This window comes from Narcine bancroftii, chromosome 3 (genome assembly GCF_036971445.1).
Source record: "Narcine bancroftii isolate sNarBan1 chromosome 3, sNarBan1.hap1, whole genome shotgun sequence".
NCBI lineage: Eukaryota > Metazoa > Chordata > Chondrichthyes > Torpediniformes > Narcinidae > Narcine > Narcine bancroftii.
This window is the reverse complement of record NC_091471.1, coordinates 158,436,574-158,575,218: the sequence shown is the minus strand read 5'-3', so window position 1 is coordinate 158,575,218 and position 138,645 is coordinate 158,436,574. Positions and strand designations below refer to the sequence as shown.

Sequence of the window (138,645 nt, the reverse complement as noted above, 5' to 3'; positions counted from 1 at the left end):
GAGACAACGCTGGTGGAAGCGTTCTAGGAGCTGTAGGTGATGCCGGTAGAGGACCCATGATTCGGAGCCGAACAGGAGTGTGGGTATGACAACGGCTCTGTATACGCTTATCTTTGTGAGGTTTTTCAGTTGGTTGTTTTTCCAGACTCTTTTGTGTAGTCTTCCAAAGGCGCTATTTGCCTTGCCGAGTCTGTTGTCTATCTCATTGTCGATCCTTGCATCTGATGAAATGGTGCAGCCGAGATAGGTAAACTGGTTGACCGTTTTGAGTTTTGTGTGCCCGATGGAGATGTGGGGGGGCTGGTAGTCATGGTGGGGAGCTGGCTGATGGAGGACCTCAGTTTTCTTCAGGCTGACTTCCAGGCCAAACATTTTGGCAGTTTCCGCAAAGCAGGACGTCAAGCGCTGAAGAGCTGGCTCTGAATGGGCAACTAAAGCGGCATCGTCTGCAAAGAGTAGTTCACGGACAAGTTTCTCTAGTGTCTTGGTGTGAGCTTGCAGACGCCTCAGATTGAAGAGACTGCCATCCGTGCGGTACCGGATGTAAGTGAAGCAAGGCTGTGTTCTCGCACCAACCCACTTTTCAATCTTCTTCAGCATGATGCTGAACCAAGCCATGAAAGACCCCAACAATGAAAGCACCTAATGTGGTTAGAACACAGTGTGTACTCACACTCACCAACCTTGCACTGTCTGTGAGCTCACACCCAGCCAGAATGCACATGCAGTGTGAACTCACACTTATCAATGACAGTCTTGACATTTCATTGTGCACCACAAGCAAACTCCCAATGTGGAGTGATTCACACATTAGTGTGAGTTTAAACTATCAGCAGGAAACACATTGACAAACACTTTGACCCTTATCTTCTAACTGGGGATACAACCCAACATGAACATGCACGCCCTCATCACTCTCACACACTCACTCTCACACACAAACTCTCACACATGTTCTTACTCTCTCTGACACACACACACACACACACACACACACACACACACACACACACACACACACACACACACACACACACACACTAGATTACTAGACAAGTTCCCCTATCTACTCAATGTGCACTAACAGATGCCACGTGAATTTTTTTTCACACTCATCAAAAATCACTGAGGAAGTTCTCAGTCAGAGACGCACAGCAACACAAAATATTTGGACACAGTTTATTATTAACCAGCTCTAGGGCTAAGGGAAGACAGACAGTTTGATGGCAACACTCCAGTACATAATCATCATAAGTTCATTTGCTGGGTCACATCGTGTGCATTAAGGTTCCTGGAAGAGGAAGCACCATGGACCTTAACGTTCCACTGACTCCCAAACCCTCGCACTCCTGCCACTAAGCTTCCAAGTTGATGCGAATGCAGAGAATATGGGTTAGGGAGGCATAAAGCTTGGTTTTTGGTGGCTGACATTGGATCTATGGGCTGCAGGACCTGTTTTGTGCCTTCTCTCTCCTGACTCTCAGTGTTCATCCTTCACAATGAGTGAAATCTCGTGCAGTTTCAAATACCATCTTTCCCACTGGAAACAGTCTCACAGCCAACTAGACTATACCTCTTCCCACCCAATTTCTTGTGAGGAAGCCATCTCTTTCTGCTCTGAACCCACCCCCTCCAAACATATTATAGATAGATCTCCTGCTCCTCACCCTTCACCTTACTAGCCTTCACACCCAGCATCAAATCCTTTATCAGTTCAGTTGTAATGGCATCCCACTTTCCCTCCCCAGCCCTCCCCACGACCTACTCTCCCCTCCCCCATCTAGCTTCATCATCCCATCAAGATGCATCCCTCCACAGATCACTATTGCCCCTTTCCCCTCTTTTTACCATCTTCCCTCTATGCTCTTTGTCCTGTTGCGGGGTCTTGGTCCAAAAAAATCAACGGTTGCTTTCTCCCCTTCAGATGTTGCTCAACCTGTTGAATTCATCCAACGTTTTGCTCCATTGTTCCCTTTTTGGGGGGGGTGGGGGGTGGACAAGAGGAGCAAATGTTTTCTCCCTCACCTTTTCTGATTTCACTTGCAGTTACATTTCCTAGACTCTGGCACCTTGTTCAACTAGTCAGCCTTCATGTCTCAAGAGCGAGCTCGTTGATTCTGCAAAGGGACGTGTTGTGTGTGCAATAATGGTTGTAAAGCTGCGATTGTTACTCAGACTGCCTGGTGAGTGCCTGCTGTAGGCATTGTAACTGTACTGATGAAATGTTAAGGAAACAGTGTGTGAAGGGATGACTTGTGGCTTAGGGCAGAGAAAATGCTCTGAGTAGTCTAGCAGCATCTGTGGAGATACACTGCTTAATATCCTTTCACCAGGATTAATAGAAGTTAGGAACCATGGGGTACATTTATCGGGAAAGGTAGAGTGGCAAAAAGATCAAACGAGAAGTCTCAAGACAGATGGAGATCAGGAGCAAGATGGGTCGATAGAAGGGAAATGAGAATGTGAAAATAATAGCTAAGATAGAGAAAGAGGGTTGTGGTAGAGAACAAGTTTGAAGGGACAGCCCTGGACACATAGTAGTATTAAAACCTGAATTTTATTTATAATCAGGAACAAATACACAACAGGAGACGTGCACACCTGCATACAAATTGATTTTACTATTAATAGAACTACAAAAAAACCACAACAGGGGTTAAAACAAACAATACCTACCATCCTAAGATGGCCTATTTACATATTAGATTAGACAACCTATAACGAGGTGCATACCATAGAGAGACTGAGATAGATTAGGAAAGTGGACACAGAAGTAGCAAATGAAATACAATGTTGGAAAGTGTACAGTCATGCACTTTGCTAGAAGGAATAAAAGGACAGACTATTATTTTTGGATGGGAATAAAATTCAAAATTCGGAGGTGCAAAGGGATTTGGTAGTCCTTCTGCTGGATACCCTAAAGGCTAACTACAAGGTGAAAAAGACAAATGCAATGTTGGCATTCATTTCTAGAAGAACAGGACCTAAAAGCAGGGATGTGATGCTGAGGCTTTACTAGGTACTAGTAAAGCACAGAGTACAGTATTGGGCTCCTTATTTAGGAAGGATGTGCTGGCATTGGAGAGGGTCCAGAGAAGATTCACAAGAATGATTCCTGGAACAAAATGATTAACATACGAGGAATGTTTGTCAGCTCTTGGACTGTACTCCTAAGAATTCAGAAGAATGAAAGGGGACCTCATAGAAACATTTTGAATGTTGAAATGCCTGGACAGAGTAGATGCAGAAAAGTTGTTTTCTGGTCCAGGACAAGAGGCACTACTTCAGGATTGAAAGGCACCAATTTAAAACAGGCATGCAGAGGGATATCTTTAGCTAAAGACTGAGAACCTCTGGAATTTCCTTTCACAAGTGGCTGTGGAGGCCAAGTCCTTGGGTGTATTTAAAGAAGAGATTGAGAGGAATCTGAATAGTCAGGGTATCAAAGGTTATGGAAAGAAAGCAGGAAGGTGCAGCTGAATGGGAGAATGAATCAGCTCATGATGGAATGGCAGAACAGACTCAATGGGGTGAATGCCCTTCTGCTCATATATTTTATGATTTTATGTTCTTATACACCCATCTATACACCTTACAGTTGGTTAATTCTCCAGCACTGTTCACAAACTGCAGTCTGGAGTGGCTCGAGTAGTTACTCAGCAAAAGGACACAGAATAAAGAGAGTGGTTGCAGCACACAGTTGGATTTTATACCCGGCATCTGGGGGCTGACCCTGACACTGGCTCATGTGACTCCAGGTGACCAACTGTAAGGTGGTATTGGCTGTGGGCTGGACTGACATTCAATGGCACAGGGGCAGTGACCGACTTCTTGGGAAAATATTGATATATAGTGAAAGAGCACGAGAGGGAGTGTGAGAGATTTAGATAGAGGGGATCTCATTAAAACGAATCAAATATTGAAAGGGCTGGATAGAGCGGGCATGGAGAAGATATTTCCAGTAGTGGGAGAGTCTAGTGTCAGTCTTCTGATCAAGAGTTAAAATATTTTCCAACAACAGTGACTGAGCAGCCCCAGTATCTCGAAGTATTGAACTGGAACCTGTGATTCTCCCTTCTTTACTGAAACTAAGCCCTCTGGCAAAAAAATTTTGAAAACATCCATAACACCCTTACCAGGTTTGGAACATCTGCTCTCCTTAAATTCAACTGTCTGAATGCATGCTTCTGGTAAAACCTCCTTTTCTCATTTATTTTTCAACACTGGACAATTCACAATAACATGATCAAGTTTCTTACAAGAATGACATACAAATCCAGAAGTTCTGTCCTTTCCCACCTTACCTTCACCTTTTCCCTTAACATTCTCCCCAGGCTTAATTTCAGGTTTACTAGTCTGCTCTAAATTAACCCTCTGAACAGGCTCACTAACCTGTTCCACATTAACCCTCTGAACAGGCTTACTAACCTGTTCCACATTAACCCTCTGAACAGGCTTACTAACCTGTTCCACATTAACCCTCTGAACAGACTCACTAACCTGTTCCACATTAACCCTCTGAACAGGCTTACTAACCTGTTCCACATTAACCCTCTGAACAGGGTTATTAACCTGCTTCACATTAACCCTCTGAACAGGGTTACTAACCTGTTCCACATTAACCTTCTGAACAGGGTTATTAATCTGTTCCACATTAACCCTCTGAACAGGGTTACTAACCTGTTCCACATTAACCCTCTGAACAGGGTTACTAACCTGTTCCACATTAACCCTCTGAACAGGCTTACTAACCTGTTCCACATTAACCCTCTGAACAGGCTCACTAACCTGCTCCACATTAACCCTCTGAACAGGCTTACTAACCTGTTCCACATTAACCCTCTGAACAGGCTTACTAACCTGTTCCACATTAACCCTCTGAACAGGCTTACTAACCTGCTCCACATTAACCCTCTGAACAGGCTTACTAACCTGTTCCACATTAACCCTCTGAACAGGCTTACTAACCTGTTCCACATTAACCTTCTGAACAGGGTTATTAATCTGTTCCACATTAACCCTCTGAACAGGATTACTAACCTGTTCCACATTAACCCTCTGAACAGGTTTATTAATCTGTTCCACATTAACCCTCTGAACAGGGATATTAACCTGCTTCACATTAACCTTCTGAACAGGCTTACTAACCTGTTCCACATTAACCCTCTGAACAGGCTTACTAACCTGTTCCACATTAACCCTCTGAACAGGCTTACTAACCTGTTCCACATTAACCTTCTGAACAGGGTTATTAATCTGTTCCACATTAACCCTCTGAACAGGGTTACTAACCTGTTCCACATTAACCCTCTGAACAGGTTTATTAACCTGTTCCACATTAACCCTCTGAACAGGTTTATTAATCAGTTCCACATTAACCCTCTGAACAGGGCTATTAACCTGTTCCACATTAACCCTCTGAACAGGCTTACTAACCTGTTCCACATTAAACCTCTGAACAGGCTTACTAACCTGTTCCACATTAACCTTCTGAACAGGATTATTAATCTGTTCCACATTAACCCTCTGAACAGGGTCATTAATCTGTTCCACATTAACCCTCTGACCTGGGTTATTAACCTGTTCCACATTAACCCTCTGAACAGGATTACTAACCTGTTCCACATTAATCCTCTGAACAGGGTTACTAACCTGTTCCACATTAACAGGCTCACTATTCTGAAATGTATTTTTGTAAATTAGGGCAAATTCGTCCGCTAATCTAGCCGTTTGTCATTGTATAACCACGTCTCTCTCATCCAGGTATAATTTAATCTAATTTGGAACACACCTTTTAATTTCTTCAATTAATATCATTTCTCTCAATCTGTCCTAATCATTGTTTATTCCTTTTGAGATGCACCAACGGTCAAAATATACAGATTTTCTCAGAGCAAAATCCATATAAGATCGGTTCCATGTTTTCACCAAACACCTAATTTTTGTCTATATGCTTCTGGAACCAACTCATAAGGTTTCAATACTGCTTGTTTAACAGTATCGTAATTTGCCACTTACTCTGTAGTCAAACTAGAGGATGTAATATGTGCTTTTCCCTTCAATACATTTTGGAGCATTAGAGGCCATTTTTCTTTTGGCCACCTTGAGCTCTCTGCAACCTTTACAAAAAGCTGAAAATATGTATCTATATCTCCCTCATCAAAAGGAGGCACTAGATTTACCTCTCTACTAGTCAAAAACCTCTCCCCAGGAGTTACAGCCTCAATTCTCTCATTTTTTCACTCTTTTCCAAATCATATTTTCTGTCTTTCATCCTCCTCCCTCCATTTTTCAGCTACCTCTGCCTCATATTATTGTCTATGCAACTCAAAATTCCGTTTTTCTCTTTTTTCCACCCTCCTTTTTTTATCTTTCTTCTTCCACCCTCAGTTTCTCCAACTTCAATTGCAATTCAATAGATCTATCCTCTGGAAAATTATTTAAGTCTTTCTCAACAAATTTCCCGTCACCTGTATAATATTTCTCTATAATCCTCTGTATTTGTATTTTCCTCATCAAATGCTTTGACTTCAGTCCCTTAGAAATAACCATCAGTTTGTCTTTTCTCTGGCTTTGCAGCTCTGCAGGTGATGATCGCAACAAAAATGTATCAACATCCATTGCTGCTGTTTTTCCACACACAAGCTTTAAATTAACTTGTAAAAAAAACAATTAACTAATAAATCACAAAAACTCAAATTTTCAATCTGAAAAGACGAGCCCACATAAAATGTTACGAGCCCAAAACCCAGCAGCAATAGATATTCACCACGACCAATGGTTACTTAAACAAAAGTTGCTTTTAATTTTCTTTAAACATGAAAACAGAATCACTCTTTAACTTATCACTATGGACTTTCTTGACCTAACTTAACCTCCTTCTAATTCTCAGCGCACATGTACATAATGTGTGTGTAAGTTCAGAAAAGTTCTTTGATTCACAGTCCAATCTCACTTTTCATTCCTCCAAGTTCACTGGTTGCAGGCAATGCTGTGCACAGAATTTAACATTTATAAAGTTCACCAGGTTTTGATGCTCGAAAAGTAAATGGTTACTGCTCAGGAAGGTTCTTGTCAGTTTTCAGAGAGAGATTTGTTGTTCCAGGACACCCACAACTGATTTACTTCCATCAGCCACTTCAGTGTCTTGCCGAAGAAACTTGCCCTCTCAGGGTTCTCCAGATGATAACCTCTTTATTTCAGGTCACCCCAGAGTGCCTTTTTGTTTTTTTTATTCCAAGTGAAACATTAGACAGCCAGTCCTCTCCTCTTGCATGAACCTCAAGGGCTTTGACCAGGCTGAACTAAGCACTCACAACCCGTCTTCCAAATGGGGTTTTCCACAAGCTTGCCAGCTTGTCCTGTTCCAGTTACAGTTGCTGCTGCTAACTGTAACACTGCAGAATTGATCTGTGTGTCTCTCTATCTCTCTGAGAGAAAAGCCTGTTTTACTCTCTATTTGCAAAACCACGTGACCCTCTGCAGAAAGAATGCGGCTCCGACAAGCTCTTTCATCTGTTGACTTTTTGTAAATAACAATCCATTAGTGAAGTCTCTTGGGTATTCTCCAAAGTTTCTGCAAAGACTGTTGGCCCCGACATCTAGCATGGGGCAGAGCTCCAGTATTTTAAGTAAAATCTGTTTTAAAGTGTTTGTATGCAACCAACTTTAAAATCTGCCCCAATTTATCTCCCAAAAACATATCTATATTCTGTCACATTTGAAGGTAATAGGGCACAGGCAGGAGAATAGGGTTGAGGAGAAGAATACTTCAGCTATAATTCAAGCGGTGATGCAGACTTGATGGGCCCAATAGCCTAATTCTGCTCCTATGTCATGGTCTTGTTGAAAGAAGGAGAGCTGGAGAGGGAGAGAGAACTATGTAATTTAAATTAGGATAGACGGGATGCAGAGTTGGGCAGAAAAGTGCAGGATGGAGTTCCATCCAGAAAAATGTAAAGTGATGTATTTTGGAAGATTGAACTTGAAGGTGAAGTATGTGGTTAGTATGGAGGAACAGAGAAATTTTAGGGTCCAGGAACATAGATTGCTCCAGGTTGCCAAACAAATGGATAGAATAGTTAAGAAGGCATATGCTGTGTTGGCCTTCATTAGTTGCGGGGTTGAATTCAAAAGGCATGAGATAATGTTGCAGCTCTATAAATCTCTGGTTTGACCACACAGAATTTTGTGTTCAGTTCTGATCACTTCATTACAGAAAGGATCTAGATGCTTTACGGAGGGTGCAGAGAAGATTTACCAGGACGTTGCATAATGATGCAAGGTTGACAGGGCTATGGTTTTTCTCTTTGGAGTGTCGGAAGATGAGAGGTGGCTTAATATAAGATTATGAGCAGTCTGGATAGGATAGATAGCTAGCACCATTTTCATGGAGTGACAACAGCAAGTACCAGAGGGCATCCAGTTAAGATGAGTGGGGGAAAGATCAGGGGAGATATCAGACTTTTTTTTTTTTTTTTTTTTACACAGAGTGGTGGGTTCCTGGAATGCATTGATGGGGATGATGGTGGAAACTTGTGCAATAGGACAGGCAGTTGAGGGAGTCACGTGATGGAGTAGTGGCCGGTAGGGGAACTCCAGCCCTCTCCAGAAAAGTTAAAAAAGATAGAGAAAAAACAAAGGCACAAACTTAAAAACCAAAACAAAGTGAAAGTAAAAGTGTGAAGAAAATGGCAGCGAAGAAAGAAAAACCAAAAACAACGGGAAGAAAAGAAGAAGGAAAGACGTTGGAAGAAGAAGGTGAAGGCCTTACCTGTCCGAAGAGGCCCGCCGCGGAGAGAGAAGCCCGCTCCCTCAGGTCAGTGGAGGTCCCGGGCTCGGGACTACAAAAATGGCTTGCAGAGCCGAGTAAAAGTGCGCAACTGCACATGAAAAAAAACACACTGACGGGAGGGGGGAACAGCTGCGGAGTCGATCTCCACAGCTGAGAGAGACACCTGCAGCACAGCAGCAGGTGCAGAACACAGACAATAACGACAACAAGAAAGAAGAGGGTAAAAAGAAAACAAGGAAACAATAGATGGTCAACCCAGAGGAAGAAGAAGAAGAAGAACAGAAAGAAGTGGAAGAAGAAGAGAAAAGCAAGACAATGGATGTATCTTTTTTTAAAGAATATATGGAATCAGTGAAAGAATGGCAATTACAAAAATTTAATGAGATAAAAAGAAGAATTAAGAATGCAGAAGAAAGAATGAATAAAATGGAAGTGGCCATATCAGAATTGGCAAAAAGAGTGGAAAATATGGAAAAACGAGAAACATTTGTAGATATGGAAGTAAAAGACTTAAAAAAGAAATTGGAAGAATCTAATAAAAAAGCTAAAGAAGCACAGGAGCTGTTAGCTCAGAAGATAGATATGATAGAAAACTATAATAGAAGAAATAATATAATGATAGTGGGCCTTAAGGAAGATGAAGAAGGCAAGAATATGAGAGAATTTATAAAAGATTGAATCCCCAGGGTCCTGGGAAGACCAGAATTACAGGAAGAAATGGAAATAGAGAGGGCACATAAACTTTAGCCCCGAAACCACAACCGCAGCAAAAACCAAGATCCATTTTAGTAAAATTCTTAAGATATTCAACAAGAGAAAATATATTGGAGAAAGCAATGAAGAAAGTAAGAGAGGACAAAAAGCCACTGGAATATAAAGGTCAAAAAAAATTTTTCTATCCAGACATAAGTTTTGAACTCCTGAAGAAGAGGAAGGAGTTCAATACAGCGAAAACGATCTTATGGAAAAAAGGATATAAATTTATGTTAAAGTACCCAGCGGTACTTAAAATAGTTATTCCAGGGCAACAAAACAGACTATTCTCGGATCCAGAGGATACAAGGAAATTTGCAGAACAACTACAAAACAAGCAGAGAGATGAAGACATGTAATAAGAGTAAAAATGACCATGATCTATATGTATGTGTGTAAAGAGGTATATGTGTGTATATATATAGTGTGCATACATGAATGTATCCGTATTTAGAGGAAAATATATAGAGTATAGACAAGAATTAATAAGGGAGGGAAATGGAATAGAGGGAATAAGGAGGGAATTAAAAGAGTGACCTTTGTTACATATGAAAATTGAAATCTTTTCTGGGGGGGCTGGGTGGGGAGGAGTTACAGTCACTGCAAAATCAGCTGACGTTTGCGAGTGAATTCGCAAATCCAAATGGAGAGGGGAGATGTGGTTGTCCGACAAGGGATAAAGGACAACTCAGGAGGGGGAGGGGAGATTGGGGTTAAAGAAGTTTTAAATAGGAGAATAGGGAAAATGTTTGATGTTTTAGAAATGTTGTCTTATAAAGTGTTCAAAACAAGAAAGCAGAAATGGATAAGAAGGAAAGGTAATGATGGAGAAACGGAAAGGGAAGATAAACAAAGTATAAAATGGCTACGCTGAACTATATGACTTTAAATATTAACAGAATACATAACCAAATTAAAAGGAAGAAACTGCTAAATTTACTGAAAAAAGAAAAAATTGATATAGCATTTGTGCAAGAAACACATTTAACTGAATTGGAGCATAAGAAATTAAAGAGAGATTGGGTAGGACATGTAACAGCAGCGTCGTATAATTCAAAAGCAAGAGGAGTAGCTATATTAATTAGTAAAAATGTGCCAATTAAAATAGAAGAGGAAATAATAGATCCAGCAGGGAGATATGTAATGATAAAATGTCAGATATATTCGGAGTTTTGGAATCTCTTTCTTTGGCTTGGCTTCGCGGACGAAGATTTATGGAGGGGGTAAAAAAAGTCCACGTCAGCTGCAGGCTCGTTTGTGGCTGACCAGTCCGATGCGGGACAGGCAGACACGATTGCAGCGGTTGCAAGGGAAAATTGGTTGGTTGGGGTTGGGTGTTGGGTTTTTCCTCCTTTGCCTTTTGTCAGTGAGGTGGGCTCTGCGGTCTTCTTCAAAGGAGGCTGCTGCCCGCCAAACTGTGAGGCGCCAAGATGCACGGTTTGAGGCGTTATCAGCCCACTGGCGGTGGTCAATGTGGCAGGCACCAAGAGATTTCTTTAGGCAGTCCTTGTACCTTTTCTTTGGTGCACCTCTGTCACGGTGGCCAGTGGAGAGCTCGCCATATAATACGATCTTGGGAAGGCGATGGTCCTCCATTCTGGAGACGTGACCCATCCAGCGCAGCTGGATATTATTAAAAATGTGCCAATTAAAATAGAAGAGGAAATAATAGATCCAGCAGGGAGATATGTAATGATAAAATGTCATATATTCGGAGTTTTGGAATCTACTCAATGTATATTCACCTAACGAAGAAGATCAAAAGTTTATGCAAGATATTTTTTTGAAGATAGCAGATACGCAAGGGAACATATTAATAGGAAGGGATTTAAACCTGAATTTGGATTCAAATATGGACAAAACTGGGAAAAAAATTAACAGAAAGAACAAAGTAACCAAATTTATAATTAAATCGATGGAAGAAATGCAACTTTTGGATATATGGAGGAAACAACACCCAAAGGAAAAGGAATATTCATATTACTCGGCTAGACATAAAACATACTCAAGAATAGACCTATTTTTGTTATCAGCTCGAATACAAGATAGAGTAAGAAAAACAGAATATAAAGCTAGAATATTATCAGACCATTCACCCTTAATATTGACAGTAAAGTTAGAGGACATCCCTCCAAGAATGTATAGATGGAGATTAAACTCCATGTTACTCAAAAGGCAGGATTTTAGAGAATTCATTGAAAGACAAATTAAAATGTATTTTGAAATAAACACGGAATCAGTGAAAGATAAGTTTATACTATGGGATGCAATGAAAGCGTTCAGTAGAGGGCAAATAATAAGTTATGTAACTAAGATGAAGAAGGACTATAATCAGGAAACAGAGCAGTTGGAAAGGGAAATAGTAAATATAGAAAAAGAATTAGCAATGAAGGAAGATACAATTAAAAGTAGAGAATTGGCAAATAAAAAAATAAAATATGAAACACTACAAACATATAAGGTGGAGAAGAATATAATGAAGACAAAACAGAAATATTATGAACTAGGGGAAAAAAACGCACAAAATTCTTGCATGGCAGCTTAAGACAGAACAAGCTAAGAAAATGGTATTGGCATCAAGGAAAAAAGACAAACAAATCACATATAATCCAAAGGAGATCAAAAAAACTTTAGAGAATTCTATGAACAATTATACCAAACGAAAACGAAGGGAAAGAAGGGAAAATAGATGAATTCCTAACTAAAATTGAACTACCAAAACTACAAATAGAGGAACAAAATAAATTAACAGAACCATTTGGAATAGTAGAAATAGAAGAGATAATAAAAAAATTACCAAATAATAAGACACCAGGAGAGGATGGATTCCCAATAGAATTCTATAAAACATTTAAAGATTTATTAATTCCACCCCTCCTGGAAGTAATCAACCAGATTGATAAAACACAAAGCTAACCAGATTCATGTAAAACAGCAATAATTACAGTAATACTAAAGCAAGGGAAAGATCCACTCGCACCAGCGTCATATAGACCAATATCTTTACTTAACACAGATTATAAGATAATAGCTAATCTATTAGCAAACAGATTAGCAGAGTATGTACCGATAATGGTAAATCTAGACCAAACTGGATTTATTAAAAAAAGACACACAACAGACAATATTTGTAAATTTATTAACTTAATTCATGCAGTAGAAGGGAGTAAAGCGCCAACAGTAGCAGTTGCTTTAGACGCAGAGAAGGCCTTTGACAGAGTAGAATGGAATTATTTATTCAAAGTATTGCAAAAATTCAGTTTACCAGAGAAGTATATTAATTGGATTAAAGCATTATATAAGGGGCCATTGGCGAAAGTGACAGTAAATGGATATGTATCAAAGCAATTTAACTTAAGCAGGTCAACACGGCAGGGATGCCCACTATCATCTTTATTGTTCGCGTTAGCTATAGAACCACTAGCAGAATTGATAAGAACAGAAAATTATATAAAAGGGATAAAAATAAAAGACAAGGAATATAAAATCAGTTTATTTGCGGATGATGGTATAGTATACTTAACAGAACCAGAACTATCAATAAAAGAATTATATAAGAAATTGAAGGAATATGGAGAAGTGTCGGGTTACAAGATTAACGTAAATAAAAGTGAAGCAATGCCTATGAATAATGCGGATTTCTCAAAATTTAAGAAGGAATCACCATTCAGATGGCAAATGCAAGCAATAAGATACCTAGGTATACAAATAAATAAAAATCTCAGCCAACTATATAAACTCAATTATTATCCACTAATGAAAAAATTACAGGACGATTTAGAGCATTGGAAAGATTTACCACTAACACTAATAGGAAGGATAAACTGTATTAAAATGAACATTTTTCCAAGGATATTATACCTATTTCAGGCATTACCAATATACCTGACAGAGAAATTCTTCAAAGAGTTAAAGAAAATAATATGGAAATTTTTATGGAAAGGGGGGAAACCGAGGATAGCACTAGATAAATTAACAGAATGGTATAAACAAGGAGGCTTACAACTGCCAAACTTTAAAAATTATTATAGAGCCGCACAATTAAGATACCTATCAGATTTTTATCAAACAAGGGAAAAGCCAGATTGGACTAGATTAGAATTAGATAAAATAGGGGAAAAGATACCTGAACATATATTATATAAATGGGATGAAAAATTTGTACAACATGGAAGTTCTCCAGTATTACATCATCTACTCAATATTTGGAAGAAGATTCATGTAGAAAGAAATAAAACAAATTATCAATTACCAAAACTAATATTGACGCAAAACAAGTTACTCCCTTTTACAATAGATAACCTTTCCTTTAGAGAATGGGAGAAAAAAGGGATCAAAAGAATAGAAAATTGTTTTTCAGGAAATAGATTATTATCCTTTGATCAAATGAAAGATAAATACAATATAACTCAAGATACAGTGCTGGCATATTACCAATTGAGATCCTACTTGAAGGACAAATTAGGAAGCAGTCTGAGTTTACCAGAGGGAAGTAACTTTGAATATGTGATTACAGATACAATGATAATCAAAAGATTTATAACAAATATGTATATTAAACTGCAAGAAAAGGAGAATGAGGAAACAAATGGTAAAACTAAACAAAAATGGGAACAAGATTTAAATATAAAGATAAAGGAAACATGGAGAAGTTATGTTCTGGAACGATGAGAAATACAATAAATACGAGGTTACATATGATACAATATAACTGGATACACAGGCTATACATTACACCTCAAAAGTTAAATAAATGGGACCCAACAGTATCTGATAGATGTTTTCGATGTAAAAAAGAAATGGGAACAACAATTCATGCAATCTGGACACGTGAGAAAGTAGAAAAATTTTGGGAAGATCTAAACCAAATATTAAATAAAATTACAGAAAACAATATACCAAAGAATCCAGAGATTTTCCTCCTAAGTAACATAAAAAACAAAGAATTTGGAATTGATTTGGAGGATGCACAAAAAAGATTTGTTAAGATAGCTCTAGCCGTAGCAAAAAAATGTATTATGTCAACCTGGAAATCGGAAGATAATTTGAAAATACAACAATGGTATATAGAAATGAATAAATGTATTCCATTGGAAAAAATAACATATAGTTTAAGAAATAATATTGAAATATTTGAACAAATATGGGAGCCTTACATGAAACACAATAGCAAAAACCTAACGGGGACATTCACTACCTAAATTAACGAAAGGAGAAGGAAATGAAAAGAATTGACTCAGTGGAATTTCTTGTTTATTTTTATTGAATGACAACATTGTTTGACTGGTTTAATATATCCAAGATTTTGTACTTTAAATGGACGGGAGGGGGAGGTAGGGAGGGTGGGATGGGAGGAGGGGGGGGGGGAGAAAATGGCACTGTATATATTTGAAAAGGAAAAAGTATGTATCATGGTTAATGTGGCTTATGGTGTGAAAAATAAAAAATTTTAAAAAAAAAGGACAGGCAGTTGGATGTAAGAAAAACAGAGGGTTATGGGTGTGAGGGAGGGATTAGATTGATGTGGTGTAGGTTTACAGAGGTCAGCACAACATCGAAGGCTGTAATGAGGCATGTGATTTAGTGAACCAATCAAATCATAATTAATTAGCAGGAACAAATAAAAATAAAACAGGTATAAGTTGAGTGGCTATTGGAGCAGCCAGTGTGGGAGTGGAAATTTGAAGCTTTGGACATGAGGCTTCAGTGTGAGGAGTCTGAGGTGGTGGTGCAGGAGATGAAGTAAGGTAAAGACAACCTTGTCAGAATGTAGTTAGTCAGGGAAACCAACAGAATCTCCGATGACTTCATCTGTGAGAAGTGCATCCAATTGCAGCTCTTTTTTAACTGCCTGAGGGAATTGGAGCTGAAGTTGAATGAGCTCTGGATCATTCGAAGTCTGAGGGGGTTATAGACAGGAGTTGAAGGGACGCAATCACACCAAAGAGGCAGGAGGAAGATAGCTGGGTGACAGTCAGGAGAGGTAAAGGGAAGAGGCAGGCAGTGTAGGGCACCCCTGTGGCCATTCGCCTCAATAACACATTTACCAGTTTGGGTACTGTTGAGGTGGCTGACCTACCAGGGACAAGCCATGACAGTCAGGTCTCTGGCACAGAGTCTGGCCCTGTGTCTAAGAAAGGGAGGGTGGAGAAGAGATTTGTACTGATAGGGGATTCAATAGCAAGGAGAACATATAAGGGTTTCTGTGGAAGAGATCAAGAATCCCAGATGATATGTTGCCTCCCAAGTGCCAAGGTCTAGGATATCTCAGAACAAATTAACAGCATACTGAAAAGGGAGGGTAAGTAGTTAGATGTCATTTTCCATGAAGGGAGTAATGTTGTGGGGAGGAAGGGTGATGAGGTCCTGCAAAGAGAGTTGAAGAAGCTAAGATGTGAAGTTGAAGGGCAGGACTTCCAGGATTGCGACCTGTGCCATGTTAGAGGTTAGAAATAGGAGGATAATGCAGCTTAATGTGGCTAAAGACATGGTGCAGGAGGGGAGGGCTTCAGGTTTCATTGGGCTCTCTTTCGAGGAGCGGTTTACATCTGAACTGGAGGGGGTCTAATATCCTTGCGGGAAGATTTGCTGATGCTGCTCTGGGGGTGGGGTTTATACTAGATTTGCAGGAGGGTACCAGAGCAAACAGAATGCAGGAGGAAAAGGATGTTGCCTAGACTGCATATAAAGACAGAAATCAAAGTGTTGTGTCTGGTGGAAATAATGTTCTCAGGTGCATCGATTTCAGTGCAAGGAGTATTTTAGGAAAGGCAGGCAAGTTTAGAGCATAGATTAGAAAAGGAATTATGACATTGTGGACATTAGTGTAACTTGGTTGTAGGAGGGGCAGGACTGGCAGTTCATTATTCCGAGGTTCTGTTTCAGACACAATAGAACAGGAGGGATGAAAGGGGAAAATATCACAGATTGGAATATAACTGTGTTCAGATAGGACAGACTAGAGAGCTCATCTACTGAGGCTTTACGAGTAGAGCTGAGGAATGAGAAAGGTATGACCACAATAAACAGACCACCCAATAATTGGGGGAGCAAATCTGCAGGGAGATAGCAGACAGCTGCAGGAAACAGAAAGTTGTGATAGGAGGTGATTTTAACTTTCCACACATTGACTGGTATTTTCACACTGTAAAAGGGCTGAATGGCTAATCTGTTCAGGAAAGTTTTCTACAATATATATAGGTATCAACTAGAAAGAGAGTGCAATACTGGTGTTCCAGAATCCAGAGGACTCCAAAAAAGAACAGCAATTGATATGCACCACAACACAGGGTTACTTAAACAAAAGTCGTTTTTAATTATAATTGAACAAAAAAACAGAATTAAACTTTAACTTATTACTTAACCTACCTAACCTACTCAATCCCCCCTCTAATAGACACACAGGTGTGTGTAATGTATATTTAAGATTAGAACAGTTCTTTGGATCACAGTCCAATCTCACTGGTTGCAGGCAATTTTTGTACTATGCACAGAAGTTAGCATTAACAAAGTTCACCGGTCTTTGGTGCTTAACAGGCAAATAGTTACCACTCTGGAGGGTTCTTGCTGGTTTTCAGAGGAAGATTCCTTTTCCAGGACATCCACAACAGATTCCTTTTCAATCAGTCTTGCTGACTAAACTTGCCCCCTTCAGGGTTCTCCAGATGATCCTCCTTCTTTCAGGTCACCTTTCACACCACCAGTCTTCTCCTTTGACCAGGCAGTCTTCCAAAGTTTGCCAGCTTGTCCCTCTGGAACTGATTTCTGTGCCTCTCCTCTCTGTTTCACACCCTCCCTCTCTGAGAGCAAAACTGTTCTGGCCAGCCTGCAAAGATCACATGTTCTCCCAGCCAAGCTGCTGAATGTTGCTTCTTTGTTGCTCCTCTGCAAAAAGCATTCTGCAAAAGTCCTGCAAATATTCTGTGTTTTAAAATGTGTTGGTGTGCATCCTGCTCTAGCAATTCACCCCAAGCCACCTCCAAATACTCTGTCACACTATTAGGAAATGAGGCAGGACAGATGACAGGAGTACACTTTGGGTCTATGGATCATAATGCCATTAGTATCAAGATAATTATGCAAAAGGATAGGTCTGGTCCTCAGGCTGAGATTCTAAATTGGAGAAAGGCCAGTTTTGAGGAAATGAGAAAGGATGAAGAATGTGTGGATTGGGACAGGTTAATTTTAATTCAGACATAGAGCACATTTACAGGCCCTTTTGGGCCATGAGCCCATGCCACCCAAATACCCCCATTAATATACAACCACATAAGTTTTTGTTTCAAAGAGTGGGAGAAAATTAGTGCACCCAGAAAAAACCCATGCAGACACATGGAGAATGTAGAAAGTCCTTACAGACAGCACTGAATTGGAACCCATTTGCTCATGCTGTAATATTGTTGCATTAACTGCTGCGCTAACTGTGCTGACAGGTTGTTTCCTGGCAAGATATGTGTACTAAATGGTGAAATTTTGAGAGTACAGAGTTTGTATGTTCCAGAGGGGTTAAAGGCATAAGGAACCATGGTTTTTAAGGGATATTGGGCATCTGGTTAAGAAGTGAGACATGTACAGCAGGTATAGGCAACAAGGAGCAAGTGAGGAACTTGAAGAGCATTAAAAAAAATTGCAAGAAAAAAATTAAGAAGGAAATCAGGAGGGCTAAAAGAAGACATGAGGTTACTTTGTCAGACAAGGTGTAAGAAAATCCTAAGGGCTTTTACAGGTATATGAAGGGCAAAAGGATAAGGGACAAAATTTGACTATGTGTGGAGCCAGAAGAGATGGAGGAGATCTTAAATAGGTTTTTTTGCACTCAGGAAACTTGCAAAGTCTAGGGAAGTAAGGTAAACAAGGAATAAGGTCATGGAAACTATACAGATTAAAGAAGAGGAGGTGCTTGTTGTCTTAAAGAGGATGAGGTTCCTTGGAGACACATGACAAGATAGGTTAAAGCCAGCATGATTTCCTTAAGGGAAAATCTTGCTTGGTAAACCCATTGGAATTCTTTGAATAAATGACAAGCAGGCTAGATAAAGGAAATGCAGAGGATATTGTGCATTTAGATTTTCAGAGGCCTTGACACTCGAGGCTACTTAACGAGAGCCCATGGTATAACAGGAAACATACTAGCATGGGTAGAGCATTGGCTGATTGGCAAGATGCAGAGAGTTGGAATACAGGGATCAAATTCTAGTTGGCTGCCAGTTGCAAGTGGTGTTCCACAGGGGTTGATGTTGGGGCCGCTTCTTTTTAAGCTGTATATCAATGATTTACATTTTGGAATGCCAAGTTTGGAGCTGATACAAAGGTAGATGGAGGAACAGGTGATGTGGAAGAAACAGGGAAGCTGCAGAAGGACTTAAGACAGATTAGGAGAATGGGCAGAGAAGTGGCAAATTAAACATAATGTCAGAAAGTGTACGGTCATGCACTTTTATAGACAAAATAAATGGACAGACTATTTTCTAAATGGGGAGAAAATTGAAAATTGCACGATGCAAAAGGACCTGTGAAGGATACTCTGAAAGTAAACTTTCAGGTTAAGTCAGTGATAAAGATAAATGTAATACTGGCTTTCACTTCAAGAGGACAGAATATAAGAACAAGGATGTGATGTGGAGGCTTTTTGAGCACTGATAAGATCTTATATTGTCCTGTTGTTTAAAAAGGGCTTCAAAATAACCCAGAAAATTATGGAGAGCATAACCAGTAATAGATAAGTTATTGGACGATCTAATAGATCAGATATACAAGTATTTGGATAGCTATGGATGGAATAGGGACAGTCAACTTGGCTTTGGGCGTGGTAGGTCTTTTTTAAACAAATCTTTAAGAGTTTTTCAAATATGTTACCAGGAAAGTCTGTGGATGTTGTCTACATGGACTTCATTTGAGGCCTTCGACAAAGTCCCAGATGGGAGGTTAGTCAAGAAGATGCAGTTGCTTGGTATGCATGGTGAGGTAGTAAACTGGATTTGGCATTGGCTTTATGGGAGAAGCCAGAGAGTGGTAGTGGATGATTGCTGCTCTGTCTGGGAGGCCTGTGACCAGAGGTGTGCCTCAAACATTTGTGCTGAGTCCACTGTTTGTCATCTAAAGGAATGATCTGGATAATAATGTGGTAAATTGGATCATCAGGTTTGCACATGACACAATAATTGGAGGTGTAGTGTACAACGAGGAAGGTTTTCAAAGCTTGCAGAGGGATATTGACCAGCTGGAAATATTGACAGCAAATTGGGAGATGGAATTTAATGCAGATAAGTGTGTGGTGTTGCATTTTGGAAGGACAAACTAAGGTAGAAAATACACAGTAAATTGTAGGGCACTGAGGAGTGTGGTAGAACACTGGTATCTGGGAATTCAGACACATAATTCCCTGAATGTGGCATCACAGGTAAATAGGGATGTGAAGAGAGCTGTTGGCACACTGGCCTTCAAAAATCAAAGTATTGAGTATAGGAGTTGGGATGTTATGATAAAATTGTATATGACATTGGTGAGGGCAAATTTGGAGTATTGTGTGCAGCTTTGGTCACCTAACTACTGGGAAGATATCAATAAAATTGAAAAAGTACAGAGAAGATTTACTAAGATGTTGTCTGGACATGAGCGACTGAGTTACAGGGAAAGGTTAAACAGGTTGGGACTTTATTCCTTGGAGCATAGAAGAATGAGGGGAGATTTAATGGAGGTATACAAATTATGAGGGGGACAGACAGAGTAAATGCAAGTAGGCTTTTTCCACTGAGGGTAGGTGAGATACAAACCATAGGGAGGAAGGGGATGTTTAGTGGGAACATTAGGGAGAATTTCTTCACACAAAGTGGTGTTAAAATGGAAGGAGCTGCCAGCTGGAGTGGTGATTGGGGGCTGAATTTTAACATTAAGAAAAGTTTGGACAGGTACATGGATGGGAGGGGTATGGAGGGATATGGACTGGGTCAGGTCAGTGGGACTAGGCAGAATAAGGGTTTGGCTCAGACTAGAAGGACCTATTTTCTGTGCTGTAATATTCTATGGTTTTACGATGTTGACTGATAGAAAGTAGCAAAGGTGGAGATTTAGGTGAACTCTCACACACCAGACGAAGAGGGAGAAACCTGAATAGTGGGAGGGGCCAGCTTATGATTTAGAAATCAGTGCCAAAGCCCAAAGTCAGTGACGTGTCAGGGGAAGATGAAATTCTGGGTGTCAGGTTTGCACCAAACTTTGCAACAGGAATTGGAACAGTCCACATTGATAGTCGTGGTCAATACAGTGAAAAGAGAAGCGATCACTGGGGTAAACTAGACTAAAGCTACCATTGTGGTAATGTTGCCGGGTCACAGAACACACAGGGTCTGGTTTAATTTGCTCATTTTCACAAAGCCCAAAGCACATCCTTATGTCAGTTTTCTTTGGCTGCCTTAAGAAATTTTTCAGTTATGGTCAAATGTATAAAAATAATCATTTTATTGTGCAATTTATTCAAGAGAGATCATCAGTTAACAGCTCATGAATCAATTTGTCCACTGACGGGTTGACAAGATAAATAGTTGTTTTCTCACTGAAAATAAACACCATTTGCACAAGTGTTTAAAATGTGACATTTGCACAAGAACATGCTACAGTTACAAATTAAGCCACATTAAAACCAACTACTTTTTTGTACATTCTAGCTATCAAAGACAATTCATGGAAATCATGAAAAATCTCCAGCTTAGTCTTCAGTGGAGAAATCATTGGTTGGGTTTATGGAGGAACAGCCAATATTGTTCACATCATCTCTGGGATAGGTGACCACACACACACACACACACACACTCTCTCTCTCTGATAATGAATACCACTTGACATTCATTATAACTATATTATAACATTCTGCTTCACATAAGGTCCTGTACTTTAAAATGTGTTGTGCAAAGGGTATAAAATCCTTACACTTGAACAGGAAGTTGCTTCCAAAAAAAAAAGGAACTCACAGCATCTCTAATGAGCTGAAATTTTAGCTTCATTCATACAACAGCAAAGTAACCTTTCCCTCTCCTTCCCCGCTTTAAACATGTAGGCCACTTAAATCTTCCATCACAAGCCACATATTAACTGGCCTTCATAGAAAAATTAACAGAAGGCACATCTCCTCAAACCAGATTTTAGGTTTTTCATAAAATTAGACATGCAGCTTTGCAAATATTTTCAACAAAACCAGTGAGATGAAAAAATTGTCAATATGTTTGGGTGGCACAATTTAACTAAATGTAGGAATTTCTTTCTAAACTTTCAGTATTTCCATATCTTCCAGATTCAAATTTCATGGATGAATTTTTTGAATTAAAATTTGTACATAAAGGTATAATAACTGCCTTTATGTTACAAAATGTTGAATTTAAAAACAGTCTTTTTAATTAGGATCAAAACTGAATGGGAGAATTATCTTAACATGTCTATTTCAGAAGAAGATTGGATTTCAGTTTTGGCTCTTAACCATGACTAATCTCTATGAACTAGGCACAGTTTGATTCAATACATTTTTCTAAGGTTAAGCTCGCTTGAATCTACCCAGATATCTAACTCATTGTGTGACAAATGTAAAGGATTTGAAGCTTCTTTGATACATATGTTTTGGAATTGTCCCAATTTAGTAGGATATTGGACAGCTATTTTCAGAATATTTTTGGGATCGATCTAGAACCACGTCCACTGATTGCAATGTTTGGCTTCTCCAGTGAAGTAAATGTATATTTAACTTCTAACCAGAAAGAGGTCTTAGCATTTTCTACATTACCGGCTAGAAGAGGAATATTTCTTAAATGAAAGAAGATTTTCCACCCACCCACAGACAATGGTTACTGGATATTATGTCCTTTCTAAGTTTGGAAAAAAATCAGACATAATATTAGGAAGATTAAGATCTCTTTCGATAGGACTTGGGGTCCATTTATAACTTACTTTTATAATTAGAATGATCAAAGTGCGGGGATGCAGTAAATGGGCATTTTTTGTCAGATCTCCGGAGGCTATTGCTCGATTTCAAGTCTGCCTGAATAACAATGTCAACCTTGGTTGATGGATGGGGTTAGATCTTTATAATCAACCTTTTTTTTCTCCTTTTTCCTTTCCTTTTCTTTTTTACCATTCACTATATGTTTAGATTGGAATATGAGTCCATGTATTATTATTTCTATATGATACCAATCCAAATGTATATTATATTTAATTTATATGGACTTACTATGTATGGTTCTAATTTTAAAAGAAAAGGAAGGAATAAGTAATTAACTTCATTCAAAATAGCAATCAGTTTTAACACAGGTAATCCCATTGAGGTAAAGAGGCTGGCAGTCATCTTAAAAAAAAGTCATTCGTTTATATGACTGAAATTGATGGGTATCAAAGGTTATGGAGAGAAGGCCGGGGAGTGGGGAGAATAGATCTGCTCATATTTGAATGTCAGGGCAGACTTGAGGGCTGAATAGCCTATTTCTTCTCCTAGGTCTTGTGGTTTAACATCTAAAGCACTTCTCAGTCAATGCAGTACACAGACATGCTGGAGAAGCTCAGCAGGTCACACAGCATCCAGAAGTAAAAGGTGGTCAGCATTTCAGGTCTGAACCCTTCTTCAAGAGTGCCTAAAAGCAGGGAGGCTCCTGAATAAAAAAGATGAGGAGAGGAAGAACACAAGCTAATAGGTAAAATGTAATAGGTCCAGTTGCTGTAGCTGAAGTGGGAACCGTTCCATCAATGTAGACAGAGTGAGACCCTTTCCCAGTCACTGTAGACAGAATGAGACCCTTTCCCACTGGCAAATGGTGCAGCTACTTCTCCCAGTCAATCCTGTCCACCTCAAATGACACGGGCTGGCTCCTTCCACGTAATGTCGAAATCCAGGACAGCAGCCATTTGGTAACAGATGTCCTTCCATCATCTCAAATGTTTACAGGTGGTGAGTCCTCATGCATAAGACATTTTTCCCAAATAGTTTGCCGGAACATAGCCCCTTTTGCCATTCACCTCTGCCAGCCACCAATCCTTGTTGCCACTCAGGTCACTGGATTTGACTATCTTCACTCGCTCATACTCTTGAAGGCTGAGCTCATGTTCACTTCGTGCTTGAAAGGGGTACACAGCATAGAAGATCTGTAAGGAATAAAAGAGTGGGCACTGGTAAGAATCCAGCACAAGCATTGCCTTCTCCTTCCTTTCATGTCTTGTTTGATATCATTACTTGGGCATGATATTTGTCCACACTGCCTCTAATCCAAGATCCAAATCAGCCTCTTTCTACAACTCCCCCTTGGTCAGTGTGCCTAAAACGGTTGCGCCCATGCTTAGTAGTGGACATCGAGGGGTGATGGCTCTGGCGGAGTCAGCCAACCACCACATGGACCCAGAGCGAGAAAACACCCTGTGAGGTGGCTGCGGAGGCTGGTGGGGTGATGAGAGAGAACCAGAGGGATTCTGACATTATTCTGCCTGGGTTGTGATAGGGTGACGTAAGGACAGAAGTATGAAAAATAGGGGTATGAGCTTTATCAGTCACAGTGAGGAAGAAACCATCTTTATTAAAGAGGGCATTTTAGTTAACCTGAAGTGGAAAGCCTCATTGTGAGAACAGATGTGATAGAAGAATTATGAGAAAGGGTATTATATTGGTGGATGAGCAGGATAAGCTGACCAATGCTGACCTCCCAAAAGTGAGTTGTAACTTTAGCATGTATTAATTATAGTGATTAATTGTATTGACATTGGAAATGGTGAAAAAGAATTCAATAGTTACCTATGAATGATCAGTTTTATTCATTTTATGAAAAATTATATACTTCTGAGGGAAAACAGGACACTGGTTCTTTCAAATCCTATTTATCTAAATTAAACTTACCTGATCTACGAGGACCTGGAGGGTCTCAGGATGCACCGATCTATGAGGACCTGGAAAATCTCAGGATGTACCGACCTAAGAGAGCCTCTGCTTCCTCAGGAGTTTGCGGAGGAGCTAGTGGAGTTGTTCAAATGAACCGGTATGGACTTGAAGGGCCGACATGGCCTGTTTCCATGCTGTAAACGATTATATGGTTATATGAGGGGGAAAAACCCAGCCGAAGACTCTACAGAAACAGAGCCCACAGAGGTGGACAAGCAAGGGGCTCAGTGGCTGAAGGAGTAACAACAGGCTGTGGGCTGCTGGAGAACAAGGAATCGGGACTGGGATCTGTGAGGTGCCGAGGGTGAGCAGGGGTCCTGAAGGGTCTTGGGAATTAGCAGTTTCCTGACCATATCAGAGGTCGGGAACCAGGAGCTCAGGTCACTACTGGAATAAATTTGAGGCTGTGCAGCTGCACGTTAATTAGCACAAGAGGCAAATCCATGGAAAGGTTCGAAGGTTCATTTTATTGTCACATAATTATACAATAAAAATGTGATATACATGACGCACTTCAACTTTTGTCTGCCATAAAGCAAAAAAAAGTCACCATGAGCATTGCCCGGTATCCTAACAATAAAAGAAAGAGAAGCAAAAGAGAGTTCCTTCAGACATAGACTCCAATTCAAACCATTGGCACATTAAGATCAGGAAGCCGTCAGCACCCTTGTGAATCCCATTTCTGGTACCTGGTTCCCATGAGCCAGTCTCCAGCAGACTGCGGCCTGTGTGGGTGCTATGACCACAAGTGTCTAGCTGTCAGGAGTGTGTGTGGGTTTTTCAACCACAAGTCACAAGCAGTCCACAGCCTGTGTGAGTCCTTCAGCAGCTGAGCCCCTCACTGCTCCACTGCCATGGTCACCTTCCCTGTAGGGTTGTCTCTATGCTTCTCCTTCTCAACGGATGGCTAGTCCACTGCTCCTCTAGATTCTGCAACCCCTTCTGGTATGCTGCCCAGCACAGGCGCAGATCCTGTGGTTGCAGGATTTTTTTAAAAAACCATCGGCCCCTTTAATGTCTCTGAAAGGACTCCCTTCTGCTTCTCTTTCCCATTGGTGGGGGCGCTGGGCTGGTGTTGTCTCTCTGCGTGCCTTTAGAGCAAACAAAAGTCAACAAAGTTTGTGGGTCATTGTTTGTTACTGCCTGCTGCAACTTTACTGAACACAATCAAAACGAGAGAGAGAGAGAGAGAGAGAGAGAGAGAGCCCCTAGCATGGTGTATGCTCCCTGCTAGTACTCAGTTCAACTAACGCGCCCTTGTGGGGCTCGCGCATGCGCAGTGTGCTGTTTTTAAAAATATTTTATTTACCATTTTAAATCATATGACATTAGTTATCATGTTTCGATACAAACATATAATTGAATACAACCCTCCCCCCCAACCTCCCTCATCCACCCAGCTAACACCCTCCCTCCTCCCCTACCCACCTACAAAGAAAGAAGAAAGGAGATCACCATTAAGAACAACAATGATCAACTTTTTAGCTGCGGAGACTGAGACGTCGACTGGAACAGACCAGGAGATTAAATTTTAATACCAAGAGTTTTTAAATATGGGCTCCATACTTTTACAAATAAATGATATTTATCCTCAAATTATACGTTATCTTTTCTAGAGGAATACAGGATTTCATTTCACTATGCCATCTTTGCATTCCTAAAAATAAATCAGATTTCCAAGTACTAGCCAAACATCTTTAGAAGCAGTCAGAGCCAAACGTAAAAATTCAATTTGATTCATAGTCAATCTCAATCCTAAAGTAATCGACTTAATGTCCCCTGTTGGAATCTAGGGGTGAAAACATTATGAAAGAAATGATTAATTAATAATTTTATATTTACTGCATGGTTCAGGGAAAAAGAGGAATGTGATTAAGTGGCAATCACAGCATGGAGCAAAGTTGGCTGAGCAAAATAGTCTGCTCCCAAATACAGGGAGAGGAAATGCGTAAAACGATTTAGGAGGAATGCTCAAACTGAAGGAGGTGGTGAGTAGCACAGGAGACACAGGCCAGACCAGAACAAAGAATGGCCTGCAAGAAACAAAGGGAATGGAAAACCAGTCTAGGAGGAAGATTAAGGGATGAGGAGGTGTTAAAGAGAACAGCAGAAATTGGCCAGACAGGAACAGAATGATGATTAGAAATATCTGGGGATGAATTAATTTCTGATCAAAACAACAGGATAGTCTGTCCTGGAGGATTAAGATGGGACCGCTACACCCCAGATATCTGCAAAACAGGAGATGACTTGTGATAACCCTTATGCAAAAAGATCTAGCAAAGGAAGCCAACTTTTGTTCTGTATGATAAGGTTGATCTATATAAACTGAGCCAACTGGACAATAGGGGTCAGTCTTGGGGAATAGCTCACTGTGCAGATGACCTTTGAACTAACGACTGACCCAGAGCTCTGTTAAGTTTTATTCTTGTGCTGTGTAATAAATTGACTGTTGAACCGAATACCTTCTCCTATCACTTCATTCAAAGAACACGCTGGACTCAGACCACACATAGACTAAATTAAGAGTAAGGTAAAGCTAGAGTCTGACAATTTGGTGACCACGACGTGATGAAGATGGAGAAGTGACGGAAGAAAAAGATACGAAACACCGGTCGATTGTGGTGTGGTGATAACAACAAGTGACCATTCTACAAAGGGAGGTAAGCAGACGCCTGTTTAAACGAAGTTCAGCTATTGGCAACGATAAAATTGTGTGTTGTCACTACTCTGCAAAAGCCCTAGTTAAAGCCAAAGAATAAAAGAAATGGGGGTTAGAGTCCCCCGTAAGGAGCGGGGGTTAGAGTCCCCTGCACAAAAAAGGGGGTTGGAGTCCCCCTAGTAGAACGGGGTTGGAGTCCCCTGTAGAAAAAAGAGGGTTAGAGTCCCCCTAGTAGAATGGGGTTGGAGTCCCCTCGTAGTGATCTCAAGAGATAGGTTTAGACACTTGGCCAATTAGAATAAGGTGTATTGTGATAGTTATTTGTTTCTATAGTGTGTAATAAGTATTTGATTAAGGATCGTGTACCATAGTAGTGTATAATAAGTATCTGTATAAGGCGTACTGTGTTATAGTTAATTGTTTCTATAGTGTATAAGTATCTGTTTAAGAATCGTATAGTGTATCATAATAGTTTATAATAAGTATTTGTTTAAGGATTGTGTACAGTGTGCCGCTGGTGTTTATAACAACGTGGGAAGGGTCGAAGTAGATTGCAGGGTGTCAAAATCCTACCAGGGGAGAGACCCAGTGAAGTATGAAGGGTAAAGGGTTAAAAATCGGAACAGAGATGGAAGGAGTAAATAGGGATGTAGGGCAAGAGCTCGGGGAAGACAGAGGAGTTCCCCCATCTGTAAACCGACAGTGGGAAAAAACAAGGAATCAATTACTGGGAGGATTACCGAAGGGAGAGGAGGTACAGGCTATGGCACGGTACGAACAGATATGGAAAGAGCTGCAGATTCAGGGGAAGGTACCGTGAGAGTTTGAAAAAATCCGGCTGGTACTGTACTTAGAAGCAGAGAGGGAAGCAGCCAAGGAGGTACAGGAACATGAGGCAAAGGGACAAGGATCTATATGGAATAAAAGAAGGCTTAAACAACAGAAAGAAGTGAAGGAACAGAGAAGGGCAGATTTACACAATATGACATTGGCTTGCATGGCTGTGGAAGCGAACCTTCAACATGATATTAAAAAGGGATCCCATATCACTAAGGAGAATACGGGGGAGGTTAAGCCGTCAGCCCCGCTATATCCAAAGTTACCAGAGACATTGCCACCACCTTATCCGATTCCACAGATGCCAGTGATGCAGATAAATGAGGGAATAGTGAATGTTACTGAATTAGCAGGTCACGAACTCCAGGAGGCGAAGGAGAGACTTAAGAGAGTTATGCAGGAAAGGGTGGAGGAAATGAAGGAGTTAACAAAGGAAATACAGAATGATGTATGTAAAGTAAGGGAAACTAGTATGCGACTGGAAAAAACAAATGAGAGAGAGCAAGAACAGACACTTGAGAATGCCTTCTCGGTAGGAATGTCAGAGGATCACACCACCCCCACTCCTCACAATAGACAAAAGGAGTCAGAGGATGAGGAGATCTTGACCTTTTTGAGTCAGTGTAAGGAGAGTTGGACGGATAAAGCAGGAGTACACCCAGCCACAGATCCCTTGAAGACTACACTTTTTAGGGCTGCAGTAACGAGCGGACTGCCAGCTGTAGTTAGGGAAGCGTTAGAGAATAACCCTGATATTCCTGGTTGCTCGAATGAGCAATGGGAAAAACATTTGACCCATCACATGAAACGTTACAGGGCTAAGCAAAAGGAGGACAAACAAACTACGGAGTCGGCACAAGTGCAACTCCTTAAGCTTCAATTGGAAGAGGCTAGGAAAAAGGCAAATGAGACAAAAAAGAATTCCTCAAAGGGTGCAAACCAGATGATTCAGCAGCCACCGCAGCCACCACAAGGGAATAATATGAGTTGGCACCCGGCCCCCATATTGGGCAGAATGGGAGGTCCAATGGGGGGATTCCGAGTAAGAGGGAGAGGTCGGGGTGCTGAATGCAGCCAGCCGTATGTTTTGTATGTGGTCAGCCAGGACACTGGAAGAGAGACTGCCCCCTAGTTTGGGGTCCTCAGGACACTGGGGGAAGGGGATATGGACCACCACAAAATGAGCATTGGGTCCAGCCCCAGAGATCGTCAGTGCCACCCCCGGTACATCAGGCACCCCATGCGGCTCTAGCTCCGAAGAGACAATTCCCTTTGCTGACAGAGGAGGAGCAATATTGCCCACAGTGACGGAGCCCGAGCACCCACGAGCAGGCTAGGTTGGCAGACCCTTTCCTGCAGATTAAAGTAATGGACATGGAAGTATCCTTTTTAGTGGATACAGGAGCCAGATTTTCAACACTCACTGGCGCTGAGTTTCAAGCTAAAACAGCTGATAGGGTTCTCGGGTATACCAGAAAATCTGCCGTTTTCTACACCACTAGTCACTTCTGTGGCAGAACAGACTTTTACAGATCAATACATTTTGTCAGCCAGGTGCCCTACCAATCTTTTGGGCAGAGACCTGTTGGTCAGGTGCGGAGCATCGATCCTTTGTGGACCCAGCGGAATAGAGGTCACCTTTCCAAATGGATATTCTATGAACTGTTCATTAACTACACTTCATTCCGGTTCTCAGATGTTGTTGGCGGCAGCTGGAGGATCCGCGTCTGAGGGACAATGGGCTGACATTTACTGGGGGCTGTTGGAACCAGAGGACCCACAGAAGGGAGGGCTGCTAAAGCTTTATAATCAATGGAAGCCGTGGATCCAGACGTTACACCCGTATACCCCTCCCTCGGACCCCCCCCCATATGACCCTCTTTTACGATAGGGATGGGGATGAAATGTATCAGCATGCCTTTTATGAAGAGGTAGAGGGCATGCTATGGGAAATTAATTCAGACTACATAGTGGTAGGAAAGGAGGGAGTGGCCGCTATGGTAGCACTGACATCTGAACAGCTGGAATGGTATGAGATGGCAGGTGAGGCCATTCCTCATGTCACCCTTGCAATTGGCACTACTCACCAGGCAAAAGATTTGGGACCGAAGTGTCGGAACTTGATGTCCCTAAGTGACTGGTCCGATACCCAAATACCGACAGTGCAGTTCTCCTCATCTGGTCAGGCATACAGGATTTTGTCTCCGACATATGATTGAGTCCTCCTTGAGCATAGACAGATTGAACGCTTTCATGGAAGAGAGAAGATGGATCACCCCGACTCGGCCCCTATGCTAATTCTCTCCCTGAGAACCTGTGGTCAGTAGGATCAGCAGATGTGGGTTTTTGTCAGCAGGTTGATCCCATAACCTTTGAACTGTCAGATTACACCCCAATTTGGCAGATGCAGTATCCCCACAAACCTGAAGCTGAGGAAGGTTTGGCAGATACCATTGATGACCTTATGTATTCAGGGGTGTTGGAACATTCGTGTTCTAGTTGGAATACACCCATCTTACTTGTTCCGAAACAGGACACGGGCAAATATCGGATGGCCCATGACTTAAGGCACATCAATGGTATTGTGAGAACACCCACAGTTTCAGTACCAAACCCATATACTGCCATGACTGCTTTAACCCCTAACCACAAGTGGTTCTCTTGCATAGATTTAGCAAATGCTTTCTTTTCCTTGCCGCTGGCAGAACCATTAAGAGATGTGTTCGTTCATGTATAGAGGTAGAAAGTTGCGGTATACTAGGCTTCCGCAGGGCTTTATCTTATCTCCAGGGATTTTCAATCAGGTGTTGAAAGAACAGCTGGGGGGGCTAGCACTGCCATGTGGGGTAGTTCTGATCCAGTATGTAGATGACATCCTATTAGCAGCACCTGATCATACTTCCTGTTTGGAGGCCACCTGTCTCCTGCTAGTGCAGCTGTTCAAGGCAGGCTTTAAAGTCTCTGGCTTAAAGTTGCAATGCTGCAGGCAGGTGGTCACCTTTTTAGGTAGAATGGTCTCAGCGAAAGGCACAGGGATTTCTCCTGCACATCGAACAGCGATACTACATCATCCAAAACCAAACAGTTAAGGAAATGCTTTCGTTTTTGGGTTTGTCTGGTTATAGTAGGCAGTTTATCCCATCGTATGGTGAGTTGACACATCCACTGCGAACTTTGGTGAATGAGCAGGGGATGAGGAATCTGGGAGCTACACTTGATTAAACTGCATAGGCTGAGATGAGTTTTATTCTATTGAAGCAAGCTCTTACAACAGCTATAGATTTGGCGATTCCAAATTATAAACTACCTTTCTTTTTGGATGTTTCTGAAAAAGCACACACAATTGATGGTGTTCTTTTTCAGAAAAAAGGGGGTGGAAGATGTGTGCTCATGTATGTGAGTATCACACTAGACCCAACGGAAGACAGACACCCACCATGTACGAGACATGCAGCGGGAGTAGCAAAGATTCTACAAAAGGTGGCACACATAGTAATGGGACACGGCCTGACGGTATTAACAACACATGGTATTGTAGCATTTGTGAGCTCGACAGCATTTACAATGACTTCGCTAAGGCAGACGAGACTAGAAAAGATCCTGAATGCTCCAAATGTTACGTTTACCCATGAAGGCATTAACATGGCAGACAATATGGGAGAGGGAGAACCACACTGTTGTGAGAAGAGGGTAGTAAAGGATATTAAAATAAGACCTGACTTACAGGCTACACCCTTAAGAGAACCAGATGAAACCTTGTTTACAGATGGGTGGTGTTACAGACACCCCACAGATGGATTGAAAGCTGCCTATGCGGTCGTACAAAAAATTACAGGAGGATTTGAAGAAATCATTACAGGGACAGTGAGAGGAAAGGAGTCAGCACAACTCACAGAACTACAGGGAATGATAGCAGCATTAGAATGGGCAGAAGAGAAGAAGGTCAATATATATACAGACTCGGCATATGTGGTAGGGACAATACAGGTTGAGCATTAGTCAATGGATTAGAAGTGGGTTTTTAACAGCAGCAAGGACCCCAATTAAACACGAGAAGGACGTTAGGAAACTGGCTGAGGCCCTCCTGAAACCAAGGGCATTAGCAGTTCTTAAATGTAAAGGACATGATAGAACAGATACGATGGTGGCTCGGGGAAATCAGGAAGCGGACATGGCCGCTAAAAGGGCAGCAGGATACGGCCCTCAGTTTATTATGATACAGGCAGACAGAACAGCACATGACTTATTACCACCGTGTAGGGTAGAAGTAATAATACAGGAACAAGCAAAGGCATCACCTCAGGAAAGGATGGTATGGGAGGAAAGGGGGGCAACCGAAGATCAAGGACTATGGAGATCGATAGACGGGAGGCCAGTTTTACCATCTGGACTCATGAAACCCCTCCTCAAGGAGGCGCATGGGCTAACACACTGTGGAAAGAAGCAGATGATAAGGTACTTGATACATTGGTGGCACCCCTTCCTGCCGGCGATGGTGGAGAACCATATTAGAGAGTGTGAGGTATGTATAACTTTCAATGTCAAGGCGACTGTAAAGCCACATGAAGGACAGTTCCCGTTACCTAAGTTACCAGGGCAAGAAATCGTACTTGATTATACAGACATGATTGAGAGGGTAAGTGGCTATCGATACCTCTTAGTAGCAGTAGATGTGTTCACAGGGTGGCCGGAGGCAATCCCTGCTAAAAGAGAAGATGCAAGGACAGTATGTAAATTTTTGATCAACCAGTATATTCCGAGACACGGATTTCCTAGAAAAATTAGGTCCGATAATGGAAGTCATTTTAAGAATAACGATCTACAGGAGGTAGAAGCGATGTTGGGGTTGAAACATGCCTTTGGAACGGTGTACCATCCACAATCCCAAGGGAAAGTGGAGAGGATGAACCAAACAATAAAAGGTAAGATCGGGAAAGTACAGGCACGGACCAAACTAAATTGGGTGGATGCTTTGCCCCTGGCATTAATGTCAATAAGGAGTTCGGTAAGTTCTGTGACAGGATTTACTCCATATGAACTACAAACGGGGCACCAGTTTCCGGGACCGGGAGCCGGAATTCAGACTACGAAGAATGAGGTAAGTTCAATGGGATGCAAGCTTTATTATGATAAACTAACGGCTCTGGTGTCAGATTTTTCACAACAGGTCACAAGTCCCAACAGAGAAGGGGTAACACCGATACCTTCAGTCGCGGAGTGGGTTCTGCTAAAGGTCATCAAAAGAAAGTGGTCGGAGCCCAGGTGGACAGGACCCTACAGAGTGGTGGAGAGGACGTCCCACACGGTTCGACTACAGGGAAAAGGCGAGACGTGGTATCATTGGAGTCAGTGTGCAGCAACGGACCCACCTACACGGACACTGGAACAGATTCGAACGGAGGTGACTGAGAACCTGTGAAGCAACTACGGACTAAGAACTTATTGAACGGCTCCCTTTAAAGAAACTATTGGATTACGGTGACTGTATTTCAGTATTTGAAATGATATTTCTACATTGAAGTCAACAGAATTTAGGGGGCTGTGATGGACACTATGTGGGGACTATGGGTGATGTTGTTCCTAGCCCTTGAAGCATCTGGAGAAGGAAACAACTGTACAAAGTGTTTGTGGTCAGCCTGGGAGGCCCATAACGAACCGAAACAGTACTTTGCGGATTGGACTGACGTTCCTGAACACTGTGTTGGGGCCCCCACTGGACTGAAGTGTGTTCATAATGGCCAAGTTTGTGAGGTTAAGTTTAACAAGAGGTCGGAGATGCAGGTCCTTGCAAAAACTCCTGAGGTCTTGGTCCCATAAGTTAACTGGTGGTTGGTCTCATTTTCATGAGACCAAAAGGGGGACTGTTGGAATCTAGGGGTGAAAACATTATGAAAGAAATGATTAATTAATAATTTTATATTTACTGCATGGTTCAGGGAAAAAGAGGAATGTCATTAAGTGGCAATCACAGCATGGAGCAAAGTTGGCTGAGCAAAATGGTCTGCTCCCAAATACAGGGAGAGGAAATGCATAAAACGATTTAGGAGGAATGCTCAAACTGAAGGAGGTGGTGAGTAGCACAGGAGACACAGGCCAGACCAGAACAAAGAATGGCCTGCAAGAAACAAAGGGAATGGAAAACCAGTCTAGGAGGAAGATTAAGGCATGAGGAGGTGTTAAAAAGAGAACAGCAGAAATTGGCCAGACAGGAACAGAATGGTGATTAGAAATATCTGGGGATGAATTAATTTCTGATCAAAACAACAGGATAGTCTGTCCTGGAGGATTAAGATGGGAGCGCTACACCCCAGATATCTGCAAAACAGGAGATGACTTGTGATAACCCTTATGCAAAAAGATCTAGCAAAGGAAGCCAACTTTTGTTCTGTATGATAAGGTTGATCTATATAAACTGAGCCAACTGGACAATAGGGGTCAGTCTTGGGGAATAGCTCACTGTGCAGGTGACCTATGAACAAACGACTGACCCAGAACTCTGTTAAGTTTTATTCTTGTGCTGTGTAATAAATTGACTGTTGAACCGAATACCTTCTCCTATCACTTCATTCAAAGAACACGCTGGACTCAGACCACACATAGACTAAATTAAGAGTAAGGTAAAGCCAGAGTCCGACACCCCTTACAAAAATAACATTGGATCAAGCGGTAAATTTACTTTTAATACTCGCTCCAAAATCAATTGAACTTGTAACCAAAAATTCTTAACCTTATATGTCCAAGTTGAGTGAAAAAAGTACCTAGTTCTTGTCCACATCTAAAACATAAATCTGAAGAACTTAATTCAAATTTATTTAATTTCTGAAGGAGTTAAATACAATTGATGTGAAAAATTATATTGCACTAATCTATATCTTACATTTATAACCTTAGTCATACTATCCTTACACAAATTTCTCCAAACATTTTCATCTGTCTTTCTATTTAAATCAAGTTCCCATTTCATTCTTGATTTATGAACATTCAACGTAGGCATTTTATTTTGTAATAACTTATACATCTCAGAAATAAATTTATTTGTTTCTTCCTTAGTGAGCAATAATTTTAAAAAGATTGCCTAGGTAATTTTAATCTATGTCCTAAATTCTCCAACAAAAAAGTTTTAACCTGATAATAACCAAAAAAAAGTATGACTGGGAACTTGAAACTTCTCCTTCATTTCATTGAAAGATAAAAAAAAACCTTCCCTGCTTCAAAACAATCTTCAACTTTTTAAATCCGCAATTGATTGTATATTCTCAAAAACTGATTATTGACAGTAAAAGGAAAAAAGTTTATTCTGATATAAAGGCATTTTCTCTGAAATCTTTCTCTTCCCACCTGTCTGATAATCAATTTTATTACATGGTTCAATTAAATATTTTAAAATTGGTGGATCTATACCAGTTAAAAATTTTGAATTACAGTTATAAATAAATTCAGCCATAAACTTATCATTAATTTTATCTATTTCTATATTCGTCCAAATAGAAGATTTATTTAGATCAAACATTGCATTAATAAATTTCAATTGAACAGCCTTATAATAATTCTGAAAATAAGGAACTTGCAAACCACCTAATTCAAATTTCCAAGTTAATTTCTCCAAAGATACCCTATTCATTTTCCCTTTACATAAAAATTTTCTTACAATTAAATTAAGGTCTTTGAAAATTTTTTAGAGTATTAAACAAGGAATAGATTGAAAAAGATATTGGATCCTCGGAAAGATATTTGTTTTAATACAATTCACTCCTCCTATGAAAGTAATAGGTAAATCATTCTATTTAAATCATCTTTAATTTTATTAAATAATGGAACATAATTTAACTTATACAAATTATCTAAATTTTTATCAATTCTAATACTTAAATATTTAATCTAATTATTTGTCCACCTAAATTGAGCTACACATTTACAGTGATCATAATCTCCTACTAACAGCATAATTTCACTTTTATCCCAATTAATTTTATAACCAGATATTTTTCCTTTTATATAAAGAAATTAAAGAATTTTCATGATCTGTTATATAAATCAATACATCATATGCAAATATACTAATTTTATATTCCTCTTCATTCACTTTAATTCTTTTAATACCAACATCTTGTTTTATTGATAGTGCCTGCGGTTTAATTGCTAAAACAAACAATGCAGGAGATAAAGGACAATCTTGTCCAGCTGATCGTGTTAATGAAAAAGGAGAGAGTTGTCTATTAGTGACTACTTTAGCCATAGGATTCTTATATAAAGCTTTAATCCAATTCATAAACTTTGACGCAAATTGAAACCTTAAATAAATAATTCCATTCTAATCTATCAAAAGCCTTTTCTGCATAGAACAAGTCTAATGCTGTCTCTGAGAACTATGTATTAAACTAATTAATTTAGCTTCATTATCAGCAGAATATCTTTTTTAAATAAATCCAGATTGATTTAAATGGACCAACTCAGGTAAATATTCATTTACTCTATTAGCCAAAACCTTAGCAACAATTTTATAATCAACATTTAATAGGTCTATAAGACTCAGGTTTTAATAAATCTTTATCTTTCTTAGGTATTATTGTTATGCCAGCATTTGAAAAAGATTCAGGTAAAGAACAAGTTACAGTTGCTTGTTTTAATACTTCTATTAATAAAGGCATCAATAAAACTTTAAATTTTTTATAAAATTCAGACGTAAATCCATCTTCACCAGGAGAAGCTTCTGTAAGAAATCCTTAATTTCTTCTTTGTTATTCAATGATTGAGATGACTATAACTTAGTATAATACTCTCTAAGGAAATCATTTATATCCTATGGTTTATAAGTAATTTTCAAATTCTTTTAAACAGCATTAATAACCCTGATGCTTGCTCTGTTTTCAATTGCCAAGTTAAAACCTTATATGCTCGTTCTCCCAACTCATAATATTTTTGTTGAGTTCTATCAATTAATTTCTCAGTCCTATGTCTGAATTAAATTATAATGCATTTTTTAATTTATCAATTCTAACCTCTTTTTTCCAGATGGTTTTTTGTAAATTTTTTTGAAAATCATAATTTCTTTCTCTAATTTATCTACTTCTTTAAGAGAATTTTTCTTAATTTTTGGGCTGACTGGATTGTCCAAGGTAATCCTTTCTACAACCTGATGGCTCAGTACTAGACAGCCTCCCTTAAGGAACAGATTAAGTCCAAATTAATTATCTTTATCTTCTTTGATGTTGACGGTGGAATTTTTTATGTGCACTGAGCAGATGGAGAAACATTTTGTATCTCATCCAAGTTCACAAGTTCCTTGATCTTTCAATGCCTCTTTAGTAGAGGGGTTAAGGATCTGAACGCATTAGTACTTTAAACAGGAATGGGATTCCAACTCAGAAGAGGGCAATGATTGAAACAATGGCCAATAGTGCAGGCATTGTGGTGCTACACTGGCTTTCACCTCTGAGCTTTTTATCTACGCAGTCTAGTTGTTTGTGATCACCTCCTCATGATAGGAAACCACACAAACCACACAAACCAGGTTAACATTTGGGGGAAAAACTGTTAAAGTTAAGAAAAGAAGCCAGGAGCTGAGGTTGCATGGCCAACACTCCACTCAACACCTATAGTGGATGAACAAACTTGTTCTGAAGTTGGAAACTAGAAGCCAAAAAAAACAAAATATCATTCTGCTGGGGGAATGCAGTGAGTTACAAGAATGCAACAAAGAGGAGATGGCCATTCAGCCCATCAAGACTCTACCTACCAGCCTTTTCCCCATCACCCTCAATTCCCCATATCTTCATAAATCCATCTCTGCCCTAAACATATTTAATGAGGCAGCTTTTACTGCTTCCTTGGTTAGAGAATTCCACAGATTCCCTACTCTCTGGGAGAAGCAGTTCCTCATCTCATTCTAAATCAACTTCCACAAATCTTGAGACCATGTTCTAGGTCTAGTCTCACCTCCCAGTGGAAACAACCTCCCTGCTTCTATCTTGTCTATTTGTTTCAAAATTATATATCTCTCTGCAAGATCTCCTTCATGTAGTTGCACAATGGCTTCAGGTCTGAGGCAAATTCTTGATCCAAAGCATCAACTGTTCATTTCCCTCCACAGACTCTGCCTGACCTGCTGAGTCCCTCCAGAACTCTGATTTGTGCTTCAGATTCCATTGTGATGTGACAAGGACAGGCGTCCACTTGAAGGTATGGATTGTGGAGGGTCATGTGACCTCTCCATCTGGCACCTAGTCAGAAGTCTCGTCACCTGCCAATCAAGGTTGGACTCTGCCCACCCATTAGTGCACACCTGACCACTGGCCCCTTTAATTCACTTACTGATTACTTGGGTCGGACTCTCCATCTTACTGCACTTTAAAAACCTACCACGTGCAGCAGATCATCTTTGCTCCTTGGTCCTGTCTACAAACGCTACTTTACACCAGTCATGAACTGTGGACATCGCTGGAGGAGTTGTTGGTGAGGTAGGCACTACCCTTAGAGTGGGACCATAGTATCATGTGGGAATATTTGGCATTGAGCCATACCCCATTGGTACAGGGAACTAGGAGTGTGTTTTAAGTTCCTGTCTTGCAAGAGTGTTAGTTGCCGAATATTACTGCACATGTGTAATAGAGAGAGAGAGAGAAAATGAGAGAGTAGGCAGCCACTGGCATCGGAGGTCGCTGTATCCGATGTGAATGCCTATATTGTTTTAGTGTCAAAAGTTATTTTGTGTTTTCCCCATTATGATTTCCCTGTGTGTGCAATAAAGATCATCCTTTGTTTGTTTGCCTGTGTCTGGACTCGCTTCTTTCTGACCCCACCGATCATGATTTAATTTCACGTAACAGTGGTTTTTAAGTAAACGTTGGACCGAGGTTCTTCTTCTTTGAAAAGATATCAGGTATTCTCAACAAACCTCACTACAGCCACCCTTCATTTAACATCTCATTTAAAGGATTGGATATTTTATTATGTCCCGAAAAGACGTTCACAGCCTTGACCTCAAGTTTTGGTGCCTTGGATGTTCACTGAATCCAATAAGGTCTCATTTACTGGATAACACAGCATCTTTACCTGTTGCTCTTCCTGGTTACTGGTGTTTTCTTCGCTGCCACTGAATGAGCTCGTGACTGGGCCACGCGGACTTGTGTCCTGCGAACTGTTCATGGTGGTGTCACTGTCACTGGAGTGTGAAAACCTCTTGACATTTAAATCTTCGGAATACGAAGACACAAAGAGGGTAATGTCATCAAAATCGACCTCAGTCGTGGATCCCTCAGTCGACTGGACATTCTGCCTGACCACAGGGTGATAGGGTCTTAGGAATGAGGAATACACATAGCCTTGTGTCACTGTACAGAGGCAAGAACAGGTACATTCATTCATTAATACTCCATCAAAATGCATGCAACAATGAAGAAAACAAATTCAATCAAGTATCTCCCAAAAAGCATTCCCCCAGTACCTGCACTGTTCGAATGCAGTTCTGATCTCTGAGTGAGAAGTGTTCCAACTGTCCTACAGTCCAACACTCTCTTAGTAATGCCCCCTACAGCACATCCACCCCCTCAGTAATGTCCTTTTGGTACAACATTCCCTCAGTAATGCCCCCTACGCACATCCACCCCCTCAGTAATGACCTCTTGGTACAACGGTCCCTTAGTAATGTCCCCTACAGCAGATCCACCCCCTCAGTAATGTCCTCTTGGTACAATACTCCCTCAATATGCCCTCTACACTGTTCCCTCCAAGCTGTGTGTGTCTGTGTGCGTGCACACACATTTTGCAACCAGTCCACAAAGGAAATTAACGTGTGCACAAAAGGTTAGTTACCTAAAATAATGTAGTAATTAATAATTATACTTATTGAATTGCACAAGCATTCAGTGCGCATATACTTTTGTCACAGGAAAAAAAAATGTGCACATTAGATTTTTGTGCACACTGACTACTAAAAATTAGAGGGAATATTACCTACAGTACAACACTTTCAGCAACACCCCCTTACAGGACAACTCTCTGTCAGTAATGCCCCTCCTAATACTAACAACTTTCTTTGTACTGCCCCCTCCTACAACACTCTACTCCTTCAGTCTCCCCCTCCAATGTTCCATTGCTCCCTCTGAGCTGCCCCTCTGACAAGACAGCACTCTCTTGGTACTGTCTCCCACATTATGCCCATCGACAATGCACCAAATCCCTGATGCTACAACTCCAGGGATCAGCCATTTGCAGCCCTAGCTCAGAGGTAAGGCATTCGCTTAGTACCATGTGCGCCAACACTGTGTACCTTAAACACTGCACCATGGTCAGACTTTATGATTAAGTATCTGGAATAGGTCAGTACCAAAGTTTATGGCTCACAGCAAACAACATAAACTGCTGGAGGAACTCTGCAAATCAGGGAGAATCTGTGGAGGTAGGATGGTCAATATTTCAGGTTGAAATCCTCCACCAGGATTCTACCCCCACAGATTCTGCCTGACTTGCTGAGTTTCTCCAAAAGTTTGTTTTTGCTCCAGATTCCAGCATCTGCAGTCGTTTGTGACTCCTGAGTCAGACATGAGTCTTTGGAATAATCCCATAATTGATAGTCTTATTGTCATACACATTGTACAATATACATATTGTTGCAGAATGGGTTAATAAAATTATGATAAAAGTGATAGAAGTGTGGGGGGGGGGTTTAGTTTAGGTATTAGTTTACATTCCACAAGAGACATTAATGTTTTCACAAAAGACATCTTATTTGAAATGCAAGAGCTATATAGCAGAGGTTCCATGTCTATGGTGATTGTGAAGAGTCACAAGTAGGTGCTAATTGGACTGATGTTGTGGAATTTAAATGGACTATTGTCTTTAAAGGACAGATGTTCTGGCTCAGAAACTGATTAATCTTTTGCCAGTGCCAGCGATCTAAGATTGCCTGGGGGTTGGGATCTTCTGCAGGACAGAGGCAGGCAGGTGAGAGGTTAGAAGTTGGCACGGAGGGTGCTGAGAGAAAGTTTAGTGGGCAGGAGAAAGGCAGGGAGTGAGGAAGGACTGATGATTTAAATTATACCTCTTTTAATGCCAGAGGCTTGTCAGGTAAGGCAGATGAACTTGGGGCATGGATAAACACATATGACCTGGACGCGGTAGCCACCACTGAAACCTGGCTAGAGAGGGGTAAGACAGGCAGCTGAACATTCCAGGGTACAGGTGCTTCAGGAGGGACAGAGATGGTGGTAAAGGTGGAGAGGGTGTTGGGTTATTGGTTGAGGAGGATGTCACGGCCATGGCCAAAGGTGACTTTGCAGAAGGGTCACCCATGACGCTGTATGGTTGAATCTGAGGATAAAGAAAGGCAGGATCACCTTGTTGGGGTGTATTACAGGCCCCCAAATAGACAATGGGAGTTAGAGGAGCAAATTTTCCAGGAGATAGCTGCCATTTGTAGGTCAAATAAGGTTGTCATAATCAGGGATTTTTAACTTTCCATATATTGAAAGGGAAAGTTATAGTGAAAAAGGTTTCAATGATGTGGAATTTGTCAAATGTGTTCAGGAAAGTTTCCTTTGGCAATATACAAAGGATCCCACAAGACAACATTTGATTTCGACTTGGAAAATTGGGAAGTGGATGAAGTGTTTGTGGATAAGCCTTTGGGACCAGCAATCATTGTTCTGTGAGGTTTAAGTTAGTTATGGAGAGAGATCAGCTGGACCACCAGTTGAAATTCAAAATTGGGGAAGTATCTAGACGTGCAGCATGAATTGTTCCACAAAGCCCACAACAGGGAGGTATAGCTGGGACCCAAGTAGGTACCCATGGTTACTCCTTTGAAGAAAGTGGATTGAGTCAAAGGAGAAGTTATTAGGAGTGAGAACAAATTCTACCAGGTGGAGGAGGGTGGCCTTTTACTTGGACCAGTCAATGGTAGTGACTTGAGAAGAATCAGTATTACAGTAAAGCAGGTGCTGAAGGTCCTGATGTATATGTGGAGAAATCTCCTGGGCCTGATCAGATATATCCGAGAACACTATGGGAAGCGAGAGAGGGAATTGCAGGTGTCCTGGCTGAGATTTATGAGTTGTCTTTAAGTACACATGAGGTGACAGAAGACTGGAGGGTAGCAAATGTTGTGCTTCTATTCAAGAAAGGCTGCAAGGAAAAGCCTGGGAACTACAGGCCAGTGCTCCCAACATCTGTGGTGTATGAGTTACTGGAGAGTATGCTGAGGGTGAAGATGTACATGCACTTGGATGGACAAAGGTGGATCATGGATAGTCAGCACAATTTTATAACTGGGAGGTCATGTCTCACAAATTTGAGTGAGGTTTTGAAGATGTGACCAAGGTGGTTGAGGGCAGAGCTGTAGGCATTGTACATATGGATTTCAACAAAGCATTTGATAAGGCTCTGCAAGTAGGCCACACGAGAAGGTTAGATCGCATGGGATCCAAAATGAGATAGCAGATTGGACAGAAAACTGGCTTCGTGGAAGAAAGCAGTGGGTGATGATAAAGGGTTGTCTTTGAACTGGAGATCTAAGACTGGTGGTTTGCCACAGAGTTCGGTGCTGGGCTCATTACCATTTGTCATCTACATCAATGATTTGGATGGAAACATATGTGGCATAAGTGGCAAGTTTGCAGATAATACTAAAGTGTCTGGTATTGCAGAGAGTGAAGATGGTCGGCAAAGATTGCAGCAGGATCTTGATTGGATGGGGAGGTTTGCAGAGGAATGATTGATGCAATTTCATATAGGGTAGCACTGTTGGTGTAGGTGTTAGCGCAATGCTGTTACAGCACTAGTGACCCAGCTTAGAATTCAGCACTGTCTGTAAGGAGTTTGTACATTATCCCCATGTCTGCATGGGTTTCCTCCTGGTGTTCTGGTTTACACCCAACCTTCAAGACGTACAGGATAGAAGGTTAATTTGAGTGTAATTAGGCAACACAAGTTTAAACGGCTGAAGTTGGCTTCTACCACGCTGTAAGAACATTTAACTTAAATGTGAGGTGTTGCATTTTGGGAGGTTTAACATGGGTAGGACCTGCACAGTGAATGGTTGGGATTGGAAGAGTGTTGTTGAGCAGTGGAACTGAGGAGTACCAGTACACCAGTACAGAAAGTGGCATAAGTGGCATTACAGGTAGATAGAGTGATCAGAAATGTTTTCAACACATTAGACAGAGTATTGCCTACAGAAGGTGGGAGTTACAGTTACAGTTGCATAAATGCTGGGTGAGACTACATTTGGAGTATTGTGTTCAATTTTGCTCACCATACTACAGGACAGATGTAGTCAAGATGGAGAGGGTGTAGAGAAGATTTATGAGGAATGTTGCTTGGATTCAGGGGCCTGAGCTACAGGGACCAGTTGATCAGGCTGGGCTTTGTTCCTTGGAGCACAGGAGGGGGAGGGGTGATCACATAAAGGTGCTCAAAATCATGAGAGTAGATTGGGTGAATGCAGAGAGTCCTTTGCATGGAGTAGAGGAAAGTAGGTTTAAGGTGAGGGAAGAGAGATTTAACAAGAACTTGAGATGTAACTTTTTAAAAGATCAATAGATAATGAATATTTAGTTATGCTAAAGTATAAATAAGAAGCTTTGCAATAGTGCAAAGTCCTTTGTGGTGTCAAAGCACTTCCATCATAAGGTAAGATACATGACTGGCCATTTCCTGGAGAACACAGAGAAGGAAAACAAACCTCCAGTGTCAACAAACCACCTGCTGACACTACCCATGGGGTCCTCCTTTTCAAGAACTGCCACAATTTCCCCTTCATGGAGAGACGCGTCTAAGTCTTGGGTGGCATTGAATTTCCTCTTTGCCTGGTACAACTTATCAGGCCTGTATGTTGACAGGAGTTTCGTCCTTTGGTCTTGGGTCTGATGGGGAGCCATGGGCTTCAGAGAAAACAGAACATATACCAGTCATACTTCAGAAAAACTTCATACACAAGCATATCATAGAAATTGTGTATAAGATTGTGAGAGGCATAAATAGGGTGGATAGCCAGCACCTTTTTCCAGAGGACATCTGTTTAAGATCTACTGATGAAAGTTTAGAGGTCAGAGGTTATTTTTACAGAGAGTGGTGGGTGCCTGAAATGCACTGGTGGTGTGGTGGTGGAGACTGGTACAATAGGAGCTTTAAAAGACTCTTGGATAGGCTCATGGAGGTCAGAAAAATGGGTGTCTGGGGATGAGGTAGGGGTTAGATTGATGTGGAATTGGTTTACATAGATTGGCACAACATCGTGGGCCAAAGGGCCTATGCTGTAATGTTCTCTGTTCTGAGTTCTAAATAAATAGTGGTTCATATATTGTAACTGCCACTGAATGTGCCTGGAAAAGTTCAAAAAGTTGCATAAACTTTCATTAAGGTATGAGCCCTTCATCAAGGTATGAGCAAAATGTAGGCAGGCACCTGAACAAAATAGAGGAGGGGGAGGGGCATGGGAGGAGCACAATCCCACAGGCAGGAGGTAATAGGTGATAGAGGGCACACCAGCAAACAGGTAGAGGGGGATGGCTCTTATGAATTAAGAAAGAAGGGAGTGGAGGGGTGGAGGAAAGGAGACAGAAGGATGGGGAAGAGAGGGAGAATGGAGAATAGGTTAGCAGAAACGAGAGAAGTTGATGATAATGCCATCCAGTTGGAGAGTGCCCAGATGGAATATTCGGAGTTGTTTCTCCAATCTATGGGTGGCCTTGGTTTGATAATACATCAGGCCATGAATAGACATGTCAGTGTGGGAGTGGCTTGCAGAACTAAAATAGTTGGTCACTGGGAGATCCCTGTCATTGATATGAACAGAGCGAAGGTGCTCAGCGATGCGATCTCCCAGTCTGCGTCCAGGCTCTCCGATGTAGAGAAGGCCACAATAGGTGCACTGGATGCAGTAGATGACTCCTTCCCTCTCCATTCACAGAGCCATTTTCACCCCCCCCCCCCCTCTGTTTGTTGGTGTGCCCTCTCTCCCTGATCCACCTATTACCTGCTGCCTGTGGGACTATGCTCCTCCTCTTTCCCCTCCCCCTCCACCATTTTGTTCAGGTGCCTGCCTACATTTTGCTCATACCTTGATGAAGTGCTCATACCCGAAACATTGGTTATGAATCTTTATCTTTTCTATATAAAGTAGACGGTTTGACCTGCTGAGTTTCTCCAGCTTTGTGTATTTTTACTCATAGTACTCATGTAATTGTGGGTTTTCTCAACCTACCTCATCCATGGGGGGAGGAGTCACTTGATGGAGTAGTGGCCGGTTGGGAAAACCAGCCCTCTCCAGGAAAATAGAAAAAAAAGTCAGGAAAAAGCAAAGCATAACAGAGATAAAGTTCAAGAAATAGAAGATAAAGATACAGAGAAGAGAAAGAAGATGGCTTCCAAGAAGGAGAAAGTAAGAACAGCTGGAAAAAAGAAGTTAAAAAGTTGCCGGAGAAGAAGGAAGAAGGCCTCACTTGCAGGAAGGAACAGGACGCTGTGGTGACGAGGAGCGCCTGACCCTTAAGGTCAGTACCAGCCCTGCAGAGTCGTGACGCACCAGCTGGTACACTACAAAAATGGCTCTCAGAGCCAAACAAAAGTGCGAAAAGTCGCACATGCACAGTGTGCAATCATAGGAGAAAGAGGACACTGGTGGGAAGGGGGCTCAGTAGAGGAGCGGGCTGTCACAGACCAAGCAGCTGAGAGATGCCCGACGCCAGGGCTCTCAGCTGGAGGACAAGGAAGACAGCAGAAGAGGATGCGACAAAACAGACATGCAAGATAGACGGAGGAAAGATCGACAAGAAGACCAACGTCAAGAAGTACAACAGACGAGCAGCCCAAGAGGGGAGGAACAGCAACAAGACTCCCAGCAAGAAGATGACCAACAAAGAGATACAAGCAGCTCATTAGGAAAAACAGAAGAGACACAGACCCAAAGAAGAGAAGAAGACACAAACACATATACAGACACAGAAGAAGACCAAGATCTTCACAGAGAAATAGAAGGTAAAACTGATGGACAAAGAGAAATAAAAGGTAAAACTGATGAACAGAATATTGATAAAGTCTTTTTTGAAGAACAAATGAGATCACTAAAAGAATGGTTGTCATTAGAGTTTAATGTAATTAGAAGGAAAATGAAAAGTACAGAAGATAAAGTGCAAAGGTTAGAACTGGTAATGACGGAAATAGGGAAAAGAGTAGAGAATGGGAAGATCGGGAAACGGCTGTAGAAATGGAAGTAAATGACAAGAGAAAAATTGGAAGAAAGTGACTAAAAAATTAAAGAGACACAAGAGTTGATATCTGAGAAAATTGATATGTTGGAAAATTATAGTAGGCGAAACAACATAAAAATAGTGGGCCTGACAGAAATGCAGGAAGAAATGGAAATAGAAAGGGCACACAGAGCATTAGCTCCGAAACCACAGACACATCAAAAACCAAGATCCATCTTAGTAAAATTTTTGAGATATACGACAAAAGAAAATATACTGGAACGGGCAAGGAATAAAATTAGAGAAGATAATAAACCATTGGAATACAAGGGTCAAAAAATATTTTTTTACCCAGACATAAGTTTTGAACTCTTAAAGAGAAGGAAGGAATTTAATACAGCGAAATCAACTTTATCAAAAAAAGGTTACAAATTCATATTAAGACATCCAGCCATGCTTAAAATATTTATACCTGGGGAGCAAAACAGACTGTTCTCAGATCCAGAGAAAGCGCAAGAATTCCAGAACGTTTGCAGGACAGGAGAAGAGGTGAAGAGATGTAACAAGAATGAAGAACGGAGATAAAGTATATATAAAGATGTAAAAATAATGGATATGTAAAGAACTAAAGAAGGAAAAGAGAAGGGAAGGAAGGGAGTAAAGAAAAAAAAGGAAGAGAGAGAGGTTTGTTATATGTGATTTTAAAAAAGTGTTTTCTGGAGAGGGCTGGGTAGAGGGGGAATAACCATCACTGCAAAATCAGTTGACGCTGCAAACAAGATCACAACCCAAATGAAAAGGGGAGTTGTGGTGGCCTGGCAAGGGGTATGGGGCAACTCAGAGAGGGGGGGAACTTTTGGGGTTAAGGTATTAGTGTATGTGGGAACTGCGGGGGTACTTTATGTCTTAAATGTGTTGTCGTATATTAAGTGTAATTAGAGAAAACTAAGAGAATAAAATAGGGAAAAGGAGGATGGAGGTGGCAAAGAAATGGAAAAGAAATGTATGCAAGATATAAGATGGCCATGTTGAACTATATGACTATAAACATTAATGGAATACATAACCAAATTAAAAGGAAGAGGCTACTAAATTTATTGAAGAAGGAAAAAATAGATATAGCATTTGAGCAGGAAACACAACTATCTGAAGCGGAACATAACTAACTAAAGAGAGACTGGGTAGGACATGTAGTGGCAGCATCCTATAATTCAAAAGCTAGAGGTGTAGCCATACTGGTTAACAAAAATGTACCAATCAAAATATAGGAGGAAATAATAGATCCGGCAGGGAGGTATGCAATGATAAAGTGTCAGATACACTCAGAATTTTGGAATTTGCTCAATATATATGCACCTAACGAGAAGGATCAAAAGTTTATGGAGAATATTTTTTTGAAGATTGCAGACACACAAGAAAATATATTGATAGGAGGCGATTTTAACCTTAATTTGGACCCAATGTTAGATAAAACTGGACAAAAGACAAGTAAAAAGAATAAAGTAGCCAAATTTATGTTTAAATCAATGCAGGAAATGAAACTTTTGGATATATGGAGGAGGCAACACCCAAGAGAGAAGGAATTTTCATACAATTCAAGTAGACACAAAACTTACTCAAGAATTGATATGTTTTTGTTGTCAGCCCACATTAAAGGGAGAGTTAGGAAAACTGAGTATAAAGCTAGACTACTATCAGATCGTTCACCTCTATTATTAGCAATAGGACTGGAGGACATCCCACCAAGAACTATAGATTGAAGTTAAACTCCATGCTACTTAAAATTTAGGGAGTTTATTGAACGCCAAATTAAAACATATTTTGAAATAAACACGGGATCAGTGAAAGACCAATTTATATTATGGGACGCAATTAAAGACTTCATTAGAAAGCAGATAATAAGTTATGTGACTAAGATGAAAAAGGATTACAATTGGGAAATAGAGCAGTTGCAAAGGGAGATAGTAAGTATAGAAAAGGAATTCGTAAAAAAGGATGATATAACAAAAAGGAGAGAATTGACGGACAGAAAAATTAAATACGAAACATTACAAACGTACAAGGTGGAGAAGAACATAATGAAAATAAAGCAAAAGTATTACGAATTGGGAGAAAAAAAACATAAAATATTAGCCTGGCAACTTAAAACAAAACAAGCTAAAAGAACGATACTGGGATCAAGGAAAAAGGACAAATAAATTACATATAAGCCAACAGAGATTAATGAAAATTTTAAGGAATTTTATGAACAATTGTATCAAACTGAGAACGAGGGGTAAGATAATAAAATAGAGGAATTTTTAGCTAAAATTGAACTGCCGAAATTGTAAGAAGAGGAACAAAACAAACTAATAAAACCATTTGAAATAAAGGAAGTACAGGATATATTAAAAAAGCTGCCGAACAATAAAACACCAGGAGAGGATGGATTTCCAATAGAATTTTATAAAACATTTAAAGAGTTATTAATTCCTCCTCTCCTGGAAGTAATGAATCAGAGAGAAGAAACATAAAACTTGCCAGATTCATGTAAGATAGCAATTATTACAGTAATACCAAAGACAGGGAAGGATCAACTAACACCAGCATCATATAGACCAATACTTCTACTTAACTCAGACTATAAGATAATAGCAAAATTATTAGCAAACAGATTGGCTGATTGTGTACCTAAAATAGTAAAACAAGATCAAATTGGATTTATTAAGAAAAGACAAACAGCGGACAATGTCTGCAAACTTATTAATCTAATCCACGCTGTTCAAGGAAATAAGAAACCAACAGTGGCTGTTGCTCTAGATGCAGAAAAAGCCTTTGACAGAGTAGAGTGGAATTACTTATTTAAAGTATTACAGAAATTCAATCTACCAGAAAAATATATAAATTGGATTAAAGCATTGTACAATGGACCGTTGGCGAAGATAACAATAAATGGATATGTATCAAGTCACTTTAAATTAAGTAGGTCAACGAGACAGGGATGTCCACTATCCCTCTCACTGTTCGACTTAGCAATAGAACCTTTGGCAGAACTGATAAGAATAGAAAATAAAATAAAAGGGATAAAAATAAAGGAGAAGGAGTATAAAATCAGCTTATTTGCACATGAAATCATAGTCTTCTTCTTTGGCTTGGCTTCGCGGACGAAGATTTATGGAGGGGGTAAAAAGTCCACGTCAGCTGCAGGCTCGTTTGTGGCTGACAAGTCCGATGCGGGACAGGCAGACACGATTGCAGCGGTTGCAAGGGAAAATTGGTTGGTTGGGGTTGGGTGTTGGGTTTTTCCTCCTTTGCCTTTTGTCAGTGAGGTGGGCTCTGCGGTCTTCTTCAAAGGAGGTTGCTGCCCGCCAAACTGTGAGGCGCCAAGATGCACGGTTTGAGGCGTTATCAGCCCACTGGCGGTGGTCAATGTGGCAGGCACCAAGAGATTTCTTTAGGCAGTCCTTGTACCTTTTCTTTGGTGCACCTCTGTCACGGTGGCCAGTGGAGAGCTCGCCATATAACACGATCTTGGGAAGGCGATGGTCCTCCATTCTGGAGACGTGACCTATCCAGCGCAGCTGGATCTTCAGCAGCGTGGACTCGATGCTGTCGACCTCTGCCATCTCGAGTACTTCGACGTTAGGGGTGTAAGCGCTCCAATGGATGTTGAGTATACTTAACAGAACCAGAGATATCAGTAAGAGAATTATATAAGAAATTGAAGGAATATGGAGAAATATCGGGGTACAAGATGAACGCAAAGTGAAGTGATGTCATTGAGTAACGCAGACTATACAGAATTTAAAAAAGAATCACCATTTAAATGGCAAGTACAAACAATCCGATACCTAGGGATCAGGTTAGACAATAACTTAAGACACTTGTACAAACTAAATTATCAGCCACTAATAAAGAAATTGCAGGAAGACTTAGAACATTGGAAAGAATTACTGCTAACGTTGATAGGGAGGGTAAACTGCATTAAAATGAACATGTCCCCAAGGATACAATACTTATTTCAAACATTACCAATTCTCTTAACAGAAAAATTCTTGAAGGAACTAAAAAGAATAATAAGGAAATTCTTGTGGAAAGGGAGGAATCCAAGGGTAGCGTTAGATAAATTAACAGAGAGGTATAATCAAGGTGGTTTGCAGTTACCAAATTTTAGAAATTATTAGAGCCGCACAATTAAGGTATTTATTAGATTTTTACCAGACAAGGGAAAAACCAGACTGGACTAAGATAGAGCTAGATAAAATAGGGGAAAAGGTACCGGAACATATACTTTATATGTGGGATGAAAAGCTGGTGCAATATAAAAACTCACCAGTATTACATCATTTACTTAATACATGGAAGAAGATCCACTTAGAAAGGAAAATAACGAATGATCAAATACCAAAATTACTATTGACTCAAAATCCGCTAATCCATTTTACAATAGACAACCTTTCCTTTAGAGAATGGGAGAGAAAAGGAATCAAAAGAATAGAAAACTTTTTTGGGAATAATTTATTAACATTTGAACAGTTGAAGTACAAATATGGAATAACTCATGATACAATGTTTGCATATCATCAAATGAAAGCATATTTAAAGGATAAGCTGAAGGAAGCAGCTTTGAATACGTGATTACAGACACAATGATAATTAAAAGATTTATAACCAACATGTACATTAAGCTGCAAGATAAGGAAAATGAAATAAACTATAAACCTAAGCAGAAGTGGGTAAAGGATTTAAACATAAAGATAAAAAATGAAGTTTGGGAAAAGTTATGTTCTGGAAGTATGAAGAATACAATAAACACAAGGTTATGCATGATACAGTATAATTGGTTACACAGGGTATATATTATTCCTCAAAAATTAAAAAAATGGGATTCAACATTATTAGATGTTTACACTGTAAGAAGGAAATGGGAACAACATTACATGCAACTTGGGCATGTACGAAAGTAAATATGTTTTGGGAAGTATTAAATCATACACTAAATAAAATTACAAAAAATAACATACCAAAAAAATCAGAGATATTTCTTTAAAGTAACATAAGAAATAGAGAATTAGGCCTCAAATTGGATAAAGTGCAAAAAAAATTCATTATGATAGCCTTAGCGATAGCAAAAAAAAATATATAATGTCAACTTGGAAAATGGAAGAGAGCATGAGTATACAGCAATGGTACATGGAAATGAATAAATGTATTCCATTGGAAAAAATAACATAATTTAAAAAATAAAGTCACAATATTCGAACAAATTTGGGAACCATACATGGAACATATTAGAGAGAGCTTGCCTATGACCTCCATCCCCTAAAATGAGAATGAAAATGATAAGAAGACAAAACGACTAGATTCAGTGTGTAATAAATAGATGATGCATTTTTCTTGTTTATTTTCCTTTGTGTGAAAATATTGTTTTATGGTTTTATTGTATTGTATAGGTTGAATATTTATGGGTATTCGAGGGGGGTGGGTAGAAGGGAGGGAGGGAAGGGTGGGGTGGAAAAAGGTGAGAAAAGTCCACTGCGTAAATTTAATGAGATACGTTTGTACATATTTTGGTTGATATGGTTCAGTGTGAAAAATAGAAAAAACCTACCTCGTCCATGTCTACTGTGATATTTACTGTGCCATGACCTCACCCAGCACCCATTAGATGTTGTACCTTTATCTGCCTTCACTTCTTCCTCTGGCAGCTCATTCCAATATCCACCATTTGGGTATGTGGATATCAGATCTCCCTCCTCGCAAGTTAAATCTGTGCCCTCTAGTTCTAGACTCCCCTTCCTTGCAAAAGAATGTTGACTATCCACCTGATCTATGCCTCTTTGAAACTTGTATATTTCTATCAGGTCACCCTTGTCTATTTCATGCCAGAGAAAACAAGCCCTGCTTCTCCAATGAATTCCTCCATTCCGGGCAACTTTCTGGTAAATCTCCTTTGCATTCTCCTCAGCAAAGTCTCGTGCATTGACCAAAACCTCAAGAAGTTCCAAGTGAAGTTTAACCAGTGTTTTATACAACTACAACATGAACTCCAAACTCCTGTACCCAATGCCACCAACCTACAAAGGTAAGGTTCCCAAGTGCCTTGTACATTCCCTAACAATGTCAACACTTGCACCAAGCTGTGGACTTGCACTCCAAGGTCTCTCTGTATGTCAGTGCTCCTAAGGTCTCTGCTGTTTATGTACCCCAGCAGAATTTGAGCTCCCAAGGTGCAGGTCCTCTCACAGGTATGGACTAATTTCCATCTGCCAACACTCTGTCCAACTTTTGTTGGAATATAGGGGTTAATTAATCATAGAAAATATGTAGAATATATGCTTATGTACTACTCTTTGCAGATGATGCCGCTTTAGTTGCCCATTCAGAGCCAGCTCTTCAGCGCTTGACGTCCTGCTTTGCGGAAACTGCCAAAATGTTTGGCCTGGAAGTCAGCCTGAAGAAAACTGAGGTCCTCCATCAGCCAGCTCCCCACCATGACTACCAGCCCCCCCAGATCTCCATCGGGCACACAAAACTCAAAACGGTCAACCAGTTTACCTATCTCGGCTGCACCATTTCATCAGATGCAAGGATCGACAATGAGATAGACAACAGACTCGCCAAGGCAAATAGCGCCTTTGGAAGATTACACAAAAGAGTCTGGAAAAACAACCAACTGAAAAACCTCACAAAGATAAGCGTATACAGAGCCGATACCCACACTCCTGTTCGGCTCCGAATCATGGGTCCTCTACCGGCACCACCTACGGCTCCTAGAACGCTTCCACCAGCGTTGTCTCCGCTCCATCCTCAACATCCATTGGAGCGCTTACACCCCTAACGTCGAAGTACTCGAGATGGCAGAGGTCGACAGCATCGAGTCCACGCTGCTGAAGATCCAGCTGCGCTGGATGGGTCACGTCTCCAGAATGGAGGACCATCGCTTTCCCAAGATCGTGTTATATGGCGAGCTCTCCACTGGCCACCGTGACAGAGGTGCACCAAAGAAAAGGTACAAGGACTGCCTAAAGAAATCTCTTGGTGCCTGCCACATTGACCACCTCCAGTGGGCTGATAACGCCTCAAACCGTGCATCTTGGCGCCTCACAGTTTAGCGGGCAGCAACCTCCTTTGAAGAAGACCGCAGAGCCCACCTCACTGACAAAAGGCAAAGGAGGAAAAACCCAACACCCAACCCCAACCAACCAATTTTCCCTTGCAACCGCTGCAATCGTGTCTGCCTGTCCCGCATCGGACTTGTCAGCCACAAACGAGCCTGCAGCTGACGTGGTCTTTTTACCCCCTCCATAAATCTTCGTCCGCGAAGCCAAGCCAAAGAGAAAAAGAAAACTATTCATTTTGTATACATGAATCCAGTACTATGTAACAATTTAATATTTACCTCATGGTGAAGGGAAAGAGTAATGTAAGTAAGGGGCAGCCACAGTATGTAGCAAAGTTGGCTGATTACAGTAGGTTTAGAATTGCCTGCTCCCAAAATACAAAAGAGAGGATATGTATGAAACAATTTAGTAGGAAGGTTAAGGCAAAAGGAGGTGTTGATTAGCACAGGAGACGATGGCTAGACAAGAACAAAGAGAATCCTGACAGAGACTGTCAGAAACAAAGAGAATGGAATAACTCAGTAAGAAGGCAGAAGGAGGTGTTGAGTAGAACAGAAGAACATGGCCAAATGAGAACAAAGAAATAATTAGAAATATCTGGGGTATGAATTGATTTCTGATCAAAACAACAGGATATTCTGGCCTTGAGGATTAAGATGGGAGCTCTACACCCCAGATATCTGCAGAGCAAGAAATTACTTGTGATAAATCTTATGCAAGAAATCTAGCAAAGAAAGCCAACTTTTGTTCTGTATGATAAGGTTGAGCTATATAAACTGTAGAGACTGGACAGTAGAGGTCAGTCTTGGGGAATAGCTCACTGTGCAGGTGACCTATGAACTAACGACTGAACCAGAGCTCTGTTAAGCTTTATTCTTGTGCTGTGTAATAAACTGATTGTTGAACCGAAGAATACCTTCTCCTATCACTTCATTCAACGAGCACGCTGGACTCAGACGACACATAGACTAAATTGAGGGTAGGGTAAAGCCAGAGTCCGACACTTTCCATCCGATCGATACCTTTAGAAAACCTATTCTATGAAGCTTTGTGGAACAGAAGTGAATGTGGAATGTCAGGCTCACGGGTGGTGGGTGAACTGGTATTGAGTAAGGTCAGCAAGATTTGAATCTGCAGAACATAATCAGTGGTACACTAGAGAAAATCACACCCTTCAACATTACAGTCAAGTTTTTCTAATTATCTGGGAAATTCCACCCTCAACTCTCAACATGCAGGCTAACTGAACCTGTATATCTGCATTATTTTGGCATTTTGTTTTGTGATAAAAAATGAGATAAGCACACAGAGTAGACAGTTCAGAAATGCCTAAACACGATCACACCCGCATCACCCAGGAAACCACACCACAAGTTCACTCACTACATAGGTTGACGACCTCTTCTTTGACCTTTCTTCTGAACTGTTCCTTCTCTCCATCACTCTCTGAGATCCACTGCCAAATTCCTTGCCAAAAGACAATTTATACATTTCTTCAATGACACGTTTTTGGTTATCTTGGACTTTCCTTGCAGGAGAAACCTAAAAAGAAAATAAAAATTATGAATGCTCAGTATTAAGACTTGATGGGAGACATTTGGCTCACTGTGTCCTCAGTCCTTTGAATAGATCAAGTTTATTATTATATGCATAAATACAATGTCCAGATGCAATGAAAGATTCACCATACGCTTGAGATGGAAAAAATAATAAATATCAGGGCAGATAGATTCACAGTTGCAGTTATTGCAATTCTAAATCATGATGTTTCAGCAGAGCAGATCGAACCTTTGGTGATCCTGGATTAGTTTATGGTTAGGATATTACAGGGAGGTTTTAAGTCTGATAGTTGTTGGATAAAAACTGTTCTTGAATCCATCTTGACAACATTTTATAGGAGCTCAACTGAGAGTGTCTTGTCTGGCTTCGTCTTTACATGGTACAGAAGCTCCAAAGCAACAAAGTGAATACAGAGATCGTCAAAACAGCTAAGAAGATCACCAAAAGCGTTGCTTAAATAGGGTTCAAACAATTATTGAGGATCACTATCATGTAACACACAGTACCTTTGACCCACTACCTTCAGGAAGGTATTCAAGAGCATCAAAATCAGGACAGTCAGAATGGGAAATTCAAGATTCATTTATTGTTATGTAATAGTACAGAACATGTAATATTACACAAAATTCCCTCTGCCTGCCATGAGTCTGTCAAAGAGACACTAGTGTCACCTGGTGCCCTTTACAGTAAGAGGGAAAGAGAAGCAACAGAGAGTCCATTCAGAGTCACTGAACATCTGTGGATAGCTTCTTCCCACAGGCTGTGTGATTGAAGAATGGTATCCTATAACCTTAGTCTCTTAACAATGAAATTGAGCAAATTATTCTTTACTTTATAGGATATTTTATGTACATAAGTGATTATTATGTACTGTGTATTGCATGTGTATGTGTGTGCACTGTGGTCTGGAGAAAAACGGTTTTGTCTCAGGATTGTAATGTGATGTCAGTAAACTTGAATTTTATATATGTACAGTCAGATGATAACAAACTTGAAACTTGAAATCATTAGTGAATACTATCAAGGAATATGAGGGATGTGTATGCAGTGTTAGGTCACATTCAACCACAGAGAGATAGACTGTTAATGCTGACCGACTATTTCTACCTTGAATGCTTTGTGACCCATGGAGTCCCTCCAGCAGGTCTTTGTTTGCTCAGTGACAATCACACTGACTTGTATCTGAAGCAGCTGATGAGGATAATGAGACATGGCTAATACTGCCACCGGGTGAAACCTTCAGGACATGGCGATACACAGCCCATAAAGCTGTTTCTTAAACACGGGCACTGTTGTATTATGGAAAATTGGCAAACCTCCTTCTCACAGCAAGCTTCCATGAGACAACCCAGTTTTCTGATGTTGAGGGATAGGCCACCTCTCAGTTCCAACAACCTGGGTTCGATCCTGACCTCTGGTACTCCTTGTTATTGTATGGATCTCCTCTGGAGGCTCCAGTTTCTCCCCCCCTTCCCCTCCCCCCACACTTCCTCATGCCCCGAAGGTGAGGGGGTTGGTGGGAGAATCTGGGAGGGAGTGATGAAGCACTGCCTCAGGAATGCAGCCAACATCAGAAAGGACCTCCATTAACCTGGTCACAATCTCTTCTCCTGAAGACCAATGCCTTTAGGTTCAAAAACAATTTTTATTCAACAACTATCAGGCTCTTGAACCTCCCTGTACAGCCCTAACCCAGATCATAAACTACTGTGGGACCATCAAAAGATCTGTTTGCACTACGGAAACATCACATTTTTACACTAACTGCAACTGAACATTTCTTTATCTCTCCACATATATTTATTATCTTTTTTGTCTCATGGTGCATTGTGGTAATTTAATTTATATTATTGTTGTTAATGTGTCCTGATTATCTGTGTGTCTGCAGCAACTGAGAATGTCAGTGCATCTATACATTTTATTTATGTATATGACAATAATTTCCCATATCATCATATCAGAATGTGGGAATAAAATGGAGATTGTGTAAATGGGGCTGCACAGTCTTGGTGGGCCAAAGGGCTTGGGGTATATGGCACAATAAAAATTGAGCCAGACAATAGGGCAAATTGCTATTTGAGGTTCTAGTGTTATCAGTATCACAGTGTAGGAGGCAGCAATCTCAGCAGACAATCAGTTTACCCTATCTGGCAAAAACTGAACAGTGGTAAGTAATGACCACGTCATCTGTTTTTGGCCGTGATATTGGAGAATGAATGAAGATGGAAGGGTTAACAGGGTTAATTCATTTCAGATGAGTCACCCTGCAATCTTCTCTAATTCTGCTGGAATGCATGCCTTGTCCCAACCTGGGCAACACATTGAGGGATTGTAACAGTAAGGAGAAGTAGAGCAGTCAGTCCAGTCCCTTGTCACAGCTTGAACCCACCGGTAGGTTTCTGATGGAGGGAGATGCATGGAGTGCAGAAGTCATAAGGTCCTTGAAGATAGCCATAAAGCAGTAGATGCAGTTGATCAGAATCTTCATTGCCGCCTTGTTAAACTTCTGAAGCTCCTCCACCAGCTGCCCATTCAGTGCTTCATAATCCCTCTTGGTTTGGTTCAGTTCCTCTGCTGCCTTCTTGTCCTTCATGCTCTCTGACTGCTTGAGGCAGCTGACAAAATCTAGCAGCTTGTCATAACGCTTCTGTGTAAGCTTCTGGGGAGCTGTGAAGAGAACCTGCAACGTTGTGAGGGGTGAGACCACTGCCCTCTCCAAATGGTCCCTCTGTCGATGAAGACAAGCATCATTAGTCTGGTGTGCGACACAAACAGATGGACTCAGGGTCCTATTTACAGTACTAATTCCCATACTTAAACCCTTCCTCTCTAATCTCCCTCCTGGCCTTTATGTAAGAAGAAAAGTAAGAGGAGCAGGAGTCAGCCATCTGGCCCATCGAGCCTACTCTTTCATTCAATAAGATCATGGCTGATATGGCTGTGAACTCATCTGCCTGTTCCCCATGATCCGTAATTTCCCCATGATCCGTAATTCCCCCATTATTCAAAAATCCATCTGCCTGAGTCTTATGTACATATAATAAAGTTGTTTCCACTGCTTCCTTGGGCAGAGAATTCCCCAGATTCACTACTCTCAGAGTCACTGAGCATCTGTGGATAGCTTATTCCCATAGGCTGTGAGATTGATGAATGGTATCCTATATCCTCCTCATCTGTCCTAAATCTACTTCCATGAATCTTGAGGCTATGTTCTCGAGTTCAGGACTCTCCTGCCAATGGAAACAACCTCTTCTTTTCAATTCCTGGCATAGTTTTTTTTAATGTTTCAACAAGATTAACCCTTTCAACTTTTGCACTCCAATGAGTGTAATCCCAGGCTGTTCATTCTCTACTCAGAAGCTAACCCACAGGTAGCATGGTTAATGTAATGGTTAGCACAACACTATTACAGGACCAGTGATCTGGGTTCAAATCTGGAACCATCTGTAAGGAGTTGCACTTTCTCCCTGTTTTCACATGTGATTTCTCTGGGGGCTCCAGTTTCCTCCTGTCCTTCAAAATGTTATTTGTTTTATTTGGGCTGCCCGGGCTCGTGACCGGAAGAGCTTGTTACCATGCTTTATGCCCAAATTAAATTTAATTAAACACCAGAATCGAGGCCAACAACCCATTTTTCTTCTTGATTACTTGCTGCATCTGCAAACTAACTTTTTTGTCATTCATGCTCTGGAGCCTACACTTGATGTTCATGAGATGCAAATCTGCAAGGATTATCGAGTTATTATTTACCTCTCGGTCAGTGAAGCAGAATGCATAATATCTAGCCTTTACCGAACTGCTTTTCAGTTCCTTCCAGGTAATCAGTTGCCTCATTTCTCACATGATACTAGAGATCTCACTTCAAAACACTTCACTAAATTTGTAAAACAATTGGGGCACTCACTACACAAGCCCAGTTGTTTCCCTCTTTTATACTTCTGCATAGGTGGGTCTGTCTCTCAAGCCTCCCATGATACAAAATCAAGGACAATCCACTCGTAACCTCAGCGCCACAATCCCTCTCCCTTATTGTTCAAATATCCCTCATTCTCATCTTGAAGATGCTCTGCCTACGTAGCTCTTTGGGATTATAGAAAGCCTAAAAATTCACAACCCTTGGAGAAGAACCTTCTCCTGATCTCCATCTGAAATAGGTGACCTGATTTCTGTAACTTCTCCCTCTCCCCCCAGTAATGAGAGCTACTTATTGAGAAATTCCTTATCAATACTTCTTGTCAGTCTCAAGTAGATCACCTCTCATTCTCTTGAACTGTGACAAGTTCAGAACTAACCTCATATTTTTTGGCCAATAGTCATCACATCTCTTAAAATCCAAAAGCACCAATCATGTTGTCTCTCCAGCTCCCTTTCCCATTGTCATCTTGCTCCTAATAATCCAAAATATTCCAGTTTTTCTCTTGCAGTTCATCCCCAATGCTCTGCTGACAAGAATTTGATTTATATCCTCTCTAAATAGGAACTGTGAACATCTATTCTGACCTTTGATGTGCACAGTGAACCCAAAAATCTCCAGTCCTGACATGGACTGAAACATCAAGATTCTTTTGGCCTGATGCACTGAATTCCTCTGGCAGTTTGGTATTAACCTCTGGAATGTGGCAGTAAGTGCATTAAAGAGGTAACACTGGGACCTACCAGTTGTCATTGGGTTACTCTAATGTAGAGCAGGTTCAAGGGTTGCCATCAAAGATTTCAGCAAGTGACTCCAATCACATCATATGGTCAAGGACCCTAATATACTACCTCCAAGATCAAATCACACGTTCAAAGAAAACTAACATTTAAAACCCTAATATTTTAATGCCAGCATCAATTTATGACAGTAGCAACATTAGACTCTGATACAATCACATAGAATATAGAACAGGTCCGTCAACCCATGTGTCTATACCAAACATAATTCTTAAATTAAACTAAAACTCTGTTGCCTGTACTTAGAACCATATAACATTGCAGCACAGAAAACAGGCTTTTTGCTCCATCTAGTCTGTATCAAACTATTACCCTGCCTCGTCCCACTGACCTGCACCCAGTCCATAGTCCTCCATACCCCTCCCATCCATGTACCTGTCCAAATTTTTCTTAAATGTGAAAATTTGAGCTCGCTTTCACCACTTCAGCTGGCAGCTCATTCCATGCTCCCATTACACTCTATGTGAAAAAGTTCCCCCCAGTGTTCCCCCTAAACATTTCCCCTTTTACCCTTAACCCATGTCCTCTGGTTTGTATCTCACCTACCCTCATTGGAAAAGAGCTTACTTGCATTTACTATATCTATCCCCCTCTTAATTTTGTACTCGTCTATCAAATCTCCCCTCATTCTTCTATGCTCCAGGAATAAAGTCCTAATCTGTTTAATCTCCCTATAACTCAATTCCTGAGGTCTGGAAAACATCTTAGTAATCTTCTCGCACTGCTTCAATCTTTCCTGTAGTTAGGTGACCAAAACTACAAACATTTCTCCAAATTTGGCTTCACCAATGTCTTATTCAACTTCGCCAAAACATTCCAACTCCTAGACTCAATACTTTGAATTATGAATGCCAAGATCCCAAAAGTTCTCTTTACGAGCCTATCTACCTGACATCACTTTCAGGGAACTATGTAATCCCAGATCCATCTGTTCTATAGCACTCCTCAGTGCCCAACAATTTGTCATGTTCTACCTTGGTTTGTCCTTCCAAAATGCAACACCTCACATTTGTCTGCATTAAATTCCATCTGTCATTTTTAAGCCACTTTTCCAGCTGTTCAAGATTCCTCTGCAAACCTTCCTTGTTCTTCATGGTGCCATCAATCTTAAGAGTCATCTGCAATCTTATCACATTATCATTCAGATCATTGATATAGATGACAAACAACAATGATCCCAGTACCAATCCCTGAGACACCATTAGTCACAGGTCTCCAATCTGAGAAGCAATCATCCACTATCACTGACTTCTCCTGTACAGCTAATGTTGAATCCAGTTTACTACCACACCTTGAATACCGAGTGTCTGGCAGCCCTTCCTGATGTGGAACCTTGTCAAAGGCTGTACTAAAGTCTATGCCAACAACATCCAAAGCCTTTCCATCATCAACTTTCCTCGAAAAACTATAAAATTGGTTAAACACGACCTAACATGCACAAAGTCATGTTGACTACCTGTAATCAGTCCTTGGCTATCCAAATACTTGTATATCCAATCTCTTACAGAACAACTTGCAATAATTTACCTACTGATGTCAGCCTCACTGGCCTATAATTTCCTGGGTTACTTTTGGAGCCATTTTTAAACAATGGAACAACATGAGCTACCCCCCAATCCTATCATATCTGTGGCCAAGGACATTTTAAATATTTCTACCAGAGCCCCTGCAATTTCTACACTAGCCACCCCCCCCCTCAAGGTCTGAGGGAATATCTTGTCAGGCCTCCCCCCCACCCAACCCCTGGTGAGTTATGCACTCTTATTTGCTTTAAGAAAGCAAGCTCCCCCTCCTCTTAAATCTGTATAGGTTCCATAACCTTATTGCTTGTTTTCCTTATTTCCCACCATTCCATGCCCATTTCCTGACTGAATACAGATGCAAAAAACTCAGTGAAAATCCCCCCCATCTCTTCTGGCTCCATAGAAAGCCAACCACTCTGATCTTCAAGGGCACCAATTTTGTATCTTACTATCCTTTTGCTCTTAATATACTGCACCTGTAGAAACCCTTACGATTTTCCTTCACATTGTCTGCCAAAGCAACCTCATAATATCCCTTCATCTCCTGCATATACATGTGTCTATCCAGAAGCCTCTTTAACACCACTATTGTATCTGCTTCCACCACTACTCCTGCCAGCCCATTCCAGCCACCCACTACCCCCAGTGTAATAAACCTTCCCCTCACATCTCCCTCCCTCCCACTTCATATCTTCTCTTTGGCTTGGCTTCGCGGACGAAGATTTATGGAGGGGGTAAAAAGTCCACGTCAGCTGCAGGCTCGTTTGTGGCTGACCAGTCCGATGCGGGACAGGCAGACACGATTGCAGCGGTTGCAAGGGAAAATTGGTTGGTTGGGGTTGGGTGTTGGGTTTTTCCTCCTTTGCCTTTTGTCAGTGAGGTGGGCTCTGCGGTCTTCTTCAAAGGAGGCTGCTGCCCGCCAAACTGTGAGGCGCCAAGATGCACGGTTTGAGGCGTTATCAGCCCACTGGCGGTGGTCAATGTGGCAGGCACCAAGAGATTTCTTTAGGCAGTCCTTGTACCTTTTCTTTGGTGCACCTCTGTCACGGTGGCCAGTGGAGAGCTCGCCATATAATACGATCTTGGGAAGGCGATGGTCCTCCATTCTGGAGACGTGACCCATCCAGCGCAGCTGGATCTTCAGCAGCGTGGACTCGATGCTGTCGACCTCTGCCATCTCGAGTACCTCGACGTTAGGGGTGTGAGCGCTCCAATGGATGTTGAGGATGGAGCGGAGACAACGCTGGTGGAAGCGTTCTAGGAGCCGTAGGTGGTGCCGGTAGAGGACCCATGATTCGGAGCCGAACAGGAGTGTGGGTATGACAACGGCTCTGTATACGCTTATCTTTGTGAGGTTTTTCAGTTGGTTGTTTTTCCAGACTCTTTTGTGTAGTCTTCCAAAGGCGCTATTTGCCTTGGCGAGTCTGTTGTCTATCTCATTGTCGATCCTTGCATCTGATGAAATGGTGCAGCCGAGATAGGTAAACTGGTTGACCGTTTTGAGTTTTGTGTGCCCGATGGAGATGTGGGGGGGCTGGTAGTCATGGTGGGGAGCTGGCTGATGGAGGACCTCAGTTTTCTTCAGGCTGACTTCCAGGCCAAACATTTTGGCAGTTTCCGCAAAGCAGGACGTCAAGCGCTGAAGAGCTGGCTCTGAATGGGCAACTAAAGCGGCATCATCTGCAAAGAGTAGTTCACGGACAAGTTTCTCTTGTGTCTTGGTGTGAGCTTGCAGGCGCCTCAGATTGAAGAGACTGCCATCCGTGCGGTACCGGATGTAAACAGCGTCTTCATTGTTGGGGTCTTTCATGGCTTGGTTCAGCATCATGCTGAAGAAGATTGAAAAGAGGGTTGGTGCGAGAACACAGCCTTGCTTCACGCCATTGTCATATACCCACTAATATTTGACACTTTACTCCGGGGAAAAGATTCTGACTGGCCCACTAATGATTTTCTAAACCTCTCATCAGGTCTCCCTTCAGGATCTGACGCTTCAGAGAAAACATCTCAAGTTTGTCTGACTTCTCATAGCTCATACTCTTGAATCCAGACAACATCTTGGTAAAACTTCTGTACGCTTTCCAAAGCTTCCATATCCTTCTTGTAATGGATGACCAGAATTACACACAATACTCCAAGTGTGGCCTTAACATAGTTTTATATCATTGCAACATGACCACCTTCCTCATATTCAATGCCCTGCCTGATGATGCCAAGCTTACCTTCTTTATCATCCTCTCTACTTGTGTGACCACTTCCAATAAGCTATGGACCTGGACCTCCAGATCCTCTGAACATCAATGCTTTATAGAATCCTGCCACTGGCTGTATACATTCTCCTTATATTTGACTTCCTGGAAGATTGGTCCCTGAATTAAAGTGGATTATAATGAGTCTTTGAAAAATCACAATATTCAAAAAAAATAGTACTTACAAAACTTTCAAAAGAGTTTTGATAGTTTTTGAGTTCCTGTAGAGAGTCACCATTGGTTTGGTTGGAATCTTGAAAAATCCTTTGAAGATCATGGACATTCTGAACGGCCAATACCATACCTTCCTGAGCAAGAACATGGTCAAATGGTCAAACATGCATCAATGTGCGGCGCTGCCTTAAGAAGGCAGCCAATATCGTAAAGGACCCTCGTCACCACCTCTTCTCAATGCTACCTTTGGTCAGAAGGTACAGAAACCTGAAGACCAGCACCTCTAGGTTCAAGAACAGTTTTTACCCCTCAACGACTATCAGACTCTTGAACCCCTCCTTGTTACACACTGATCAGGACTGGTCCAACAACACAAAAGGACTGTCTGAACTATTGCTGTCACTTTATTGCATGAGGATTATTGGGTATTTATGATTAATCTGCTTCTTTTATTTATTGTTTCTTTTATTTCAATTAAGTAGATTCATGTAGTTTTTTAGTGTTTACTGTGGTTGTTTTTCTTTATAATGTACCTGTTCAGCTATAGCAAGTAAGAATTTCAGTGCGTATGTACATTGTGAATGACAATAAACTATTATTATCAAACATTAACTCAAAACATTAACCAGAATATCCTACGAGAGAATGGAGTAAATGAGATAACACACTGGCAGGTGAGACAGATAGGATATCAAATGTTTAAGAGGCATTTAGACAGGTAGACGAGCAGATAGAGAACAGAGATATCAACAATATTGTCATACACATTGTGCAATATTCATATGCACCAAATTTCTTACTTTCAACAGGGTACTTAAAAAAAAAAGAATCACCACAGTATACTTACAATCATATCTTTATGTCTACATATGATTATTATGTGCTGTGTATTGTACGTGTGTGCCCCTTGATCTGGAGAAACGCTGTTTCATTGGGTCAGATCAGTATAATCAGATGATGATAAACTTGAGCTTGAACTAAATTGAAAAAGAGAATAAATACAAAGGATGGAGAGTTAATAAATATTTAGTGTCCACAGTGCAAGAGAAATAAAGAGTTGTCACAACTGTGCAGGCAAGCCACTTTCTGATTGGTTATGTGCCAATGCCTGGGATTACTTAGATTGCCATTCTGGTCAGTTCGGACACTGTGGGCTGAAGGGCTTGATCCTGTGTTACACCACTCCATATTCTAAGTGTACTAATGAACACTCAAATACATAGGCAAATTGATCTGCTTCAACTTGCGTCATCTTTCCACAGCACCCTGTTTCATTCAGAAATGTGCAAGCGAACCTCTGTCCCAGAAGGTTGACTAACTTCTTGACTGAACATGTGTGAATATATGATTACCCCTGCAACCCAGACAGAACCAAGCAGCCTTTTGTTGGTGACCGGCTCAGGTGCCTGCACGTACACCCACCTGGATGTAGTGAAGGTAGGAGGATGTGTTCTTTACACAAAGTCTCACAGCCTTCTCCAAGTTTCGAAACATTTTTTCCTCTCGGTCGAAGATCTCGTCTTTGACCTGTATCCAAGTATGAAGCAAGTGTACCCATTAAAGGACATTCCTGACAACAGCAAGGCCTCGATAACACCAACTGCACAGATTCCTGCAACTTAACTGTGAATAGCTCAGGTACAGTGGTGCTTCTTTTTCAACAGGAATAAAATTATGAGGGGAAATAGTAGCAAATACCAGAAGACATCTCTAAAAGACGAATGGAGGAAAGTGTAGGAGAGATGGGTGGTGGGTGCCTGGAATGCATTGCCAGGGATGGTGAAGAGAGTCTGTAGAAGACTCTTAGACAGGCAAATGACTGTAAGAAAACTACAGAATTATGGGCATATGGTTCGGAAGGGTGAGATTGTTGTGGAGTAGGTTTATATAGGTCTGCACAACATTGTGGGCTGACGAGCCTGGACTGTGCTGGAATGTTCTATGCTCTGTGTTTTGTGGTGCTGATGTTTTTTTCCCATAATTTTCTGTTTTAATTGCATCTGCCAGTAACTTGATTGGTTGGGTGGTGAAGATGGGGGAGTGGTGAGGATGGAGTAATGGTGAAGACGGGTGAGTGGGGAAGATGGGGGAGCGGTGAGGATGGGGGAGCGGTGAGAATGGCGGGGTGGTGAGGACGGGGGAGTGGTGAGGATGAGGGAAAATGAGGATTGGAGAGTGGTGAAGATGGAGGAGTGGTGAGGATGGGGGAACGGTGAAGACAGGCGAGTGGTGAAGATGGGGGAGGGGTGAGGACGGGGGAGCGGCGAGAATGGGGGAAAGTGAGGATGGGAGAGTGGTGAAGATGGGGGGAGTGGTGAGGATCAGCGAGTGGTGAGGATGGGAGAGCAGTGAAGATGAGGGAGCGGTAAGGGTGGGTTAGCGTTGAGGATGGGGGAGTGGTGAGGATGGGTTAGTGGTGAAGATGGGGGAGTGGTGAAGATGGGGGAGCAGTGAGGATGGGGGAGCAGTGAGGACGGGTGAGTGGTGAGGATGGGAGAGTGGTGAAGATGGGAGAGCTGTGAGGATGGGGAGCGGTGAGGATGGGGGAGCTGAGAGGATGGGAGAGTGGTAAGGAGGGGCATAGATTTAAGTTGAGTGAGGAATGATTTTAATGGAACCTAAGGGGCAAAGTTTCCACACTGAGGGTGGTGGATATGTGGAACGAGCTGTAAGAAGTGGTGGGGACAATTACAATGCTTAACAGACATTTTTGAGGGAAATGACTAAACCCGGGCAAACTGGTTGGATCACGTTCTGTAGGGAAGAGTTGGGCCAAATGGCTTGCTCTGTGTTGTAAAACTCCAAGGCAGTATGCTTGAAAGCGAACAGTGGTGGTAACAGGGGACTTACCATCAGAATCTCAGCTCACGGATGTAGTGTAGAAACAAAGGGCAGTTACCTGTGGTTCTCCTCCAGTAAGGATTTTCAGGTGGCTGGTGACACGGTTGGACTTCTTCCTGATGGAACGGATGTTCACCTTGGACAACTTGTCCCTGAGTGTCTCATCCTCATCGCTTCTCTTGTACTTCATCACTGAGGAACACATTGCAAGTAGAATTAATCAGTGGTGCACAGGGAATTTCAATGGTTCTCTCTCTGGGACAGGACACAGAACTTCAGTGGAGGAGTGGGATTTCCTCACTTGATATGACAGCCATGATTGAGTTGGTTTTATCAAGTGATATCCTGACCAAGGGGTGATGTTTTACAGACATCCCAAGGGTGGGATGTGGGGGAAAGCCATATCTGCAGAGGGGCAGGTTAGCAAGGCAAAGGTTTATGTAAATTCAAGAACCTGTGCACTTTGGCGTCACAACAAGACAGAATTCTGAGTTCCAGGGAGCTGGTGATAGCTCAAGGATCGGAGCGGTGAAAACCTGCAACTTATTCAGTAAATAACCAGCCAACTGGGTTCAAATAGAGGAAAGCTAGTCATACACTGCTCACTAGTCAAAGTCCAGGTCTCCTCGTCCACAATGAGATAAACATGGTTCAATGTTGACACACTCCCCCAAATAAAGGGTAGAATCAACTCCATTTGTGTGCAATTTTGAAAGGAACCACCAGTGGCTCTAAACTACGCTGTCGAAGAGTTCCTCCAGCACTTCTGTGTTCTGCACTAAATTTCCAGTCTGACACTGATTCCTCACAGCGGAAGGTAGTGTCGGAGGCAGGGATGCTCCCAGCAGGAATGAATTCTCTTCCCCTGCAGGAAGTAACAGACCCTCCCCCTGCAGGGAGTAACTACCTCTCCCCTCCACAGGAATTAACTGTCCCTCCCCCTGCAGGAAGTATCTCAGTAGGATGTAACTGTTCCTCCCCCTGCAGAACCTGCCCCTCCCAATGGGAACTGTCCTACCTCAGCAGAAACTGCCCCTCCCAGCATGAAGTAACCACCCGTTCTAGTGGGAAAGGAACTGCTCCTCCCTCAGCAGTAACTGCCCCTTACTGCAATGTAACTACCTCTTCCCCAGCATGAACAGGTAATGGGACAGGCAAATAAGTCCTGGCCCAGCCTGACAAACCCCATCTCTTGACCAGTTGCCCGCTGACATCCCTGCCCTCTGAGTGGGTGCCTCACCTGCCCTCTGCAACTGCAGGGATTCCAGACAAACCTCTCATGTGAGGCCACTTTACATTTGATGGTTTTGCTTTGAATGACCTCCTTACCCAGATCCTTCCTCCTTTTGAATTCATTGATGTTGGTGTTGATCTGCATCACAGCGACCAATGCCTCTTCGACTGGCTTGCGGTCTGCATGCAGATCTGGGGTAGACTTGTAAAGTTCGCTCAGTAACAGCGGATACCTCATCACGCGCTGGACTGGTTTAATGAGCAGCGATCCCATATCTAACAAGGTGGACTTCCCTCTGGGAAGAGAAGCAGAGGGATTCATGGATGCAGAGCAAATGTTACAGGGACAAGATAGCCTTCCTGCTACAAAAAACCTCCCCTTGGGATGGGTGAGTGACGAGTTCAGAGCAAAGGGAATAGCCCCATAGGCGGAGTGAGCTGAGGGAAGTAGATCCTCACACAGTGGCAGCAGAGATCTGGAACTCTCTTCAAGAATACGAGGGGATCTCAGAGAAACATAAAATTGTGAAAGAGATAGATAAGATAGAGGCAGGAAAGTTGTTTCCACTGGGAGGTGAGACTAGACTAAAGGTCAAACAATAAAATCTGCAAATGCTGGAGTCGAGTGCAATACACAAGTGTGCTGGAGAAACTCAATAGGTCATGCAGCATCCATAGGAAGTAAAAAGCAATCAATGTTTCAGATCTGAGCCTTTTATCAGGAACAAGAAAATAAAGAGGCAGATGGCTGAATACAAAATTGGTAGTAGGGAGGATGAGGAGAGGAGGGAGGAAGGGGGAGGGAGATTGTATGCAGAAGCTGGTGGGGTGGTTGGTGAGGACAAAAGGAAACATTGGTTATCTTTTACTTCCTAAGGATGCTGTGTGAACTGCTGAGTTTATCCAGCACTTTTGTGGAGAACTAAGGGGCATAGCCTCAAGAATCGAGGGAGTAAATACAGCAATGGTAGAATAAATGTATCCCATTGGAAAAAAGAACATATAATTTAAGAAATAACATCACAGTATTTGAACAAATTTGGGAACCGTACATGGAACACAACAGAGAAGTACTACCGCGGACCTCCACCACCTAAAATGACAGAAGGAGAAGAAGACGAAATGAACTGACCCAGTGTGTAAAAATAGATGACACAAATTTCTTGTTTATTTTCATTGTGTGATGACATTGTTTAATGGGTTTAATGTATTGTAAATGTTGAACGTTTAGTGGGTGGGGAGAGGTGTGGGAAGGAGGGAGGGAAGGGAAGGGGGAAAAGGGGAGAAAATGACACAGTGTATATTCAAGAGGGAAATGTTTATGTGTATTTTGGTCAATATGGTTCATAGTGTGAAAAATTAAAAAAATTAAAAAAATTTCCCCACATTTGCCCAGAGAATAGTGAATCTGTGGAATTCTCTTGCCCAAGGAAGCAGTAGAGATGGCCTCAATTAATATATTTGAGTTAGGTAAATTATTGCATGGTAGAGGAATTAAGAGTTCTGGGGAAAAGACAGGGAAGTGGAGTTGAATCCACAGTCAGATCAGCCACGACCTTATTGAATGACAGAGCAGGCTCGATAGGCCAGATGGATGATTCCTGTCCTATTTCTTAGGTTCATTTAAGCTCAGAAGGTCAAATCTTAGAAGGACACATGGATGTCAATGGTAGGCATCTTTGGAGAATTGATGTAGAGTGGGTTGGGGTACAAGTCTATAGCTGCCTGAATGTGGTGATACAGGTGGATATGTTAGTGAAGAAGGCCCTTGGTGTGTTTGCATTGGGCACAAGAGTTGACATCATGTAGTATTAGTACAAAACATTGCTGAGACCACAGTCACAAGACTGTTTACAGTTCTGGTATACAGGAAGGATAATTTACTTAAGGCTGTGTATACTATCTCTGGCAAGGGGAGGGGGGGTGTAATCATTTACCCAGTGAGTGTATACTGTCTCTGGCAAGGGGGGGGGGGGGGGGTGTAATCATTTACCCAGGTGGTGTATACTGTCTCTGGCAAGGAGGGGTGTGTAAACATTTACCCAGGGGTTTCGGGGTGGGGGGGGAAATGATAACTTACCTAAGGTGTATATTGTCTCGGGGTGGGGGGAATAATTAATCCAGGAGTTGTTTGCTGCCTCACACTGGATAATTTACCCAGGAGTGTATATTGCCTAAGGGGGGGGGCAGGGGATGATAATTTACCGAGGGGGTGTATACTGTCTCGGTGGGGGGGGGAGGAAAATTATTTAGCCAGGGTGTATACTGTCTCTGGCAAGGAAAGGGGGGTGTAATCATTTACCCAGGGGGTGTATAGTGTCTCTGGCAAGGAAAGGGGGGTGTAATCATTTACCCAGGGGGTGTATACTGTCTCTGGCAAGGAAAGGGGGGTGTAATCATTTACCCAGGGGGTGTATACTGTCTCTGGCAAGGAGGGGGGGGGGGTGTAAAGATTTACCCAGGGATCTCGGGGTGGGGGAGATCATTTAACCAAGGAGTGTATACAGTACATTCGTATGCACTGTAAAGAAGCTAACAGAGAACCAAAGAGTCCCAAGTCCCAAGGGTGCAATGGTGCCAGACGCAGCTTTTGCAACATCAAGGTAGGAGGTGAATCATTGGGGAGGGAGAGGGGGTGGAGAAGACACTGTTCACTGCTGCAGCAGTGTTCTGGAGCATTTTAAAACAGATACAGAAACACTGTGAACATCTGTCGGAATCCATCACTTGAACAGTAACTGTATTCTTATTTTCTCTATATTCCAGGCATGCTTTTAAAATATTCCACACCATAGTTCAGAATCCACCCCCCTGCTTTTATTATTTCAAAAAAAGTAGTTGCAATGCTTTTCAAACTGATGTCCAAATTGATCTTGGAGGGTTATGAGTAAATTCCAGGGGTAATTATTAAGTAAAATATTTTTAAGATGAATTGGTTGGGTAAATATTCATGCACTGAACAACTAAATCTTGATTGGAAGCCACAGAAGAAAGTGAAGATATTGGTCGGGAAAGGACTAAATAATGAAGCCAAGAGGAAAAGCCAAACACGTTTTAGATTAAAGTGGATACTTACTGTTCCTGATCTATTTTCCTGTTTAAAAGAAATAAACCAAAATTAAAATACGGTGAGGCAGAAAGTTGGCTTATACATTACAATCTAACTCACGATCACTAAATAAGACAGCAACTTTCAACTTCTTTCTCCAGAGGTTCATGAGATAGACCCCTATGGCTTTGGATGGAGAGTAAGATGCTATCGGATGAGTGTAGGGAGTCAACCGCAGAACAGCTGTATGGGTCAAATGGCCAGCTGCTTCCATTTCTCATTAGCTCTGAGGGCAGTTTGATCACACTGTTCTCTTACAGCTCACAGCGGATGACAACAGCGGCACCCCTCCCCTCTCCTTAGGAGAGGCCATTCAACCTAACAGGTTTACGCTGACGCACGGCATTGCTTGTATCCCTTATCTTCCTTTTCATTCTCCCACACTCTCACGAACTTCCCAACCCTTGAGCCTTGGAGTAAACTAATCCATTGCTTTCTCTTCCCGTCCGCCTTAGGAATGTGGGAACCACCTGCTGCACCACTGTGGCCCCCATTTCCCTGAGGTCTGATAACCTCGGCTCGCTTCTGATGTCGGCTGAGGCCCGCACTGGGGAGAACTCTCTTGAATGAGTGACTTTGAGATCTTTGGGCCTCACATCTCTGGGCAGCAGGTTTAATGTCTCATCCACAGCATCATTCACTGTTTTAGTCCTGCACAAAGGAGGCAGTGCCCAGTTCTCTGGACTGGGCTTCATCTGTGAGAAAGTAGACATGCTTATCATGGTTAAAAAACAACAGGCCACTCACTTCAGCACCTCAGTTTGGTTTCTTATGTGCTGCCGAATTTCTTCGTCTTTATCGTATGTTTCCAGCAAATTATTGGCATCATCATGGTGGTAACAATATATTTTATAGACTTCCTCTAAAGGAGTTTTAATCTGCAAAAATATTTCACCTGTTAAAGGAAAGGAACAAGAGCAGAAGAGTCAGTGCTGAAACAAAATGATGTTCAGCCTTGTTCAGACCAATATCAAGTCACTCAGGAGGTGGACAAGGGAGACTGCAGATGCCAGAAGACTGTAGCAATGCATAGAGTGCTGGAAGAACTCAATGGGTCAGGCATCATCTGTGGAAGGCAAGGGACCTCCCCGTGGCCAGCCACTTCAATTACGCACCCCACTGCTATGTTGACATGTCCGTCTATGCCCTCAGCGTTAGGGCTGACTGATTAGACTGCTTGCAGAAGAAACCTCCTCACTGTATCAAGTATAATGTTGCAAATAATCAAACTAAAACTAGAGCAAAAAAACAATCTCCTGGGGGAACTCAGTGGTCTGAGCTGCATCAGTGGGAGAAAAAGAATGGCCATCGTTCTGACCCAGAACCCTTTATTAGGTGGCAGTATAGTGAGGACAGGGACTAGTGGGGATTGGTGACTCAGGGAGAAGGGGTGAAGGTTCACAGACTGATGGAGAGGCAGAGGCAGTGATTGGCAGGTTATTGTCTTGCTTGACCAACTGAGTTCCTCCAGCAGATTGGTTTTTTTTTTGATCCAGATTCCAACATCTGCTGTCTTTCGTGTGTCTCCAGTTAAACTGTGAGTAAACAATTTGTGTGTTGCAAATCTATAAGACTCATTCTGGAGTCTTCCCTCGATAAACACAATATCCCTGAACATTGCTTCCATACCAATCATTTGCATTTCTGGTTCTTCCTCAGCGATAGCATACTCCAACATTGACAAGAGCTTGGCGGATATCTGATGGACTGATTCGATGTTACTGAACAAGCCATCCACATCAAGACACTCAATCTGCAGAGAGAAATTGGCATTAATGCACAAAGATTCTTCATATCAGATACAAGGCAATCCAGTTGTAGTGCCAGTTGATGAAGCGGACAAAGACGATGTGGTCAAACAATATTCATGGCTTTTATTAGCAGAAACTTATGGTACAATAATGAAAGACAATGGGTGCATATACAGTTATACCCAAGGGGAGTGTCTTTATCGTTAGAGATAATGGACAGGCAATGTTAGTACAGCAAGGCTCACCAGAGGGGAGACAGGCAGCTTAGCAGAGATTCACCACACCAGTTTAGTCCAACTGCCAATTAAGAATCATTGATTGTAACGATAATGTATTTATTGTCTTGCACATTGCATAAGCACCATAATTTTTACTTGCTGCAGGAGAACAGGTATTTAATCAAAGAACAGTTATAATTGTATACCTTAAATTAAAAAGAGAAAGTAAATACAAAAGATGCATTTTGCTTCCTCCATGAATTTAGGATTTATTGCAGATCATACAGACCTGATAACTTGCAAAGGAAAGAGCCATTAAAAAATTACGCACGAGCAAGATTGAGTGAGCTTGGGCTTCTCCCTTTGGAGTGACGAACGATGAAAGGTGACTTAATGCTTTGGACTCCTTGTCCCAGTTTTCCAGGACAACCAACAAGCAGATATACTCGGTGTCCTGGTTTCTGGGACTGGTTTTATGCCCAACTGGTTTGTACTGTACTTTACTACTGTAAAGGTTTACCCATGGATCTAGTCTGGAGTATATATGATGAAAGCTGGAGCCCAAAGGGTTAATGGAGGTATCTAAGATTATGAAAGGCTTAGACAGGGTGGACACCCAGGGTTTTTTTTTCCTGGGGCGACAATAGCAAACAACAGAGGACATCTGAGTGGAGGAAAGTTTAGGGGAGAAGTCAGAGGTAAGATTTTTTAAACACAGAGAATAGTGGGTGCCTGAAATGGTGGTGAAAGCTGGTACCACTGGGACATTTAAGATTCTTAGACAGGCACGTGGAAGTAAGAAAAGTAGAGAGTTGTGGGTGTTAGGTAGGGAAGGTTCAGATCGTTGTAGAGTAGGTTTACAAAGGATGGCACATCTAGGATGAAGGGTCTGTGCTGTGCTCCATTAACCCTTTGGGCTCCAGCTTTCATCATATATACTCCAGACTGGATCCATGGGTAAACCTTTACAGAAGTACAGTACGAACCAGCTGGTGGTTGGGTATAAAACCAGTCTACTGAGGTCTATATATGGTTAAAGTCTGGAGCAATGGTTGTTGACTCTGAGCATTCCTTTACTTTCTGGGAGACTACCTATAACAAACTCCACTGACCTCCAAGTAGCCTCTTCCCAGACCACTGATGGAATTCTTTTGTTTTGGTGGGAAAATCTTTCAAGCATTTCCATTTTATTTTTCATCAGATTTACAAACTTATTTTACACACATAAAAGTGCTGGAAGAACTTAGTAGGTCAGGCAGCATCTGCAGAAGGCAATGGGCAGTTGACTCTCCGGGCCTGAGGCCTTCTTCAGGGATTCTGAAGATTGGGCAAAGGCTCAGTTCAGAAGGTGGAAGGGAGAGGAAAGGGGATGAGCACAGGCTTACAGATGATAGGAACTGAGAGGAGGTGAGAGGACTCAAAGTTCCTCAGTGTGCATATAACGGATAACCTATCCTGGACTCTCAATACCAGCACCTACACTTCCTAAGGAGGTTGAGGAGGGCAAGGCTACCAGACCCCCATCTTGACATTTTGCAGGAGCACAACTGAGAATATCTTATCTGACCGCATCATTGTGATGTACGATAGCTGCAAAGCATTGAACCAGAGGTCAGTACAGTGGATCATCAAAATGGCCGAGAATATCACTGAGGTTTTCCTTTCCTTTATTGATGACATTTACTGGGAAGGTTGCTTAAATAAAGAATGGTTGAGGACCCTTTCCACCCAGCACACACTATCTTTGACCCACTGCTATCAGGAAGGAAGTGCAGGAGCATCAAAATCAGGACTTCCAGGCTGCGATATACCGTCCTCCTGCAAGGCTGTGAGATTGGTGAATAATATCCTGTAACCTTGCGACCCTTATAAATGAAATGAGTAAGTTATTCCCAAATATTTAGACTATTTATTTTATATTATATCTTTTTATATATATATATATATAATATATATATATATGTATATGAGATTATTATGTGTGTGCACCGTGGGCTGGAAAAATGCTGTTTTATCGGGTTGTATATGTACAGTCCAGGTGCTAATAAATGACATTGTGAGGTGATGGGGAGAGACAGAGGACTGAGAATGATCCTCTCTGTCAGGAGGAAGGAAGGGAAGCGGTGAGGAGCTGTGTCACTATTTTGAGCCTACCGCTCTCCATGCTGCCTGACCAACTGAGATCCACTGAGATCCTCCAGCACTTTGTGCCCTTTTCCACTTCTCCAGCATCTGCAGACTCTCGTTTTATATGTTATTTATTAATTATCTTTCCTGCCTCGCTACAGACCTATAACACACCACCAGTGGACCACAGGCTGAGAAGTGCTGCACCAATATGTTATTGCATGCTGATGGGAGCCTTTGCTAACCAGATGACATCACTAACCAGTAGAGGGAGCTAAACAACAGGGACACAACCTGGTAAGATATTAAAAGATTACAGTACACAAATGTGCTGGACAAACTCAGCAAGTCACAGAGCATTCAATGGAAGGTAACCAAAATTTTGGCCCTGAGCACTTGGCAAATTCAGGATAAAAAAGATGAAATTACATCTATAAAAGGGGAATGAAGTTGAGAGAGGGGCCCTTATGTGATAGGACAGAAGGTGTGAGAGGTGGAGAGACAAGTAGAGGGAGAGACCACTAGGAAAAGGGAGGAGGAAGATGTTAGAGAGGAAATAAGTTCGGGAGTAGATAAAGATATGAAATAATGGGACCAAATGGGATGGGGGTCCACCTAAAATTGGAAAAATCGATTGGATAAGGTTGTTCAGGGGGAATAGGATAAGTTGTTCCTCAAGTTTACATGTGGCCTTGCCCTGACAATGGATGAGGCCAAGGACAGACATGTCACTGTAGGAATGGTTGGGGGGGAGTTTAAATGTTTGGTATAGGAAGCTCAAATGTAGACCCAAAATAGAGCATGGGTGTACGCCTGCTATCTGACCTGTGAGTTCCTCCAGCAATTTTTGTCTGCTCAGGTCCTGTATTAAAAGATTACCTGTTTCTCACGTAGTGGTTGTACAACTTGAGTGATGCACAGATCCAAGTCTTTGAAGTGGTCTTTCTCAGTTTGTACCAGTTCCTCAATGACTTTTAACCTCCTGCGCATCAGGCACTCTCTCTGTTCCTTTGGGTCCAATGGAGGTGTTGCTTCAGGAATTGAATGAGGAGCCATCTTGGCTGTGGGGGAAGTTAATGAGGGAATGAGGTAGAGAATGCTGGCATGCTCTTTCTGTAGCCTCTTCCACCAATCAGTTAGACCACACATGTCAAACTCAGGTCCGCGGGCCAAATTTGGCCCGTGACGTAATTATATTTGGCCCGCAAGATCATATCAAATATGTATTAGAGCTGGCCCGCTGGCCGCCGCGCCAGTACAGTGCATGCACAGCTAATACTACAAATCCCAGAATGCTTTGCAAATGCGTTGGCGCCGGCCCGTCAGCCCGCTAATCGCCCCCACCTCCTCTCTTTACTTTCATTAGCATCTGCGACCTGTCGCCCAACTCACATGTAATAAACCCCTTACGAAAAATGGCCAAACCAAAGACAGAAAACAGGACATTTCAAGACAGGTGGGAGACAGACTATATGTTCATCATTTTAAAAGACAAACCTGTTTGTCATTGAAGCAAGTTGTTATTTTTTTGACTTGTTGGCTTGTGAAAAAAAATACATTTAAAAGGAGCTTAAAGGTCATAGAGAAATATTATTTATTGAATATTTTATTTCTCATTTGTTAATGCTTCTTCTGGAAAGAGTTTAACCAAAACTATTATTAAACATTTATTTTAATAAGAAAAAGTTTAACATTACATATGTTAAAAGAAGAGAAAACATGCAGATGTTGTTCAAAATTTTCAATAAATATTTAGTTTGGCCCATGACTTAGTCCAAGTTTTTAATTTTGGCCCTCTGTGAATTTGAGTTTGACACCCCTGAGTTAGACCATCTCTAGTCAGTATATGATTTTCCGCATCTACAATTCCCATAAAAATCTACTGCCCGCAGGTTTTGAAATGAACTGGTTCTTTATTGGGAAGGAGAGAGGAAGTTGGGAGGTAAAAGGAAATCTGGGTTCCCGTGGTTCTTAAGATTCTTCTCCCCTACCCCTCCCCCCTTTAAAGACTTCACAAAGGCTTGTGGGGTGTACAAAGCCACATTCTGAACAACAGGGGTAGACCAAAAGAATGGCAGCCAGTCACAAGTCACTGAACATAATGAAAAAAAAAACTGGATTATGAGAAAAAAAATTAAAGAAACATCAAAGCAAACAAGAGGTTTCTACATGTACAGTATATTACAAGAAAGACTGTACCTAAAGACTCCGAAAGTGTGGAAATTAATAACAGGGATGGATATAAGAAATACGAAACTAATATTTTCCATCAGTCTACTCATGGAGGACATCACAAGTATAACGGTGGGGGCGTGGACTTATTTCACAAACCATGTAAGTATTTGTAGCAACCCTGATCACAAGTTGTTTGAAAAGCAGAAGCAAAATACAACTTGATCGGGGAACTCAGCAGGTTGAGCAGCGTCGATGGGAGAGAAAGAATGGATGACATTTCGGGGCCAGAATCCTTCATCAGGACTGGGGCAGATTTTTAACCTGATGGGGGAACTCAGCAGGTTGAGCAGTGTCCATGGGAGAGGAAGAATGGTTGATGTTTCGGGGCCAGGACCCTTCATCAGGACTGGGGCAGTTTTTTTTTGCTCCAGATTCCAGCAACTCCAATCTCTTGTGTTTCCAGTTCTTAGAAAAATGAATGTGACTCTGGGAAAGCAATTCATCAGCACCCGATAACTTGCACGCACAGAGATTTGAGGAAAGTGGTTGCAGAGATGGTTGATCCATTAGTTGAAATTTTTCAAAACTCTCCATGTTCTGGGATGGAAAACAACAAATCTGGCTCCCTCTTTTGAGAATGATGGAGATAAAAATTGGGAAATTAGAGGAATAATTATTTATATCAATTGTAGGCATGAAGTTGGAGTTAACAATCAGAGAGAGAATAACTATTCATTTAGAAAAGTTTTATTCTTCAAACTAACTCAAAGGTTTGAAAGGAAAATCATGTTGAATAAACGTGCTTGTGTTCTCCAAGGACATAACAAGCAGATAGAGGGGAAGCTGTACCATAGGTTTAGTATATTTAGATCTCAAAATATATTTGTCGAAGTGTGTAAGTATGGATTGATGATGGTTGTTGCACAAAAAGTTGGGACAAACTGACCTTTCTTAGTCTGGATGTACTGTAAGTTGTGGAGTGTCCTGAAGTTATTGGCTCATGATGAATTTGCTTTTTATAGTAATGACCTGGAGGAGGGCCAGAATATTTGTTGGTGACAGGAAATTAGGTGGGGGAGAATGTTGCAATGATGGTCAAGTTTAATTTTATGATCATCCGATTGCACAAATACAATCCAACAAAACAGCATTCTCTGGTTCTCGGTGCAAAAACATGCATGGACACAACCAGACGTAACACGCATCCAGACAAATGATATATATCTGCAAAAAAATAAATATTTAAAATAAATAGCAGTCTCGGAAGGTTAATATGAGTAGTTCATTCAGTCGTTCAGCTGGATATCACGACTGTGGCAGGAGAGTGGGACAAATTTTGGTGTTAATGTGGGAATGTGTGAGGTCAGGCACTTTGATAAGAGGAGTCAAAAGGCAGACCATTATCTGAATGGAAAAACACCACAAATTGGAGGGATCCTCTGATTGCTGCTCCCTTTAGGCAGAGGGTAGTGAACCCTGCAGTCCAGTCACGGACCCCAGCTCCCTTTCAACCCCGATGCTGAGGAAGGCAGATGTAACTGAACCATTTAGCTCCACTTTGCTTCAATATGTGGAGGATGTGTTTTATGTCTCCCCCCACCCCCCCCCCACCGAGGCCCTGAACAAGATTTTGTAACTTTTGTGCGTCCAAGCCCAAAAGGGTGACAAAGTGTAAAGTGAGAAACTAAACCTCAAACTTTAAGAATAACTATCCAAGAAACTTTGATTTGCAATAGATCTATTAAGAAATTTATCTCTGTTATGTCTACATTATTGCAAAAGGGAACTCAAAAGCAAGGAAATCATAGATCTAGACAGAGATGGTAAACAGATTTGAATATAAGTATTGGGGAGAAAAAATGGTTGAAATTACATTATGACAATATGACAAACACATTAAATGTTAAAGATTGGTTCAATATAATGTTTTTATATCAACTGTATCTTACTCCAAAAAATCTAAATAGATTGAAATCAGGTGTAATCAGGTACCTTCTTCATTCTATGTGGTCATGTTCAAAATTGAGGCCATTTTGGATAGAATTAGGAAAATTTCTAGAACAAGTTTTGGGAGATAAAGTTCCACAAGATCCAATGCTCTTTTTATTGGGTAATATTTTGGTGATAAGACCAAAATTGAAATTGAATTTTTTTTCTAAAGAAACTTGTGAAAATTGCAAGAAAATGCAGAGCAGTGACATGGAAATCAGACTCCATTTAGGAATGGAAAGATGACATGCAGAAATATATATCTATAAACCTCTTGTGAAAATTACATATAATCAAAGGAATAAATATGATAATTTTTTTTGAAAATTTGGTGCCCATACTTACATATTGTAGGTTGTAGTGGCAGCTAAATGTAGTCAGGAAGAACAAGACCAGTAGTCAGTGGGCTCATTTGCACTCCAGTTGTTTATTGAAACTTACCGCGCTACACCTTATAAGGATATGGGTAAGTCCTGCCCTCGCCACCAGTAACGACATCATGTTGCCCTCCACACATACAGACCCGACCCGGCTGGCGGAAAAGATGACCTCGGCGGTGCCATCTTGATGTGGCTGCTCCGCTGCTGTGACCGTAACACGCAGAGCTGGTTAGCTGCCATCAGTGATGTGCACCGTCACAAGGTATTAATTTATAAAGGGTTTTCCTTGAACCTCATGAAACCCCTTGGGATAAGTAAATGAATGATATTGAGAAGGCAAAGTTGAGTGAATGGTGATGATATTTTGGTAACCAGGTTAATTTTTTTTTTCTTTGACTATACTCTTTTTTTCTATCTTTTTCCTTTTCTTTTTCTTTTTCTTTTTTTACCACTCTTTGAGGATTATAATTTAAGGGGAGGGGTTGGTGGGATTTTGGGGGGGTATAATATATAATTGATTTGGAATATATGAATATTATTCTTTGTATCTGGATATTAATTCATGAAGTTTAAATAAAATATTCAAAAAAAGAGAGAACAATATCCAACAATTATCAGGCTCTTAAAACTCCCTGTACTACCCTAACTGTAATCCCAAACTACTCTTGGACCACAAACACAGCTGTCTGCAATACTGAAATCTCACTGTTTTTCTTGCACTATCTACGATGTGTCATTCCATCCTTTTATACTTATTGTTATCTCTTTCTGCCTTGGCAGAGTGTGGTAATTTACTTTATACTGTTGCAGTTGGTGTATTTATGTACCTGTGTGGCTACAGCAAGTAAGAATGTCCCTGCATCTGGTCATTGTGCTTATGTATATGACAATAAACTCATTACTCATCTAGGTGTTCTTGTGAATGAATTACAAAGGATAAACAGACAGGTGTGGCAAGAATTTAGCAAATCAAATAGCCACTGGTGTCATTGTTGGGGATGTGGAAGTTTAGAAATAAGGAAATATGGTTATAATGGTTCAGGATACAAGTGAGGCCACGCCCAGGGTACTGTACACAGTTTTGGTCCTTTCATTTAGGAATGGATATAATGGCTTAGAGGTAGTCCAAAGAGATTCACTAGGCTAAATCCTGAGATGAGAATGTTCTTCTATCACTTAATCAAGAAATTGAGAGAGGTTGGGATTGAGACCTGGGGCAGATTGGTCATGATCATACTTAATAGTGGGTAGGATTGAGGGATGAGTAGTCGCCTGCTCGTTTCTTATGCTCCATCTCAGCATTTTAAAGGATGTAAATGAAACATTTTCGATAATATTCAGATCTCTTGCAAAGTTCAATCAATTCAGGAACTGTTGCTTTGGAATGAGGAACTGTGGAAGGAGATCTGCAAAGTAGGGACACATATAATTTGTTTGTCTGACAGTAAACAAGAAAATCTGCAGACGCTGGGGTCAAATGCAGGACACAAAACTGCTCCCTCCATGGTCATTCCTTCCCACCAATCACCCCTTGGTACCTACCTCTGTCTCTGTAAGAAATGCTACACTTGCACTTCCTCCCTCACCACTATCCAGACCCCAAACAGTCCCTCCAAGTGAAGTAACTCTTTGCTTGTGAACCTGTGGGGGTCATTTGCTGCATTCGGTGTTCCTATTGTGGCCTCCTCTACATCGGGTTACTGGTTGCAGACTGGGAGATCATATAGCTCTTAACTCTGTCTGCTGCAAAAACTGGTGAATATGATAGACAATTTCAAGCTGAACACAAAGATGATTTCAGATTTGCTTTATCGCGTAGGAAATTTGAGGAACATTAAATTAACTTTTATTCAGTTTAGCATGTTCAATCTCATAATGATGCTGACACATTGTGCAGGTTCTAAAAATGTTTTGCTGTTGATTTTCATTTGTATCCAGAATCTGATGCCTCTCATGTCAGTGTCCAACAATAGTCGGCCACCATGGATGGATTCCAGCCGCTCTGATACCATTTTTCCATGGTCGCAATGTGCTGGGGAAACCTTTCACTATGTTCGTCACTAGGCCCTTCCGTGCAGTGAAAAAGCCCGACTGTAAAGGCAAAGATTCTCTGCTGTTACGTTGGGAGATTTACCTCTATGAATGCACCATGGCTGACTCCAAGGCACCAACTGCAACCCTCTTGGGAAAGAATCATCGGCAGACCACTACGCTCCGTCGCCTCACATGAATGTACTACTGCTGCAAGTGGCTGGTTAGGGGTGGGCTGATGATGTTGTGATGACGCTGTCAGCCAGCGACCCATCTCCCCTCTCTGTCCCACCCATTTGCCCCTCTCCCTCCATGTCCCCCTTAGGTCAGCAGCATTTGGCAGGAGCCGACAGGTCACGGGTAACTGGCAGGGGCCATCGGGGCAGGGCTGTCAGGGCAGGGACATACAGCAGGAGCTGTCAGGCCAGGGACCAGCCCCACCGGCCACTCTGGCACCTCACCGGGCCACTTAAGCCTTTTGGGCCACTTGTCAGCGGCTCAAAACGCGGCAGAGCAATGGCTGTCTTCCCTACTCGTAATCCCCCATGCAGTTGGAACTGTTCTGAGAAACAGAGAGCAGTTCCAGCTACATGGGGGATTATGGGTAGGGAAGACGGCCGTTGCTCTGCTGCGCATTTATGACAGGTGGCGCTACGCCACCAGTTGCCCTGCCTACATCGCCTCCTGAGGGCGCTACAAGGTGCTGCTCAACATGAATGCGACACAAGAACAGTTTTTAAGGCTGCTCCATGAAAGGTACGTTTATATTTTTCCCTCCACACTTATAGCCTCCAGTTGGAGGCTTGGCGTGAAAGGGCCTACTGACTTCACCAAGATCAGCAGGGAAGAAGTTCAAGTGTGAATGCAGGAAATGAATTTTCAATGACGTGACACTTCATGGTTTTGTATATTTGAAGTAGACAAAATATGACAGGAAATCACAAAAATAGGTTCTATCTAAAAAATGGTATGTGATAGGAAATTTAAATAAATTTTAAAATGTGAATCATAAATTTTAAATTTAGACATAGGAAGTAGGAACAGGAGTAGGCCAAAAATGGCCCATCGAGCCTGCTCCGCCATTCAATACGATCATGGCTGATCTAATTTATGACCTAACTTCACCTACCTGCCTTCTCCCCATATCCTCTAATTCCTCTATCATGTAAAAATTTATCTAACCAAATTTTAAATATGTTTAATGAAGCAGTCTCAACCACTTCCCTGGTTAGAGAATTCCAAACATTCACCACTCTCTGGGAAAAACTATTTTTCCTCATCTCTGTCCTAAATCTACTCCCCCAAATCTTGAGACTGTGTCCTCTCATTTTATTTTCCCCGGCTAGCTCAAAAAACCTTCCTACATCTATCCTATCCATACCCTTCGTAATCCTATATGTTTCTCTAAGATCTCCTCTTATTCTTCTGAACTCGAACGAATACAATCCTAGTCGATTTAATCTTTCATCATAAGTCAACCCCTTCATCCCAGCGATCAACCTAGTAAACCTCCTCTGGACCATCTCCAAAGCCAGTATATCCTTCCTCAAATATGGAGGCCAGAACTGGACACAGTACTCCAGGTGCGGTCTCACCAGTACCTATACAGTTGCAACATTACCTCCCTACTCCCGAATTCAATTCCTCTAGCGATGAAGGCCAACATTCCATTTGCCTTCTTAATAACCTGCTGCACCTGCAACCTAACTTTTTGCAATTCATGCACAAGCACTCCCAAGTCCCTCTACACAACAGCATGCTGTAGTTTTTCACCCTTTAAATAATATTCAGCTCTTTTATTTTTCTTGCCAAAGTGGATAACCTCATACTTACTAACATTGTACTCCATCTGCCAGACCTTTGCCCACTCATCTAGCTTAACTATATCCCTTTGCAGACTCTCTACATCCTCATTACAGTTTGTTCTTCCACTCAATTTGGTGTCATCTGCAAACTTGGCTACACCACATTTTGTCCCCTCCTCCAAGTTATCAATGTAAATGATGAACAGTTGTGGGCCTAACACTGACCCCTGCGGCACCCCACTTACCACTCTCTACCAACCTGAAAAACTCCCACTTATCCCGATTCTCTGCCTCCTGTCAGACAACCAATTTTCAATCCAGGCCAATATACTTCCCCGGACTCCACTTTCCTGTAACTTACTGAGAAGTCACTTGTGCGGCACTTATCAAACGCTTTCTGGAAATCCAAATATACAACATCAACCTGTTCCCCTCTATCCACCACACCCATTATATCCTCAAAGAATCCTAAAAAGTTTGTCAAACAAGGTCTTCCCTTTCTAAAACCATGCTGCGTCTGCCTGATTGAACCCTTATGTTCCAAAAGTTTCACTATTTCATCTTTAATGACGGCTTCAAGCATTTTTTCAACTACAGACGTCAAGCTAATTGGCCGATAACTTCCAGTCTTCTACCTATATCCCTTCTTAAAAAGTGGCGTGACATTTGCTGCCTTCCAGTCTGCCGGGACCTACCCAGAATCCAAGGAATTTTGGTATATGACCACCAATGCATCAACTATAACTTCTGCCATTTCCTTCAGAACCCTTGGATGCATATCATAAGGACCAGATGATTTGTCTGGCTTTAGTCCCATTAGTTTCTCCATGATAATATTTTGGCCCCAAGCCCATGCTGCCCATTTACACCCCATTAACCTATAACCCCCTGTACGTTTCGAACAGTGGGAGGAAACCGGAGTCCCAGGACAAACTCCTTACAGACAGCATGAAATTCAAACCCTGGTCCCCCATCGCTGGTGCAGTGACAGTGTTGCACTAACCACCACGCCAACCATGCCACCCATTTTTAAGGTGATCTTCATGATCAGCAACCCAAAAGTGTTCAGGAAGTAAATTCTTCATTGTCCAGTGGAACAGACCTCTCATTAAAGAAAGATAACACCTTGCATTATTTAATTGTATTTTTCTTTTTCACCCTATATCCTCACTTTTTATTGAAACATGACTGTATTTGAAAATATAAGCCGATGTTTCAAACACAATGGTTACAGGAAAGCAAAGCAGGGAATAGAACGAATGGAATTTCTCTGTGAGACAGTATACTCAATGGGCTGGATGGCCCAAAATAATACAGAAATAAAAGACTTTGTCTGGAGTTATTCAAGAAGAGGCTAGTGCAAAGATTATGCATTGATTGATGAATATTTATTCAAATATCTACTCATCCTGTGAATAAATCTTTCAGTCTAAAAACCAGCCAATATTTGATGAGGAAACAGTGAATCAACATCAAATGCTCTTTGAGCCAGTTTGTTCAATGGACATTCAATGACCAGGCAGTGATCTCAAAGAGAACCTGGAGAGATTGTGGGCTTCCTGTAACCATGGCTGTAAACATGGGGGATCAACCAGTCCACTGAGCTTTGAACTCAGTCCTTCCCATGTCTGATCCCAAGCATAAACTCAGGATAAGTCTCGAGATGAAAGGCCACACCTCTTCCAGTTGGGATATGGGATTGGGCCATTGGTGGGCAGAAGCCACAGCAGAAACCAAGAAATCCAAAAAAACATGGGGTTAGTAGGTTAAGAGGGTGTAATTGGACAGCATGAATTTCATAAGCCGGAAAGGCCTTCTACTGTGCTGTATTATTAAAGTTAAATCAGCTCTGAAAGATCAGACACAGAACTCCTGTGGACACTGGGAAAGGTCAGAGTTGGTGAACTAAAGCAAGACTCTTTCTTTCGCTTGGAACCTGCAGAATGTTATCTGGCTGACAACAGTTACTGAGGTGATGTTGGAAACATTGGTGGGTAGTTCTCAAACATCAGTATCCCAGCATTGCAGCACTACTATGAACAGACAATCCCATTGGGTTGCCAAGAAGAGTGCAGGCAGCTCGCTGTGGCTGTTTTTAGCTTGGGCCCAGCAGTCAAACGGCTCACTCCAGGCCACAGGTTACTAGGAACCAGGAGTCAGCTCCAAGAATTGTGAAAGTGCGATGGTGAGCTCACCTTGGGGGCGGACGGCTTCCTGATGTTTTGTTGCTTTGGGAAGCTTATGGAAGGGGTTTACCAGGATGCTGCCTGGTTTACCAGGTGTGAGTTATAGGGAGAGGCTGGACAAGGAGGATAGATGCAGAAAGAGTCCACCGAGTCAGTGTGGGTGGAAGTCAGAAATAGGAACGGAGCTACCTCTGTGCTGGGAGTAAGTCTATAGGCCTCCAAATAGCCCTTGGGACACCAAGAAGCAGATAAGCAGGCAGATTTTGGAATGGTGTGGGAAATATAGGGTTGTAGTTATGGGTGATTTCAACTTCCCTAATAATGACTGACACCTATTGACTGCAAGAGGAATTGATGGGGCTGAATTTGTCAGGTGTGTACAAGAAGGATTCCTCAACAATATGTGGACCGGCCGACTAAAGGAGAGGTCATACTGGATCTAGTTCTGGGGAATGAACCTGGTCAGGTGGCGGACCTCTCTGTGGGGAAGCATTTTGGAGAGAGTGACCACAACTCCCTTAGATTCAACATACCTATGGAAAAGGATATAAACAGTCATACTGGGAAAGTGGTTAACTGGGGAAGGGATAATTATGAAGGGATGAGCCAGGAACTAGCAAGAATAAATTGGAAACAGATGTTTAAGGATGAAAGCACAGAACTAATGTGGAGGAAGTTGAGGGACCACTTGAGCAGGGTTCAAGGTAGGTTTGTCCAACTGGGACAAGGAAAAGATGGCAGGAAAAGGGAACAGTGGCTGACAAAACAAGTCAGGCCTCTAGACAAGAGGAAGAAGGAAGCATATGTTAAATGTAGGAAGAAGGAAACGGGAAGGGCTCATGACAATTATATTGTGGCCAGGAAGTAGCTTAAGAAAAGACTTAGGAGACCTCAAAGGGGGAATGAGAAGGCCTTGGAATGTAGAATTAAGGAAAGCCCCAAGGCATTCTATGTGTACGTGAAGAACAGAAGGATTACAAGAATGAAGGTGGAGCCGCTGAAGGATAAGGGAAACTACATATGTCTGGAAGTGGAGGATTGGGGAAGGTCCTAAATAAATACTTTGCTTTAATATTCACAAGAGAAAAGGATCTTGATCATGGTGAGATCGAAATTGAACTGGCCTGTGCACTAGACAATGTGGAGATTAAGGAGGAGGAAGTGTTGGATTTTTAAAACAACATCAAGATTGATGTCCTCGGGGCTGGATGCAATATACCCTAGGTTGCTGTGGGAAATGAGGGAAGAGATGGCTGGGGCAGTAGCTATGATCATTGAATCCTCATTGGCCACAGGGGAGGTACCAGAGGTTTGGAGAATGGCAAATGAGTCCCCTTGATTAAAAAAAGTTAATAGGGAGAATCCTGGGAATTATAGACTGGTTTTATGTCAGTGGTGTGCAAACTAATGGAGAGGATGCTTAAAGATAGGATCTATGAGCATTTGGAGAAGTACAGACTACTCAAGGATGGTCAGCATGGCTTTGTGAAGGGAAGATCATGCTTCATGAGTCTAATTGAGTTTTTTGAGGAGGTAACAAAAGAAATTGATGAGGATAGGGCAGTAGATGTGGTCTACATGGATTTTAGCAAGGCATTGGGCAAGGTCCCCCTTGAGAAACTCATCCAGAAAGTCATGAGGCACAGGATCAGTGAAACCTTGCTGTGAGGATAAAAATTTGGCTTGTAGGAAGAAAGCAGAGAGTATTAGTGGAACAAAAGTATTCTGACTGGAGGTCGGTGACTAGTGGAATTCCGCAAGGATCTGTTCTGGGACCCCTGGATGAAGAGACAGAAGGATGGGTCAGTAAGTTTGTGGATGACTGACTGTACTTTTTCAACCCAATGTGCTCCTTCCCCTTCCCCTTCTTCCCTCCTCTCCTCCCCCAACCTCCCCAAACTTTTTATTCAGGGACCTGCTTGTTTTCTTCTTATCCCTCACGATGGGCTCAGGCCCGAAACGTTGGTCACTCTTTACTTCCCTGGATGCTGTTTGACCTGCCGAGTTTCTCCAGCATGTTTGTGTACTGCCCTTGACCCCAGCATCTGCAGATACACTTATTTAATTCCATTTTGTGGAGGAGGAGGGCCTGTTTCTCTCGCATAGATGGAGGGAGTGGAATGTTTGTTCTCAGTCTGTGCTGTGGCACAATGCCAGACTGGAAATTACATGGTATCAAGGTCTCCTTGTCGCCCAAAGTTTGACATCCCCATCTGCACACCTTCAGTGATCACCTCTTGCTGATATTTGCTGAGCTGCTCAGCAACAGCTTAATGAAGCACCTGAGGAAATACACCAGGGCCTTCCCATGGGGAAGCTCCACAATACACAACTCAGCAACAGCTGGTAGCCACGTCATACAGAGCTTCGGCCTGATCCACAGCCCCCATTGCAGCCCACTGTCTAACAGAGGTGCCAACAGTCAGGCTCAAGATAGATGGATAACAATGACATTTAATATCATACACATGGTACAATGTACATAGGCTCCAAAATTCTTATTTCTGTAGGCAATTATAATAGTAAACTAATTGAATTAAATAAGAAAAGCAATAAGCATACAAGATAGACAGATAATAAATATTCACAGTAATCCCAGAGCAAAACAAAATTGACAGCAGAATTGCAGACAGTCCTTTTGTGGAAATGAAGCAGTCCCTGATTAGTGTACCAAGGTGAGTTTCAAGAGTCTGCTCACCATTGGAAATAAACTGTTCTTGAACTTAGAGGTGCTGGTCTTCAGGCTCTGTACCTTCTGCCCGAAGGTAACGGTGAGACGAGGTTGTAACCAGCTGTAACCAGTTGTAACCAGTGTTGGCTGCCTTCTTGAGCCAGTGCCTCACCTAGATGTCTGGAGTGGATGGGAGGTTGCAGCCTGTGACGGACCTGGGTATGTGTGTTACCTTCTGCAGCCTCATGAATTCTTGTGCATTCACATTTTCAAACCAGGCTGTGAATCAACCAGTCAGCATACTCTCCACAGTTTACTCAAATGTTTCTTGGAAGACCGGAGGAGTAGGAGTGGAGGTGGGGGGAATAAGTGGCTGGGATGATCTAACACATCAGTCAGAACTGGGCTTACAGGAAATTAGTGTTGTCAGATTCAATTGGTCAGGCAGCAATCATGGGTAGAAATAATCAGTTACTATCTCAGGACAGGACCCTTCATCAAAACTTCAGCAGCTTATTGTTTGCTCAAGATTCCACCATCTGCAGTTTCTTTGCTTCCTCAGTGGCAATGTAACTTTTTCAATTTTAAATTTCAACATATAATACAGTAACAGGCCCTTTCGGCCCTCGAACCCTTGACGCCCAATTACACCCAATTAATGTACAACATGGTATTCTGAAGGGTGGGAGGAAACTAGAGGAAATACACGCAGACGTGGGGAGAAAGTACAAACTCCAGACAGACAGTCCTGGATTCAAAACCCGGTTACTGACGCTGTAACAGTGTTGCACTAACTGCTCCACTAACTGTGCTGCCCAAAGGTAATTTTGTTCCACACGCCAGGCAGGATTCCCTGGATATTTCTATTTTGCCTGCGCTCACTGCAAGCAGCCAATATAGTTTACTCAAAAGAGTAAATTATCAAAATTAATTCTGAAAGATTGGATACAATATCCTTTGAAGAGTCATCTAACCAGTTACACAAACATCTTATGGCACAAGCTGGTATTGTTTCTGACATAATGATCTTTTAATTTCGCACACACCTAATTGTCTCGCTTTTTTATATGCCTTCCTTGATCTTATTCATAAAGATCCAGTGTCAGAGCATGTGACAAATCACTGAATTTTGGGGGCAACACACGTGCTGGTCAGGCAGCATCCATGGAAGGCGAGATACAGTCAACATTTCAGGCCAAACTCTTCATCCGAACTGGGAACACAAGAGGGGAGAAGCCAGAATAAAAGGGTGGGAAGGAAGGGGAGTAGCCCACACTGGAAGGTGATGGGTGAATGCAGATGGGAGGTGGAAGTAGGTGGGTGGAGGATGGGGGTTAAAAATGGGAATAATGGAAGAAGCTGGAAGATGATAGAAGAGGCAGAGAGCTGAGAAAGGTCTCTCAGTAGAGAAACAGTAAATCATGGCATGATGGGGGTGGGAGCTGGATGGTGTAGGTAATGGGCAGCCCGAGAGGGTGGGGGCAGAGAAAGGAAAGGAAATAAGAGAGAGGTCCAGAAATATCAAAGAGAGGAGATGCTAATGGAAATCGGTGGCCGATGATGATGCCGTCTGGTTGGAGACTGCTAAGATGGAATCTAATGTGTTGCCCTTCAAATTTGGGGGGGGTGACCTCAACTTGCCGGTGAAGACCCAACAGCATCAGACAGATGTTTTTGTTGTAAGAAGGAAACGGGAACAACAGTACATGCAATTTGAGCATGTGAGATAGTGGAAAAGTTTTGGGAAGGTCTAAACCAGGTATTAAATAAAATCACAAAATGCAACATACCAAAAAATCCAGAGATCTTTCTTCTAAGTAATATAAGAAGTAAAGAACTTGGACTCGATTTGGATGGAGCACAAAAAAGATTTATTATGATAGCCTTAGCTGTAGCAAAAAATGTATTATGTCAAGCTGGAAATTAGAAGATAGCCTGAGAATACAGCAATGGTACATAGAAATGAATAAATGTATTCCATTGGAAAAAAATAACATATAATTTAAGAAATAACATCACAGTATTCAAACAAATTTGGGAACTGTACATGGAACACAACAGACCGCCTAAAATGACAGAAGGAGAAGACGAAATGAACTGACCCAGTATGTAAAAGTAGATGACACAAATTTCTTGTTTATTTTCATTGTGTGATGGCATTGTTTAATGTATCATATATGTTGAACGTTAAGTGGGTGGGGGGGGGGTGAAGGAGGGAGGGAAGGGAGGGGGGAAAAAGGGGAGAAAATTACTGTGTATACTCAAGAGGGAAATGTTTATGTGTACTTTGGTTAGAATGGTTCATAGTGTGAAAAATTTAAAAAAAATTTTTTTAACTTGCCGGTGAAGTAGACTGTGAACAGACATGCCAGTGTGGGAATAGGGTGTGGAACTGAATTGTTGGCCACTAGGAGGTCCTTGCTGTTGCAGCAGACAGAGCGAAGATGCTCAACAAAACGATCTTCCAGTCTCATCAATGTAGATGGGGCTACATCAGTAGCTGTGGATGCAGTTAATGACCTGTACAGATTCTCAGGTGAAGTATTCCTCACTTGAAAGGGTTGTTTGGAGCCCTGAATAGCGGTGAACTTGTTTGCCATTGAATTGAACAGGCATTGCAATGTTCTAGATTCCCGAAACACAAGGACATTCTGAAGCTTTAATCAACAGGGAAGGACATTTAAAGATGACTTGGTAGTGACTCCATGATAGAACATACCTGCTCCATGGAACGGGTCTTCAACATTATTCATATTTAACAACTTTCACTGGTTAGGCCACACCAGGATTAGGTTGTTAGTTAGACCACCCTTAGGAGAATTGTGCCAGGTTCTGGTGTCCACACTTCAGGAAAGAGGTAATTGTGCTAGGGAGGGTGAAAAAAAAGCTTCACAAGGACAATGGTGAGTTCATGGAATTATGACAGCGGAAGAGGTAGAGTCGGGATATTTAGAGAGATGGATGAATAGGAACATTTTAGAACAATATAGGCCAAATTTAGACAAATAGGACTATCTTAAGAAGGGATCTTGTTTGGCATGGACAACTTGGGCCAAAGGGCCTGTCTCTTAAGACAGGAAGGGGGGAATGAGAGAAGGAGAGGATAGAGGGGAGAGAGAGGGGGAGAGGGGAAGAGGGGGGAGAGGGGAGAGAGACACAGAGGAGAGAGAGGGATGTGGCGTAGATAAAAGCTCAAACTCGACTGGAGGGAAAAAAACGCTTTTATTATCTTTTTTCAGGAATGGTTCATGAACAGGCTTCAGAGGGGTTCTGGGTTTGGGTGGGAAATCCTCAGGGCGGAGGAGCAGGGAGGTGGGACCAGTCGTCAGTATAGCACACTTCGAGTGAATCCCAGTTCACTACAAGGGGAGAGAAGAGAGAGAGGGATGAGAGAAGGGGAGGAAAGAGTGGGGTGGAGAGAGGGGAGGAAGAGAGAGGGGGGAAGAGAGAGGAGGGAAGAGAGAGGGGGGAAGAGAGAGGGGGAAGAGAGAGGGGAGGAGAGAGGGGAGGAGAGTGAGGGAGGAGCGAGGGGGAGGAGAGAGGGGAGGAGAGTGAGGGAGGAGCGAGGGGGAGGAGCGAGGGGGAGGAGCGAGGGGAGGAGCGAGGGGAGGCGAGAGGGGGAGGAGAGGATGGGAAGGAGAGATCGACAGAAGGGAAAGAGAGAGAGGGGGAGGGGAGTAAGAGTGGGTTAGGGGAGAGAGGATGAGGGGAGGAGAGAGAGGGAGAGAGAAGCGAAAGAGAGAGATTAACAGCATGGATGAGTCGGGCTGGAGAACCTGCGTTTTATAACTCCATGAATCGATGACATCAGTGTATTAGATCACCTCACACATAGAGCCTGAGCCACAATATATACTTCTTCCAAGTGCATCTTGTTCTCTAGTTCTGGGAGATTGGATAACTAACAAATGAATGCAAATAACATGCAGTCAAGGTCTCAGCACATCCTGATCACATGCCATCTAGTAAACAAAGAGGTTGCATAGCCTCAGGCAGAAGTGAGAAATCAATGTCATCTTAAAGTGTGCTTCTGTAGAGGCGGCTACTCTGCTCCTGCAATAACACACACAACCAGACGGGTTGAGCTCAGTGAGCAGACTAGTTTATTGCAGGCTACTGGGCTGCACTTATACTCCCAGCCTGGACCTGGCTGAGAACCGCGCTGGAGGGCGCTGACGTCATCTGGGCGTCATGTGGTTCCCCAGCGCGGGTTTCTGAGCCCTGTGCTGGATGGAAGGGAAACGCCCCCACACCCCAGACGGCACCATTTTGGCCAGCTGCCCCGCCACGTGGCTTACAAGCAGGGCCGGTTCGCCTGCCTTGTGGTGAGCCGCCACGCAGACACCACCCTCCCCCCCTTCCCCCAGAACCGGTGCCAACGTCCTTTTTGCTGGGAGGCCTCGCTTCTTGGGCTGGGCAATGACCACGGGCTCAGTGGGATTGAGGTGCACTAGCTTCAGCCTGTCCATGGTAAACAGCTCATACCTGCCGCCCAAGTCCATTGTGAACATCGAGCCAGAAGGCTGTACAACTCTGTATGACCCCTCGTACGGTCGCTACAGAGGTGCCGCGGTCAGGCCCCGCTGAACGAAAATGTACTCTGCTGAAAGCAGTTCGCTGGGAACGTGAGACAGGCGGGTGCCATGCCTGGGTGGCGGTGGGGGTTTGAAGGAGTCCAAGTGTGCCTGAGGTGAAGGTGAAGTTCGTGCGGCGACCGCTGGGGATTGTGAGGTACATTGACGAACGGCACACCGTAGACCACCTCAGCTGATGATGCCTGCAGATCTTCCTTGGGAGTGAAGCGGATGCCCAGGAGCACCCAAGCCAGTTCATCCATCCAGTCGGAACCGGTGAGGCGGGCCATGAGCTCCGACTTTAGGTGGCGGCGCAGACATTCAACCAGTCCATTGGCCTGCGGGTGTAGCACTGCGTGCTGCAGTGTAGCTGGATCCCCAACCTGTCGGCGAGTTGTGCCCAGAGCGCAGATGTGAACTGGGTGCCCCGATCGCTGGTGAGGTGAGCCAGGACACCGAACCAGGCGACCCAAACATGCAACAGTGCTCGGGAGCAGGAGTCAGTGGAAGCGTCTGGCATCGGGATTGCCTCGGGCCAGCAAGTGGTGCGGTCCACCACCGTAAACAGGTAATGGTTGCCCCGGGAAATGGGTAAGGGCACGACGATGTCCACGTGAATGTAGCTGAACTGTTCCTGGACGTGCTCGAACTCCTATACGGGTGCCCTGGTGTGCCTGTGCACCTTGGACATCTGGCAATGAGTGCATGTTCTGGCCCAGCCCGCGATCTGCTTCCGCAGCCCACGTCATACGAATCGTTCTGCTACCATCCGCACCGTGAACCTGATGGACGGATGTGAAAGATTGTGGATGTGAAAGGTCATGGATGTGAAAGGTCGTGGATGTGAAAGGTCGAGGATGTGAAAGGTCGAGGATGTGACAGAAGACCTGCCTGCGCCATTGCTGGGGAACCACTGGCCGTGGGGTGCCCAAGGAGATATCGCACAGGATGGTGCCTTCACTGCTTAGAGACGGGAGGTCTTGAACCGCAGGCCGGTGATGGCAGTCTTGAAGGCTCTCGTCTCCTCATCCGCTTCCTGGTCCCGGGCCAGCGGGTCGAAGTCGAGGCTGGATGTCAGCGCGCAGATGGCCAGTCGCAAAAGTGCATCGGCAACCACATTGTCCTTCCCCGCTTTTTGCCGAATGTCGGTGGTAAATTCCGACACGAAGGAGAGGTGACGCTGCTGGCAGGCCGACCAAGTATCCTTTGCCTTCGCGAGCGCCTGGGTGAGGGGTTTGTGGTCTGTGAAGATGGTAAAAGTCCTCCCCTCCAAAAAATAGCGGAAATGCCGCACTGGCAAGTACATGCCCAGTAACTCAGGGTTGAAGGCATTATATTTGCGTTCCAGCAGGTGAAGCAGGCAGCTGAAGAATACCAGCAGCTTCCAATGTCGATTCACCTGCTGCTCCAGGACGGCACCAATGGCTGTGGCAGAGGCATCGACAGAGAATGCCACATCCAGGTCGGTGTGTGGGTGGGCCAGCATGGTGGCCTTCGTGAGGACGTCCTTGGTGGCCTCAAATGCGGTGCAGACTTCTGGGTTCCAAGCGAGTGTCTTGTGCTTGGCTGCGATGAGGGCAAACAGCGGCTGCCTGATGTGCGCAGCTCCCGGGATGAAGCGGTTGTAAAAGTTGACCATACCCGCGAACTCCTGCAGCCCCTTGAGGCTGTCTGGGCGTAGGAACTCCCTGATAGCGGCGACCTTCGCAGCAGCAAGCCCACAAGATGGTATGGCCCAGGAATTGCATGGAGTCTTTCCCGAACTGGCACTTGGCCGGGTTGATGGTAAGGCTGAAATCGGCTAGCCGGGAGAAAAGGGCACGTAGGTGGGCCTTGTGTTGCACCCGGTCCTTGCTGGCGATGAGGATGTCGTCCAAATAAATAAAGACAAAATCTAAGTCCCTGCCCACAGAGTCCGTGAGGCGCTGGAAGGTCTGAGCGTCATTCTTGAGCCCAAATGGCATGCGCAGGAATTCGAACAAGGCAAAGGGGGTGATGATGGCCGTCTTGGGTATGTCCTCAGGGTGCACCGGGATCTGGTGATATCCACGCACCAGGTCAAACTTGGAGAAGACCCTCGCGTCGTGCAGGTTGGCCATAAAGTCCTATATGTAAGGGATGGGGTAATAGTCAGGAACGGTTGTCTTGTTGAGCCGTCGATAGTCTCCGCAGGGATGCCAACCGCCGGAGGCTTTCAGGACCAGGTGGAGCTGCAAGGCCCATGGGCTGTCGGACCGCCGAATGATCCGCAGCACCAACAGGTGCGAAAACACCGCCTTCGGTACCTGGAGCTTGTCAGGCAGGAACCGGTGTGCCTTGGTGTGAACCGGCGGGCCCTGGGTGGGGATGTGGTGGAACACCCCATGGCGTGGCGAGGCAGTGGAGAACTGTGGCTTGAGGAGTGTCAGGAACTCGTCTCTGGGTGTGCTGATCATGGCCATCTGTGGTTGCTCTGAGCGGGAGGTGTCGAGGTGAACGGCCTGGAAGGTACGGGCGTCCACCAGGCGCCTACCTCGAATGTCCACCAGAAGCCTGTGTGCGAGGAGGAAGTCTGCACCCTGGATGGCAGTCGGGAGGGTCGAGACGGTGAACCTCCACGCGAAATTCCGTTGGCCGATCTGGAAGTGGACTGTCTTGTCTCCATACGTCCGGATTGCTGTTGCATTGGCCGCATGGAGGGGAGGTCCACGAGGTCAGTACCTGGATTCGATGGCCGTAGCCAGGATGACGCTGATCTGCGCTCCATTGTCAACAAGGAATCACCAGCAGCTGACTGAGTCCCGCAGGTAGAGAAGGCTGTGTCCTTGGCCAGCCACCGCAGCCATTAACAGCGGCCGGCCTGGTCATTTTCCTGGAACGAGCAGGGCTGATGACACTTATGAGCCTTGGCTCCCCAGTGTTGGTGGTAGAAGCAGAGGCCTGAAGCAGATGCTCTGGCCTTGGTTATGCTCTTATGGGCCCCTGCAGGGGCCGGGTGCTCTACTGCAGCACTAGGGGTGGGCTTGGCGTGGTTGTGCATGTGCCTCGTGACCTGCTGGGCTACTGAACCTTCTGAGAATCGTGCGAGCCATAGCTCTTGGGCCTTCTGGGCGACCTTCCTCAGGTCAGTGAAGCTCTCCTGAACCAGCAGAGGGCGGATGTCCCCGGACATATGTTCGAGGAAGATGCGCTCGAAAAGTGGGCTCACCCATGAGCCCGAGCATCTCGTCCTTCAGTTTCATCGGGGACCTGTCCCCCAGGGTGATGAGGTGCAGCACCCGAGTGGCACGCTGATGTCTGAATAGTCCGAGGGATCCGGTAAGCACTCGATTGATGGTCTCGTATTTGTCCTCGGCGGGTGGGTGCTGAACAAGGTGCAGCACGCGTCTGGCGGTGGCCTGGTCCAGGGCAACGACCACATGGTAGAATTTGGTTGTGTTGGATGAAATCTGGCGGAGGTGAAACTGGGCCTCCGCGTGGGCGAACTAGGTCTCCGGCTCCTGAACCCAGGCAGCTTTACGGCTATAGCGCTTGATCCCAGACTCGCTCATGATGGGTTCAAAGACGTTTGAACCAGTCAGGGTCACCAATTGTAGCGGTGGCTACACTGCTCCTGCAATAACACACACAACCAACCGGATTGAGCTCAGTGAGCAGGCTGGTTTATTGAAGGCTGCTGGGCTGCACTTATACTCCCAGCACGGACCTGGCTGAGAACCGCGCTGGAGGGTGCTAATGTCACCTGGGCGTCATGTGGTCCTCCAGCGTGGGTTTCTGAGCCCCGTGCTGGAAGGAAGGGAAACCCCCGATGGCGCCATTTTGGCTGGCTGCCCCGCCGTGTGGCTTACAAGCGGGGCTGGTTCGCCTGCCTTGTCGTGAGCTGCCACACTTCAGCATTTTGCTTCCGACGACCATTCCCACGGCCCATGGCAGAACTGCCCATAGGCAATGTGGAGGTAGGTGACTCCTGTACAGTAACCTACCACATCCATGCATTATCTCCTTCAGTGATGCTGAATGAACCATCAAGATTCCATTTTCTGTCGTGTACACAAGATTCATAACAACCTCTCCTTTGGCTGCCCTGAGTAGAGGCAAACACAAAGCTTTTTCAGGTGTATTCTCCGCTAAGAATGTGCCTGAAGAAGAGAAAGTGGCCCTTTGATTTGCTATTCAGGTGGCAGCGCTGAAAGCATCGAAGCGCACTCTGGCTCCTTTCCCTTGAGCTGTCAAGTTAGGATGGCTGGCTGTCAGCTGGGACAGTCTATCAGCGTGGGGACATTCCCGGTGGAATGTCCCCGCACTGATTGTTCTGCCCCCCGGTGGGGGAGAAGGGGGCTGGAGCGGCCGACGGGGGAGAAGGGGGCTGGGGCGGCCGGCGAGGGAGAAGGGGGCTGGGGCGGCCGGCGAGGGAGAAGGAGGCTGGAGGAGCCGGCAGGTGAGTACGGCGCTCGAGTAGGGTACCAGCATTGTTTGGGCCAGCCCCCTTCTCCCCCACTGGCCACTCCAGCCCTGCAGTCCCCAAGCTGACAGCCCAGCCCCTTTCTCCCCCGCCGGCCGCTCCAGCCCCGCAGTCCCCACGCTGACAGCCCAGCCCCCTTCTCCCCCGCCGGCCGCTCCAGTCCCGCAGTCCCCAAACTGACACCCCAACCCCCTTCTCCGCTACTAGCTGCTCCAGCCCCGCTTTTAGGCGGCTGCATTCTGATGGCTGGGGAGATCACTGTGCTGCGGCGATTATCCCTCTTGGAGGAGGGTTACAAAGTTTGCCTTGCAGGCGCCTCCTGCACATTCACGTGGCCTCCCAACAGCCGCATATTGCCAAAATATGTGGGTTTACAAGTGGGACAATTGGCCATCTGAAAGGGCCTAAAGAGTCACCAAGTAATCCAGCACCATTATTCACACAAGAAAAAGAAGGAAAAGAGTCTCAACAATGATGCAAGTTCAGTGGGTCACATCCCTTCCTCTGATGGAGCATTCCTATCCTCTGTAGCTGTCCCTTGTGTTGTAGTTTGGGATGCCAGATTAATTCCCTGCTCTTCTTCAAAACCATATCCAATTGGGAAGCTTGACATGTGGCAACTAACATCATGGTCTGAAAGTGGCATCACATAGGGAGGTCAAAAAGGCTTTCAAGGTCTTGTGGCAGTTGTACGAGACATTGAAGAAGTCCCATAGGGAAGATTTTGGTCACAACACAACAGAAAAGATGTCGTCAAGTTGGAGAGGGTGCGGAGACCATCTAAAGGGATGTTGCCAGGACTCCGGAGCCTGAGGTGCAGGGAGAGGTTGTTCAAGGTAGGGCTTTATTCCTTGTAATGCAGGAGGATGAAGGGTGATCTCATAGAAGTGTACAAAATCATGAAAGGTGAATGTAGAGAGACTTTTGCCCAGAGGAGGGGAATCAGTAACAAGAAGACAAGAGTTTAGGGTGAGAGGGGAGAGATTTAATCTGAAGGGTAACTTCTTTAAAAAGAGGGTGGTGGGTGTATGGAATGAGTTGCTGGAGGAGGTGATTGAGGCAGGCACTATTGCAATGTTTAAGAAAACAATTGAATGGATCCATGGGTAGGATGGGTTTAGAGAGATATGGGCCACAGGCAGGTTAGACCAGTGTGGGTGGGACATTTTGGTTGTTCTGGGCAAGTTGGGCTGTATGATTCTATGGTTCAGAGACAGTGTAGCTCTCCCCTAGTTCTGCACCTGGGTGTTGGACCTGGTTTCTCTTCTCAGATCCATGGAATGATTTACAAATACTTTCAAATGCTGTATTTACAAACACTTCTGCCAACAAAATATGTTCAGTAACAAGGTTTCTTTTTTTCATTTTACGGCTAGCGCTGAGATTGAGATGTGCTGGATGACCTGATGAAAATGAAGATTCTTATTTAATAAAATATTTATATTTTCATTTGCCCTCATTTCAGCTCACATAACAAGACAACCAAATGGCCCTGTCTCTGTTTCTGCGTTAGGGTGGCATGAAATCCAAGGACTTTGGAATTTTGGTCTCTCACCTATATACTTGATAAACTTGCCATAGAGGAAGTGAAGTGAAGATTTACTCAACTAGTGTACGGAAAGTGTTCATAGTTTGTGACTAGAGGACACAAGTTCATATATACACAAGACACCAAAGGAGATGCAAATTTAAAATTTGGAGTTCAGCTATCACCCTTGTTACACTAATCAGGGACTCTCCAACACGACAAAAGGACAGCCTGTACTATGCATTGGAACTTTCCTTTTGCACAAGCATAACTGAATATTTATAATCGTTTTTTAAATTCAATTCAGTATACTGTTGTTGTTTATTCATTGTTTTTGCAGATGTTTTTCTTTACAAAGTATCTGTTCAGCTGCAGTGAGTAGGAATTTCAGTTGTATCTGCAATGTTCATGACAATAAACACGGTTGTTATCCTAAAACCTTTGATGGTGCTGGACTCCAGGTGCAGAATGTGATTAACACAATTGCAATTAGAGAATAATTAAAACAACAGGAAGGTTGCCAAGGAGAGCGAACACGCAGAAGGGAGACTTGTGTAAAGAACGTTGAGACTTCTCAGAGTTTGGGTCTTCAACCAAAACTGGGTGGGGACAAGTACCAAGAGGAGCGAGGGGACAGAAGAAGGTACACAACTGTCAGATTGTGGAGTTCCCCCGGCACTGGTAAGTATCTGTACTTGTGAAACAGTGTAGTAAGGCAGGGTGAAATCAATAACAGAGCCTCCCCTTTTGAATCCATGTTTCAAACAGAATTCCAACTGAAAAGGTAGAAGTATTTTCATGCAGAGAGGGCGCACAGGGACTGCATTCTCCAGAACTTCGATCACTGCCCACCCCCTTGCATTCTCACTGCCCACCCCCCTGCATTCTCAAGTACTTAGGAGATCTCATTGAAACTTACAAAATTCTAGTATAGTAAAGACAGAGTTGGTTTCCACTGCCCCTTTAACCTAGCTCAGTAGTCCAGAAAGAAGGGATCATGGTCTCAGGGATAAGGGGGAGGCAGGTAAGAAACTTATTTTCCCAGAGAAAGTCTGTTTAAAGTGAGTGGAGGAAGGTTTAGGGGAGGTGTCAGAGATTGGCATTGCTACTCAGAGTGGTAGGTACTGGAAGCATTGCCGGGGGTGGTGGTGGAGGCTGGTATAATCGAGGAATTTCAAATAAGACATGCACATGATGTGAGGGAGTAGGTTTACATAAGTCAGAACAACATTGTGGGCTGAAGAGCCTGTTCTGTGCTGTCATGTTCTATGTTCTGTGTAGACATTTAATCCTCTATTCCCATGGAGGCTCAGTCAAATTTCAGATTTATGGTCAGTGTACATACATGATATCACATACAACCCCAAGATTTATTTTCCTGTGGGTGAGGCAGAATTACCATTTATTGGTTGTGCAAAAAAAACTGCACAATGTACACATGTAAAGAAATGTAAACAATGCAATACAAAGAGGAAAAAAAAAAATCAATAAAGTGCAAAGTCCTTAAATTTTTGAGTCTCTGATTGAGTTTGTTGTTGAGGAGCTGATGGTGGAGGGGTAGCAGCTGTTCCTGAACCTGGTGTTGCACCTCTACCTCTTTCCTGATGGCAGCAGTGAGAACAGAGCATGTGCTGGGTGGTGTGGATCCTTGATGATTGCTGATTGATGATTGCTGCTGTTCTCCAACGGCAGCATTCCCCATAATTGTCCTTGACAGTTGGGTGGGGGGGGGGGTGGGGGTGGTGGTTTGCAGGTGATGTCCTGGACTGAGTCCACTACCTTTTTGAGGGTTTTACACTATTGGTGTCTTCATACCAGGCGATGATGCAGCTGGCCACCACACACCTGTACAAATTTGCCAGGGTTTCCGATGTCATACCAAGTTCCTGAGCTGACATGCTTTCTTCGCAATGTCATTAGTGTGTTGGGTCCAGGAACGATCCCCCAAGATGGTAACTACCAAGAGCATGGTATTCACTCAGAACACAGAGATAATGATCAAGGGATATGGGAAGAGTGCTGGAAAATGACAGATTAGCCATGACCTTCATAAATGGCAGAGCAGGCTGAGTTTTATATTCCTCCTCCTCTGGCAGACATGGTCTCACTCGTCACTCTGAAAGTTTCCATGTAAATGAATGCTATGATCCGAGGATAATCTGTTCAATATTCTTGAATGAAACACGAAACACTGTGATTGTAGTAAAAGCACAGAAATGCTGGAGGACCTCAACAGGATCCATAGGAGGTAAAGATATATAACTGACATTTCAGGTGCCTGCTGGCTTTTCACTTATACCTGAAAGAAGGGCTCAGGCCTGAAGTGTCAGTTATACACCTTTTCTTCCTAAGAACACCACAAGACCTGCTGAGTTCCTTCAGCAGTATGGTGTTTTTAATCTTTTTAGAGGGGTCCAACGTCCTCCTGCTCTGAAAAGTTGGCTGCCTATCACCTTCCATGGATGCTGTATTTCTCTCGCATTTGTGCGGCTCTTATGCCCCTAACACTTCTTCCAATGTATTGGTAGTCAGGCCCTGGAAGGTCCTCCTCTCCTTCACACTTTACTCTCTCTCCTCCAGGTGCATCACGATCTGGAGAAACACTGGTGATAGTTCAAAAGACAAAAATTCTGGAGAAACTCAGCACGTCACAGAGCATCCAAAGGAAGTAAAGGACAACTAATGTTTTAGGCCTGAGCTCTTTGTCAGGGTATGAGCAAAAAGAAGGCAGGTGTCTGAATAAAAAAGGTGGGGGGAGATGGGGAGGGGGAGGAGTGGGAAGAAGGGACAGGTGAAGGAGCACATTGGGTTGTATATGTACAGTCAGATCATTATAAACTTGAACTTGAAAACCAAGTCCATCTGCCCCAATTTCTGTAAATTTTGTTTGGGGGCACCTTAAAAGACACTTGTTTTTGAATGGGTATCCAATTCCCTCAGAAACATGATCATTGCCCTACCAACCTGCCTTCAGAACATTTGTGGCTTGACCTGTATCCAACGAAACAGGTCAACTCCTGTTACCCTGCCTTACTACACTGTTTCACAAGTACAGATACTTACCAGTGCCGGGGGAACTCCACAATCTGACAGTTGTGGGCCAACTCCTAACTGTTTTTCAGTGCTGTGCCTGGATTAAAGGAAGCAGCCAGACGTCCTAACACTGCGAAGTGGAGTGCAAAGCAGCTCGTCACCACACTACATTCATGAGGCTTCATTCCCTTCCCTCCATTGCTCACAACAAAAGGCTTCAAGGAAATAGCCATATGTGTCAGGAAGGATGGTGATGAGGAAGCAGAGAGGCACTCATTTGAATTGAATTGATTTGTTCATTGTCACATGTTCCAAGGTACAGTGGAAAAACTCTGTTTATGTGGTTTCCAGGCAAATCAATCCAACTTAAGTACAGCAGGTAGTGCAATGATAAAACAAAATTGCAGGGTTTAGTATTATAGTGAGATGCAGAGTGCAGGGTGTAGTGTTAAAAAGACAATGTTCAGGGTATAGAGGAAACTACAGTTAAACAGTGCAGGGGCATCAATGAGAGGCCCATTCAAGAGTCTGATAACAGCAGAAAACTATCCTTGAACCTTCAGATACGTGTTTTCAAGCTTGTGTATCTTCTGCCTGATGGGGGTTGGGGGGGGGGGTGGAGGTGGGAGAGAGAGTGACCATGGTGGGATAGGACCTTTAATATATTGGCTGATTTCCTGAGACTTTCAAACTCATCACTAATGAGCTTGTATTTTATATGTCCACTTTTTCACTGCTATATTTCATGGTCTGATATCATCAGTGGTAACTATATGAATTCAAACTCCTTTATCGAGTATGATATCTGCCTTGTTTCAGTGCAAACCTCATTTCCAACCTGGGACAAGAATCCTGAACAAACTGTGAGCTCCCGATTTGAATCGTTGACTGACCAGCTCTCCCCACAGAGGCTGCCTGACCTGCAGAGTTTTTCCAGTAACTCACAGGATGCTCATTTTAGTGAGGAATTGGTAGGGCCTTCAGTGGAGACATTGAACTGAGCCCTCCCTGGTTCTCACAGAGAAACATAAACCATCAAATGGCTTTACAGGAAAAGGACAGGAAATGTTTGCTAATTTCCTTGCCAATATTTATCCATCAATGATCCTCAATAGCCTGTTGTTACCACGTTACCATTTATAGGAGCTTGCTTAATCACACCAGATTCAGAGTGTTGTCACGTACACAAGAGACACTGAGAATTGTTCTTTTGCTTGCACTGCAAAGGCAAGCAGAGAAGCACTAGGTAGTTCAGCTCCATTTCTCACACAATGAAGAGAGTTTCTGCAGAGACAATGAGCATCCATGGATCTTGCTGCCTCCTCCATTATCACCTGATTATCTGCAGAGCTCCCTTCTCTGCTGGAAGGAGGGGCATGGGGTGTTCTCCAGCTCTGGTGCCCTGCTCAGATCTGCTACTTCCTCAGTGCCCAGCACCCTCCATGCCCGTGGCCACCATGGGTTCTTGGATCTCTGAGGATCTTCGATACAAAAACTGCTGGGGAGCTGTTGGGGCAGGAGAAGCAGGCAGTAGGACCCAGGGGAGGAGTGAGGAAAGGCTATATTACACTTCACATTCCAAATTCACAGAAGCCGCTTCAGTCTCAGGTGATTTTCTGACAATAAAGGGGAGAATGCTTCCTCATGACTGATGCCAAGGTTTCCTTGCCTCTTGGTCCCAACTTGCCAAGTGCACGATGGCTAGAGTATAGCAGTAAGTGTACTTTTGAGAGTTCCTCACTGCCTACGAAGGATTGTGGAAGAATAATGATCTGTGGAAGACTCTATTCAGACTAGAGTTCATAGGAGGAGTTGGCCTCAATCTTACTGTACCATTCGCAGGGCCATGGCTGATCTAACCCTGAACAACCTCCCTGAGCCTCAAGCCCCTGATAACCTACTAACCAGTCAATCTCAGCAATGAACACGTTCAAAGATCCTGCCTCCACAGGTCTCTTGGGAAGGGAATTCTAAAGAGACACAGCCCTATAAGTGCAGGAATTCCTGGTCATCTCCAGGTAAGTGGCTGAGTCCTTATTCCAAAACAATATCTTCCAATTCTCTCTCAGCATCCATCCTATTAAACTCCCTCAGAATCTTATCTATTTTGGCAATTCTCATTGGTGACTCACACTGCACAACTGATTCCTTATTTAACCATCCTAGGAGACATCCTGGTTAATCAAGTCTGAATTGTCTCCAGAGGAATTACAAAGGGAAAATACAAGCTCGTTTTTCCCTACAACACTTATAACAACCATACAGATATAGCAGCTATTTGATAGGCTCCCTATCCCCAACCATTCACTCTCGCCACCACCCATACACAGTAGCAGCAGGTTGCAACATCTACGGGATGCACAGCACAGGACCTTCCATTCTCACCCCCTCTCCCAGCGAGAAGGACGGGGCAGCAAAAGCATGGCTACACCACCCCCTAGAAATTTCCCTCTAACCCACACACTGTCCTGAGTTGGAAATATAAGCCTGTTCCTTTTCTGTCTCTGGGTCCAAAACCTGGAACTTCCTCTCCAGCAACATTGTGGGGACGGTCACTCCTCACGGAAACAGTTCAAGGAGGCAGCTCCCCACCTCCTTCTCAGGGCTGATTAGGGACGGGCAATTATATGCTGGCTCAGCCTGTGAACCCCACACACTTTGGGTGAATGAACAAAAAAGAGCCAACAGTTTTCAAAGTGGATAAGGACCTGAATTAAGAGGGAACAAAGTGAAGCTTGAAGGACTCAGCAGATCAGGCAGCATCCACAGGGAGATGATAATGAGCTACTGTCATATACACGAGTACAATATACAGATTCACCAAAATTCTTACTGGCTGCAGCCAAACAGGCACTTCTACAAAAGAAAATCTACCTCCAATACCATACAGAAAGGAATTATGAAAATAAAAGACTGATAATAGATATTCAGTGGTGCAAGAAAATAATTGGTGTGTTTGTGGAGCCGTAGTCATTTATGATTAGGGTGGGGGGGGCGGAATTCAAGAGTCTGACAGTTGTAGGAGTGAAAAGGTCAGCTAATGTTTTGGGTCAGGACCCCATGTTGAAACTATAGTGGGAAGAGGAGCTCTCAAGCTTAATAAGTAGGGGTGTGGGGTGGGGGAGTTGGGTGAAGGGGGTAATGCCAAGAGGTGATAAAATACTGGGCAGAGGGTGAGCTGGGTTGGGGAGGAGACCTGAGGGATGGGAGGAAAGAATGGTTTGAGAGACAAGTGAGAATGGGAACAGGTAAAGGAGAGATGGTACAACCAGATTGGAGGAGGGGAGGGGAGGGGGGAGGGTTCCTAAAACTGGAGATCAATGCTCACATCTTTGGGTTTAAGGCGGTCCAAGGAAAATCACATGTTGTTCACAAATCACGTTTATGTTTAGCCTCACCCTGGCAGTGGACGAGGCCTTTTTAATGGACCTCAATCAATTTGTCCTGGGGCTTTAACACTGCACAGTAAGTGGAGGTTGTCATTCTTAGACACAGTGATGTTATTGATATCTTTAGCCGTAGGCTTGGAATCAATTTGTTTACCCAACTACTCTGTTGTACGCTGACCGTATGCTCTCCTGTGTGTCAGATTGGATGTCTCAATCTCAAAACACAACTTTGGAAAGAGGAAAAATAGGTAATTTGGGAAGCTCAACTGAAAACATATGTTCAAAGAAGTATCTGACTTTCAAAGTTTCCGATGTAGGCAGTAGCTGTTAAATTGTCCACTGGCACCAAGCTCAGAGAGAACCCCTGCAGCGGACATTCAACTCTAGTGAGTGAACCCATAATGAGGGGGATAAATGGGCTATCATTTCACACGGCATTTGGGAGAGGAGGGAGGGGCAGAGTAGGTGTGTTAGCTCTGAATAACTATTTCCTGTCTAGAAAGAAGGAAGCTATTGCCATCCAAACACACACCTACATACAATTATCAACAGGTACAGGAAATAAAGCAGCTCTGACTGAGTCTCATAGACACAGCTGCCATCCAGGCTCTGTCCCAGAGGATACCATCTGGAACTGCAGTGGAGAGTTGTCCAAATGAAGCCTGGATTCCAATTATTTGGAAAACATTCCCTGGACTTTAGCAAGTTGCCATTTGAATGATGTTTTTGTGAGATTAAGGGGTCAATAAATGCCAGGCTGGGAAATAGGTTCTTCCTGCGGGCTATGACAATAGACAATAGACAATAGACAATAGGAGCTGGAGTAGGCCATTTGGCCCATCGGGCCAGCACCGCCATTTTAGATCATGGCTGATCATTACCATCAGTACCCCTTTCCAGCCTTATCCCCATAACCCTTAACTCCGTTACCCACAAGAGTCTTATCTAACTCTCTTTTGAACATAGTCAGCGAATCCGCCTCTACCACCCTCTGTGGCAGAGCATTCCACAGATTCACACTTCTCTGGGTAAAAAAATGCTTTCTCATCTCCGTCTAATGGTATCCTGTAATCTTAGGTCTCTTAACTTTAGACGTTAAATAAACAAAAGAGATAGTCGTCGTCTTCAGGAGTGCCTGGGGAGATCACATTCCCCTGACCACTGACAGCTCTAAAGTTGAGGTCGTCAAGAGTATCAAGTTCCTCGGAGTGCACCTGACAGAGAATCTCACCTAGTCCCTTAACACCACCTCCATAGCCAAGAAAGCCCAGCAGCACCTCTACTTCCTATAAAGGCTGAGGAAAGTTTATCTCCCACCCTCCATCCACACTACATTCGACAGAGGATGCATTGAGAGTATCCTATGCAACTGTATCACCGCCTGGTTTGGAAGCTGTACCACCTCGTACTGCAAGACCCTGCAGAGGATGGTGAAGTCAGCAGAAAAGACCATTGGGGAATCTCTTCCTAGCATGGAGGACATCTACTACACTCGATGCAGGCGGAAAGGAATAAACATTGTGAAGGTCTCCACACACCCTTCAAGTAAACTTTTCTCCCTTTTGCCATCTGGCAGGAGGTACCGTAGCACTCGGGGCCCTTACATCCAGAGTAGGAAACAGCTTTTTCCCTCCAAGCCATCAGGTTCCTGAACTCCCAGTACAGATGTGGATAGTGTGTCATGGACTTTCAGTGTATACGTCTTAATATCTTAATATTTTAATGCGTTAACTGCTTTCCTAACTTATATCTATGTAAATATGCTCGGTGGTCCTGGAGAAATGCTATCTCATCCTACCGTGCGAGCATGGTATTAATGATAAATAAAGTTGACTTGACTTATTAATGAAATGAATAAATGAATCCAACAATATTTATACAAAATTAATCTGGCTGTATCTGTACAGTGAGATGATAATAAACTTGAAGTAGGACAGAGAGAAGTAGATTATTTCTGTGAAACTATTTCATAGATCCAGGGATGAGTGTGGGTTTGAGCTAGGTTAATATTGAAAACCAGGGCACACACAGGTGATGGGAAAGACTTAAACAAGTCAATGGTTCATTTTAAATCTGGTGGTTGATTTTTGATTATTGGAACAGATTAAGGGATTATGAAGCAATGACTCACATTCAGAATATATGGAGTGAAGTAAATCTGTCCAGGTCCAACCTGCTGACATTACAGTCAAGAAAACATATCAACACTTCTTCTTCCTTAGAAGTTTCAGGAAATTCACCATGTCCCCAAGGTGTAAAGTGTCCAGTCCCAAGGCATCACTGTATGATAAGTGTCCTGTCCTGAGGCATCACTGTATGAGACCTCTGCCCAAGACCTCAAGAGAGCTGTGAAAGCAGCTACCCACCTCCCCTTCACCAACTCCATCTATATATCTCCCACTGCTTCTAGAAAGCAGCCAACATATTAAAGGACCTTGGTCACACCCTCTTCTCCCGCTCCTGTCAGGCACAGTTTGAGAACACAAACCACCAGAGGATAGTTTCTCCTTCACTGTTATCCGACTCTCAAATGGAGACCCTCACGTAAAATAATTCTACTCTTGCTCTGTTTTAATTGATCATTTCCTCTGTTACACTCTGCACTTTAGCTTTATTCTGCACCACCTGTTGTATTCAAGGAAAGATAGCCTGGATAACACGCAAATCAAAGCTTTTTATGGTGTCGTGATACACGTGGTGATTCGTAATTCAATTCAATTCGAATCAATTCAATTTAATTTATCATCACTGAATAAAGGACCAGCGAGGAAGTTAAACAGTCAGTGCCTGAATTTCTACATCACGAGAACGCACTGTCTTTGATAACGTGGATAAGGTTCTGTTGAGCAGTTGTTGATTTGAACCATTAATTGAGTTTCTATTCCCCCCCCCAGGTACTGCTTGGCTTACAGAGAGTTTCCAACTTGCTCTTTTTTTTCCCATAAATTTCCACTAAATTATACCTTGTTTATTAAGACATCCCAAGGCACTTCAGAGAAATTTAAACAAGTCTAAGGCTGTTCATTGGATGATAATAAGAACAGGTGTGTAAACGCTTGCACAGAAGAAGGTTGCTCTCATGATTCGTGTGTGCTTTGCCAGTTAGGAAGAGACTAAGTGATTGTGGTGGCCCATGTACATGTCTCCTAGTTAGAAGGTGATACCTACCCCTTCTAAATAGGATGGCCTGACAATGCAGATAGGGGCAGAATCATGACTATCTGGACCAAGAAGTTGAATAGAGGGATTGCTGGTCAATGCTGGCATTGTGGAAAGGGCATATAACACATTATGGGCATCATTTGAGTGGAAATCTACCACTGATTAAATTGCTGAGGATCTGATTTAACATTAAATACCCACTACAGGTACTCACTGATTGAGCACAGCAAATCCCAGCAATTGGCATTTAAAATTTTTAAATTTTAATTTAGACAGAGCACGGTATAGGCCCTTCCAGCCCATGAGCCCATGCTGCCCAATTACACCCAATTAATCTTCAACCCCAGTACGTCTTGAAGGGTGGGAGGAAACTGAAGCACACGCAGAAACAAGGTGCATGCTGTCCTTACAGACAGCGCCAGATTCGAACCCCGGATGCTGGCGCTGTGAAAACATTGCGCTAACTGTGCCACCTGATATAGAAATCTTAGTTCTGGAATTCCTTCCATTTTCCCATGAAAAACAACAATAACTCCCCCTTCTCATTCAGCATCTGCCCAAACTTTGGTGACAAGTTGAATGGCTCAGGCCCAAAACGTAAACTACCTGTAACAATATTTTGCATGGATGCTGCCTGACCTGCTGGGTTATCCAGCATCTGCAGATTCATCTCCTTCTGAACAGTCTCCAACTCGACAGCATCAATATTAACTTTTTATTTGCCGGTAATTTCCTTCCCCCTTTCTTTTTTTTAATCTCCCCCCCCCCCCCCCCACTCTTTCTGTCATCCTTTTCCTTCTCCTTCACCACCCACACTTTCCTGCCTCCGGCTCCCCACTCTCTTCCCTTCCATCTTCCTAACGGGGAGGATCTCTCTCGGCCCTCTACCCACTCCCTCCAATCACTTCCCAGCTCTTTCCTCCTTCAAATGGCATTCACAGATCACCTGTAAGCCTATGCTTGCCCCTTCCCCTCCAACCTCAACCTTCTTACTCAGGAGTCTTCGCAATCTTTGGCATCCATGATGAAGGGGTTAGGAATGTTGACTGTCTCTCTTGCTCTCTGCGGATATGCTGCCTGATTTGCTAAGTTCTTCCAGTGCTTTGCCTATAGCTACAACACTGTGGACCCTGGGTATGACATTCCATACCCACTGGAATGCCCCTACTTCCACATCAGCTCAGATCAATGGCACTAGAATGCTTCATCTCGCCTTTGATCCCTCTGAGTTTATTGTCATATGCATGTACAATGTAGAGATGAAGTGAAATTCTTCCTTGCTGCATCCACATAAATATGCAAAACACACTAACTATAATTGAATTACTACAATATGCCAAAAAAGAAAAAGAGATCATACATATAAAAGGATAGATAGATAAATCACAGTGAAATTGAGTGCAAGAAAAATTGTGATTTTTCAGATGTACAGATCTTTTGGTGGTCCTGGGGTAGTTTATGGTTAGCATATCAAAAGCCTGATTGGTTGGGGGACAAAAAGCAACTTGCACCTTATGATGCCAGACTTCAGGCTTCTCCACCTTCTGCCTGAAGGTAGCAGTGAGAAGAGGTTGTGGACTGCACTACAGCAAGATTTCAGACTGCATCCCACCATCCACTCTCTGTAATCCTGAGCTCACCCCAAGCTCTGGACCCTATTCACCACCACCCATGCTCGCCAAGGATTCGAAGGAACATGTGGCTTGGTGACAGAATTTAATTTGGAAAGGTCTGAGGAAGTTATCTCATTAAATTGCCACACAAATGCAAATTGGATTGCTGTTGCAATGCAGTTGAATTTGAATTAGACTCAATAACTTTTGCAAAATCTCCATTCCTTGCTTTGAAATAAAACTGATCTTTCTCTCTGGAGGGGCAGATTGCCACATGCATCATGTGAAAAGCAGTTTGGTAGCAGGTCATCCGGAGAGGTCACATTGACAAGCAGCTACCAGTATCGTTCAGTGGAATTGTAACTGCTTCCTCCCGGGACGGTTTACTGTTTCACCTTTGTTTTCACTGGGATACAATTGCAAACACAAACATCTCTTTAAATCAGGCAATACAACGTTAGATCAAAGCGCCCAATTTTTATGGGGAGTTGGAACAAGCAGTCCAATAAAGTAAACAAACTGAGCAATTTCATGGAACATGCAGACAAATTACACACTATAATATTCACAGTAATTGTTCAACTCTGTCACTGTGACAGTCTCCTTCCTGACAGTGACATACTTCTTTCTGGATTTTGTTCTACGTCAGGTGAGCTTGGGCTTTGTAGAATACACCTGTTCACCAGAACAGTTCACACATTACATCATGCTTAATAATGCACCTGTTGGTTCAGGTACATCCGAACCCATTTGATATGGGCTGTCCTTGAACCAGGCTCTGATTACTGACTCGCCCAGGATGAGCTCATGTTTAACCCTTTGCTGCACTTGTGCCACGCATTACAAAACCACTCTTGCAAACACAGCAGCTTCACAACAACCAGTAGCAAGAATGACCAAGGACAATGAATAACTGAAATTTCTTCAAAGAATTAAAATGTACTGTGGACATCCAGGAGCAGTTCAGGGTAAAATACTGAACCACTTTTCAAAATTCACACCATAATATTTTTTTAAAAAGAACATTTTTACATTGAAATTTAAAAAAATATATATAATTAATGGCTTCAAGGGACCCTTGTTCAAAAGACCACTTATTGGATAACACTAATTCAGACATATTTTTGAAAGGGAGAACTTGCATAAATAATCCTGTGCAGTTAAATCCTGAGAACTTTACAAATGAAGAATTATTTTTTCTGAAACATTACAAGAACTCTGAAACATATAGAGTTAATGGATGGGTAATCCAAAGAGTTTGCAGAAAAACAGAGAATTTGTGGTTTTTCACCATTTATAGGATCCTTCTCTACCTGCATTGAAGTGATCCCAAATCAAAGGGGAGCAGAAATCCCAGAGGTGGTTGTGGGGATAAGAGAGGAATTTGATAATAGGAGATGGGAATTTTAAAGAGGCCTTAACCCAAATCAGCAAGCACTGGTTTTTTCTACCCTTCCACCTGTATCCACTTCTTACCTGTTAGCCTGTGCTCCTCCCCCTTCCTTGCCCTCCATCCACCTTCCTGTTCAGATATCTACCAACTTTTCCTTATTCCTGATGAAGGCTTCAAGCCTGAAATGTTGACGACCCTTCACTTCATATGCCTTCAGTTTCTCCAGCACATTTGTGTATTGCACAAGTAGCATTGTGTTCGGACCCTGCTGGAACATAAGCCAGGGTCCTAGCAATCAGCGGAGCCCATCAGACCTTGTTCCTCAGATTTCAAACCAACAATGAGCCTTCCTCTGCAAGATTCTGTAAACCCACCAAAAGGCTCAAATTCTGGTCCCCAGAACTCATTACCTGAGAGCTTGGCCAGTTGGGCAGGTCAACCTTTGGGAGAATTTAATGGGAATACTTTTATCCCCATCTGATGAATCTGCTCCCCTTTCCCCTCCCTCTTCTGTATTTGTTTCATTCTTCTTTCACATATTCTCCATTCCCATCTCCTCCTCACTCCCACTCCCTACTTTGACCTCTACTATCTCTTCCCCTTCCCACCCTCTCTCCCCATCTCCTTTCCCTCCCTCACTTCTATCCCCTTTCCATCTTCCACTTTCCCCTTTTCTTTCCTCTTCCTCATTTCTCTCCCATCTCCTCCCCATCCTTCCTCCTTTCTCTTGCCTGAATCCCTCCATTCTCTCTCCTTTTCTCATTCCCTTCCCTTTTCACTCTCCCCTCTCCTTTCTCTTTCCACTTTCTCCCTCTCTCTCTCCCCTCTCCTCTCCCCTTCCCCCTCTCTCCTCTCCCTCTCATCTCTTCTCTCTCCCTCCCTTCTCTCTCCTTCCCTCTTATCTCTCTCCCCCTCTCTTCTCTATCTCTCTCTCCCTCTCCCTTCTCCCTTTCCCCCTCTCCCTTCTCCCTCTCTCTTCCCGCATCTATTTCGCTCACCTTTCAGTTTCTGGTTGTACTCGCTGCGATCGGACTGACTCCGGCGCAGAGTGCTGCCCTTCTCCTCCTCGCTCTGGCCGATGATCGTGTCTGTCCGGCGCCGTTCTGACATATAGAGCCTGGGCTTGAGGAAGCCCAGGTTTCTGCGCTTGGTTCCCGGGCCCTCCATCGGAGCCGCGTCCTACCTCCACCTGTCCCAGGGCTGCTCCGCGCCCCTCCCACTCACCCACTCCGGGAACTTCAGCTGGCCCAGCGCGTAAACTTCCACTTGTATCATCTCGCATTGAAGTCGGAATGCGCAGGAAAACGGTTCCTAGACAAATGAAGCGTTAGCCTCGGGCTGAGAACATCAGATGCCTGACTTAGCATTACATCCAGGCATTGAAGTGGAGAGGCAACCGTGAATATGCATTCAGCCTTTTATATTTATGTCCCTTCCTCAACCCCTGACATATTACAACAGAGAACAGCCCACATGTCTGCCAAACAAGAACCCAAATTATACTAAAACTCTGCTGCCTGCCCTTATCTATGGTGCCTATTCATGATGTCATCTAAAGCCTCTTAAACACTACTATTGTATCTGCTTCTACCACTACTTGCAGTTCCAGGCACCCATCCACCTGTGTAAAAAAAACACCCCACACATCTCCTTTAAACTCACCCCCCATATCTTAACCACATGTCCTCTGGCATGTGGCATTTTTATCCAGGTAAAAAGATTCTGACTGTCTACCACATCTAATTTTATAAACTTCCATCAGGCCTCATCTCAGCTTCTGATGTACCAATAAACTCTCTTACAGATTTATTGTCAAACACATGAGTACAATATACAGATGTTTGGCCACTGGAATAACAGTGGTCAAAATGAAATAATCACACAAGGTGTTTTTAGAGTGAATCAAATGGATTTACTCTTCATCACCCGCGCAACCTTTTAAAAGCCCAAATCACACACCCGACATGTGCTGATGTCATTATGCACCGACATCACATGGCTGGTTCAATGCCTTCTGGAAGTTGTCGTGCTGCCATAGGCCTGCTAACCACCAACCCCCACCCCCCCCCACCCCATCCAGAGCCAGCAGAAAGGTTTGTCTGTCTTTTAGGTTGTTGACCTCTGTGACAGACTGTTGGCTGCTGCAGTGGGGAAGACTTGCCCACATGAGCTGGTTTAAGCCTGTCAATAGTGAAAGACTGTGGCTTCCCAGAAACGGCTGCAGAGTCCATGTTCGTCCAAAAATACACCTTTGGACTTGTCGGAGTCACCAATGGAGTCACAGTGGTCACGACAAAATAATCCCCTAGGCAACCTTTAAAAGCCAGAATCACGCGTTCACGTCATCATGCACTGGAGTCACATGGGCAGTTTGATGCCTTCTGAGAGTTGTAGTTTCGCATAGCGCCACCACAGATGCACCAAAATTCCTACTTGTTGCAGCCAGGAGGGTGCACCAAATATGTACATGACAATAAACTTGCTATCTTCAAAACAGAGTGGGCATATGAGGTAAATGCAGGAAAATGGGCAACTTGGTCAGAAGGGCCTACTTCCATGCTGCGCAGCTCTGTGTTTCTGAGTATTTCTGGGTGAAAGTGCTCACACAAGGAAAGAGAAAAGTATTTCATTGATGTCAAGCATGGCAGGTCATATGGAGGAGAAGGGTGTTACGTCAATACAAGAGCCTTGAGAAATGAGTGGACATGGTGCTTGCTAAATAAGCATTTCTGAGCTTGTTAAGGGATAGGCAAGTCCAATTACATAATTTTTTAAAAACATTTAGTCAGGGACATGATGGGGAACTTAGTGTTGACCAAATTGTCCATCTGAGCAAGTCCCCTTTCTCTGCATTTGACCCTTATCCCCTCAACCTTCCACAGCAATGTACCTATCCAGATTGTTTATTTTTACCAAGAATAGACTTTATTCACAATAAATTATTCACAGAAGGAAAATTGTTCAGATTCTATTCCCACCCCTACATTCATATCCATATATTCACATCACTGTGCATTGTCACATTTGATTTTATTTGCCACCATTGTGGGATCTTGTCGCTTCTTCTCCCCCTCTCCACTCCCCCCCCCCCAAGTTGTTTGAGGGACATCCCTTCTGTATCAGCCCCTCAATGCCTGGTGATGGAAGGGCTCTAGACTTGGTGCTTTGCCTCAGTACCCTCACATTGGCTGCACCAAGCCTCAGTGCATCCTGCAGTATGTATTCCTGCAGCCTGAAATGTGCCAGTCAGCAGCATTCCTGCTCTGATATCTCCAAGAGCTGAAAGACCATCAAGTTTTGGGCAGACCAAAGTGCATCTTTCACCAAGTTGATGGTCTTGCAGCAGTTCTGGATGTCTGTCTCTGTGTGTGTCCCTGGGTATAACCTGTAGATCAGAGAGTCCTGGGGTTCAACAGTGATAAAGATCCTTACATCCTTCTTCATACCCTCTTAGCAAATCTTCATTCAGCAAAGAGGTGGGCGACTGTCTCCACTCCACCTCAATTATCTCAGGGACAACATGATTGGTGGGTCATACAGGAAGTATCTGACTGGGAGGGCTCCTCTTACAGCCAGTAAGTCCTGGTGCTTATTTTTGAGCTCTGATGCTGAGGCATTTCCCCCAGATGACCTGGATAGTCTGCTCTGAAAACCATCCCACTGGGTCCATCACATCCTCATCTCTCAGCATCTGCAAGACATTCTGAACTGATACTGATGACCTTATTGTTAAAAATGTTGGTTTTGAAAAACTTTTCTACAAAAAGTAGGTGGTGTGCAAAGCCCAGCTGACAGGGACATTGTGCGGCAATGGGGCCAGGCCCATCCTTCGCAATGCATCAGACAGGTAGAAGCTCAGCACAAAGCAGTACTTGGTGCCCTTGTATCTTGGTTCCATGCACAGCCTGATGCAGCCACACACAAAGGATGCGGGCCATTTGAGCGACTTGTCTGGCGATTTGTACATGCCAACCTTTTAGATCCTTTCTATCTTGGATCCCCATATGAACTGGAAGATTGCTCTGGTGACCACCAGACAGAGGTACAAGGGATACATCACAGACAGCAGTCCTGAGAGCACCTCACACCTGATGACTAAGTTCTTCCCTATTATGGAGAGGGAGTGTTACACCCACAGACCCAATTTCTGGTGGACTTTTGCAATCCCTCCGAACAATTCTTGTTGCAGGCCCTAGCCTCTCCAAGCCAGATCTCTGACGACTTCAGGTCGTCAAACCTGACTGTGAAGGGGATGATGGACGTTAAGACCAGTTACCAAAGAATACCTGTCCACATGACTTCTAAACGTTATAATTTGTACCCGCCTTTACCACTTCTTAAAATGGTCAGAAAAACTTTTTTAAACTACATGCATCCTGAGCTGGGGTTGGGGAGAGAGTCTCACATTATAAAATTGTTGTAAAGAGATAATGGTAATAATAATGACCTTATTGTCATTCACTCTGTACAACATATCGACCAACATACTTATTGCTCTAGCCAAATGAACCTATAGACACTACCTCACTTTTATCTCTTTTTTTAATTTTTAAATATTGTATTTGCAGAACTGTAATTCATAGGAATTTTTCAGCTGTGATGCACAATACTGCAAAACAACAAATTTCATGACACATGTTGATGACAATAAACTTGATTCTGATTCTGAAAAGGTACTTGTAAAAAAAATACCTGCAATAGTATACCTTAAATTTAAAAATAGATAACAATTTATACAGTAGATAATAAATACTCAAAATGTTACCAGTGCGATAGAAAAATAGAATTGCATTAGCATAGAGCAGACTGGCCTCTTGTAGTGACAGCAGTTCCTGAGAAGGCTAGAAAGACATTGGAAAGAAACTGGTCTTGAATCTAGAGCTGTTGGACCTCAGGCTTGTGAACCTTCTCTTGAAGGTAGCAGTGTGAAGAAGCTGTGACCAGGATGACGGGTGTTCTTTATGATTTTGGTTACCTTCTTGAGGCAGTGCAACACATGGATAATTTAAATTTAGACATACGGTTCAATGCCTTCTGGAAGTTGTCGTGCTGCCATAGGCCTGTTAACCACCCACACCCCCCCACCCCCCCCCACTCCACCCAGAGCCAGCAGAAAGGTTTGTCTGTCTTTTAGGTTGTCGACCTCTGCGACAGACTGTTGGCTGCTGCAGTGGGGAAGACTTGCCCACATGAGCTGGTTTAAGCCTGTCAATAGTGAAAGACTGTGGCTTCTGGCCCATGTGTTTGTGCTTCCCAAATGACCCAATGAACCTAGAATCCCCATACATTTTGAAAGGTGGGAGGAAACTGAAGCACCCAGAGAAAACCCATGCAGACATGGGAAGAATGTACAAATTCCTTACAGACAACACCAGGGCACTATAACAGTGGGCACTATAACAGTGTTGTGCTAACCATGTCGCCCCCCATCTTCTACAACACACTGAGTCCAGGAGGAATCAGAAGGTAAGACAGAATCTGTGGAGGCAATAGATCAGGGATCTGGGTTGACTGTCTATTGCCTTCCACAGACACTAGCTGACCCTTTAAGCTCCCCCACCATTTTGTGCATGGTTCCAGATTTCAGCAGCGGCATTCCTCCCACATTTGCCTCCATTTTGTTACCTTCTGTAGACTTATGCATTCCCGAGCACTGCTAATACCAAACCAGGCTATGATGCAACCAATCAGTAGAGCGGAGTTGGCTTGTGAAGAAGCCACAAATATACCGAATTCCTAAAGAACAATAAAAAGTGAAAACACGAGGCTGGAGAAACTCAGCAGGTCCAACAGTGTACTTTATGTAGCAAAGATAAAGATTCATAACCAATGTTTCAGGCTTGAGTCCATCATCAAGGTATGAACAAATGTAGCCAGGTGCGCAAACAGAATGGTGGGGGATATGGGTGGGCAGAGGGTAGATGGATAAGGAAGGGGGCACCAGAAACCAATGGTTCTGTGAATGGAGAGGAAAAGGGGTGGAGAGCTGGAGGAAAGGAATCAAAAGGAAGGGAAAGGGTGGCAGAATGCAGAGTAGGCGAGCAGAAACTGATGTTAATGCCTTGAGAGTGCCCAGACGTAAAATCAAGTGTTGCTCCTCTTATTTACAGGTGTTCTTGTTGGGACAGTATGAGGCCATAGACAGACATGTCAGCAAGGAAGTGTGTCATAAATTGAAGTGGTTGGCCATTGGAAGGCCCCTGTCACGGATGCCATCAGAACGAAGCTGCTCAGCGAAGCGATCTCCCAGTCTGTGTTCAGTCTCTCTGATGTAGAGATGGCCACAAAAGGAGCTCCAGATGCAGTAGATGACTCGCGTGGGTACACAAGTGAAGTGTTGCTTCACTTGAAAGGATTGTTTGGGGCCCTGAATGGTGGTGAGAGAGGAGGTGTGGGCACAAGTGAAACACTTCCTCTGGCTGCAGGGGAAGGTGCTAAGGAAAGGGATGAGTGGATGAGGGAGTCACGGAGGAAGTGGTCCCTATGGAAGGCAGAGAGGGGAGGAGACGGAAAGATGTCTCTGGTGGTGGGATTATATTGTAGGTGGCATAAATTATGGAGGGTGGTCATGTGTGGGATGTGGAGGCTAGTGGGGTGGTAGGGAATCCTGCATTTGTTACATCTGGGGACCGAAGGGGCCAGGGCAGATGAGTGGGAAATAGAGGAGATGAGGGTAAGGGGTGAGTTGATGCTGGTGGAGAGGAAGTCTCGTTTGTGGAAGAAGGCGAGAGGTTTTACTCCTGAAGAATAATAGTGTCTACATTTCTAAAAGTAAGACCTTGGTTGTGAGGAGCTGTCAGACATTCAGAAGCCATAGAGATGCAATCATGATCTCAATCTTGAAATTAGTCTTTTTACTTATATAAAATGCAGGCGGGAATGAGGTGAGGAGATGGAGGATTCACATAATGCTGGAGACTGAAAATTTCCCAGGAACTGAGACATTGTTGAGTTAATAAGGGATTTACAGATGTTAATTTGTGCTGGACAATTGGTCCTAATTTTGACAAAGCCCATCTCCTACATCTTTATCTTTCATCTCAGCCTCATTGTTTCCCATAGTTGTGGCTGAAGATTTGCAATAAGCTCTGCCTCATGGAGGGGGTCGATGGAAACTTGCATCACACAGATGAGGGAATGCTGCCATCTGGCACACTCCAGGCTGCAGGAGTACAAGCCGAAGGTTGCACTAGGGCTTGGCGCAGACAACACGAGGGTGCTGTGGGGAAGGACCACAGACTAGAGTCCTTCTATCACTGGGCTTTCAGGGGCTGAGATTAATGAGGAAGGCCCTCAAACAGAATGGAGAATAAACTTGGCGGGACACATTAGTGCCAATGGTGCTATAAATGGCTAATGCTACAATGTACAAATGGATATGACATTCCAGATCCTGATCCATTGAGTTCCTCCAGTATTTTTTTGTGGTTGCTAGATAACAAATCACTCTTAGCTTACTTGGAGCACCATCAAGTTTAGAATTGCAACTAAGGAAATGGTGAACTGTCTTTTGGATCAGACATTTACCCAAGAACTCAGCTGTCTTGAAAGATGGTCCTTATGTTTCTCCATTTCTCCACAAGAATCTTCACTCACTTCACTGCAACAGGAAGGACCTCCCAGTGGCCAACCACTTTAATTCCACACCCCACTGCCACGCTGACATTTCTGTCCATGCCATGTTGAGGGCACTTGTCAATTGAAGGAACAGCACATTTGTTCTTGACTGTCTCCAAAAAGACAGCATCAATATCAACTTCCAATATCTGGTGAGCCCCCTCCCCCTGTTCTCTCTCTTTCCCTCATCCCTCCGACTCCTTTCCTCCAGCTCCCCACGCCTTCCTTTCCTTCCTTCCTCCTATTAGAGGGGATCTCTCTCAGCCCTCTGGGCATGGCCACTCCCCCTATCCCCTCTGAACTCCTTTCTCATCTTTCCCCTCCTACCTGTATTCACTTATCACCTGCTAGCTTCTGTTTCTCTCCTTCTCCCTGGACCTTATTTGAGCATCTGCCCAATTTTCGGTACTCCCAAAGAAGGCCTGATACTTCGACTGCCTTTTGCTTTCTGTGGATGCTGCCTGACCCATTGAGTTCCTCCAGTTTCTCTGTGTTTGCACAAGACTCCAGCATCTGCAATACTTGTGTCTCTCTGCAGTTCTGCTGTTTCTTCATTGGCCATCCATCCATTTGAATATCTATAAAAGATCCCAGATCATTGTTTTGAGAAAGGGAAGAATCCTTTGGTGTCATTTTAACTCCCCTCCCCATTCCCACTCCAATCTGTTTCTCCATGGCCTCCTTCGTTGCCAGGCAGAGGCCAAATGCAATTCAGAAGAGCAAGAATTCAAGCCCATTTCAACACTTGCATCCCAGTAAATCGGCTGTTCAGTGTCCCGGGATAGAATGGGGCCTTTCACTCTAGACCACTCATAATTGGGACAATGAATCTTTCCACACTTGCAAGGGTTTATACCCAACATTTGGTCTGTTCTACTTTTAATCAGAAGTGCCTGCAATGCAATCGCCTGTTTCACACTTGCCTGATCTCAGACGCCTGGGATCCTATTAGGAGTTGAGGCCGTCAATCCCCGGCATGAGATGACGTTATTTGACACTGACCCGGCATTGAGCAGATTTTGCTTTCACACTAGCCACTTTAAACGCCGATTAGTGTTGGATTCCTGGGATCACTGGCAAATGTGAAAGGAGCTTCAGATTCCACTTGGGTGGCTCTCAGCCCAATGATTCCTACACTGAGTTTTCCTGTGTTACTTGAGCCAAACACTTCCTGCTGGAGGAACTCATTGGGTTGAGGAGATTTGGTGGGTTGATGTTTTGAGAGTGAGCCCTTCACCAAGGGTTCCAGCTAAAAATGTTGATCATTGCTTTTCTCTCACTGTTGCTCCTCGACCCATTGAACTCCTCCAGCAGATTGTTGCTCCAGATTCCAGCGCCTGCATTCTTTCTTGTGCCTCGTGTTCTTTTCCCACCCCCACCAATCCCTTTGAGTTCTCTGATCATCTTTCCCATTTCCATCTGCCCATCACCTACAGTCCTGGGTTTAATATACCCCAGAGAAATACAGCACAGGGACAGGCTCTTCAAACCACAATGTCTGAGCCGACCAGGATGCCAAAATAAACGAATCCCATCTGCCTGCAGGATGTCTGTATCCATTTATCTGCAGCCCGTTAGTGGGTCCGTCTAAATGGCTCTTAAGCCATCTCTCCATTATATCTGCTTTCACAACCTCCTCTGATAGCACATTCCAGGCACCCACCCTCTCTGTGTAAAAAATTGCCTTGTAAATCTCTTAAATTTCACCCCTATTATTTGACAATTTCACCCAGGGGAAATATTCGGATTATTTACATTATCTGTGCCTTCCATCATTTGATAAACTTCTATTAGATCTCCTCTCAGCCTCTGATGCTCCAGAGAAAAGAACCCAAGGTTGTCCAACCTCTCCAGATAGCTCATACACTCCAATCCAGAAAACATCCTGGTAAACTTCTTCTTCATCCTCTCCAAAGCCTCCACACCCTTCTAGTAAAACCAATGCTCCAAATGTGGCCTCACCAAAGTTTTATATAACACCCACAGAATTTCCCAACTTTTATTCTAAACACCCTGTCTAATGAAGGGTAGCATTCTCCACCACCCTGTCTACTTGCGTTGCCACTTTCAAGATCCCTCGTAAATCACTTCTCCTAAGGTTCCAACAATTTACTATATGGTTTCCCCTTTCACTTGACCTCCCAAATTGCAACACCTCACATTTTTCCAGATTAAGGTCCATTTGACACTGACCCGGCATTGAGCAGATTTTGCTTTCACACTTGCCACTTTAAACGCCGATTAGTGTTGGACACCATTTCTGTCTACAATTCCAAATGACCTATATCCTGCTGCATCCACCAGTTTTGTGTCATCTGCCACTTATGAATAAAACCATGTACAATTTCATTCCAATCATTCATATATTTCTCACAAGTATCAGAAATTCCAGCACTAATCCTTACAGAATACCAGACATCCAGTTAGGGAAACACCTTTCCACTACAGCCAAGCCAGGTTTGAATCCAATCTAACAAGTCTCTGGATTAGCCTACCATGAGGGTCCTTGTCAAACACCTTGCTAAAATCCATGTCCCTACCCTCAACAAACAGCTTTAACACCTTCTCAGAGAAACTCAATCAATTTGGTAAGATATGAACCAGCCTGTACAAAGGCTACAGAAGACCATGCTTTTCTGAATTTGAGACAAATTTGGAAAATTTGAGTCAATTTTGGAGAATTTGACTCAAATTCTGATTGTCTCCCTAGTGCTGATGGGAGTCTCACTGACTTATAAATTTCTAGATTGTCTCTAATGTGCTTCTTAAACAAGCAAACAAACCGGCTGCTCTCCATTCATCTGGGATCTTGCCTGTGAACAGAGAGGATGCACCCCCCTCTCTTCCTTCCTCCTATCTGTGCCCTTCTTAACCCTCTGCCCCAGTCCCCCATCAACTCGCAGCTTCTTTCTTTTCACCCCCTCCCACCTGTATTCACCTATCACCTGGTAGTATGTGATTCTCTACCTTTCCCCACCTTTTTACTTGGGGACTATCCATTTATTGCTATTCCTGATAAAGGGGTTCTGCCTGAAAAATCAACCGTGGCCTCCCACGCACGCTGCCTGACCTGCTGAGTTCCTCCAGCACCATGTTTTGCTTTGGTTTTACAGCATCTGAAAGCGTTCTTTTCTCTGGGTTAACCCTTTCCTATGCCCTCCCTCATCTTGTTCCACTGATCACCTCCAGCCTCTCTACCCATCCCCCTCCCCTCCCATCTCCATCTTCCCATCATCCCCCATCTCAGCTGATCCCACCTATCAGCTCCCGGCCTGTCTCACGCCTCGGTCTCAGCTCAGCTCTCTTCCCTTTGCACACTCAGTTCTGATGCGGGGTCATATTCCCTCCACAATCCTGTTCAACCTGCTGGGTTCCTCCATCAGATTGCTTTTTGCTCCAGTTTCCAGCCTCTGCTACCTCTCATGTTTCTGATTCCTCTGTTGTCGTGGGCAAGGAAAACCAGGTGGGATCTCATTGAGAGTGAGCAGATGTGAGTTAATTCATATCCAGAAGTACAATGTACAGAAGTACTGAAATTCTTCCTTGCCGCAGCCACACAGATATGTAAGATACCACTATATACATTAAATTACCACAATATACCAAGACCGAAGAAATATATTAAATATATAAGGACAGATATATAAATATTCATACTTACAGTGCTGCAAGGAAAAAAAGGTGACCATGGAATGGTGCAGACAGTCTTTTGGAGATCCCAGAGTAGTTTATAGTTAGGGTTAGGTTAGTATAAGGAGGTTCAAGAGCCTGATCGTTGATGGAAAGAACATGGAAATCTACAGAACAGTACAGGCCCTTCAGCCAACTCTAACGACTACCCAAAATTTCCTTGCTCCATTACCTTCCATTTTTTACAGTTCCACGTACCTCACTAATAGTCACTTTAAAGATGGCATTGTACCTGCCTCCACCACTTTTGCCAGCTGCGCATTCCATGCACACTTTCTTCTGGGTGAAGAAAGTACCCCTTGCACCGTCCTGTTCTTTCAAGCACCTTAAAATTATTCCCCCTGGTATTAAACATTTTCAGCCCTGAGCATGCAAACTCCACACAGATGGTGGGCAGGGTCAGGGTCAAACCAGGGCCTCTGGTATTGGGAGACAGTGACTCCACCAGAGAACCATAGTACACTACTGTACAGAAAACAGGCCATTTGGCCCTTCTAGTCTGTGCTGAAAACATCATGCCACTAGTCCCATTGATCTGCACCCATTCCATAACCCTCCAGACCTCTCCCATCTATATATATATCCAATTTCTTTTTCAAATTTAAAAGTGAGCCACCATTTACCATGTCAGAGAGCAACACACTCCACACTCCCACACTCTCTGAGTGAAAAAGTTCCCCCTAATATTTCTCCTAAACCTTTCCCATTTCACCCTAAAGCCATGTCCTCTTGTATTTATCTTTCCTAATCTAAGTGGAAAGACCCTACTCCCATTTACTCTGTCTATACCTCTCATAATTTTGTAAACATCTATCAAATTTCCCCTTATTCTTCTATACTCCAAGGAACAAAGTCTAACCTGGTTAACCTTTCTCTGTAATTCAACTCCTGAAGACTCAGCAACATCCTAATAAATCTTCTCTGGACTCTTTCAATCTTGCTGATATTTTTCTTGTAATTTGGTGACCAAAACTCCACACAATACTTCAAATTTGGCCTCACCAATGTCTTATACAACCTTACCATAACATCCCAACTCCTGTCCTCAATACTTCGATTTATGAAGGCCAAGATGCCAGAAGCTTTCTTTACAACCCCGTCTACCTGTGATGCCATTTTCAGGGAATTATGTACCTGTATTCCCAGATCCCTTTGTTCCTCCACACTCCTCAGTGCCCCACCATTTATTCTGTATGTCCTACCTTTGTTTGTCCTTCCAAAATGCAACACCTCACATTTTTCTGCATTAAATTACATTTTTCCAATTGGTCCAGATCCCTCTGCACGCTTTGAAAGCCTTCTTCACTGTCCACAATGTCTCCAGTCTTAGTGTCATCAGCAAACTTGCAGATCTAATTTCCCACATTATCATCCAGATCATTGATATAGACAACAAACAACAATGATCCCAGCACCGATCCATGAGGCACACCACTAATCACAAGCTCCAGTTTGAGAAGCAATCATCCACTACCACTCTCTGTTTTCTCCCATTCCATGAATTTTGAATCCATTTTACAACCTCTCCATGGATAGCTAGTGTCTGAACCTTCTGATCTAGCCTCCCATGTGGGACCTTGTCAAAGCACTTACGAAGGTCCATGTAGACAATATCCTCAGCCTTTCCTTCATCTAGCTTCTTGGTAACCTCCTTGAAAAACTCTTTAAGATTTGTTCAACATGACTTGCCACGCACAAAGCCATGCTGACTGTCCTTAATCAGCCCTTGATATATTAGTATATCTTATCTCTCAGAACACCCTCCAATAATTTACCTATTACTAACATTAGTCTCACTGGCCTGTAATTTCCTGGTTTACTTTTAGAGGCTTTTTTAAACAAAGGAACAGCATGAGCTACCCTCCAATCCTCCAGCACCTCACTCATGGCTAAGGACATTTTAAATATTTCTACCAGGGCCCATGCAATTTCTACACTAGTCTCCCTCAAGGTCTGAGGGAATATCATGTCAGGCCCTGGAGATTTATCTACCTTTATATGCTGCAAGGCAGCAGGCACCTCCTCCTCTTTAATCTCTGTGTTCCTTGCCACTACTGTTTGTTTCCCTTCCTTCCTTATACACTATGCCAGTTTCCTGAGTAAATACTGATACAAAAAAACTGCTTAAGATCTCACCTCTCTTGTTAGGCTCCACACATAGACGGCCATTCTGATTTTCTAGGGAATTAATTTTGTCCCTTGCTATCCTTTTACTCTTAACATACTTGTAGTAACCCTTTGGGTTTACCTTCACATTATCTGCCAAAGCAACCTCATGTCTTCTTTTTGCCTTCCTGATTTCCTTCAGTATTTTCTTACATTTATTCTTCTAGTACCTCATTTGCTCCTTGTTGCCGATACCTGCTATACAATACACCTCTCTCTTCTTCCTAACCAGATTGCCAATATCCCTAACAGGAACATGCAAACTCTGCACTCTCAAAAAATCACCGTTGAAGGCCTTCCACTTTCAGTAACACATCTTTCCAGAAAACAACTTATCCCAATCTCCTCTTCCTGGATCCTTTCTCATTTCCACAAAATTGGCCTTTCTCCAATTTAGAATCTCAACTCGAGGACCAGACCTGTCCTTACCCATAATTAACTTGAAACAAATGACATGATGGTCACTGGACCCAAAATGTTCACTGACACATACTTCTTGTTCCCTAGTAGGAGATCAAGTTTTGCATCCTCCTGCGTTGGTATCTCAATATATTGATTTAGAAAACTTTCCTAAGCATATTTGACAAACTCCAAGCCATCCAGCCTGTGAGAAACAGAAGTACCTTCACAGAATTTGCTCGAGACAAAAATTGAGAATAAAGAACATTTATTATAACAACAATGCAAACTTGGGTGCTTCCCCTTACCCTGGGAATACACACACACACTGGGGCTTCACCCAACTTTTATACAGTTGATTTCAGTATAGAAATACCCTCCCCCTTACATTCTTCTGCCTCCTGGATGAGTTTGGCATTAGGCAATCCTGCCTGCCTACGGGCTGTTTCTGTGAACTTGGAGGACCAGGGGGTATCCTGTCGGTGTCCCATCATGTCATTGTCCTTATTCACAAACCTGCCTTTGTTCTAATTCACACCTTCCTACTCTCAGGGTACAACCTTAATTCTGTCTAACGCTTACTAATTACATATGCGGAACTTGCTGATTCTGTCTAAGGCTAGAAGACCCTTATCTTATTCAGACTAACTTTACTTCCTACATTCTATTATCTATCCTTATCCTATTCATACTGGCTTTATTCATTGAACATATATCCATACTAATTTTCTTCATCTTTCATATTTTCATATCAGTTTTACTCATCTCTCACAATCCTTACTTTTCTTTTAGCTACGCTTCGTGAATTCTCAACTGGAATGTATTACTTGTGTGAGAGATGGGAAAACTGATCTAAAATTATGAACATGAAGGAAACTAAAATTCATACATCAGTTAATGGCTGTAACCAGTACAAACAAGATGAGCTTGGGAATTAGGATGCAGGAAAGCAGAGTCAGCATGATTAACATAAGAATCTTCTAGTCTTTGTGACAAGATCAATGAGCCACCATAAGAATAAGATAAGGAGTGGTAAGGAACAATAGAATGTAGGAAGTTGAGGTAGTCTGGATAGACAGAAGTGCCAAGTTCTACATATCTAATCAGTTAACCTTACACAAATTTACAAAGTTATACATATTAAATTAGCCAACCCTAGACAGGATGAGCCAACTCTACATACCAAGAGACTGTAGCTCCAAGAATCAGGAAGGTGTGAATAAGGACAATAACATGAAGGGACACCGACAGGATACTCCCTGGTCCTCCAAGTATACTGAAACTGCACGTAGGCAGGAAGGATTGCCTCTGCCAAACCCATCCAGGGGGCAGAAGAATGTAAGGGGGAGGGTATTCTGATACTGAAATTTACTGTATAAAAGTTGGGTGAGCCCCAGTGTATGTGTGTATTCCCAGGGTAAGGGGTAGCACCCAACTTTGCATTGTTGTTGTAATAAATGTTCTTTGATCTCAATTTTTGTCTCGAGCAATTTCTTTAAAGGTAATTCTGTTTCTAACACTTGTAAACTTGGTCTTTTTCCAAGCTGGTCAGTAAATGAACTGCAGTCTCAGAATCATCAGACAGAATTAGGGAAACATACATCCTTTGGGTTATAGTGTTCTGACGAGGGGTCCATTGAGTTAAATACTGCACACAAGTCTTTTTTTTTATTTAATTTTTTATTTTTCACACTATAGATCACATTATTCAAGATATACACATTTCTCCTTTCAAATATATACAGTGTCGTTTTCTTCCCCCCTCCTTCCTCCCCTCCCCCCCCCCACCTCCCCCTCCATCCATTCAAAACTCTGAGTCCAAGCTACATCAAACCCATCAAACAATGTTGTCACTCAACATTAACGAACAAAAACTTCCACTGAGTCAATTCTTTCCATTCTCTTTTCCTTTTGTCATTTTAGGTGATAGATGTCCTGGTAGGTTTTCTCTATTATATTCCATGTACGGCTCCCATATTTGTTCAAATAATGTTATATTATTTCTTAAACTATATGTTATTTTTTCTAATGGAATACATTTATTCATTTCTATATACCATTGCTGTATTTTCAAATTATCTTCTAATTTCCAGTTTGACATAATACATTTTTTTGCTACAGCTAGGGCTATCTTAACAAATCTTTTTTGTACACCCTCCAAATCAAGTCCAAATTCTTTATTTTTTGTGTTACTTAGAAGGAAGATCTCTGGGTTTTTTGGTATGTTGCTTTCTGTAATTTTATTTAATATCTGGTTTAGATCTTCCCAAAATTTTTTCACCTTTTCACAAGTCCAGATTGCATGAATTGTTGTTCTTATTTCTTTTTTACAACGAAAACATCTGTCAGATACTGTTGGATCCCATTTATTTAACTTTTGAGAAGTGATATATAACCTATGTATCCAATTATATTGTATCATACATAATCTCGTATTTATTGTATTTCTCATAGTTCCTAAACATAACCTCTCCCATGTTACCTTTTTTATCTTTATGTTTAGATCTTGTTCCCACTTTTGTTTAGTTTTATCATTTATTTCCTCATTCTCCTTTTCTTGTAATTTGATATACATGTTTGTTATAAATTTTTAAATTATCATTGTGTCTGTAATCAGATATTCAATATTGCTTCCTTCTTGTAACTTCAGACTACTTCCCAATTTATCCTTTAAATAGGATTTCAATTGGTAATATGCCAGCACTGTATCTTGAGTTATATTATATTTATCCTTCATTTGTTCAAAGGATAATAATTTATTCCCCAAAAAACAATTTTCTATTCTTTTAATCCCTTTTTTCTCCCATTCTCTAAAAGACAGGTTATCTACCGTAAAAGGGATTAGCTGATTTTGCGTCAGTATTAGTTTTGATAATTGGTAGTTTGTTTTATTTCTTTCTACATGAACCTTCTTCCAAATATTAAGCAAATGGTGCAATACTGGAGAATTCCTATGTTTTACCAATTTTTCATCCCATTTATATAATATATGTTCAGGTATCTTCTCCCCTATTTTGTCTAGCTCTAATCTAGTCAAATCTGGCTTTTCTTTTGTTTGGTAAAAATCTGATAGATATCTTAATTGTGCGGCTCTATAATAATTTTTAAAGTTTGGCAGTTGTAAGCCTCCTTGTCTATACCATTCTGTTAATTTATCTAGTGCTATCCTCGGTTTCCCCCCTTTTCATAAAAATTTCCTTATTATTTTCTTTAACTCCTTAAACAATTTTTCTGTCAAGTGTATTGGCAGTGCCTGAAATAGATAATGTATCCTTGGAAAAATGTTCATTTTAATACAGTTTATCCTTCCTATTAGTGTTAATGGTAAGTCTTTCCAATGCTCTAAATCTTCCTGTATTTTTTTCATTAGTGGATAATAATTAAGTTTATATAGATGGCTGAGGTTTTTATTTATTTGTATACCTAGGTATCGAATTGTTTGCATTTGCCATCTAAACGGTGATTCTTTCTTGAATTTTGAGAAATCCGCATTATTCATTGGCATTGCTTCACTTTTATTTGCATTAATCTTGTATCCCGACCCTTCTCCATACTCCTTCAATTTCTTATGTAATTCTTTTATTGATGTTTCTGGTTCCGTTAGGTATACTATAACATCATCTGCAAATAAACTGATTTTGTATTCCTTGCCTTTTATTTTTATCCCTTTTATTTTATTTTCTGTTCTTATCAGTTCTGCAAGTGGTTCTATGGCTAACGCGAACAATAAGGGCGATAATGGGCATCCCTGTCTTGTTGATCTGCTTAAGTTAAAATGCTTTGATACATATCCATTTACTGTCACTCTTGCCAATGGCCCCTTATATAATGCTTTAATCAAATTAATATATTTCTCTGGTAAACTAAATTTTTGTAGTACCTTGAATAAATAATTCCATTCTACTCTGTCGAAGGCCTTCTCTGCGTCTAAAGCAACCGCTACTGTTGGAGTTTTATTTCCTTCTACTGCATGAATTAAGTTAATAAACTTACAAATATTATCTGTTGTTCGTCTATTTTTATGAATTCAGTTTGGTCTAGACTTACTATTTTTGGTACATAATCAGCTAATCTGTTTGCTAATAATTTAGCTATTATCTTGTAATCTGTGTTAAGTAGAGATATTGGTTGATATGATGCTGGTGCAAGTGGATCTTTCCCTGCCTTTGGTATTACTGTAATTATTGCTGTTTTGCACGAATCTGGTAAGCTTTGTGTTTTATCAATCTGGTTGATTACTTCCAGGAGGGGAGGAATTAATAAATCTTTAAATGTTTTATAGAATTCTATTGGGAAACCATCCTCTCCTGGTGTTTTATTATTTGGCAGATTTTTTATTGTCTCTTGTATTTCTACTATTTCAAATGGTTCTATTAATTTATTTTGTTCCTCTGTTTGTAATTTCGGTAGTTCAATTTTAGTTAAGAATTCATCTATTTTGCCTTCTTTCCCTTCGTTTTCAGTTTGGTTTAATTGTTCGTAGAATTCTCTGAAATTTTCATTAATTTCTGTTGGATTATATGTGATCTGTTTGTCTTTTTTCCTTGATGCCAATACCATTCTTTTAGTTTGTTCTGTCTTAAGCTGCCACGCTAGAATTTTGTGCATTTTTTCTCCTAGTTCGTAATATTTCTGCTTTGTCTTCATTATATTTTTCTCCACCTTATATGTTTGAAATGTTTCATATTTTATTTTTTTATCTACCAATTCCCTTCTTTTAGTAATGTCTTCCTTCCTTGCTAATTCTTTCTCTATATCTGCTATTTCCTTTTCCAACTGTTCTATTTCCTGATTGTAATCCTTCTTCATCTTAGTTACGTAACTTATTATTTGCCCTCTGATGAACGCTTTCATTGCGTCCCATAATATAAACTTATCCTTCACTGATTCCGTATTTATTTCAAAATACATTTTAATTTGTCTTTCTATGAATTCTCTAAAATCCTGTCTTTTAAGTAGCATGGGGTTCAATCTCCATCTATACATTTTTGGAGGGATATCCTCTAACTCTATTGTCAATATCAAGGGTGAATGGTCCGATAATAATCTAGCTTTATATTCTGTTTTCCTAACTCTATCTTGTATACAAGCTGATAACAGGAATAAATCTATTCTTGAATATGTTTTATGTCTATCCGAATAATATGAATATTCCTTTTCCTTTGGGTGTTGTTTCCTCCATATATCCAAAAGTTGCATTTCTTGCATCGATTTAATTATAAATTTGGTTACTTTATTCTTTCTGTTAATTTTTTTCCTGGTTTTATCTATGTTTGAATCCAAATTGAGATTGAAATCCCCTCCTATTAATATATTCCCTTGCGTATCTGCTATCTTCAGAAAAACATCCTGCATAAATTTTTGATCTTCTTCATTAGGCAAATATATATTAAGTAAATTCCAAAACTCCGAATATATCTGACATTTTATCATTACATATCTTCCTGCTGGATCTATTATTTCCTCTTCTATTTTAATTGGTACATTTTTACTAATTAATATAGCCACTCCTCTAGCTTTAGAGTTATATGACGCTGCCGTTACATGTCCTATCCAATCTCTCTTTCATTTCTTGTGCTCCACTTCAATTAAGTGTGTTTCTTGCACAAATGCAATATCAATTTTTTCTTTTTCAGTAAATTTAGCAGTTTATTCCTTTTGATTTGGTTATGTATTCCATTAATATTTAAAGTCATATAGTTTAATGTAGCCATTTTATACTTTGTTTATCTTTCCCTTCCGTTTCCTCATCATCACCTTTCCTTCTTATCCATTTCTGCTTTCTTTCTTTGAACAGTTTATAAGACAACATTTTCAACACATCAAACATTTCCCTTATTCTCCTACCTAATATTTCTTTAACCCCATTGTCCCCTCCCCTTCCTGAGTTGCCAATTATCCCTTGTCGGGCAACCACATCTCCCCTCTCCATTTGGATTTGCGAATTCACTCGCAAGCGTCAACTGATTTTGCAGTGACCGTAATTTCTCCCTACCCAGCCCCCCCCAGAAAAGATTTCAATTTTTATATACAACAAAGGTCACTCTCTAAATTCCCTCTTTACTCCTCTCTTCCCCTTTTTTTCCCTCATTAATTCTTCTCTATACACTATATATTTTCTTTTAAATGCACATACACTTATGTAATATATGTATTATATATGTATATAGTCCTTTTCACACGTCTTTTTAGTTCACAGTCTTTTGTACTCTTGTTACACGTCTTCATCTCTCAGTCTATTTTGTAATTGTTCTGCAAATTTTCGTGCTTCCTCTGGATCCGAGAATAGTCTGTTTTGCTGTCCTGGAATAAATATTTTCAATACCGCTGGATGCTTTAGTATAAATTTATACCCTTTCTTCCATAAAATCGCCTTTGCTGGATTGAACTCCTTTCTCTTCTTCAGGAGTTCAAAACTTATATCTGGATAAATAAAAATTTTTTGCCCTTTGTACTCCAGTGGCTTGTTGTCCTCTCTTACTTTCTCCATTGTTTTCTCCAGTACATTTTCTCTTGTAGTATATCTTAGGAATTTTACTAAAATGGATCTTGGCTTTTGTTGTGGTTGTGGTTTAAAGGCTAATGCTCTATGTGCCCTTTCTATTTCCATTTCTTGCTGTAGTTCTGGACATCCTAAGATCCTGGGATCCAATCTTTTATAAACTCTCTCATATTCTTGCCTTCTTCATCTTCCTTAAGGCCCACTATCTTTATGTTATTTCTTCTGTTATAATTTTCCATTATATCTATTTTCTGAGCTAACAGCTCTTGTGTCTCTTTAACTTTTTTATTAGATTCTTCTAATTTCTTTTTTAAGTCCTCTACCTCCATTTCTACTGCTGCTTCTCATTCTTGCACATTGTCCATTCTTTTTCCTATTTCTGATATGGTCATATCTATTTTATTCACTTTCTCTTCTGTACTGTTTATTCTTCTTCTTAAATCACTAAATTCTTGTGCTTGCCATTCTTTAAATGAATCCATGTATTCTTTAATAAGAGAAAATATATCCATTTTCTTGCCTTTCCCTTCTTCTTCCATTTCACTGTACTCTTCCTCTTCTTCTTCCTCTGGATTGGCCATCTGTTGTTTCTTTGTTTTCTTTTTCTTCTCTTCTTTCTTGTTTTCGTTGTCTTCTATGTTCTCCTCTTGCTGCTGCTGTTCTGTAGCTGTCATTGCCGGCTGTGGAGATCGACTCCCCAGCTGGTCGCCCCTCCCGTCGGTGTGTTTTTTTGCATGCGCGGTTGCGCACTTTTACTCGGCTCAGCGAGCCATTTCTGTAGTCCACTTTCTACCGACCTGAGGGAGCGGGTTTCTCTCTCCACCTCTTCAAACAGGTAAGGCCTTCTCCTTCTTCTTCCGTTGTCTTCTCTTCCTCTCTTCTTACCGTTGGTTTCGACTTTTCTTTTTTCGTCGCCATCTTCTTTCCACCTTTATATTCACTTTACTTTAATTTTTATTTTTGTGCCTTTGTGCTTTCCTTTATTTTTTTCAACTTTTCTGGAGAGGGCTGAAGTTCACTGTCCGGCCACTACTCCATCATGTGACTTCCCCCTGCACACAAGTCTTTAGGCAGGGGAGCACCATAATGGCCAGAATAGCGAGTCCAGCTGCTATAAGGGCTGTGGGTATCAGACTCCAGTTACCAATAAAAAGTCTAATCCATCCCACCAAGGTTGCCAAGTCTGAACCTGGGCATGGGAAGATTTTCGAACTCCTGAAGAAGTGTCTTTAATCGCCTGACCGTTGTGAGCATTGTCATTAACCAGTCTTTCACAAACGCTGCATTCAGCAGCCAACGAGTAATCGAGAGCCAGGCGGTTTTGTTGAACTGTGGCTCGTATCTGTCGTCTTTCTTCAGCCCATAAATTCAGGGCCATCACTGTCTGTTCGGTGATGATCTCCAAGGCTGGAATCTGATTAAACGATTTAAGTGCCAAGCAGCTGTGGTGTTCTGGAGCAGCTTACGTCGTTTACAACTGGAACTCCCCTTACAGTGGTGGTTCTTAACATTCCGAATGTCTGTGTGACCCAAAGGATGATTTACAGGAGACCAAGTTGGGGAGGGGTGTTTCTTGTCACTTAACCTGTGAGTTGCAGCTTGTCTGCGAACATTAGCATAAGTATCACTGAACCTGTGAGTTGTAGCCTGTCTGTGAACATTAGCATATGTATTCACTCTATCTCTGCTACATGTACAATCCTGACTAACATTCTGTCTATCATTGTCCCACCATCTTCTTTGTGCTATCCCTTTAAAACTCCTCTTTTTAATACCTGTAGAGGCCAAAATACATATCAAATCTACTCCTCTAGAGCCGTTCTGTTCCCCTGGTCCATGTTGGGATCCTATATTAACCCATACCCCACTATGACTATACTTTATATCTGTGCCCTGTCTATATTCTAAAGGTAAATAATTGTCACCTCTGCTGCCCCTATTCCAGGAGGACTTAATACATTGTGAGAAATTTGGTGATTTCCCAAAAATTGGGAACCAACAAGTAAACAAAACAGCAAATGCTAAAAACAACATTACAGCACTTTTTCCTGGCGTAGTGTAACTTTCAGATCAGAAGGATGAAGGACTGCACGCCAGGTGGAGGGTAGATTATCAATGTTGTTAGTCTATGGTTCAGCAGGTCGTTTAATTAGTTGGATGTGGCTCCATCCCTTTCGTTCACACGGCAGTGTCTGTAATCAAAAGTACACAATAGGGGCCATCCCAGACAGGTTTTAGTTGGTGATCTTGCCATGCTTTTACATATACCCAATCACCAGGTTTAATAGAATGAATAGGATACTCCAGGGATGGGCAGTAACACCTGCATGTCTATTTTCTCCATGAGCGCAGCCTGTTTGGCAGCTTCATCTGCCTGTCTGTTCCCCTGTGCTTCAGGACTACCACCACTTTGATGGCTTCGTACATGAACTACAGCTATTTCCTCAGGTAATGTAAGAGCATCTAGAGATTGGACAATTAAGTTTTCATGGATCAACTTTTGTCCTTTTCCAGTTATCATTCCCCGCTCTTTCCAGATCTTCCCAAAGGTGTGCACTACACCAAAAGCGTACTTTGAGTCTGTGTAGATCGTGCCCACCTTGTTCTCTAGACCCTGGAGAGCTCTACAGAGGGCCTACAATTCACAAGATTGTGCTGACCAATGACCGGGAAGGTGACTGGCTTCAATCACCACTCCTTTCCCATCCACTACACTATACCCGCTATAGCGAGTGCCATCAATGCAACGGGAAGATCCATCAATAAACCACCTTTCACCCTCCTGTAAAGGCTCATCGCTTAAATCCTCTCTAATTTTGGTCTGTAAATCTATTACCTCTAAACATACATGCTCTAACTCATTTATGGTATTGTCAGAATTTGGAGAAACCAAGAAAGCTGCTGGATTGTGTTCTTTATTCATAATCAGGGTCAAATCATCCCTATCCATTAGGATCGCTTCATATTTTAAAATTCTGGAGTCTGTGAGCCACCTTCCAGCACGTTGTAAGAGAGTATTGCGGACTGTGTGAGGGGTGTGAACTATTATCGGGGCACCAAACGTAATCTTTCGTCCTTCCTCAACTAAAATAGCAGTGGCTGCGATGGCTTGCACACACTCTGGCCAACCACGACAAACAGGGTCTAAAACTTTTGACAGAAAAGCAACTGGCTGTCTACAGCCTGCCCTCTCTTGTGTTAGTACTCCGGTGGCTAAACCTCCTTTCACATTGGTATATAGGTCAAATGGCTTATTTAGGTCGGGTAAAGCCAACACTGGGGCACTAATAAGGCGCTGTTTCACCAAGTTAAAATCTTTAATCTCTTCCTCTGTCCAGATAACAGCTTCACCCCCTAGAATCATGAGCTTATCATAGAGAAATCTGACCAGGTTAGAATAATTTTCAATCCAGATTCTACAGTATCCCACTAAACCAAGGAATTTCCTAAGTTCTTGGGCATTCTTGGGAGGTGGGATCTGTAGAATACTACGTATCCTCTCTGGACTTATTTTCCTAGTTCCCTGACTTACCAGATGACCTAAGTATTTAACTTCTGATTGAACAAATTGTAATTTGGATTCGCTCACCCTGAGACCTTTTTCTCCAGAAAATTCAAAAGTTCAACAGTATACTGTTTAACTAATTCGAACTTTTTTCCCGTAATTAACAAATCATCAACATATTGTATCAACTGACAATTCTCTCTCCGAGGAGCCTCATCTAATATTTGTTCTAAGACCTGGCCGAATAAAATTGGTGATTCTGTAAAGCCCTGGGGAAGGACCGTCCACTGGTATTGATTCTTGCATCCAGTAAAAGGATTTTCCCATTCAAAGTGTCGGACTCTGGCTTTACCCTACCCTCAATTTAGTCTATGTGTCGTCTGAGTCCAGCGTGCTCGTTGAATGAAGTGATAGGAGAAGGTATTCTGTTCAACAATCAGTTTAGCACAGCACAAGAATAAAGCTTAACAGAGCTCTGGTTCAGTCGTTAGTTCATAGGTCACCTGCACAGTGAGCTATTCCCCAAGACTGACCTCTACTGTCCAGTCTCTACAGTTTATATAGCTCAACCTTATCATACAGAACAAAAGTTGGCTTTCTTTGTTAGATTTCTTGCATAAGATTTATCACAAGTAATTTCCTGCTCTGCAGATATCTGGGGTGTAGAGCTCCCATCTTAATCCTCAAGGCCAGAATATCCTGTTGTTTTGATCAGAAATCAATTCATACCCCAGATATTTCTAATTATTTCTTTGTTCTCATTTGACCATGTTCTTCTGTTCTACTCAACACCTCCTTCTGCCTTCTTACTGAGTTATTCCATTCTCTTTGTTTCTGACAGTCTCTGTCAGGATTCTCTTTGTTCTTGTCTGGCCATCGTCTCCTGTGCTAATCAACACCTCCTTTTGCCTTAACCTTCCTACTAAATTGTTTCATACATATCCTCTCTTTTGTATTTTGGGAGCAGGCAATTCTAAACCTACTGTAATCAGCCAACTTTGCTACATACTGTGGCTGCCCCTTACTTACATTACTCTTTCCCTTCACCATGAGATAAATATTAAATTGTTGCATAGTACTGGATTCATGTATACAAAATGAATAGTACATAAGCATATATTCTACATATTTTCTATGATTAATTAACCCCTATATTCCAACACATCAGTGCGTAAGGTCGCATCTCCCTGGCTCGCATTGGGCATTCTCTCTTAAAATGTCCCTCCTTTTACAATGGTAGCAAACTAATGCTCCTGTTTCCCAATTTCTACCGGGATTACCACGAGGTCCCGGGAACAGTCGTCGTCCCCGGAATTCCCCTCTACCCTTGCCCCTGCTCTGGTCTCTACTTTCCCACTCCCGGAGCTCCTCCCAATGTCCAGGAGCTGGCACACAGCCCCTACCCTTTCCTTGCTGTCCCTCCACGACTTCCTTGACTGCCTGCATCAAAATCTTAGCCTTTCCTTTCTGTTTATTGGGCATTCTCTCTTAAAATTACGCACCTCCGTACTAGTCAGAGGCACATTTACAAAACCGAGACCCCCTCCCATGGGAACTTCCCGTAAAGGTCTCATCCAGTTAATTTCTGGCTTATCCTCTCCTTTATAATGTCTAGATTCCCGCTCTCCGGGAAATGAATCAAAGGGTTCTGCCCTTCCCTCCCGGAGGGTCTCACACTGTTTTGAATCAAAGTCTCCTCCCTCTCTTGTCAATTGAGGTGGTAATCTAGTACTTTGTGAACAGGTCATCATACCACCCCTACTTTCTTCTCCTTTCTTTAGCTGTGGGGGAGGCGGGGAAGGTGCAGAAGGGTAGAGCATAGGAGAGAGGGGAAAGATAGGAGCCGGCATAGGAGGAGCATAAGGTGGAGGATGGGAATGTAACACATCCCATCCTTGTGTTTCAGGGACAAAAGGTTCCTCATCCTTCTTGTCCTTACATTCCTTTTCATTCAAAACCAGTTGATCAACCGATCCACTTAGCCTGCAGGCTGCATATTCTCTGCTCTCAATATTATCTCTTTGGTTTTGATAGAGCCAGATGTTCAATGCCTGACACATCCAGTCCTCCTCGGATCCGAACTTTGGCCAATATACCGAATTCCCTTTTATCGGGCTTTTAACCCATTCCAGACAACAATACCTGACCATGGCCTGTTTGTCTTTCCCATGGGTTTTCCCTGCACCCCAATCAGATAGCATTAATCCTTTTTTTTTCAAAACTTTATTTATTAATTTTAACATATGAAGAAAGTAAGTAATTCACGTACAGAAAAAATACAAAATAAAGTAATACAAGTACAAAGTAACATAGTTAATACAATACCAATCTCGGCATCTCCCCCTAACAACTAAAAACTAAGACTAAAAAAAACCTATTTTTAACCCCTAACCCCCCCCTCCCCACCCCCACGATAAAGAGTGAAGAATTAATACTATTAGTATAATTAAAAAAAATAAAAAATATATATCTTTAAAAAAAGATTGATATATATAAAAAAACCAAAAAAAATATTAATTAAGTATTAATTATTAATCAAAAAAAATTTATTATATAAGAATATAAATGAAAAAACAAAAACAAAAAGAACTTAAATGAAAAAAAAACAACTAATAATAAAAAAAATTTAAAAAAAGAAAAAAGAAAACATATATAGAAAAAATATATAATTAAAAAAAAGTTTTTTTAAAGAAAAAAAATGATTAATTCAAACTTATTTAAATTGTATATAATCAATAAATGGGGTCCACTTTAACTCATAATAAGACATCTTAGATAGCATTAATCCTAACGGACTTTGCTTAGTTATCTGATTGTCCCGTCCTTCCTTAGGACTATTTCCCTTGCTACTCACACCTCCCATACTAACAGGCAAGAAAAATTCCTCTTACCGGGATCCAGTAGCTATTCCTAGCGCGCTTCCTTAATGTCCTCCCGTCATTTGTTCTCAATGCCTCTTCTCGGATATCACTCGCTTCATCCACTGACCAGTCACCCGCCGTCCGTGAGTCCAGCTGAATCAGCCGGTGTGCACCTACCCTCGTCGTCGGGCACTCTGTCAGTGGAGGGAGTGGGATCCCGGACGAGCCCCCATTTGTTAGAAACAGAAGTACCTTCACTGAAATTGCTCAAGACAAAAATTGAGAACAAAGAACATTTATTATATAACAATGCAAAGTTGGGTGCTTTCCTCTTACCCTGGGAATACACACATACACTGGGGCTCACCCAACTTTTATACAATTTATTTCCATGTAGAAGTACCCACCCCCTTACATTCTTCTGCCTCCTGGATGAGTTTGACATTAGGCAATCCTGTCTACCCACGTGCTGTTTTGTGAACTTAGAGGACCAGGGGGTATCCTGTCGGTGTCCCATCATGTCATTGTCCTTATTGTCCTTATTCACAAACCTGCCTTTGTTCTTATTCACACCTTCCCGACTCTCAGGGCTACATCCTTCTTATATGCGGAACTTGCTGATTCTGTCTAAGAGGCTAGAAGACCCTTATCTTATTCAGACTAACTTTACTTCCTACATTCTATTATCTTTATCCTTATCCTATTCATACTGGCTTTATTCATTACACATATATCCATACTAGTTTCCTCATCTTTCATATTTTCATATTACTTTTACTCATCTCTCACAGTTTGGAT

General features: G+C 42.6%; 1 protein-coding gene across 4 annotated transcripts; it reads right to left on the bottom strand.

Moving 5' to 3' along the window:
* Positions 1 to 21,013: 21,013 nt before the first annotated feature.
* arhgef38 (Rho guanine nucleotide exchange factor (GEF) 38) lies at positions 21,014 to 112,491 on the bottom strand. Of its 4 annotated transcripts, none has more exons than XM_069925594.1 (14): positions 112,106 to 112,491; positions 75,617 to 75,798; positions 72,271 to 72,394; positions 71,389 to 71,536; positions 70,609 to 70,626; positions 67,629 to 67,828; positions 66,358 to 66,491; positions 64,881 to 64,985; positions 63,470 to 63,592; positions 57,189 to 57,527; positions 54,623 to 54,781; positions 43,631 to 43,829; positions 39,004 to 39,281; positions 21,014 to 23,668 (listed from the first exon to the last, which is right to left on the bottom strand). In XM_069925594.1, the coding sequence occupies exons 1-14, from the start codon at positions 112,272 to 112,274 to the stop codon at positions 23,483 to 23,485; spliced, it is 2,364 nt and encodes a 787-aa protein (XP_069781695.1). In that variant the 5' UTR covers positions 112,275 to 112,491; the 3' UTR covers positions 21,014 to 23,482. The 4 variants fall into 4 exon arrangements, with proteins under 4 accessions (XP_069781695.1, XP_069781696.1, XP_069781697.1 ...); XM_069925595.1 differs by lacking the exon at positions 112,106 to 112,491 and adding an exon at positions 111,191 to 111,277; XM_069925596.1 differs by lacking the exons at positions 57,189 to 57,527; positions 63,470 to 63,592.
* Between the last annotated feature and the right edge of the window lie 26,154 nt (positions 112,492 to 138,645).

Bases quoted from the DNA above. Each gene is read 5' to 3' on its own strand.
- arhgef38 (XM_069925594.1), bottom strand. From the start codon at position 112,274: ATGGAGGGCCCGGGAACCAAGCGCAGAAACCTGGGCTTCCTCAAGCCC. The intron at 64,986-66,357 runs GTAACTGCCCTT...ACTTGGATACAG, and splicing joins TTACTGGAGGAGAACCACAG to GTCAAAGACGAGATCTTCGA. The intron at 57,528-63,469 runs GTAAGTACTATT...CTTCATCGACAG, and splicing joins AAAACTCTTTTGAAAGTTTT to AGGGACCATTTGGAGAGGGC.